The 144,179-nt window shown below is 38.3% G+C and overlaps 3 protein-coding genes across 5 annotated transcripts in view; 2 read left to right on the top strand and 1 right to left on the bottom strand.

Annotated features, from left to right (window-relative positions):
* tnfaip2a (tumor necrosis factor, alpha-induced protein 2a) overlaps positions 1–13,428 on the bottom strand; it is a 13,914-nt gene extending 486 nt beyond the window's left edge. The window contains exons 1-11 of one of the 2 annotated variants that reach the window (XM_083561957.1): positions 13,272–13,428; positions 10,475–10,624; positions 9,709–10,360; positions 9,475–9,589; positions 8,618–8,740; positions 7,617–7,705; positions 7,167–7,277; positions 6,818–6,938; positions 6,582–6,707; positions 6,316–6,471; positions 1,214–1,335 (exon numbers count right to left, since the gene is read on the bottom strand). In XM_083561957.1, the coding sequence (XP_083418083.1) occupies positions 1,214–1,335; positions 6,316–6,471; positions 6,582–6,707; positions 6,818–6,938; positions 7,167–7,277; positions 7,617–7,705; positions 8,618–8,740; positions 9,475–9,589; positions 9,709–10,360; positions 10,475–10,624; positions 13,272–13,323 (1,817 nt within the window). In that variant the 5' untranslated portion in view covers positions 13,324–13,428. The remainder of the gene's footprint in view (positions 1–1,213; positions 1,336–6,315; positions 6,472–6,581; positions 6,708–6,817; positions 6,939–7,166; positions 7,278–7,616; positions 7,706–8,617; positions 8,741–9,474; positions 9,590–9,708; positions 10,361–10,474; positions 10,625–13,271) is intronic. The other variant, XM_083561958.1, reaches the window with a different exon arrangement.
* Positions 13,429–72,847: 59,419 nt separating this feature from the next.
* Positions 72,848–131,286, top strand: cdc42bpb (CDC42 binding protein kinase beta (DMPK-like)). 2 transcript variants are annotated; one of them, XM_083561918.1, is made up of 37 exons: positions 72,848–73,810; positions 90,063–90,154; positions 98,544–98,627; positions 99,096–99,191; positions 99,351–99,499; positions 101,512–101,605; positions 104,178–104,378; positions 105,536–105,784; positions 106,091–106,334; positions 106,602–106,721; positions 106,959–107,092; positions 109,561–109,803; positions 111,392–111,502; positions 112,253–112,500; positions 113,731–113,836; positions 113,930–114,054; positions 114,178–114,283; positions 116,542–116,690; positions 116,833–116,930; positions 117,150–117,229; positions 119,087–119,170; positions 119,691–119,768; positions 119,878–119,983; positions 120,085–120,221; positions 121,346–121,485; positions 121,564–121,645; positions 121,736–121,952; positions 122,042–122,104; positions 122,186–122,782; positions 122,870–122,967; positions 123,084–123,168; positions 124,131–124,251; positions 124,338–124,455; positions 124,951–125,145; positions 127,898–128,006; positions 128,115–128,185; positions 128,506–131,286. In XM_083561918.1, exons 1-37 carry the CDS (start codon positions 73,636–73,638, stop codon positions 128,632–128,634), a joined length of 5,334 nt encoding a protein of 1,777 aa, XP_083418044.1. In that variant the 5' UTR covers positions 72,848–73,635; the 3' UTR covers positions 128,635–131,286. The 2 variants fall into 2 exon arrangements, with proteins under 2 accessions (XP_083418044.1, XP_083418043.1); XM_083561917.1 differs by lacking the exon at positions 124,951–125,145 and having other exon boundaries at positions 72,862–73,810.
* A 1,972-nt stretch (positions 131,287–133,258) lies between these two features.
* On the top strand, positions 133,259–143,756 carry vipas39 (VPS33B interacting protein, apical-basolateral polarity regulator, spe-39 homolog). The gene is made up of 18 exons (XM_083561991.1): positions 133,259–133,379; positions 133,593–133,685; positions 135,529–135,628; positions 135,717–135,848; positions 135,948–135,974; positions 136,070–136,191; positions 137,250–137,342; positions 137,443–137,476; positions 137,569–137,671; positions 137,821–137,848; positions 138,065–138,138; positions 138,226–138,301; positions 139,438–139,560; positions 139,659–139,700; positions 140,688–140,864; positions 141,217–141,306; positions 142,675–142,779; positions 143,284–143,756. Exons 2-18 carry the CDS (start codon positions 133,593–133,595, stop codon positions 143,302–143,304), a joined length of 1,440 nt encoding a protein of 479 aa, XP_083418117.1. The 5' UTR covers positions 133,259–133,379; the 3' UTR covers positions 143,305–143,756.
* Positions 143,757–144,179: the final 423 nt, after the last annotated feature.

Genomic DNA, 144,179 nt, shown 5'->3' with positions numbered 1-144,179 from the left:
TTTTTTGTCTTTTTATCTGAAAGTTTCAATTCTGCTGCTAGAACCTGAATCCTAAAGACAATCTATTTATTTTACTGAACAATGGGAAATAGATTCTGTCCTAATCTGTTATGTCCCCTTTTTTATTAAGTAAGTAAGCAGGAAAAGTTGCAATTTTTTCTTTTGTCTGCTTTTAAGTTTTTTCGTTAAATGGTACTCTGTTATTTTCTTCGACTATTTTTAAGAGCTAGAAAAATATTTGGGGTTTAGTTTACTATCAGTTCTAAAAGTTGCTATCATTTCCTAATAGATTACGGCTTAAAAATGATCTATGTTAGAAGAGTTGCACTACTTAGCTTCTTTTATATCTATGTTTTCTTCTTTCTGGGATATTGTTTTGCTTTTGCTTTGTCTTTGCTTCTTCTATGATGTACTTAGAATGAGCTTTCTGCTGCTAGACACAGACTTCCAACATGATGATGTCATAATGAAGTGTTTTACTTTATTGAATCCTGATTTAGAGTCAGGTACTGATGCAGGGTAAGGAGGCCTGGGGTGCACTCAGCTTTTCAATTCATCCTGAAAATGTTCAATAGGGTTAAGGTCTTCCACTCCAACCCATGTAAAGCATATTTTCATGGAGCTGCTTTTGTGCACAGGGGCATTGTCATATAGGAACAGGTTTTAGTCTCCTAGTTCAAATAAAATTGAGTGCTAAAACATCCAAAGGCATCATATAAAATTGTGTGCCTCCAACCTTGTGGTAACAATTTGGTGTAAACCCCATATGGCTGGAAAAGTCAGGTGTCCCAATACCTTTGTCCATATAGTGTATGTTTTTTACATGAATGCAAAATACATCACAAAACAACCCAAGAAAGTGTGTCAAATTGTCCGAATGCCTGACAAATGAGTTTAAGTGTTACCACTGCAGCTGCCAAGTGCGAAAGTTAACACTCCCACTTCAGACTAGGAACCAGCTCTTGCCACATAAATGGTGTGTGTGAATCATAAGTCATTTCAGCACTTATATCTGGAAGCGTTGGAGTTTTTTGTCCAGGTTCAAATGACTGTAATAGGTCTAATCTAAAGTCACTGCAGTATTAAAAATACAAGCATGCACTGCTATGAGAGATGAATATTAATGAATTAATGCATTATCTATTGTTATTATAGTGTAGGACAACCTGGAATATTTATTTCAATGCTAACTGTCTTCAGTCATGTGTCTCACCTGATGTCCGGGAATGTTCTGGCCAGCAAAACTATCTCAAGCTGAAGGGCTCCTGGGTCCTGCAGTCTCACCACTTCTGATAATTTGGGTAAAATGCCATAAAGCCAATTATCTTCTAATCCCTGTGGGAGCAAAGTAACAATCTAGTCAAACAATGATCAATTTTGTATAATTGATTCTATTTGCTAAATGTTATTCTCAAGCATGTGCAAGGATTTATTACTGTTTATTACTGTTTCACAGCTGCTGGAAAGCTTAAAAAAACAGCTGCCTGAAATCCAGACTACAAAGCAAATCTTGGATGGAAAAATGAGTCTGGCCAAAATATCTACGCAAATTTAAACCACATCTTTGAGCTCATGTATATGGACGGGGCGAGCAGCACTTTCCTCTGAGTGTGTTTGCATGAGAAGATTTTTTTAAATGTAGTTAGCTTTATGTATCATGTATATGATTCATGATTCATACATGATTTACATTATACATGAGTAAGCAACATGTCAGCCCTCATTCTTCATTTGGAAGCTGTTGATCGGGGACAAGAGGGAACTGGCCAAAAAAAATTAAAGAAAACAATTGGTGGAAATGATTTAGTTTGACTTTAATACTCAGGTCTTACATATTCAGCCATTTTGAATATGTTTTTTTTCTTATCTACAAAATGTGATAAAACTGTGCTGAACAAGGTATTCTAAGGAAAGTGACTTATGGCTTATGCTCGCAGTTTACACAATAATAAACTTTTGTATATAAGCTACTCTTGCTTGTTAACAGCAATACTTTTACAGAAAGTAAAAAAAAAATAGCTAAATTCAATAACTACTGAAATATAATTTGGAGTATTCATGTTTCAATATTTTACATTAGTTCTGTACAGTATCTCACAAAAGTGAGTACACCCCTTACATTTCAGCAACCATTTTGATTATATGTTCTCAAGGGAAAATACTATAGAAATGAAACTTGGATATATTTAGCTTGTATAGCAATATAGAATTAGTGTCCTCTGAAAATAACTCAACATACATCCATTATTGTCTAAATAACTAACAAAAATGTGAGGACACCCTAAGTAACATTTTAAAACTGTGTCAATATTTTATGTGAGCACCATTGTTATCTAGCACTGCCTTAATCATGGAATTTTTCATTGGAAATTCAGCAGAATTCACCAGAACTGCACAGGTTGTTGCTGGAATCCATTTGCATTCATAATAACATCACTGAGCTGCTGGATGTTGGACACATGACACTTCTCCACCTTCTGCTTGAGGATGCCCAGCCTTAATAGGTTTCAGGTCTGGAGACATACTTGTCCATATTCTGCTTCACAACGTCACAGTACATGTTGGAATCTGTGTTTCCCTAAATAACCCGCAGCTCCCCAGTACCAGCAGCACTCATGATCACTCAACCCCAGACCATGATGTTACCACCACCATGCTTGACTGTAGGCAAGACACAATCTTCTTGGGTCTTCTCACCAGGGCGTTGTCACACATGCTGGACATAATCTGAGCCAAAAAAGTTAATCTTAATCTTATCAGACCAGAAAACATGATTCCAGTAATTCATGCTCTTGGACAGGTTGTCTTCAGCACACTGTTTGCGGGTTTTTTGAAAGACAGCTTCAGAAGAGGTTTCCTTTTGGAACGACTACCATGCAAACTGACTTGTTGCAGAGTGTGAGGCATATGCATTTCACTTCTGCAACCTCTAAAGTTGCTGCACTCATGCATCTGTTTTTTGAAGCCAGATTCTGCACCTGACACATAGCACGATGACTTAGCCCCTGCAAAGCCTGTTCTGAGTGGAAGCCGTCTTGAAAAACTTTGTATGACTCTGGCCGCTGTACTGTAACTCAGTTTTAGGATGTTACTAATCTTCTAATAGCCTCAGCCTTCTTTGTAGAGATCAACAATTCTAATGCTCAAATCCTCAGAGAGTTATTTTTCATGAGGTGCCATGTTGAACATCCAGTGGACATGTTGAGAGAATTGTACTCAAAGCACCACATTTTAACTGCTCTAATACAAGATACACAAATTTGTATGGTCCTGTCAAGCAGACAGAAACATGAACATGATAAAAAGAACAAGTCTTTGCATGGTTACATGGCGTACAGCAGTTATCACTTAGGGTGTATTTACTTTTCTTGACAGTAATTTTGACAATAATGGCTGTATGTTGAGCTATTTTTAGAAGAAAGTAAATCTGTACTGCTATACAAGCTGCACATTGACTACACTCAAATATACCCAAGTTTTATTATTTCTATAGCATTGTCCCTTTAGAAGATATACTACAATGTGTGCTGAAATGTGAGGGGTGTAGTTACTTTCTTACATATATACATACATAGAGATACACACACACACACACACACACACACTTTTAGCTTGTGGGAAAACCTCAAAAAGTACATTTTTTGTTACTTTTACAAGTGCAGTACTTTCGGATTACGAGAAATGGTCGTTTAATCAATGCCATTTCCTCCTGCGGAGGAAATGGCATTGATTAAACGGGTGTTTAAAAAGCAGACACGTGGGAATCCAGGGAAATTTTGAGCTAATGACTGTTTGGCTTAACCCAAACATTCCCTCTTCCTGGAAAAAAACATACAAAAAGTGTACAGCGCATCGCATTAGAATGTATCGATTTTCTTGGCATAGAAATAGTTTTTAAGTTTCTGACCCAAACAGAATGCACATAATAAAACACATGCAATCATGTTATATTTAATGTGGGTCTTTTTTTTTTTTTGCATATACACACGTACTTTTTAGGGGAATTCTGAAAAAAATACAAAGCTTTTTGCTTCATTACAGATTCCAGATGTGCGGGTTGCGTTGTCATTTGTTTTGTTTATGTGTGGTTAAAGTAGCATGCAGGAAATGTGTGTGTGTGTGTGTGTGTGTGTGTGTGTGTGTGTGTATACAAAGTTTTATTTTAAGCAGTGATGTTTACAGTGATGTTTACAGTGGATGGGGAGGGGGAGGGGTTAAGGGTTTTATATATATATATATATATATATATATATATATATATATATATATATATATATATATATATATATATATATATATATACAGTGAGGTAAATAAGTATTTGAACACCCTGCTATTTTGCAAGTTCTCCCACTTAGAAATCATGGAGGGGTCTGAAATTGTCATCGTAGGTGCATGTCCACTGTGAGAGACATAATCTAAAAAAAAAAATCCAGAAATCACAATGTATGATTTTTTAACTATTTATTTGTATGATACAGCTGCAAATAAGTATTTGAACACCTGAGAAAGTCAATGTTAATATTTGGTACAGTAGCCTTTGTTTGCAATTACAGAGGTCAAACGTTTCCTGTAGATTTTTACCAGGTTTGCACACACTGCAGGAGGGATTTTGGCCCACTCCTCCACACAGATCTTCTCGAGATCAGTCAGGTTTCTGGCCTTTTGCTGAGAAACACGGAGTTTGAGCTCCCTCCAAAGATTCTCTATTGGGTTTAGGTCTGGAGACTGGCTAGGCCACGCCAGAACCTTGATATGCTTCTTACAGAGCCACTCCTTGGTTATCCTGGCTGTGTGCTTCGGGTCATTGTCATGTTGGAAGACCCAGCCTCGACCCATCTTCAATGCTCTAACTGAGGGAAGGAGGTTGTTCCCCAAAATCTCGCAATACATGGCCCCGGTCATCCTCTCCTTAATACAGTGCAGTCTCCCTGTCCCATGTGCAGAAAAACACCCCCAAAGCATGATGCTACCACCCCCATGCTTTACAGTAGGGATGGTGTTCTTGGTATTGTACTCATCATTCTTCTTCCTCCAAACACGTTTAGTGGAATCATGACCCAAAAGTTCTATTTTGGTCTCATCTGACCACATGACCTTCTCCCATGACTCCTCTGGATCATCCAAATGGTCATTGGCAAACTTAAGACGTGCCTGGACATGTGCTGGTTTAAGCAGGGGAACCTTCCGTGCCATGCATGATTTCAAACCATGACGTCTTAGTGTATTACCAACAGTAACCTTGGAAACGGTGGTCCCAGCTTTTTTCAGGTCATTGACCAGCTCCTCCCGTGTAGTTCTGGGCTGATTTCTCACCTTCCTTAGGATCATTGAGACCCCACGAGGTGAGATCTTGCATGGAGCCCCAGTCCGAGGGAGATTGACAGTCATGTTTAGCTTCTTCCATTTTCTAATGATTGCTTCAACAGTGGACCTTTGTTCATCAAGCTGCTCGGCAATTTCCCCGTAGCCCTTTCCAGCCTTGTAGAGGTGTACAATTTTGTGTCTAGTGTCTTTGGACAGCTCTTTGGTCTTGGCCATGTTAGTAGTTGGATTCTTACTGATTGTATGGGGTGGACAGGTGTCTTTATGCAGCTAACGACCTCAAACAGGTGCATCTAATTTAGGATAATAAATGTAGTGGAGGTGGACATTTTAAAGGCAGACTAACAGGTCTTTGAGGATCAGAATTCTAGCTAATAGACAGGTGTTCAAATACTTATTTGCAGCTGTATCATACATATAAATAGTTTAAAAATCATATATTGTGATTTCTGGATTTTTTTTTTTAGATTATGTCTCTCACAGTGGACATGCACCTACGATGACAATTTCAGACTCCTCCATGATTTCTAAGTGGGAGAACTTGCAAAATAGCAGGGTGTTCAAATACTTATTTTCCTCACTGTATATATATATATATATATATATGTATATGTATATGTATATATGTATATGTATATGTATATGTATATATATATATATATATATATATATATATATATATATATATATATATATATATGTATGTATGTATGTATGTATGTATGTATGTATATATGTATATATGTATATATGTATATATGTATATATGTATATATATATATATATATATATATATAAAATTCCAACATATAATTTTTTATTGAAGCATAATTTTAAGTTAATGCAAGGTGTGTATTTTATTGCCACTGGGACTGGGACCAGGAAAAAATACCCTCTAATTAATTTATTTTTTCAAAAACCGCAGCAGCTTAGCCTTTTGGCTACTAAATGTATAGAATATATTCTATAAATTAGATATTGCATACTCACAATTTTGATGAACACTGAGTTTATTCTCGCACTGTCCTCACACATGAAGCGTGCAGCTGCCTCCTGCTCATCCTTGTCTTTTAGTTTTAGTTTCCCCTTCAACATCCTCTTGACATATTGAATCATCACCTCAGAATACAGCTGCCTCAACAGCTCCTACATACACAGCCAGAGTTTAGGTTTACTAATATTCCTAATATTTTTAAGATTTGTTATATAAAAATATATATATAATTTGATATTTTTCAGGTTTCATTGAGACTAACCATCAAGCAGGCAGACTGTAGGTCTGTGAAATGCTGGATCATATCTTCCAGGAAGCTTAGTAGATTGTCAATGATTGTATGACTTTGGGAAAACCAGGCTGGAGTCCACAGCTTACGATACTGATCCTGTAGAGAAAATTATATCAAAGTCAGCTACATTATTAATTTATTAAGTCAATGCTCTTATACAATAGGAAATACTAAATAAATATGATTTCTGAATTTATTGTAGAAACCTTGAGATTCTTGTGTATGGGGCTGAGGAAATAACTATGACAGGAGTCTCTCATCTCTGATACAGTAAACAGCATGTCTTTCTTTCCTTCTGTGAGATTGTCGTGTTTCTCTATATACTCCCTGTAGACAAACAATCATTTTACAACATTTTCGAAACATCTAGATGTCCTCTTATGTTCATATTTGTTCTTATTCTTAAGACTTTAAGATGTTGGACTAAAGTTGCATATGTCTATGTACAGAACGAAATGCTGAAGAGTAAGAATAAAGCTGTATATTCTAACTAATATTCTATACAGTATGTACTGTATTGCCATATGCACTATTGTGTATGTGTCATTATCTCACCTGAACTGCCTAATGCTATTTAGATTGGCTTTCAGGTTGTTGGGGATATTGTCAGGGATACTTTCAGGGGTGTGCTTTCCTTTGATAAGCTCAGCTATGGATTTCTTATAGCTGCAAATAGAAACAATATTTTAATGCAATATTAAAAAAACAAGTTTATTTTTAGTAATGTATAGTTAAAACATTAGTAATACAACATTAAGTATTATTAGTAGAATGCAGTAAATTATATTAGTATTGAAACAGTGTGTTTGGGGTATGGGCAGGGGCTCAGAATTCTGGGCTAATGCCAGCCAATTCCTGTTTCCAGAACAATAAACTGAGCACATACTCATTTAAATATAGCAGCACAGACTCATTTAAATATAGCAGCACATACTCATTTAAATATAGATTAATAGATCAATCGTGTTTACACAGAAGTTGACAGTGACAATAGATATTTGATACCTCTCTAGGAAGCTGTGCAGTTGATGCAAAATTCTCTGATCTGTGTTACCCAGAATTTCAATGGTTTCTTTCCTGGCTGCCTCAATAATCTGTAAACCAGAGATTCATTTTATATGATAGATTTATATAATGCATGTATCAGACAATAAGAAATTTACTCTGTAGCTAACTTCATGTGAATCACACTCATGACATCTAAAATATCTTAAATATATGCAAAATAAAATGAATTTCAAATTTAAAGTTGGAAAAACAAATAACATAAAATACGTTTGAACTTAGTATCAGTATATAAATGGGCTAAATTGTCATATATATATATATATATATATATATATATATATATATATATATATATATATATATATATATATATATATATATATATATATATGCAATATAACCATGTCATGATAGAAATTATTAGATAACATTTTCTTTTTCTTCACTTGCTAAGACAGCATTTTGCAACAAAAGCATTAAATTGAATCTGTTTAACTTTCACAAACATGAGTCACATACACTATTTGGACAAACGTACTGGGACACCTGACTTTTCCATCAATATGTAATACTTTTCCAACCCCAAGGCTGAAGGCACACAATTGTATAGGATGTCTTTAAATGTTGTAGTCTTAAATGTTGTCCATTTAAACTAGAAGACTTAAACCAGTTCGAGCATGACAATGCCCCTGTGCACAAAGCCAGCTCCATAAACTTGGCTCATGGGTTGGAGGGAAAGATCTGGAGTGGCTTGATACAGAGCTCTGACTTAAACCCTATTGAACACCCTTGTGGATGAATGACCAAGCACAAGCACAAGCACACTCCCAAAATCCAGTGAAGCTTCTTTCCAGAAAAGTGAAAGTTATTATAACAGCAAATGGGGACTAAAGGTGAAGTGGGATGTTCAAAAAGCACAAAAGAATCTTATATTCAGGTGTCTGCAAACTTCTGTCCAAACAATGCATGTCCTTTAGAAACAAAATGTGTGTTCATACAGGTATCACATCAATAGCAAGATTGGAGAAGTAGCACCCATCGATGAGCTCAGGTTTAACACTCGTCTGCCACATTTCCTCCTCTTTTTTAAGAGCATTGGACAGCCATTTACTGACCTCCACCTATAAAACAATATATACATTCACCTTGAAATATTAAAAAACATTATACATTTTTTTTTTCATTTTTATTTAAACACAAAAACATTCTGAATACTATATTTATATTTTATTGCTTTTTCAACTATTCTGAAACTAAAAAGAATCCAGCATGTTAATCCAGCAGCTTTTACTTATTCTCAAGGGGGTGCCTCATTTATACGTTACTTATTTAACAGACAGCTGTTTATGTTTTACTTACAGGATAACAAAGAATGTCTATCCTGAATAAAATTTTTAAAAGTTCGAAGGTTATAATTTCATGGGATATGGACATTTTTGTAATGTTTTTTTCTTTTATCAAACACAACTTCACAAATTCGATGAGATCGTTTATATTAATTTTAGGTAGGATAATAATGGTGACATTAGCACTATGAAATAACATAAATGACAAATCAATTATATGCTTCAAATCTTAACAATATTTCTGATTATGGTTTTTCAAAATGTTGGTATCATTGAACTCCCTCATAAAGGAAGCTTCACCAAAGTTTCTGAATTAGCTCAGCCAAATTGTCTTGTTTCAAGCAAAAACTCCCTATTAAAAACAGATTTGGGAAATATTTTCATACACTGGCATTAATTTTATAATTTGACTGTATGCTATAAGCTTTTACCTAATCTCCTTGAGACAATACAAATATGTATTCAGTTCATGATATTACATGGGTCCAAAGTCTATCATTTGGCATCACCTCTTTGTGTGAGAGATACTGCTCCTCCAGCGATTTCAGATCTTTCTCTGGTAAGAGAGCTTCTAATGATTCTGTGTTGATGTGTGGCTTCAGTTCACTATGTTGCAAAATATCCCTGGAAAGTAATAATCATCATTACAGTATTTAAAATGAACCCGTTCACTACTCAACCAAATTATGCACATTTTTGAATAGTAGACATCCAATGAGCATGCTTGAGCACTTGTCCCTTACTTTGGATAATAAACATAAATCCACGATAGTATGTAGATACAGTCTTGTATTTCAGTGGTGGTTTGAGCCAACTCCATCAGTTTTGTTGAGAACGCTTGGTGGTAGAGCTGAATATACATGTTACATATATCAAACTCTGGAGTGTAACATTGCTGCACATCTCTAACAACTTGGAGCAGGTCCTTTTGAATGCGTTTGCCCATCCGACATACCTCTCTCTTTAGAGAGGTGGACAGCCTATCTGCACCATTCTCTTCTTCATTGGCTTGTTGCAGCCGAACCTCTACTATGTTCTTTAGCAATATGTCATGGATCTCTCTGCATTTTAGGGGCCTCCAACGTGGACACTTCTCTGCTGCTTCTTCCTTCCAGTTCCTGTCTTGCTCCTCCTGTTGACTTATAGCCTTTAAAGCATTACACAGAATCTTCGGATTCTCCTTGTTAAAGGAATCCTGGACTGCCATTCTTAAATGAAGCATTAAAATTTCATAGTCCTTCTGCAAACTGTCCTCTTCATCTTCAGGGCAATTCACTTCTGTATTTGATGATTGTTGCTTAAAGAGTTGCATTTCCTTTGCTAAAAGTTGCTGGCTTGCTTCTGCCAAAAGATTCAGTTTTACATTCTGGTTGAAATCCAAAATTTCTCTGGAATCTGAAAGAATGTTAGAATAATGTATTGTTACATCTGTGCTATTTTAATGATCATAACCTGTGCTGAATTCATTTTACAAACAAGTACAAATATTTTTAATAAACGAAAACCTACCCGGAGTGCATGTTTTTGGCTGTTTTTTTTTTTTTTTCAGCATGTGTAAAATGTTTCGCTTATTTTTGCTTTTCTCCTGTGCTGGACCTTCATTTAGGGACTCCACATTGTTTGAGCAAACAAGGTCATCGTCATGAGCTTCTGCTTCACCTGTAAAAATTTAATTCATGAACCAACAGGCAGAATGTATGTAGCTGTCATATATGTAGCATGTTTTTGTAAAGAGGTGTTGTCCTTATCCTCTTTAGTCTGGATGACATTGTGTGCCAGTTTTCTAAAAAGAACTTCGAATTTTGACCACAGAACAGTTTTCCACTTTGCTACAGTCCATTTTAAATGAGCCTTGGCCCAGAGAAAACACCTGCGCTTCTGGATCATGTTTAGATATGGCTTCTTTTTTGACCAATAGAGTTACAGCCGGCAATGGCGAATGGCACGGTGGATTTTGTTCACCGACATTGTTTTCTGGAAGTATTCCTGAGCCCATGTTGTGATTTCCATTACAGTACCATTCCTGTATGTGATGCAGTGCCGTCTAAGGGCCCAAAAATCACGGGCATCCATTATGGTTTTCCGGCCTTGACCCTTACGCACAGAGATTGTTTCAGATTCTCTGAATCTTTGGATGATATTATGCACTGTAGATGATGATAACTTCAATCTCTTTGCAATTTTTCTCTGAGAAACTCCTTTCTGTCCATCTTGACTTCTGAAAGACACTGCCACTCTGAGAGGCTCTTTTTATACCCAATCATGTTGCCAATTGAAATAATAAGTTGCAAATTGATCCTCCAGCTGTTCCTTATATGTACATTTAACTTTTCCGGCCTCTTATTGATACCTGTCCTTTTTTGGAATGTGTAGCTCATGAAATCCAAAATGAGCTAATATTTGGCATGTCATTTCAAAATGTCTCACTTTCAGCATTTGATATGTATCTATATTCTATTGTGAATAAAATATAGGTTTATGAGATTTGTAAATTATTGCATTCCTTTATTATTCTCAATTTGTACAGTGTCCCAACCTTTTTGGAATAGGGTGTGTAATATAATATAATAAAAATAAAAAAAAATTATAATAATAATTTTTGCTGTGATAATCAAGTGTCTATAATTGGCCATATAGTATCTAATAAATAGTTCAATAATGCCACATATAGAATTAAAAAATCAACACTAAAGATCCAACCTTGGAGGTGTCCATGCTGCTTATACAAATTAATTAGTAAAAATTATTTTAAAGTGGTTATATGTTATATGTATATCTGGTTATATGTTATATGGTCTGTACTGTATAAATATTATATATACAGTACAGACCAAAAGTTTGGACACACCTGCTCATTTAAAGAGTTTTCTTTATTTTCATGACTATGAAAATTGTAGAGTCACACTGAAGGCATCAAAACTATGAATTAACACGTGGAATTATATACATAACAAAAAAGTGAACTGAAAAAAAAAAAAAAAAAAAAATATATATATATATATATATATATATATATATATATATATATATATATATATATATATATATATATATATATACATATATTGTTAACATTATCAGTAATATTATTCTTCATTTTAAGCTGAGAATAAACTTTATTTCTTTCTGAGAATAACACGCAAAAAAAGTTATAATAAGAGAAATTACTCATTATTTTTTGCGTGCTATTCACTGTTTAAAATGGAGAATAATATTACTGATAATGTTAACAATATATGAGTAATCGTATAATTTCCTACTTATACAATAATATTACTCAATGAATACATTACTTCAACAGTGTGCGTTTTGGGAAAACTCCAGCACTTTTTAGACAGTCCCTAAGAGGTTCATCTGATTGTTATACAGTTATGTGATATTTATGAAGCTCCTCTAACAATGATCTGTATAATCACGTATAGTCACACGTATTCATAAGCATGTCTGCCCGTATGGTGATGAACTCACGCGAAAGTAATTTCATCTATGTTTCTTTCTAATGCTCTTCGCGGACATCTTGCTTTTAACGCCAGTCACTAACCGGGGAACAGAGCCGGCAGACTACAGAACTCCAACTCCCCGAGCAAACCTCTGGAATGACACGTTGATGGATTTTTATTTATTTCTTTATTAATATTATTTTTGGTTGGAGGTAGGTAATTATTATAAAATTGCAAGCAGTGCGCAATGCTTACTTTAGAAAAAAAAAGTAAAACAGCTCTACGAGTCCTTGAATAGGGAAAAAAAAAAAAAAAAAGATGTAGGGCTGGAGCTTGTTCAAGATTTTTTCCCCCCCAGAATACTCTGTATGCGTGCAGTCTATGTGTGGAGTTCATGCCAGAACAGAGAAAATCCCGCATATATAGCGACTATTCTATTTAAAAACGAAAGAGCTACACTAATGGACTTTATTGCATAAAAACCGCATTTTGTGTCTAATACAATCAGCTGGATAACCGCATTCTGGAGAACAAACACGCATAAAAATGGTATTTGATATAGTTTGTATTATATGCTTTATCATTGCCTGCATCTGCATCATTTGATCATTAAAAACTAAACCAAAAACGAAACAAAAAAAAAATAGGAAGAAAAGTTTTTCGACATGCAGATAATACGTTTTTTTTTTATTTTTTCTTTGTGTGGTGAACCATCATCATCATCATCATCACCATGGTTATGATACTGATCCTCATCAATATTATTATTATTATTATTATTATTATTATTATTATTATTATTATTATGTAGTATGATAAGTTATGTACAAAAGCTATTTAAGCTACATAAAAAAGTCTTTCCTGACCTTTACTTCTCCTCCGCATGGTTACTGTGGGTAGATGGAAGGTTTTCATCATGATTCATCCAGATTGCTTTTTCCCGGAAACTCTTCTGTAAATCAGTGCAGTCGTGTTCCCTTGCTGTTTGTGGGACTGTCGCTTTCTGAGAAGATACTTATACATATATTACCACCCCCGTTATGTCATCAGGGAGGGGAGTGTTGTGGAAATGCCCACAGAGAAATAGAAGTTCTTTCATTTTCAGTTTTCCTGCATGTTAATCATGGATTCCCCCATCCTGAAACTCAACCCTGGAAATCAGGATTCCTCTGGAGTTGAGATCATTTTAAAACACTGGTGCTAATTTACAAGCACAACTTTCCATTCTTTACAGTATGGCACATTTTGTGCAGGATGTTTTCTAGACAAAAAGGGTTAAAATAGATCCAATAAAATGTTTTTGTGCATCATAACAATTTGCGATACAGGCATTTGTGTGGATCTTTATTTTAAATGTTTATACCATGTAACCTAAAGAAAGTGACAAAATGACCATGAGCTTTTTAAGAAGAGCACTTACTCATAATTACACTGTCTGTTAACATCCAAAAGAGGGTGGGTTTCCTTTAGAGTCTGGTTCCTCTCAAGTTTTTTTTACGTGTGTCTTTTCTATACCACTGTCACCTTGAGTTTGCTCATAAGGGATATAAAACTATATTTGGGTGTCTATAAAGTTGTTTTGCTTTATCTTTATAGATCTTGCTTTGTGTACAAATGCATTGTCTTGCTGCGGCAGGTTAGATTTGGGCTCTTAGTTCCAATAAAGGGAAATCTTAAAGTTAGAACTTTGACAATTGAATATTCTGTTTGCTTTGTGACAACATACTGTTTTGAAAAATCTTTTGAAAGAGCTTGAAATCTTGGAATGTATTCCTCTAGAAACAGGTTTTGCTTTTAAGATTTTGGGGAGCAGTTTGTTTGTGGGTGACAATGCATTTACAGTGGGGTCATTTTTTTAAACTCAATTGGCATATTAAGAATCGTCAGAGTTAAAAAAACCTGTATGGTGAATTAGTTGAGACGTGGATGGGATGTTTTGCTGGTTTCCACAAGGATAACAAATAAATGTTTCCATTTGCTGATTATTATCTATTGTCTATAACAAGCACTTCCTGTCTGCCATGTCTGCCATTTAATATGCACTTGTTGTTCATTGTGTGTGGTCTGGAACATTTGTCTACATGCTGATTTTTGTTATTTAAAATTTAAGACTTTCGATTTCTCGTCCAAGCGTCCTTAGTTCAAATTCCAACTCCATGAGGCCCTTATGCACTAGAAAAACAAGATCAAGTTATTCTGGATAAGAGTGTCGGCCAAATGTTATAAATGTTTGTGTAAATACCAGTATGCATATCATGAAAAATACAGCAGTTTCAAAAACAAGTCTACTTTTTTTTTTTTTTTATTTCACATGGACTCTGGTGAGACACTTCAGTTTGCTCTCGCAGCTGATCTACATTTTAAACCCATATATTATTTAAAAAATCTATCAAAAATTAAACATGATTCTGGAGAATGTGTGAATGTTTTATTAGCTAATAGATTTCAATATTTGGAACAGGTTTTAAGCTGCATGCCAGGCTGGTTTAGTTAAATCTAAATATAACAAAGTATAGAATTACGAATGCCATAGTACAGTATTAATTACTGGCTAAAGTTATTCAGAACTTTCTGTTTCTGTTGCTAATCTGGTATTGCTGGAGTTGAAGGCAGCATTTTACACCAGTGACCATGATAGTTTGCTGCACAAGTTCAGTCGATTTGAACAGATAACTTCATGCCTGTTTTTAGATAATAAATGGCTGTATGTCACTAGTTTGTTAGCACTAATACAAATACTTCAAAGCTTAAATAAATCTCATATAAAACTCTGTTTTTGCTTTCCCTGTACAGTCAGGTAATTCACAAACATAATGTTGGCTATCAATTATAAATACTCAACCCCACTCAGCAGCACAGCTACATGACATTAAAGAAACATGGGGAAAACTACATTCTGATCAAACATGTACTCTTAAATTATGTCACTGGTTTTATATAAATCCTCACGGCTAGCATGCAAAAAATAAGAGATGTAAATGACATTAGCTGCTGTTTTTTTATATGATGTGTATGTAGCATCTTTAAAACTCTTTTCTTTCAAGAAAGATATGCAACAATACACAAGAGCATTGAGTATTAGGTGTAATAATAAGCCAATAAAATATGGTGTTACTTCAAGGCAAAATACTGTTTTTGGGTGGTGATGGCTCAGCTGACTTTGATGAATAAGGAACTGAGAGTGCATCACTTGGCTCATTTTCTTCAACAGAGCTTCCATTATAGCTAAATAACTAGTCATCATACTCTAGGAGCAGCATAATAATGGCCAATTCAGAGCAAGGCTGAGATGATATATATACTTGAAGATGACAATAACTTGTTATCTTCTTAGACATTATTCACATAACTGTCACTGCATGCGAACCTTGGGGTAGACCAATTGTCTTTCTCACCTAACAACATTAATCTAAACCTTCTTTATCTGACTTTTAACTTCCTTTACAAAATTAAGAGGCTAAAGCTCTTCCTGTCCACCGATGCCTTTTATATTGTTGTATATTCAGTTTATAACCTTCCCAGATTTCTCCCACCCAACCCAGTTGCTATGTTTAATCCACTGCCTTTCTGAATTTTCCATAAAGGATTTAAATGGCCAGTTATTACTGATTACAAATTACATAACAAATAGACCAGTGCCCAGGATGGACTTCCCCTGGCTGTCTGTCAAAAAAAATCTCATGTCTCTTCCAGTAGAGTTTTCTTTGCTTGTCATCTTTAAACAAGTTTAATCATCTTTCGTTTATACTGGTCAAGGTTGAAGTGGATCTCAGTAGTACAAGGTATGATTAAATCCTCTTTTGTGTGGGACGAGAGTTTGGTATACATTTATGTACATTTATTGCTAATTTTCAACACTTAATGCTGGCATGTTTTTTTGGAAGAAGGAGAAAGCCAAAGAATGTAAACTCATGCAAAGTAACACAGGGTAATTATATATAGTACAGTGGGAAAAGAAAATTGTGGATTTAGAATCATAGTATAATTAGCAAGACAATACATGGGTTTTTACAAAACCCACTGCACATAGTGTTACAAATATAAGACAGCCTTCTGTAAACAGTCAGAGGTGGCAAAAGTACACACATCCTTTACTTGAGTAGAAGTACAGATACTCATGTTTTAAAATACTCGGGTAAAAGTTGAAGTACTGATTATACTTTTTTACTCAAGTGAAAGTAAAGAAGTCTTGGCTCTGACATGTACTTAAGTAAAAAGTAGTTATTACTTCTACCTGTTTTAGCTGTTAACTGGACCTCACATCATATTAGATGAAATTTGGTATGTTTTGCTGTGCTATCTGTATATTTGTGTGTTAGATAGATGGATAGATGGATAGATGGATAGATAGATGGATAGATAGATGGATAGATAGATGGATAGATAGATGGATAGATAGATGGATAGATAGATGGATAGATAGATAGATGGATGGATGGATGTGATAGCCTAGTGGGTTAATTTCAGGGTCCCCACAAGAATGAGTTTGAGAGTTTGATTCCTGGTCGAGCTGGTGGTTGCTGTGTTGGTAAATAAAACTTCTGGACCTTGTCCCCTCTGAAAACATTTCAATTCTGTCCTCTCTGTGTTGGATTGATCTTGATTTCCAGGTCTTTAATGAAAGATAACTCCACCAAATAAAAGACACTTCTGAGGTAGCTCAGTGGGTTAAGGCTTGTGCCTGAACATGGTCCTTAATATAGTCCACGCTGGTGATAAGGTTTCAAAGCCAGTCCTACATGCCTTCTTTCTTACTGCGCTGGCATGAAACAAAGTATGAACCCTCCAAAAAGCACACATGCTTTTCAGCAGTGGTCGCTCAGTGGTTTAAGGCTTGTGCCTCATTTAAACATGCTTCCCAGTCTGATCTCTTCCATGGTTCAGTGGGTTAAGGCTGGTGCCTCGCTGAAGTCCTAGACTTAACACTTGACACACACTCATTACTCATCTCAGCCCATTCCATAATCATTTATTTATTATTATTTATACTTTACCATACTACACTGTTTACATGCTGTTTTTTGCACCATTGACTCTATTATACTGTTTATATGATGTTTTTTGCACCTTTACTGTTTCTTATTACACTATACTGTTATTATACTATACTGTTTACATGCTGTCTTTTGCACCTCTTGACTGCTGCTGTTTTTTGCACTACATTGTGTCTGTTTATATTCACTCCCAGGTATAGTTTTTACAGTTCTCCTCATACAGTACTGTATATTCAGAGTATACAGTAGGTTCACTAGTTGGCGTAATCTCCGGTTTTGTGTCTTGTCTTGTGTTGTCTTGTGTTTTCTTTCTGCACTGTCTGTCTGTATTGTATTTTGTCTGCACTGTTTGCAGTAGGTTGCACTCAATGCACTTTATATAGCTTGCTGTTGTTTAGTGTAGCACCAGGGTTCCGGAAAACCGTTGTCTCGTTTTTACTGTGTACTGTGCACCACTGTGTATAGTAGAAATGACAATAAAAGCCTCTTGACTTGACTTGACTTGATGGTGAAGATCAGGGTTTGAATCCTGCTTTTTGTCTGCTAGTTGCGATGTAGGTTATGTTCCTGCTTCCTAAATCTTTCTTTAGCTTTATATTCTTGTGTTGATGGTTCCTGGCATGTCTTCCCTGATGGTTCAGTGGGTTAATCAGGTGTCTTGCTTTTGGTGGGGTTTAGGGTTTGAATCCTGCTTTCTGCCTGCCAGTCACGATCAGGATTCACTCCCTACATCTTTCTTTAGCGATATTATTTTTGTTTTTAATGGGTTGAAAAGAACGAGAGACCTGCTCTTAACAAGCTTCCTAGCCTGTCCTCACCGATGGTTCAATGGGTTAACGTTGTTATCTTGCTGGTGGTGGGGATCATGGTTCGAATCCTGCTTTCTTCTTGCTGTTTACAATGTGGGTTCAACTTGTTACTTACATCTGTATTCGCTTCCTACATCTTTCTTTACCGTTAAATTCTTGTGTTGATGGTTTGAAAAGAATGATAGACCTGCTCTAATCAAGCTTCCCCATCCTGTTTTTTTCTGACGGCTTAGTGGGTTAAGGCTGGTACTTTGCTAATGTTGGTGGTCAGGGTTCAAACCTGGCTTTCTGTCTGCTAATCATGAGGTAGGTTCAATTCCTGATTCCTACATCTTCATATTCTTGTTTTGATGGGTTAAAAAGAAAGATAGACCTGCTCTAAACAAACTTCACAGCTTGTCCTTCCTGATGGTTCAGTGGGTTAATGCTGGTGCCTTGCTAATGGTGTGAATCAGGGTTCGAATCCTGCTTTGTCCCTGCTAGTCACGATATGGGTTTGCTTCCTACGTCCGTCTTTAGCATTATATTCCTGTGTTGATGGTTTGAAAGAAAAGATAGACCTGCTCTAAACAATCATTGCAACTGGTCCTTCCTGATGGTTCAGTGGGTTAAGAGTGGTATTTTTTCGCTGTTGGTGGGGTTCAGGGTTCGAATTCTGCTTTCTGTGTTTCTGTCTGGTCTAAATTTCTTGCTTTGAAGCATGAAACGAAGGATAAACCCCCCAAAAAAAGGTGTGTTGTGGGACTTGATGGCTTTGTGATAAAAGCCTTGCCTCTGAGCTCAGAGGTTGCTGGTTCAAATCTGGCTTGTTCCCACACTGGGTAAGCTATGTGGTGAGCAATCGAGTGGTTGATTGTAAACAAAGGCTATGAAGACCTGCTGCTTCACAGCCTCAGGTAAAGTGAGGGTGATAGGATTTTGGCAGAATTTTTCCCTATATATGCAAAACTAAGTCGATACGTTTTTGCTTCATAACCCCCTGCTTTCAGCATCTCAGATAATGGGGGGGCAGTTGGATGTCCACATCCAACCTTCCACGCAGCCATTCCTGACACCTTCCTCACTATGGTCACCGGAATCTTCCATACTCTTAACTTTGAGCCCTGGCCGGGGTTTGAACCAGCAACCTCTCAACCCAGAGGCAAAGCTCTTCCAATTGAGCCACAGGATCTCCTACAAGAACCTGATTTTTAGGACCTTTTTTGGTTCTTTTTTGAAACTTTTTAAACAATTTAAAGGAAAGCTAAGAGGTAGGAATCGAACCAGGTGAGTCAGATAGCAGCGACTACTTCACTGACCATTACACTAACACAGGAGAGGCAAGCAAGCCTTTGCTTATTGGACTCTTGGCTTTTCTATGGTTAGGAGAACCCCTGTTTTCTCTTAGATCATGATGGTAGAGGGTCAAAACTCCTTCCTGTACATTTTCTCAGTAACCGGAAGTCTATGAGAAGTGACTCAGGTACAAGAACCACATCTCCAACACCTGCACCACTGATATACCATGATTTACCAGCAAACAATTTTAATGACCTTTCATTGTTCTGTTTTTTAAAACTTTTTATAATGTTCAATATGAAACTAGAGGTAAGAATCAAACCAGGGAAGTCTTTCATCATAGATCACTAATGGCATTACTTCAAAACTCAAAACTTTGTTAGACATGTAAATAAGCAGGAAAGACAGAGACAAAGACAAAGAGACACAGACACAGCTTTAGAAAGAGTGAGAAACAAATAGACAGCAAGAGAGAGACATATACAGTGAGACAGAGACATTTACTAAAAGAGACACAGAGACAATTAGATAGAGAAAATAGAGAGAAAGATAGCGAGATATAGCCACTTCCTGTTGGAAGTGTTTATCCCGAGCGACTCTTAATGATCTCATTTACTAAATTAGCAGTAGTGAGTTAAGAGTTTGCTCAGGTGCTCAAAACTGGCAGCTTGGAGGTGTTAAACATGTATCATATGTACAGCATGTGATATTCATGTAAGCATATGTACAGTGATTAAATATAAAGGCTATATCAGTGCAGAGACGTGTGGACATCATTAAGAGCCTTTGCTATGTTTCCACACGGACAGTTAATGAGGTGATACCGGAGAGACTGCACTGCTTCAAGTCAAGTCAGGAAGCTTATATATAGAAAATTATAGACATTTTACAGATTTAAATGATGTATTGTTTTTATCTGTACGATCAATAAAGACAGTAATTTAAGTTTGTGTTGCCATTATGAGAAAAAACCCACAAAACGCCACCTAGAGGGTTAATTGTGTGAATCATGGCGGATTTGGTGTTTGATTTGAGACTTGGCTCATAAATAAAACAGAAGTTTACTGATTAAAAATATTTTTATCTGGAGTTTATTTATTTATTTTATATCTAAGTAAAGAAAGGACGTCGTGGATAAATGTATTTTTTGCCAAAGGTTTTAATTTCGCCTCTTTTTTATTTAGTTATTTATTTATGTATTTACATTTTTTAATAAAAATGGTGAAACAGAAATGCGCGGTGAATTGATGCGCGTTAATAAAATGTATTGCCGTTTAAAATAATTTTAATTTTGACAGCCAAATATACATATACATACAAACGTGTGTGTGTGTGTGTGTATATGTGTGTGTGTGTGTATATATATATATATATATATATATATATATATATATATATATATATATATATATATATATATATATATATATATATACAGTGAGGAAAATAAGTATTTGAACACCCTGCTATTTTGCAAGTTCTCCCACTTAGAAATCATGGAGAGGTCTGAAATTGTCATCGTAGGTGCATGTCCACTGTGAGAGACATAATCTAAAAAAAAAAATCCAGAAATCACAATGTATGATTTTTTAACTATTTATTTGTATGATACAGCTGCAAATAAGTATTTGAACACCTGAGAAAGTCAATGTTAATATTTGGTACAGGAGCCTTTGTTTGCAATTACAGAGGTCAAATGTTTCCTGTAGTTTTTCACCAGGTTTGCACACACTGCAGGAGGGATTTTGGCCCACTCCTCCACACAGATCTTTTCTTGATCAGTCAGGTTTCTGGCCTGTCGCTGAGAAACACGGAGTTTGAGCTCCCTCCAAAGATTCTCTATTGGGTTTAGGTCTGGAGACTGGCTAGGCCACGCCAGAACCTTGATATGCTTCTTACAGGGCCACTCCTTGGTTATCCTGGCTGTGTGCTTCGGGTCATTGTCATGTTGGAAGACCCAGCCTCGACCCATCTTCAATGCTCTAACTGAGGGAAGGAGGTTGTTCCCCAAAATCTCGCAATACATGGCCCTGGTCATCCTCTCCTTAATACAGTGCAGTCGCCCTGTCCCATGTGCAGAAAAACACCCCCAAAGCATGATGCTACCACCCCCATGCTTCACAGTAGGGATGGTGTTCTTGGGATGGTACTCATCATTCTTCTTCCTCCAAACACGTTTAGTGGAATTATGACCCAGAAGTTCTATTTTAGTCTCATCTGACCACATGACTTTCTCCCATGACTCCTCTGGATCATCCAAATGGTCATTGGCAAACTTAAGACGTGCCTGGACATGTGCTGGTTTAGGCAGGGGAACCTTCCGTGCCATGCATGATTTCAAACCATGACGTCTTAGTGTATTACCAACAGTTACCTTGGAAACGGTGGTCCCAGCTCATTTCAGGTCATTGACCAGCTCCTTCACTGTAGTTCTGGGCTGATTTCTCACCTTCCTTAGGATCATTGAGACCCTACGAGATGAGATCTTGCATGGAGCCCCAGTCCGAGGGAGATTGACAGTCATGTTTAGCTTCTTCCATTTTCTAATGATTGCTCCAACAGTGGACCTTTGTTCATCAAGCTGCTCGGCAATTTCCCCGTAGCCCTTTCCAGCCTTGTGGAGGTGTACAATTTTGTCTCTAGTGTCTTTGGACAGCTCTTTGGTCTTGGCCATGTTAGTAGTTGGATTCTTACTGATTGTATGGGGTGGACAGGTGTCTTTATGCAGCTAACGACCTCAAACAGGTGCATCTAATTTAGGATAATAAATGTAGTGGAGGTGGACATTTTAAAGGCAGACTAACAGGTCTTTGAGGGTCAGAATTCTAGCTGATAGACAGGTGTTCAAATACTTATTTGCAGCTGTATCATACAAATAAATAGTTTAAAAATCATACCTTGTGATTTCTGGATTTTTTTTTTAGATTATGTCTCTCACAGTGGACATGCACCTACGATGACAATTTCAGACCCCTCCATAATTTCTAAGTGGGAGAACTTGCAAAATAGCAGGGTGTTCAAATACTTATTTTCCTCACTGTATATATATATATATATATATATATATATATATATATATATATATATATATATATATATATATATATATATATATGTATGTGTGTATATATATATATATATATATATATATATATATATATATATATATATATATATATATATATATATATATGTGTATATATATATGTGTGTGTATATATATTAATACAAAACGAATAAAAAATTTTGTTACCTAATGAATGTATCCAGGCTGAAGATCCACATATAGAACACAAGCAGAGAAAAGATAATGATGATCAGGAATGTGTCTGATCTCAGTCATGTTTCCATCACTGACTCCCTCTGTCTTATCCACATTAACCCTAAACTTTTCACTGCCTTCTGCCTGCTGATTCTTGGATTGAAAAAGACACGCAGTAACAGGAAATTGGTTGTTTGGCTGAAATCGGCGCGCAGTGAAAATAAAAAAAAAATATTTCACCAAATCAATGGATTAAAACTAAAGTAACGAGTCTGTTTTGAAAATGTAAGAAGTAGAAAGTACAGATATTTGTGTAAAAATGTAATGAGTAAAAGTAAAAAGTTGTCTGAAAAATAAATAGTGGAGTAAAGTACTGATACCAGAAAAATCTACTTAAGTACAGTAACGAAGTATTTGTACTCCGTTACTTCCCACCTTTGTAAACAGTGTAGTAAAAAATGATAGATAGATAGATAGATAGATAGATAGATAGATAGATAGATAGATAGATAGATAGATAGATAGCTAGATAGATAGATAGCAAAAATAAAATAGAATAAAGTTAAAAGTTTACATATGTGGAAATGCAGATGCATATATAAGTGTGGGTGGGTGGGTGTTTTACAATCAATATCTAATTTTCTAAAGATATGTTTTTCTTATTTCAGCATACTTTATCAAATGTCTTTATTCCTTCCATCCTTCATTCATTCACTCCATCAATATATGGAATTATCAGGATTTTCTCCTTTTAAGAGAAACTTTTGAATCTGGACATAAAATGATAAAGAATTTCACTAAACTGTCTTAAAAACAGAACTGGCAGTGATTTCACGCATGCGCCAAACCAATTGAGTTTTACAATGCATTACAAATCATATTTCGACACTACAAACTGTATTTCAGGTGTAAAGTGAGGGGCCACATTGAAACTGTGCTTAAAATGCAAGGTGGAGATTAAACAAGCTTGCGGTTGCACTTAATATTTTAGTGAGGAACTCAGAAACTCAGGAATTTTAAATGTTACACACGTACAAAGGATTGAATTCGGTACACATGTGCACCCAACCAAAAGGTCTGTACCGAAATGGTTTGGTACGAATATATGTATCGTTACACCCCTAATTGATAGATGGATGGACTTGAAAGAGTAGAAAAGTGCTAATTCAAACATACACCCATTTCCTCATGAACCCAGTTCATAAAACAGCATGGTTCAAAATGGTTCATGGTTAATGTATCATTTGAATTAGATTCTCTGTTTCACTTCTGCTATTAAAACTTTTCTGAAATTTTTGCGTAGGTCCTGTTTTTTTTTGTTCAGTTCTATCCTGTGTCATGTATGTAATGTAAAATGTAATTGACCTCATAGCAATTTTGCATGATTCTGCATTTCACCAATGGCAGTTTTTACTAGTTTCTTTTGTTCCTATTTTCTCACTGTTAATTTTGTAACCTTGTACCTACTTTTTTTTATTACATTAAAAAAGAAAGAACTAAACAAATCCCTTGAGTGTGTGAGCACACTTGGCAATAAAACCCATTCAGATTCTATATCTGAATCATTGAAAACGTTTGGGAATTGAGCAGCATTCTGTAGTTAACAGAAAATTAGGGCAAGGGACATTGATCGTTTGATCTTTCACTAGACCCACATAATGCCAAGTAACTTAAAGTAAAAACCTTTAAAGACCACAAACACTTTCAGTATCACTCAAATATTTCAACTAAAGTCTGGAAAGGTGGTACTAACACGAAAGAGGTGGAAGTACATATTGCAATTCTTCTTCTTCTTTCGGCTGCTCCCATTAGGGGTCGCCACAGCGGATCATCAGTCTCCATACCACCCTGTCCTCTACATCTGCCTCTTTTACACCAACTACCTGCATGTCTTCCCTCACCACATCCACGAACCTCCTCCTTGGCCTTCCTCTTTTCCTCCTACCTGGTGGCTCCATCCTCAGCATTCTTCTGCCAATATAATTCATGTCCCTCCTCTGCACATGTCCAAACCATCTCAATCTCTCCTCCCTCACCTTGTCACCAAAACATCCTACATCTCCCTTATGCTTAAAGATCGGTACCAGCACACTTCTTCTCCATTCCTCAGGCATCTTCTCACCTTCCAAAATCCTGTTAAACAATCTGGTTAAAAACTCCACTGCCATCTCTCCTAAACATCCCCACGCTTCTACCGGTATGTCATCTGGTCCAACCGACTTTCCACTCATCATCCTTTTAAACGCTGCTCTCACTTCCTCCTTACTAATCCTATCTACATCCTGCTTCACCAGCTCCACATCATCCAACCTTCTCTCTCTCTGATTTTCCTCATTCATCAGCTGCTCAAAATACTCCCTCCACCTTCTTAACACACTCTCCTCACTAGTCAACACATTTCCATTTCCATCCTTTACTGCTCTAACTTGCAGCACATCCTTCCCAGCTTGATCCCGCTGCCTGGCCAATCGGTATAAATCCTTTTCTCCTTCCTTAGTGTCCAACCTCTCATACAGCTCCTCATATGCCTTTTCCTTGGCTTTCGCCACATCCCTCTTTACCTGCTGCCGCATCTCCTTGTACTCCTGCCTACTTTTCTCATCACTCTGTCTATCCCACTTCTGTTTTGCCAACCTCTTTCTCCTTATGCTCTCCTGCACTTCCTCATTCCACCACCACGTCTACTTGTCTTGCTTTCTATTTCCAGATGTCACACCAAGTACTTTTCTAGCTGCCTCCCTCATCACCCCTGCAGTAGTTGCCTAATCATCCAACACCTCTTCAACACCACCGAGCCTCTGTCTGACCTCTTCCCTGAACCCTTACACTACACTCTGCTTGGGACCGGCACTACGAGTGCACTGGCTTGTTTATCCATAATGGCTGGGTTGGAAGTACATATTGCAATTAATTAGGTTAATTGGCAGTTACATAAGTGGGTATAAAAATAGCATCCAAGAAAGTCTGAAAACTTTCAGATGTGAAGATTGGCAGAGGTTCACCAATTTGTGAAAAGCTGTGTCTACAAATTGTCAAACAATTTCAGAATAATGTTTCTCAATGTAAAATTTTAAAGACTTTAAATATATCATCATCTACAGTAAATAATATCATCAAAGGTTTTAGAACATCCAAGGAAATATTTGTGCACAAGGCTGAATAGTAATATTGGTGCCCATTATTTTTAGGCCCTCAGGCAGCACTGTATTAAAAACAGGCAGGATTTTGTGATGGACATCACTGCTTGGGCTGAGAAGTACTTTCAAAAATCTGTAAACACACTTTGCAGTTCAATCCAAAAATGTAAATAAAAGATCTATCATTGTCAGAGTCGTGACCGCGGCGGAGATCAGGGGCCCAGCGATGCCCTCGGCGGAGAACAGAGGCTTAGCGGCACCCTCAGCAGAGACCGTGTGATGCCCTTGGAGGAGATTAGTGACGCCCTCTGCGGGAGTTTGGAGCAGACCTGGGGGTATGATGCGTCCACGGGGGTTGTCAGGAGCGCATTGACGCCCTGGGCGGGCGTCTGCGGCGTTATGGCACCTACTGAGGATGGCGGAGGCTTGACAGCGTCTACTGTGGCTGTCTGGAACATGACAGCGCCCACTGTGGCTGTCTGGAACTTGATGTCGCCTTCAGCAAGTCCCTCTGAAGGCGCCGTCGCACTCCAAGGTCCCGCTGAAGGCGACATCAAGCACGATGGCGCTTTCGGCGGAGTCTTGGACCATGACGTAGCCTCCAGGGGACTCTGTGACCGTGTCAGCGCTCTCGGAGGGACCTAGGTCCGTAAAATCGGCTATTGAGGGATCCTGGAGTGCGTTGGCGCCTCCGAAGGGGACTTGAAGCGCGACAGCGCATTCAGAGAGGCTTGGAAGTGCTACATTGTTGTGGTAGGAGCTGTAAAGTGCGGCCTCGCCTTCAGAGGGACTGTGAAGCACGACAACGCCTTCGGAGAGACCTTGAAGCATGAGGTCGTCTTCAGGGTCACTTGGAGGCGTGACATCGTCTCCAGGTTCACTTGGAGGCGTCACGTCGCCTTTGGAGGAACCAGGAGGCGTGACGTCGCCTTCGGAGGGGCTTGGTGGCGAGATGTTGCCTTCAGAGGAGCTTGGCGGTACAACGCCTTTTCGCGGCCAGGTGGTGGTACAACGTCCCTCTTGCGGCCAGGCGGTAGTATAACGTCCTCTTCGCAGCCGGGCGGTGGTACGACGTCCCTTTGGCGGCCGGGGCGGCAGTACGGCGGAGATGGTATGACACTGAAGCGGAGCAGCACCCTCGGCGGAACACTGGAACGAAACGGCACCCTCGGCGGAACAGTGGAGCGGAGCGGCACCCTCGGCGGAACACTGGAGCGGAGCGGCACCCTCGGAGGAACACTGGAGCGGAGAGGCGCGCTCGGAGAAACACTGGAGCGGAGCGGCACCCTAGGCGGAACACTGAAGCGGAGCGGTACACTCTGAGGGACACTGGAGCGGAGCGCTTGGCGGAACTGAAGGGACAGAAGTGGGGGTCCACCGTTGTCATCCCGAACATCTTCAGGAATTGCCAGATGAAATCTGTATAAACCAAAATTGCCTCCATTAACGCTCCATAGCTTACTGGTTTCGAGAGAGAGTGTCTCCAGAGAGGAGGAAAACAAAAAAGGCAATCTTGGCCTGCTCGGTGGGGAATTGGAATGACTGTGTCTATATCTGCAGGTGTTTACTAGGAAGCCGCCTAATTCGTCCATATTACCAGAGAAACAAGGCGGAAAGGCCATCGGGTTCACGGAGGTGGGCGGCATGCTTGCATGAGCCCAAGATGGCGAGCAGGAGCCGCGTGGAGCTTCCGGGTGAAATCCGGAGCGAAATAGGGTTGCCGATCCATCGCGGTAGGGTCTCTTTTTATTTTGTCTTTGGTTTCGGTCGGTTCTTCTGTTAGAGTCGTAACCTCGAATCGGAAACGGAAGTAACTCGAGCATTGTTTATGGTGATGAGAAACAATACCAGAGTTAGGGAGAGTCACTAACCGTAATGCGGAGTGAATCCGGAAGACAGGTAAGATGGGCACAGCAGGTATAATCCACATAACAGGTAGAATCCACGGAACAGGTAGAATCCACTTATCAGGTTGAATCCACGGAAAGGGTAGAATCCGTACGGAGACTGTAATCCGTGCAATCGGCACAGGGAGCAGGATCCAGCGGGGAATGAACTCTGAAACGGGAGCTTATAAAGGTGAGTCGGTAATGAGGACCAGGTGTAGGGAATCAAAGCCGAAGCGGCAGAGAGAGCAGCGACATGACAGCTGCCGAGGGGGGCATGCCAGATGGATCCCTGATAATCATGCAAAGAAGAAGCCATATATGAATATGATCCAGAAATGTCACCGTCATCTCTGGGCCAAAGATCATGTATAATGGTTTGTGGCAATCTGGAAAACTGTTCTTTGGTCAGACAAATCAAACCAGGACTATTGGCAAAAATGGGAAAACAACCCTCTCCAAAACTCCAGTAATTAGTTTCCTCAGTTCCCAAACATTTACAGACAGTTGTTAAAAGAAGAGCGGATGCTACACAGTGGTAAACATGGGCATGTCCCAACTTTATTGGAATTGTGGTTAGATTATTTCTTCTTCATTATTGTTATTATCCTTGTTTGTTCTTTCATTAGTATCAAACATGTCACACCCTAGATGCTCTGTTTTCACATAATATTTAGCAGGACCTAGATAAGACTGGTAATTTCCAGAACTAATCTGCTTTTGTTATTTGCAAGCATTTGCTTATAAATTAGGACTAACTGCGACTGCATGGTTTGGTACTAAACATTTCATATAATTATATAATATAATTAATAGACAAGCTATGTAGTCATTTATAATTCATCTTTACAGGAAGCAGTAGGTAACTGCAACAAAATGGAAAGTCCAGTGCATTTTCAGTAATCAAATCCAGGGTGGAAAAAGCTAAGAAAAGCCACAGTTTGCTCGGAAACCAGTCTGAGGTGGTCAGGATACTTTGATACTTTATAACTTTACCAAGAAACAAAACTATTGTATTGAGTATAATACAATTTGAAAAACCTTAATGCATCCATTATGCTCAGTTTGAGTGACATTGTAAGCGAGCTGATACATGTAGAAAGTGACTAAACTTTTGATAACAGAGACTTTCATCATTCGTAACTTGATCCATGTCTTTGCGATAGAATCCTTTTCTAAGGTCAGGGTGCTCCAACGTCACCGTACCTAATATGACCAACTTTGGCTGTTATTCTTATAGACTTACCAAACATAATAACACGGTTCTGATGGAATACAAATTCCATATTTTTTTTTTTTTTTATAGAATGGCTTACTGTGTAAGAGCTCAGAAGTGAGAAATTGGAACAATGTTGCAGATATATTACTTCATTTACCTACACCTTTGTCAAAGGTTTTTAGAGTATACAGTATGAGCATGGTGAGTGGTCAGTAAGCCCATTTTACATGCGTAAGGCAGTCTGTGATAAATACTGCTCTGCTTCCTGAAAGGAATGTGCTTTCTCTTTCTCACAAGCATTTTCTCATTGGCATGCATCCCTGTAAACCATTCAGTTCAGTGTTGGTTTTAAAGATAGCTCAATGCTAAGGGGGAACTAGATATAGTCTATAGATAGTTTCTTTTCGGCTTCTCCCGTTAGGGGTCGCCACAGCGGATCCTCCGCACGTTTTGATTTGGCACATGTTTTACGCTGGATGCCCTTCCTAACGCAACCCTCCCCAATTTATCCGGGCTTGGGACCGGCACTAAGAGTGGCTGGGGATGGTTCCCTGACCGGGAATCGAACCCGGGTCGCAGCGGTGGGAGCGCTGCATCTTAACCACTAGACCACCAGGGGACCTAGATATAGTCTATAGATATGACGCTTTATTAAGTGTAAAGCTACGCATTTTACCTGTTAAGGGCTGCTATGCAAATGTATATATTACATAATTTTGGAAAACATCATTTCATACTTTAGGTTCAGCTAACCTTAGATTCCTTTTGTTTTCTTGAAAGCTCTGTCCCTTGCTTCACTGTGGGTGTCTCTGATTCAACAAGATTCATACAAGATTATAATGAATATGCATCCTGCGGTGTGGTTTGCAGAGAAGACAGTTTGGCTTGTAGAATTTTGCTAAACACACAGTGAACAGTGTGTGTGTGTAAGTGTAGTAACTTGACATCTGTTTAAATTTGATAACAACCGTGGTGGTGTGGAAAACTTACACCCATACACAAACAGTAAATACTTTGGCCTGTGCTGTCCTGACTGCTCTGTGGTGAACAAAATATCTAAGCAGAGCATTGAGGACATCTACAGGGAGCAGAGAGAAAGGATGTCCTGACTGTTCTGTGGTGAACAAGATATCTAAGCAGAGCATTGCGGACATTTAGAGGGAGCAGAGAGAAAGGATCCTGATTATAAGGTTATTTAATCAATTTCATGTAAATGAAATGTTAAATATTTAAATTAATAATTCTTATGAGCTAAACAACCCCCGCCCCCACATACAAGAGAAAATGTTAAAAATGAAACGAAATGAAAAGATAGGAGACACCTGCTTTAAGGCATTAAACAGTCCTATGGAGTACAGTAAAGAGAGTGGATCTAATGCAGGGCTCTGAACATTGCTAAAGGTAGTAAGACTCCTAGTGGGTAAAAGACATTACATTTTTTTTACTACACTAAATTTATATGAAATTTTAAATTAAATTGTAATTAATGTACTTACTAATAATAAATACATTTATTGTGATTTATTTTGTTAATTGTCTCATGAATTCATCTCATCTCATCTTCTCCCGCTTATCCGTAATTCGGGTCGCGGGGGCAGCAGTCTAAGCAGATTCCCCAGACACTTCTCCGTGTCCAGGGATCAGGCTGTCAAGGCCCCCGCCTTCGACTGCTGCCCAATCCTCTCAGCACCGGTCCCTTACGGTCCCTCCTGCAGGTGGTGAGCCCACGGGAAGGCGGCCCCACGTCGCTCCGACGTCACGGTCCTTGATTTATTTTTCTCGTAAGGGTCCCCTGGAGCATAGAGGGTTAAGTGCCTTGCTCAAGGGCCCAAGAGTGGCAGCTTGGCGATACCGGGGCTTGAACCCCCGACCTTCCGATCGGTAACCCAGCCAACACTCCCCCATCTCATGAATTAATTAATTAATTAAATAATTAAATAATTAATTAATTAAATAATTAAATAATTAATTAATTAATTAATTATTTTGTTAATTGTTTTATCAGATAAAAAAATATCTTCAGTATCTCATGCTTGTACTGCTAAATATGCTAGTTTTCAGCAGTAGAAAATGTGCTTGTCTTAGCACATATCTAATTTACATGAAGGCCTTACCACTTTGCTTTTCTAAATAACCAAAATATCTTTTAAATTTTCAACCAAAGCACGATTTCTTTATGGCCATGAATGATTTTTACTGACAGCCAAAACACCATTATAGTGCTATGAGGAACAAACTGTTGAACTCATCTATGTGCAGCTTTAGTGCAGTATATTGGAACATGAATAGGACTTTTTTTTTGTGTACAAGTAAGTGAGCACAAATATGGCAGCATAATCATATGTCTGCTATCTAAGTATGTACGTGGAAGCTGTTTGTTTTGTTTTGTTTTCGAAAAAATATATTTAAATGCTTTCCATAAATAGGTCGAACTCTAATCTGGACTGCTCGGGCTCATGGCAGTAGCGTCCAATGTCATTCCACTTGGCCTCCTGTACATAAGACCCCTTCAGTGTTGGCTCAGGGCCCAGGGTTTTTTTTAGAGGGGCAATTCCCTCCGCACGATCAAGGTTACACGGCAATGCCTACATGCCTTAGATGCGTGGGGAGATCTCGGGTTCCTACACTAAGGCCTTGTGTTGGGACTTCCCGGTCGTCGCACAGTGATAACGACATTTGCGTTCCTCACCGGATTGGGAGTGGTTACGAGCGGTCATAAGCGGTCATGCGCAAGGTCTATTGGGGAGTCCCCATCTATGGTGGCACATCAATTGCCTAGAAATGCCAGCCGTGCTTCTAGCTTTGAAGCACTTTTTCCCAGACCTCAGAGGCCATCATGTGTTGTTCCGCTCGGACAACACCTCATTGGACCACAGCGGACTGCGTGATATTACAGAAGTTCAGACACACAAGGTCTCTTCCTAGTGCTGTAACCAGGCTTCAATGGCATTCATTAAGGAATCGAATGAGATCCCTGATAACTTCCACAGACATGGCAGAACCTTCTGGAAGACAGAAAAACATAAGCAATTAAACCTTAATGGTTGAGTGGCTAAAGTGAAACAAATCCATGCAGGCACATACAGGACCCTAAACGCATGAGGAAAAATATTCTCTGGTCCACTGGGACAAAAACTGAATTCCAAAATTGTGCTGAACAGCATTACATTGGTTGAAAACCAGATTCTTCTCTTCAACCTGGATAATACCAACCTTATGGTGATGAATAATATGCTTGATGAAATAAAAAGGTTCAGAGTTGAGGAAAGGATAAAAATTAAAAAAGGTCCCTGAAGAAAACCCTGCAGATTGCACATGACTGAGATTCTGCACACTCAGACTTTGTTCACATTTCAACACTAAAATGACCCAAAGAATATAAGAAAAAGCGAAAGAACAACTGTGTAGGGACCTAGGTTGGTCTACAATGTACTAAGTTAGGGCTTACATTGATTTTTAATAAATTAACAGAAATTTTCAATAACTTGGGCTGCAGAAGTGTTTGATTGGTTGAGTATACAACATGTCTGCTGTGAACGTTGGGGAAGCATAGAAGATTAAGAAATGTTAGGGAATAAAATAAATGACATAGCAAATTAGGCTGGCTTTTTAATAACATATTTTTGGAACCAAATAGTTATGCATCAAAAAAAAAAAAAATTCTTTTTTATTTTCTTTTACTTTATATTCACATTTGTATATTAACTCAACCCATGTTATTTATTTATTTATTTATTTATTTTTATTTATTTATTTATTTATTTATTTATTTATTTATTTATGTGTACAGTATTATGCAGCAAAAACCCTTTGGGAATAGTGTACTTAAAGTCAGCATCAGTTATTGTGCTGTATTTATGACTTTTTGTCAACAGAGGGCGATGTAGGTCTTTATTTATTAGAGCTAGTTTGAATAAGTTCACAGTCTATTTGCAATAGGACCCAATCTCTATTTGAATTGAAATTAATTTATGTATATTACCACCTGGATGTTGATAAATGACTGTAAGAAGGACAATGCTGATAATACAAAATGTATTTATGTAACTGAATAGTTCTGAATATCTGGCTGAGATTATGAATTACTATCAATATGTAGAAGTTCACATTAGGGTTTAGTTTCAATAAATGATCCCAGAAGTAATCAATGATTCAGCTCAGGCAGGGCAACAGGAAAAAGCTGAGGGAGATCTCTGCAAAGCAAAGAAATATGAAAGAGCCTTGCTGGCTATTACAGTCACGACACCTCATTTTCGCTCTCTCTTTCGACCTCTCTCTCTCTATCTCTTTGAAAATAAAAGATGTTTTCATTCTACTTTTTGCTATTATACTAAAACGCAACAAATGGCTTATGATAACTGGTGAAATCTAAATCTTAAAGAATCACCTGAAACAAGAGATGCTATTAAACATCATTACATTACATGATCAGTTGCCCTGGTATAGACCTTTTTACTAAACAATTAATTTAGAATTCTTGTACTAAAGAATTTGTTCATCTGTATGACAGTTTCACATCGAGCTGAAGCCTGTTCTTCTTCAGCCCCTCAGCTTGCCATCATCACACCTACTTTGGCAGCATTATCTGCTCATTCACATTCACGATGATGGCTCATCCTGTTATAATTTAACGACTGCTACTATCATAAGCACAGAGAGCTGAAATCCAGGAATACTGAGTGTGCTCATTTAAGAAGGGAAAGTAATAAACTTTAACAAAAAGTATTATACTCTCTCTAGTCACAAGATGACTTTAAAAATCTGATTTAATCATTCCTAGAGCTGTCAATATAGTCAGCTCCCATGAGTAGGAATAGGATACATTCACAGTTGTCTATTAGTCAGTAAAAAAAAACAGCTTACATAAGCAGTTCGGCTATGCTACCATGATTTTGCATAGATTAATGACTGTATCTGCACACAATGCCCCCCTCTTCTTTGGCAGTACAGCATGTAGCGACAGCTGAGTGTCGGTGAATAGGGATTAAAGACGGGACTGATTCACAATGGTTGTAGTAAAAATTTTGCAGATAAAACAAGACTCACTTCAGTTTATGACATTCACTATAGCAATTATGAATCTGATATTTACTGCATATGGATGAATGCACAAAAGAGCTTCTGATCTGGAAAAAAAATGCCCACTTTATTTCACCCTTTAAAAGAAAAAAAAAAGCATATTTATTATGACCTGAAAAAATCTAGAAATAAGCAATAGTCCGAACATACCATTGATCATAATCACCAAATAAGTTATACATTTGTCTCAACTGTCTATTTAGAACTAGGACATTGTCCCAGAAACAATGTGGACCAACAGTTTATTTTTTATTATTTTATTTTGAACATTGTAAACGGTGAAAAAACATTGTGAATTGCAGCGTTTCCCCCTAATCCCAATACCAGAACCTCATCCCAATTGTTAAATGGGAGCATCATGGATTCATTTAAACCTATTGAGGAATAAAAGTCCGATAACATAATCATTTCACATCACCAAGTGCTGAGAAGTAGACAAATTTTAGAACATTTTATAGTTTTCTATCCTAGTTTTCTGTAGTTACATTCAACCTTGAAAATTCATTTTTCATTTGCATATGCATTCTGTTAAATAATAATGTTAGGCTGGGAGAAACGGAATCAAGGTGTTACAATGGTCCAAGTCCTGACCTCAACCTGAATAACCCTGACTTTAAAAGAGCTGTGCATAATTTTATATAATAATAATAATATTAATAATAATAATAATAATTATTATTATTATTATTATTATTTTTAGAATTATTTTTTTTTATATTATTATTCTTTAATGAACACCAAACTGAAATCTTTTTAAACATTTACAGCATTAGCATTAATAACACATGACATATTACATTGTGTCAATATTTTTTAACAAAAGGAAAGCAAAAATAGAAAAGCCATATTTAAAAAAATTTTACACACTTTTACTGTCTCCATAGGATTAAAGAGCATAAGTAGCAGCCAGGTGCTACTAATCAAATACTCTCCATTAAGTGTCAGCAACTTTATTCATCAGCAACTGTGACCACCTCTATAAAAGCCCAGGTTTTAGCAGTTTGCTGGTCTGGAACATTCAGGTGTGTGTTAACACAACAAGGATGAAAGACATCAGCAATCTTAGAGAAACAATTGTTGCTGCCCATCAATCTGGAAAGGGTTGTAAGGCCAGTTCCAAACAATTTAATGTCCATCATTTTAAAGTGAGGAAGATTATTCACAAGTGAAAAACGTTTAAGGCAGCTGAATAGAGTGGACTTCCAAGCAAATTCACCCCAAGGTCAGACTATGCAATGTTCAAAGAAATTACAAAAATCCAAGAGTTACATTGCAGACTCTATAGGCCTAACAGTTAGCATGTTAAATGTTCAATTTTATGACTGTACAATTGTTCGAAAAAAATTGAACAAGTACTGAACTGGTTTGTTTGGAAGGGTTGCCAGTAGAAAAACTCTTCACTATGACAAGAGCACAATTTAGGTTTACAAAGTTGCATCTGAAAAAAAATTCTGGAACAATGTCCAGTAGACAGCACTACAGTGGGTATGGAAAGTATTCAGACCCCCTTAAATTTTTCACTCTTTGTTATATTGCAGCCATTTGCTAAAATCATTCAAGTTCATTTCTTTTCCTCATGAATGTACACATAGCACCCCATACTGACAGAAAAACACAGAATTGTTGACATTGTTGCAGATTTATTAAAAAAGAAAAACTGAAATATCACATGGTCCTAAGTATTCAGACCCTTTACTGTGACACTCGTATATTTAACTCAGCTGCTATACATTTCTTCTTATCATCCTTGAGATGGTTCTACACCTTCATTTGAGTCCAGTTGTGTTTGATTAAACTGATTGGACTTGATTAGGAAAGCCACACACCGGTCTATATAAGACCTTCCAGATCACAATGCATGTCAGAGCAAATGAGAATCATGAGGACAAAGGAACTGCCTAAAGAGCTCAGAGACAGAATTGTGGCAAGGCACAGATCTGGCCAAGATTTTGGCCTTAATTCTAAGCGGTATGTGTGGAGAAAACCAGGCACTGCTCATCACCTGTCCAATACAGTCCCAACAGTGAAGCATGGTGGTGGCAGCATCATGCTGTGGGGGTGTATTTCAGCTGCAGGCACATGACGACTGGTTGCAATCGAGGGAAAGATGAATGCGGTCAAGTACAGGGATATCCTGGACGAAAACCTTCTCCAGAGTGCTCTGGACCTCAGACTGGGCCGAAGGTTTACCTTCCAACAAGACAATGACCCTAAGCACACAGCTAAAATAACGAAGGAGTGGCTTCACAACAACTCCGTGACTGTTCTTGAATGGCCCAGCCAGAGCCCTGACTTAAACCTAATTGAGCATCTCTGGAGAGACCTAAAAATGGCTGTCCACCAACGTTTACTATCCAACCTGACAGAACTGGAGAGGATCTACAAGGAGGAATGGCAGAGGATCCCCAAATCCAGTTGTGAAAAACTTGTTGCATCTTTCCCAAAAAGACTCCTGGCTGTATTAGAGCAAAAGGGTGCTTCTACTAAATACTGAGCAAAGGGTCTGAATACTTAGGACCATGTGATATTTCAGTTTTTCTTTTTTAATAAATCTGCAACAATGTCAACAATTCTGTGTTTTTCTGTCAGTATGGGGTGCTATGTGTACATTCATGAGGAAAAGAAATGAACTTGAATGATTTTAGCAAATGGCTGCAATATAACAAAGAGTGAAAAATTTAAGGGGGTCTGAATACTTTCCGTACCCACTGTACATTCTTCTTCTTCTTCTTCTTCTTTCGGCTTCTCCCATTAGGGGTTGCCGCAGCGGATCATTTGTCTCCATACCCCCCGTCCTCTTTCAAACCAACTACCTGCATGTCTTCCTTCACCACATCCATAAACCTTTCCTCTCCTCTGCACGTCCAAACCAGCCCAATCTCGTCTCCCTCACCTTATCTCCAAAACGTCCTACATGTGCTGTCCTTATAATAAACTTGTTTCTAATCCAGTCCATCTTCATCACTCCCAATGAAAATCTCAACATTTTTAGCTCTGCTACCTCCAGCTCCGCCTCCTGTCTTTTACTCAATGCCACTGTCTCTAAACCATACAACATCGCAGTCCTATAAACAATGCACTGCACTACATAATCCACTAATGAATTTCTTATACAACCTTCATGCTCGGTGGTGGAGTGGTGAAGGTTTAGGTTTGTTTTGCAGCCACTGGACCTGCACATCATGCAGGCATTGATTTGGTAGTTAACTCCTCTATATAATATATACAAATATTTTAGAGTTAAATGTGATGAAATCTGTCCAATGGCTGAAGCTTGGCTGAAATTGGGTAATGCAACGGGCAGTAAACTCAAGCACACATTAAATCTACAACAGGATAGCTAAACAGAACAGAATCAAGGTGTTACAATGGTCCAAGTCCTGACCTCAACCTAAATTACCCTGACTTTAAAAGAGCTGTGCATAAAAATAATGCCCACAAACCTGAATAAACTGAAGCAACAGTGTAAAGAAGTGTGTGCCAATGAGTGATTGATAAATGACAATGCTGCTAAATGTGGTTCTACAAGCTATTAAATAATATGCTGTACTTAGTTTAAAAATATATATATATTTTATCAATTTTGAATTGATCTGTATAACAATAAATAATGACAAAGGTTGTCCAAAAGTTGTATAGTTGTATAGTTGTATAGTTGTCCTAATTCTAAGACCTGATAAGTAATGTATTTTAAATTTTCATATAACTGTATATGGTTATTTATGGTTATTATTAGTTATATCTTTACGCTTTAAACAGTTTTGTCTGCAGCTTGTTTAATAGTTACACATAACATACACATGTTCTTGTCTACTGTAGGCTCCACCAGAATTAGGGTGTTAGTATTGTAGAGTAAATACTGGTATTACTAAAACTGACCCAAAATGACTTATTTTCTCACTGCAACAGAAAGCAGGGTCCCAGCTTCCCCTGTTATGATGATCTTGGAGCATAATATATGTCCCAGATCGCCTGTGCTCCTCCAGCCTGGACTCACACAGGCTGTACAAGGCTGCGTTTGGAAATCCCTCTTCTGGCTTGCCTGCTCCATAACAATGATAATTGCCTTGGTAACCAGGGGCAGGACCTAATCAGCCATCCCTCGGCTCATCTGCAAGCCGGCTGAGACCGAATGCAAATGTGCTCATTATCACAGACCCATCTGAAGGACCTGAGCTCTATTCTCTCCCTGTCCAAACAGCATGACAGTGTTAGTAACAAATGAAGTTGTGTGTATGGGCTGTTTATCCTAAGCCGTGTTTTGCCACATTTCATTGCCAATATTATTTCCATTTTATTGAATGGTGTTCATACTGGGTTTGATTGCTGAGTGATGCGTTGCACAGAGAGATTTAAAAATGCAATAGAGATTACAGGGTTTATCCAATTTCATTACAATCCTTTAAAATGTACTATGCAGACATTTACAAAGGATTAATAGAACAAGCCAATTTGATCAGACAATTGATTTAGTGTTCCAAAGTAAAAAATAAATCAAAATAAGATAAATGTAAAGTAGGATATTTTATAGTATAATGAATTAAACCATAAATGTGAATACAATAACGGCTGTACAAGTCAGAATCACAACCAACCAACAACCAACCAAGTTCCACAATGCCGATATTGTCTTATTTTATTATTATATTATTATTACTATTTATTGAGGTATATGAGGTTAAAACAGACAAAACTCACGGGCAAATTTAACCCCATTTCTAAAGGCAAATTGCACAGCCACTTCCACTTTCTTCTTAGTTCTGCTTTTGTTTTCTGTCTCTTTCACTAAACTTACAAGGGATGTATTTCAATTCATTGCCTGCATGAACTTTCCTCATGTGCATAAGAGATTTCTTCTTAAATTCTCTTTAAGCAAGATGGAGAAAGTCTTTAAACTCTGCATTGAAGTTATGTATCAATGTGTTTCACCATAAACACACACAAAAATTCATATAACTCATATAAACTCCTTATATAAAAAAAGGAATGATAATCAGAGAAACCTGAAGTTGTTTTCTCTGTGTACGTATGGAGGTAAAAAGTAATGCAGGAGAGAGCAGTGAGAACAGCATGAAAACAATTTCAAAATGGAAATGCATCATAACACTGGTTTTAAGAAACATGTTTTACTGCAACAAACATAATAGGTCATTCAAATGTTAGGTTTCTATTTCTGCATCATTATGTTTTTGTTGATTTTGCAATATTTTGTGATTAATTCTGAAATGTAGGCTCTGTGTATAATGGGGACAAGGGCACTTTGCAGATTGCTTCATGCATTGTGATTTTTAGGCTTATACACCCGTCTTATACTAACACTCAATAATTCATTTTCTGTGCAGAATGTGACCTCATTACACCTAAACCAGGCTCGGATGGTTTAGTACGTTTGGCCTAGTGCATAAAAGAAAGAGAGCAAATATATAAAAAGTAATAGTTTATAAAGAATAGATAATTGTGTTATAGTGAAATGGCTTCATATATGAATTAATATTGTTTTGAGGGCACTGTAACTCATTGCTACCATTAGTAGATATGTCAGTTGAGGGGGGTGGTGGGGGGTTAGGGGTGTTGCTTTGTAGGGAGAGTGATAGTGGGTTGGGTTAGGGGTGTAAGAATTTGTGTACGAAAGGTGACAGTATGTGGGTATGCTTGACATGGTTAAATTTAATGTTCTGATTATAGTGTATGAATTTTAATCTCGCCCAAGCGCTCTCTCTCTCTCTCTCTCTCTCTCTCTCTCTCTCTCTCTCTCTCTCTCTCTCTCTCTCTCTCTCTCTCTCTCTCTCTCTTCCTCTCTTTTAGTTCTTCCTTATATTTGTTTTTTGTCTTATTTGTTCACTGACTCTTCTACCGCCCAAGCACATGGGGTTGGGTATTGCGTCTTCCACTTCTGCGATATGAGTGTGATGAAGAAGCATGAATATCAATGCGTGGTGTACATACTGGAGTACTTCTCATACATGACCCTGAGCGTGCGCTGAATTTGTTTCCAATCTGTTAAAACCCCACTTACAAGTGATCAGCAGATACATAACCACAGTGCTAAAATGCCACAGTAAATACCTAGTGCCTGGAAAGACTTATAATGAAGAGGATGCAAGTGGGCACTGCAACTCTTATGCAATAGGAGAGAATTTCTTCACACCCATTACTAGTGCCAACTTGGCTAAACCTCGGAAGCAAATCTCAGCCCTGGTGAGTGCTACTGCCACAAATATCAGTGAATACTATACTGCAAATCTGTTTTATGGATATTTACTACGTTGGGGTTTTGCCACTTTATATGCATCATGCTCTGATGCATATAAAGCAGTGGTGGACAGTAATGAAGTAAATGTAATTCGTTACTGTACTTAAGTTGATTCTTCAAGTATCTGTACTTTACTGAAGTATTTTCATTTTGGGACACTTTAAATTAACTTCATTACATTTCAAAGTCAAATATCGTACTTTTTTACTCAACTACATTTAGCTAAATCAGTCATTCCTTTTTGTTTATGAGTGAGTAATAACTTTACTGGTCAAACACGCAGCAAGTCACCAATGTTTTAAACAGTGCTTGAATTGAGGGGGGGCTGGGGGGATCCGGAACCCCCATAAGGCATTAGGGGACCCCCCCGTGACAAGTAAAAAATAGACTTAGGGGTCCCTGAAATTATTTTAGTATAAAATATATAAATTACACATCTGATTAAATTCAAGCAGTTAGGATATGGTAAATTTCATGAATTAATTATTTACAATTATTCATGCAACATAAGCATATTTATTTCAATAGTTGTTATGTCTCTTTAAAATGCAAACACCCCCACATCTAAAAACCGCCATGTGTGTGATATCGTTTACTGATTGTTTGGCGCCGTTACGTTAAGCCAGCTATGAAATGGAGAGTGATAACCCACCTCTAGCCTATATTTGTGGAAAGAATTTGGCCAAAATCCAGTACATATTTGAGTTTGCACTCAAAAGATGGCTATCGGCTGTCAACTGCAACCAAGACAGGAAGGCAAGCACAGACAAAACCAGACAGACCACCATGGTCTGTTCTATGTGGAAAAGTTACGTAAAACATGTATTCTTTTCCTGACATCGCCTGATACTTTGCCATTCTTTTGATGTTTTAATTTATCAAAAAGGTCCTTAAACACTTTTACAATGTTTTGTGTTACATTGTAAATAGCTGAATCTGACAGAAAGATTCTTAACATCTCTATGATGAAACATACTTAAACGAGCAGACTTTAGACTTACTCAGCAGCAGCGCAGCTGATCTATTCCATTAACGCCAAACAAATGTCCACTCCATTCAAATAAATAAACTCTTGCTATCTTTATCCACAGAGATGCCATGGATAGATTATAAGTGTTTACTACTGAAGATATTACACATGCCAGAGAATTTGCTCAAGGCAAATACAGTCAGTAGCAGTTTTAACACTCATACCCCTGAATGTATTCAGGTAGCTAATCAGTTAATCATGTAGCAGCAGTACCAGCCATGAAATCATGCAGATAGTTAGTGTATTATTTAATTAAATATCAGAAGGAGGAAAATGTGATCCTTATGAATGTTTCCTGGATGTAGGTGCCAGCCAGGCTGGGTCGAATATTTCAGATAGTGCTGTTCTCCTGGGATATTTATGAACAACAGTATCAAAAGTTTGCATAAATATGTTTTAGCTAAGATAACTCCAGTGGCCACTCTTTAAAACAAAAGTCAAAAGAAATGCAATTCAGAATGCATAGCACACTAAAGATTTACTGTAAAATTGTAGTTAAATGCATTAGTCAAAAGCCAATTTTTCAATAATAATTTAATTATATATATATTTTTTTATATTTGAATTATATTCATATTTTATTATATTTTTGTATACTTCACCACTGAGCAGTTAGTCATGACAAGATAACTGCTGATATAATTAAACAATTCTCAGAAAACACAGTGTAAACATTTAATTGAATTTCAATTTAATTAAAGAGTAGATGGTGAAAAGATCTCCTAAAGACGATATTTAGGAGAAACCTTAAGAGAAACCAGAATCAAAAGGGAACGCAAATGCTTTTGAATGGCAATAAAATACTGCATTTATAATTAAAAAAATTTTTATCTATAGGTGTGCACTCTGTACATAAAATCTAAAAGTCCAGTTGGGTAATAAGCAAATGTCTTCATTCATAGTTTTAATATTAAATATATTTTCCTAAAATTATAAACTGTTCAATACTGGAGATTTGAGTGCAAAACTGTTCGTTGCATTTGTATTCGTAACCATCGTAGTAAAAAGGTTTGTATTAAATGCAGTCTCAGGCCATCTTCATGGATTCTATGTGGTACCTTCACAATAATCTTATATATTTTTAACCTGTCCATGTTTTTTTTTATAATCGTGTATTTTTTTCACTTTCATAAAAATCCGAAGCAATAATTATTTTAATTTGGTACAATTTTGATTTCAGCTTTAAATAAATCCTCAGGATTCATCTGATTCTGATGGCTGTGTTGTAAAAGCTAAATGTAGGTACAAGGCACATTGCAACCCATTTAACATTCAACATCAATTAGTCTGTCAGATGCATTCATACATTTGCCAAAGCATAAGTTTGGAAAGGAACTTTTAAATTACAGAAAGAAAGAAAAAAAAAGAATCCACCTTTATTCCTAGGAATATATGATGAGTATTTTTTCTCTCACCGACTTCAGCAAGTTCTGTGAGTGGAGACACACAGCGCAGTAGTATTTGGCAGTTGCAGATGAAGGCAATTGCTGTATTTTTGGTAATGAGCTCCCCTTGGATTTGCATATGAATAAAGAATGTCTGTTTGCTATTTTAAAGGTTGAGTGAATGAATGAAGTTAAAGCAAGTCAGTCAGAATAATAATAACAACCGACGATCTTTTTTGGAGTAAAGCACTGCTTGACCGAGATACCAGTTGGTATAGTGATAAATACACATGTGGACAGACAGTCATTGTTTGTGACAGTGTACTGTCTTACAGTTATCTTCCTCTATCTGTGTATGTGTTGTAGATATTTTGATGTGTGATCTTGGACCCTTTTGTTCCTGTATATGGTCATCACAGATGATGTCTGCAGACAAGCACTAATTGAGGCCAGCATATCCATTTTCTCCATTTCATGGCTCACACTCTTTCTGAATAAAGCCATGAGATGAGACAGACTTCCTAAGCGGGAGGACTGAATATTTAACCAAGCTCCCTCATCCATCTTCCACAGAGTCCTGTCAGAGGACTAATGGTGTCTAAAGATATCTGTGATATAAGTTAGATTCAGCATTAAACCAGGAACTGTTGGTTTAACTATATTCCCAGAAACCAAGAAAGGTGTTAGCCTTTCTTGTTTACTAAAAAAAGACAGTTTCATTTCAGAGAACAAGCTTTTATTTATTTGTTTGTTTGTTTGTTTTTCTGAAATGCAGATGTGACAAGAAGGCTCCTTTTTTTTTATTTTAGTTTAGTTTATTAAGATGAATGAATTAGTAAAATAGACAATAACATAAATGTGAAATGCACAAGTTTACTAAATAAACTACATAATATTATAACATTATAATATTACAATTATTGGCAGTGACAACATATTTAAACAATACATGAAGATCAGTTGGATAAATATGTTTAAATATAATGGTAACCTGAACTTCAAATTATTGTCTTTGACTGAAGATGGATAGCATTATAAACTTTGCAGAATATTTTGATTTAAATCCTGGATGCCTCTGTTATGAGATTAAGATTTTTTGTAAAAAAAAATTTAAATGGACATTACAGTCTCCAGATTGTGTGTAAACCAATGAGCTGAATTACAGAAAGTGCTTTACATGTTCAGACCTAAGAATATAAAGGAGTTTGAAAAGTTAGATAATGCAGAGGATCAGAGATATTTCTGCAAGGGAGGCTTCACTAAATACTAATTATAGAGATTCTGATATATTCTAAAACATAAACTATATGTTTAAGCCAATTGCATGTTATTCAATTGGCTTAAACATATTTAAATTCATTCATTCATTGAAACAGTTACTCGGTTATTAATCTTTAGTAACTATTTGTGAAGTGCTGTGTATTTGAGAAAAGGTTGCCACAATTTAGGGTGTTGGTCGAGCAAATGATCAAATCACAAAATCCACTCTTAACATTTGACAGTTTACACTTGCAGTCTTAGCTTGCACTTAATTTACTGTATGCAGTAAACATTGTCTTTTATGCAAGCTTAATTTATAGTAAGAGACATAATGATGATTATGGTTTTGATGATATAATCAATTCAATTTTATTTATTTATTGTTTGTATAGAGCTTTTGGACATGTACATTGCCGCAAAACAGCTTTACAAAAGGTCAAAAAACTATATTTTAAATTAATGATAGTGATGTTAATGATGATGATAATGAGGATGATGATAATAATGGTGATTATGATAATGGTAATGATGATCTTAAAGATAATGATGATGATGAGGATTAGGATTATGATGATGATGATGATGATGGTGAAGAATAAGATCATGATGAGGATCTTGATGATGATATTTTATAGGTAACTGAATTTACTACACACTACACACAGAATCTGTTCAGTGTTAATCTGCAATGTTTTTTGTACTGTACATGCTCAGTGAAAGCCATGCTTAGGAGTGGTGGATTTAAATATGAAGTGTGTGAGGAGACACTGTGTGATGAACACAGTTTTCTCAAAAAGAAACTAAATAACACAATTGTCTTTGTGTCTATAAGGTGACACGAAAACTCACCTTTGCTTTTAGAGTTTGAGTTGCTTTGAAGTGGTTTAAAAACAATTTGCTGCATCCACTCATGGATTTTTACTGTCATTTCTTGAACAATAAGTCCACTCACCATTTTACAGCTACAGCTGATTTTACAGCTACATATTCACCTTGGCAGGCTACAATTGTATTGGGAAAGGACCCTGGTGAATGTTGCAGAACATTGCGACATGCCCAGACAGCCATTACATAATGCCCTCAGCAGTTTTCTATGAGAGAGTGTGTATGCATATTTGTCTGTGAGAGTGTGCGTGCGTGCGTGCGTGCGTGCGTGCGTGCGTGTGTGTGTGTGTGTGTGTGTGTGTGTGTGTGTGTGAGAGTGTGTGCACATATGAGACCCAGTCGGGGCTCATCTCAGCTGGAAGAAACAACTGGGTTTGACATTTCCACTGCAAATATCAGCTGTTATTTTAGTATGGCAGCTGGGCGGCTAGCAGCGAGGCAGGGTGAACTTTGACTCAGTATGCAGGCTCTGATCTCTGTGGGGCAGTGCACCACACACTTCCACAGTCACTGGAAGATAAAGAACCACCCTGGCAAACACAACCAATATTTTTGTGAATAGAATTTGTCTTAAGATATTGATATGGTCACGTTTGGTAGCATGCATACATTCCATACATAGTGTCTATGTATTATGTGTTTATAGAGGTTTTTTTTTTTTTTTTAATGAAACAAAAGTAAATCTAAAAATGGAAAAATGGAAAAAGTTACAATACCCTCGTTGTATATTTATGCACACCCTTTTATAAATTGGAATTTGTTATTCCATGATACACTTTAAGGGCTGCAGCAACAAAGTGATATCACCAAGAAAAGGATATCCCTCCAAATATATTAAAAACCTACAGGTTTGTCAAGATGCATACAGCAGGAATTTCTCTGAAGTACTGATTACTCTCTGCATGTGACAACAATATGTCATTTTTTCCATCTCTAGGCATATGAGTTAGGGTGGCTAGACAGAAGCCGTTTTCTCACAAAAAACATCCGAGTTTAAATCACCCGAAATCCAGATGGCAAAATGTGTTCGGGTTGGGTGGGAACAATTCCAAATGATAGAATAATTCCGAAAAGGTATGTTTTGGTACAGCATGGTGGTGGCAGAATCATACTCAGCCAGATCTGGGTTTTTTATTTAAATGAACAGAATTGTGAATAACTACAAGCATCGGCACTGGTTAAATAATAGCTACAGGCACCGATCAATTTCAGTGCAGAAACCACTAGGTGTCCTCTAGTAACTGTCAGCACAATGACCCAAAGTATGCATCCAAATCAACAAAGGATTGGCTTAAGAAAAAGAAGGTCAATGTTTCTGAATGGTCCAGCCAGATCACAGAACTATACATCTGTTGGTTGGCCTGAAGCTGGGGGTGCAGAAGAGATGCCCTTACAATTTGATGGATCAAAAACAATCAAGAGAGTTGCAAATCTTAAAGGGAGTGAACATTCCAGCAAATTCACTCCAAGCTCAGATGCAATGCTCAAAGAATGCAATGTGCAATGCTCAAAGAACCTGCAAAAAAAACAAGAGTTACATCTTAGACATCTAAGGCCTGAGTTAGCAGTACAATTAGAAAAAGACTAAACAATTATAAGGGATGAAAGGAGAAAGCCTTCTGCAATACTTCTGGAAGACCTCCGATTGTGTAATGTGTCCTTTGTATGGTTGAGGTTAAAATGGAGATGTTTGGCCATAACGCCCAGTGCAATTTTAGACATAACCAAAGGCAGCACATCAACACATATATCTCATACCTACTGTCAAGAACGTTGGTGGAACGTTGGTGTAAAGATTTGAGCTTGTTTTGGAGCCATTGGACCTTGGCACCTTGCAATCATTGAGAGGGCCATTAACTATGAAAAATATCCTAGAGTCAAATGTGAGACCATCTGTCCAATGCTAAAGCTTTGCTCTCATTGGGTCATGAAGCAGGAGCGTGATCCCAACACACAATCACATCTAAAACAGAATGGCTGTAAAAGAATTGGATCAAGAATATGTCCAGTGTTTTTATAATTTGAGGTTGCATCTACCTAATTCTGAGACCTAATAAGAACCAGATGAGTTTTACATCAAACTGCTACATCAAACCACATATTTGATAGAGGAGTTACTTTTATTTTCACACAAATGTACTGTATATACGTAGAAATTTTTACACTAAAGATTCTTTCCCAAGCATTTTGACTTTGATAAAAGGTGCACAAGTTGTGTTTACAGAAAGTTCTGTTTGTTTTAGTATGTGTGAACAGCACACACTCATATATACTATACTAACAAGATGTTTAAAAAATGCCTAACTGCTGTGGCAATTTCTTTTTCCTCCCATCAGAAACAATACGGTGAGTGTAGACTGTAAATTAGAAGGCAGTTTTACAATACCTGCTGATACTCCATGATGCAAAAATTGTGTGAAATCTTTTTAAACCCTGACCTTCGTTGGATTATTTCTTACTTTTTAGAAACAGAACAAAGAATGGCATCAATTTCACTAGAAGTTCTTGAACTTTCTTACAGCAAACTCTGTTCCACCCACCCAGTCTCTCTTTTTCTCTAGGATTCTTTGTCTCACTCTCTTTCTGTGTTTTTCTTGCTTGCTATCTCTCTCTCTCTTTCTCTCTCTCTCTTTCTCTCTCTCTCTTTCTCTCTCTCTCTCTCTCTCTCTCTCTTTCTCTCTCACACACACACACTTTCTGTGAAATTCCTTCTTAAGTGTCATGAGTAGGAGTCATCTAATTACCAACTGTAAAGTCTCTGCAGGTAAACTGTCCCATTCAGGGCCACAGGGAGCACAGTCACTATTCCAAATGTTTTAAGGGATAAGTGGGCAAAAATGGATTGATAATTCAGTCATTGGTTGAGTTTTATGGTCCCTAGTCAGATATAAGTAATTTTTTTTATTTTTTATTTTTTTTGGGGGGGGGAATGTTTAAATATTAGGTTAATCCATGGTTAAATAAAAAATAACATGGTTAAATACCATACTTCAAAAATATAATACTGTATCAGAAGTTTAAAAAATATCTAGAATATACATGTCTTTTTCCAGATATTTATACCCATTATATGAAGATTGAAATTTTTTTATTTAATTGTACATCAGTTTTGCTTTAAGCATTTGTTTCAGACACAGTACATAAACAAAAAAACAAAAAATAACAAGCACAATTACCTTCCAGGGAAATAAGACAATTGAAAAGTGTATCATACTGAGACATGTTAGATTATCAATTTTCAACTTATCCACACTTGCAGTTTTTTTTACAATGCTCCTGACTCACAGGCTTTCTGTCTCACAGCCGTGTTTATTTGTATTTATTTTTTTGGTACAGATGAATGTGTTTTTTCAAATCTATGTTACATAGGAGTAGCAATTAATCTGGACACCTGGAAGAAAATAAGTAAAAGACAACTGATAGTCTAGCTCTGTATGGCTATGTAAAAAGAGCAGGTAAATCATTAGACAGTAGAGTGCTTATGTCTTTACAGCAGCACTGCTTCCACAGCAGCAACCATTAAGTGCATACATTTCAACAGACATTTCAAAGAGCTTGCTTGTCTTTGACTAAATACTCTGAGCGTGTTCTCAGGAAAAAAAAAAAAAAAAGACTTCTAAGACTAACACTACAATCAAAGAGTCATTTTTCTGCTCCCAGTACCGAATAATGGCACTGCTAATGTGACAAGACACATGGGTTCTGTTTCAATAACGGTGCGAATGTAAGAAGAGCGGGCAGGCTAAGCGCTCCAGCAGAGAGCTGCCAGTAGTGAGACACGCCGATGCTCAGATGACAATTCGATTGCCGTGGCAACGCAAAGTGACGCCAGAAGATGAGTGCATTAGAAGGGCTCTCCAGTGGACAAAAAGAGAGTGTGTGAACACTAGAGACAGAAAGAGAGATAGAGAGAGAGAGTTTGTTCCTGCTCTGCTTTATAGTCACAGAGAGTCTTAATGAAGAGATGAAAATGGAGGGGGCTAGTGTGGGAGAGTAAAAAAAATAAAAGCCAGCTAGTGTGTTCTTTAGAGAGAGCTAGGGACCTACTTCCTGCTGCCAGGCCTGATTGGCACAATAGGAAACACAGCTCCACGTCTCACCGGGCGTGGGTTTGAAAATCCTTGTTCCACCGAAAGGGTTGTGCTGAAGTGAAAGACAGACCTAGGGAGCCTGAAACGCAAGGCTAATTTAAGAATGGGTGGGGGCTGACAAATCACTGCAAACAATTGAAAGTATTTATACCTTCTCATGGCCTTGGAAGTCCTGCTTACAATATGCCAATGACAGGGAAAAACAAGCTGAAGTGTCCACCTACTTTTTTTTACATTATCAAACCTGGAATAGAACTTGAGTGTATGTGGGTCTGTGTGTCTGTACATAGATGTTTGCCAGTATGCAGTGTGTAGGTGTGTATGTGATGTGGAGGGGGGGATTCTGAGTAAAGTATTGTGAATGTCTCCATGTACTGTAGGTGTGCATATACTGTATGGGGGGTTGAGCAAGCGGGGGTGTTTAAATGTGTGTTTGTGTGTGTGTGTGTGTGTGTGTGTGTGTGTGTGTGTGTGTGTGTGTGTGTGTGTGTGTGTGTGTGGGTGAGCGAGCATGTGTAGGAGCACTCAGAAATCAGAGCCCAACTCATGTGAGCAGCCTGGGTGAGCCGGTGACAGGAGAAGCACTGTGCTTCTCCACAGCAAGGCTTCTGACTCCTGTTCCCTATGGGAGCATCATGTTTATTTTCAGTACCTGCTCTATCAAAAAAAGGTCACACTGATGGAAAAGTTCTCTTCTAGAGAAGAAGTAAAAATCATCTCGGGGCTGTCAGCTCACAGCTCCAGCACTATGTGACTCAACTTGGTAGCTCCTTATTTCCCAAGAGTCACCTGTGTGCTTTTAGGGCTCTGTTGAGAGAGTCTCCATCCATAAGGAATAACTCAAAGTGACAGCCTTCTATAGGACCTTTCCAGTGTATGAGAGGAAAGCACTGTGACTGTAAAGTTAATATGAATGAATAGAATGTTTAGAAAAATATTTGCAGAAAAAAAAATCTCATAGGAAGATATGAACCACCCGGCATTTTTATTACACCATCTCACTGGAATTAATTTAAGACAAGATAACAGTGGCAAGGGTGGCCATTTTGAGTGTGAAATGGACAGCTGGCAGACTTCAGACACAAACTGTGTGACAGCTGCTAAGATGTGTGTGTCGCCAGACTTACTGCTTGTCACCACTATTTAAATCCAATACCCCCATCATCTCTCACCCGACATCTGTCCTTAGAAAGGGCACTGCCATTTCAGATCTTAACATAATTACATTTAATATGTTGGCAGAACCAGCAAGTTAGTGTCTTAAAAAAAAGTCATCAAATTGTGTGTATTTTTGTGATTTTAACTGGGAATTTCTGAATTATCACCTCTATGGATTATTTAAAAAAGATTTTTCCTATGAACAATATGACCATGAACTAATATATTTAAAAACAGATGATTTAGATAAATGTAATTATATATACACGGTTAGGTACAATATGTAAAAAATATATAAATAAATAACAATTCTTTGTGAATGTAAATCGTTAATCTGGTGGAGAAAGTAGTTAAAGAGTTAAAGTAGAGATACACTCAGTAAAATACAGGTATTATTTCAGTAAAAGTAAAAGTGCCTCCTTTAAACCCTGCACTTGAGTAAAAGTACAAAAGCATTTGCCATCGATTGTACTCAAGTATCCAAAGTATTATGATTTATTATGGCTATAATGTTCCTATTATCATTTTTGTCACAAGACTCTTTATTAAAAACTCAGTTTTTGTAAAAAATACTAATGTTACTCTTAGTACAACAATCTGTTAATACAATGATATTTATGAGTCAAACACTGATTAATGTCTATTAAAATTATCCAAATAATCCAAATAAATGAGACCATCTTTTTAACTACTTAAAAAAATCACGGAAATAAGGCCACTGGTTTTGTGTGTTGGACTGATGCTGAACTGTATGTTGGTGTTAAGTAGATACCACCAATCAAGTTCAAAGCAGAGCGCATGCTCCATCCTGATTGGTGGTTTGGTGGATTGGTGGTAAGTTTTTATCTGCTCATTAATAAAAAGGAACGACTGATTTTACAAAATGTAACTGAGTAAAAAGTACGATATTTGACTTTGAAATGTAATAAAGTTAAATTAAAAGTCTCTCCAAATGGAAATACTTCAGAAAATTACAGATACGTGATAAAGCTACTTCCAATTTACTTTGTTACTATCCACTATTGACTTTTACAACAAACCTGAAGCACAAGCATAAGAAGTAACCTGGTAAACAGAACTAATTTTTAATAATAATAAAAGAAAAAAAAAAGAAAACAAAAAGCAACACATAAAAATGTGGTTTTTTTGTCATTCAACCAGAAAGGTGCTGCCTAGATATATGCAATAATTTGTGCAGTTAGCAAAAATTGGCATGCTTTCTAGATAAGAACTGTGCTAGGGCAGCTGTCTACTAAGATAAATTATTTCCATATTTAAAGCCAATGCAGCATGCATTATTCCCCCTTATGCAAGCAAATCCATACTATTGTACAAAGGACATAATGAGCAGCAGGCATGATGGACCCAAATGTCAATCTGATAAAGAAATATATTTACACATGTAAATGAATTGTTATTCATATATAGCTATTGTTTGTCTGGTGTCTGGTGTAGTTTAACAGATATATCAGTCCATTGTACACATTTCAGAAGTCGTCCTGTCGTTCAAATTAACTAACTAGCATGATGCGGTGATGATTTTTGTAGCTACATTATGTGGCTTACTTATGACTAGCTTAGTTGGCCAGCTAGCTGTTATTCCAGAGAACACTAATTATGTATTATGATACTGAATGATGATCTGAACCGCATGTCTGCCAAGTTTCCCTTCCGATTAAAACACAGCCAAGTGAGGATAAAGTTACTAAGGCAGCTGCTTTCCAAATGGAGCACTACTTTAATTAATATCTGCTTTTGAATTGAATGAAATATATGAGAACACACTATAAAATATAATCTACTGTACATTTTAAAGGTAATGTATATTTAAGAAATCGTACTGCAGATAAACTATACATCTACATTGTGTGAAATGATAAGCTGTATAGTTATGTTTATATAGAGTCAAATATTTAAGCTAATATAATATTAACTTTGGTCCAAAGCATACGTTTTATATATATATATATATATATATATATATATATATATATATATATATATATATAATTCCAGTTTAACAGATCACTTAAAAACAGGTATAATTGTACAAATTAATGCTAGAATTATAGAATAATCATTATTTTATGGGAAAGAAGGTACAACTCAATCACAGTAGCTGGCTACCACTAGAGTATGGCACACGCGTTATTTCAGGAAAAGTCTTTCAGGCCTCAGCTCCCCCTAGTGGATTGGAAGGTCTATCAACAGGTGGTTCCTCTATTGCGGGTGATACTGTAGTCAGACCTAACTGTAGGATCCTCCTGCTCATTCTTGTCCATCATTAAGACATTCAAAGTTATAGATTGGATGGGTGACAGTCAGTTTGCTCTGCCGGCTTCCTCCACATCAGCTGCCGGATCCTCACCTGAAAAAAAAAAAAAAATCACGCTGTCATAATTTGTCAGAGCAATTAGTAATAATGCCATGCTTCCAGAGTAAGCTTTCAACACCAATAAACTCAAACTACTAAAAGGAAAGATTTTGGCTCAAACCTGCTTTATGGGCTGGAGCATCTCTTTTTTCATTTGTAGGGCTCAAGTCATCAGGAGGCCATCTCAACTCACCACTCTCCACTTCTCCAGTTTCAGTGGGCTCCACCACAATGGACGGCAAGCGTTTGGATAGCTTGGGGTATCGCTCGTGTGATTCTGGGAAAATCTGGGACATAGGAATCATTTGAGTAAGTTGTTTCATCAGTGGAGTTATTTCATCAGTATGCCTACGATGTGCAACTTGGATTATTGAAGGCATCCGTTAGATTTTATTAGAGCATTTCACCATGTGAACCAAAATCTCTAGATGTAATCTAATTTCAGCTGTGAAGAGTTCAACAGCTCATTATTACTTGCGATCAGTTAGAGAAACTGTTGTATCAATGTATGTTTGTAACCGGTTTACTAGATTATAAAATTGGACTCCAGTCATCAGGCATTAATCATCAGGATTGAGAGATTATTCCTGGTGAAACTGGAACAAGTGAGCAAAAACGAGGAAGGTGAAGAAATCTGAGATCTAGATGAATAATAGAGATTGGAACAGAAAGGCTAGTCAGTCATAGAGTAGTGAGAATTTTCCCTGCTGGCTGTCAGCACAGAACAAATGAGAGACATTCAGCCTAAATGTATTGGCAGTGTTCATCCACGCACATGCACACATAAAAGGTAATGATGATCATTTCCTGAAAAGATTGTGACGTTTCAAGTCGCTGCCAAACTCACTAGGAGCGATCTGAATTCATCTGGTCTTTATGAGTGAACACACATCCAATTGGCTTCGGGAGCATTGAGAACAAAATGAAAGGGACAGCAATCAGGCTGAAGTGATGGAGTGGCATTCAGAAATAGATCTTGATGACAGAGAGCAATGGAGAGCCAGCCATCCCCAGGGCTGCTGGGGAGCCGGAGATGAGAAGAGGAAAGCTGCAGCAGGGAAGTCACACGGAACATTCTGTGTGATCATGATGGTATATTTAGAATGTGTGTCGCTGATTTGAGTGCATCAACCTCTATATTTACATTTTCCTCTATTAGGTCTGTAAGGATGCTTGTGATGGGCAGCGCCAATCAATAAAATTAAGTGTTATTATAGTTGCATGCATTTGTGTGCGTGTTTTATATAACATTTTAAAACCACCTGAAAACCGATCTTCTGGTCCCCAGATGCACCGTATTCCCCCACAGTCGATTCGCAGGTGTTCATTACTTCTGTCATAATGTCCTGCAGCTCTGGCCTAAAATAAGAAGCAACAAGGAAGTGAACACCACAAAGCCAATATTGTTGCCATGTAAGACAACCCATGCACCCATGCACTCATTTGCCTATGAATGCGGTAGAGCCACATTCAGACATCCACTTGTACTAACGTCAGCTGAGCTCCTCTCTGCTTTCTAAATAAGTGGCTCCTATCTAAAAGATATGTCCCTCTTTCAACAGCCTCTACGCTAATTCAGTCTTGGCATGGCCCCTTTTGACTGCTGCTGGATTCAGATCAGCATATCACTCAAACAAGATTGAAATTATGTTTGCGCGTTGTCAAGGCTGCTGCCAGTTACAGAATTCAACACTTGCCTTGCGAGAATACATTTCAAATATCGTTATAATCAAAATGAATCGAAAACTAGTAAAAAAAAAAATAGATCTCCTTTTCAGCATCAAAGCAAATAATGAGGCCAAGCTTGACTTATATAATAATCTTATAAAATACCCATAAACACACTCTTTATTGATTTACAGGATGGTCTGTTTTCTTAAGTCCAGACTTCTAAAAATATCATATAATATATATGTACAGTATAAATGAATTTAACACATTTAATCACCCTTATGTGTATATTATAGGGATTTAACGGTACATGTATTCATACCAAAATATTTCGGTAAAGGGTCTATAGTTTAGTACACACCTGTACTGAATGCAATCCTTTTTACCTGCATAACAGAGTTAAAATCTTTCTTTAGGAAATTTTTTTCCTCAGGAACGAATAAAGTGGCGGAAGGCAAGTTTGTTTAGTCTCCGCCTCACACTCTGAGCGCATTTTTTAAAAATTATAATTTAAAAACACAACAAAGCCAGGGGTATAAAAAAGAAACTATAGTTAGTGTAGTGTGACTGCGGCTACTCACTCCATACCGGAAATAACATTTAGATTTTTTAAGATAAGAATTTCTCTTTAAAGGGAAACATTCTGACAATTCTGCATATTGAGGGAGTAAATGAAGGATGGAAGTAATGAAAACAGTTGTTAAAGTATGCTAATAAAATTTGAACAGTAGATCAGTAACAAATCATATATTTAGAAATGTTTATATTACACATAAAACACACACACACACACACACACACACACACACACACACACACACACACACACACACAAACACAAACACACACACACACACACACACACACACATATCTTTATTTCCCAAATGGGGTATAACAATTGTAAATTATATTTAAAAAAATCATTCCTTTGGACCACCTTTAGCTTTGATTAAGGCACCCATTCGCCATGGCATCGTTTCGATAAGCTTCAGCAAAGTCACAACATTTATTCCCGTCCAGAGTTGCAGTAATTTTTCACCAAGATCTTGTATTGATGATGGACGGCGGCATAAAGTCTCCTCCAGCACATCAGAAAGATACTCAATAGAGTTAAGGTCTGGACTCTGTTGTGGCCAATCCATGGGTGAAAACGATGTCTCATGCGCCCTGAACCACTCTTTCACAATTTAAACCCGATAAATCCTGGCATTGTCATCTTGGAATATGTCGTGCCATCAAGGAAGAAAAATCCATTGATGCAATAACCTGTTCATTCAGTATATTCATGTAGTCAGCTGACCTCATTCTTTGGGTACATAATGTTGCGGAACCAAGACCCGACCAACTGCAGCAACCCCATATCATAGCACTGCCCCCACAGGCACTAAGCATGATGGGTGCATCAGTTCATCCGCCTATTTCCACCCTGATGTGCCCATCACTCTGGAACAGGGTAAATCTGGACTCATCAAACCACATGACCTTCTTCCATTGCTCCAGAGTCCAATCTTTATGCTCCCTAGGAAATTAAAGCGTTTTTTTTTCGATTTGTCTCACTGATGTTTTTTGGTGGTTTTCTTAAGCCTACACAGATCTTAGTCCCAATCTCTTGAGTTCCCTTCGTATTGTGCATGTGGAAATGCACTTACTTTCACAATTAAACACAGCTGTGAGTTCTTCTGTTGTTGTTTTAAGAATTGATTTCACCAAAAGCTTTCGCAGATCGCGATCAATCAAGATTTTTGGTCTGATGACACTTCCTCAAAGATTTCCCACTACCCTTCCATTTTTTTAAAAATGCGTTAGACGGTTCTTAACCCAATTTTAGTAGTTTCAGCAATCTCCTTAGATGTTTTCTTTGCTTGATGCATGCCAATAATTTGACCCTTCTAAAACAGATTAACATCTTTTCTACGACCACAGGATGTGTCTTCCGACATAGTTGTTTAAGAAATGAGAAGCTATTTACTGCATCAGTTGGGGTTGAATAACTTGGTGCCAGCTGAAACAATCAGTATTAAATAATCAGTAATTATCCAATAGGCTCTTACCTATTTGCTTAGTTATATCCAGGTGGTGACTTATTTTTGGACGGTCAGTGTATATTAGTATGAAAATTCTCTATTTTGACCACCTTGCACAGTATCAAACTGTTACACCTTTTACATTTGAATAGAAATATAATAACATATTCAAATGAAATGACCGCATTGTTTCGGATTTAAAATTCAACATGGTTTGGCAGAGTGCATCTCTAGTTGCACGTCCCTAATTGTCCCTTATAAAAGTCAATATTGCAAAATATTTCATGCAAATATGTATAAGCAATATAATAATTGCACACCGGCAATAGTTACATCACATTACACCACAAGCATCCATCACATAATGTTTATGTTTGCCATATGTTCATTAGACTTAAAAGTGCAGGCATGAATTGCATTTGATTAGGTGAAGGCATTCCCTATCAAGCAGAGATGCCTGAACTAGGGCCATGCCACATATTAGAAGAGGCAAAAAGGTAGGAAAAAATACATTGACACAAATCGTAATTTTTTATTTAACGCAACATTTTTGTTTTGTTACTAAGCTGCAAAAATCTGTAGGTCAGTATGTATTTCTGTGTGCAGACTTTCAGCCTGATGACCAAGTGTAAACTGAGAAGCAAACTAACTGACTCAACTACATAATATCCTGACTTTGTCAGTCAGCTGTAGGTAACTTTCATTAGCTGACTTTCATTTGCAAATGAAAATTGAACAATAAAGACTAGCTTCATGTCTCTAACAGGTTACTATTACATACTGTTACACGCATATGGCTCTATTGTTTATAGCTTGAAAAGCAGTAAATAATAGCTGCATTAGGCACTGAACTATATTTCACTGTAAATGGGATTGTTTTTCTGTTTTTATTGTATTATGTTTCACTGGAAAAAAAACCCTTTAAAAATAAAAACGTTTTGTATTAGTTTACAGAGATTACAGAATAATTATTTATTTACAAAATGATGTAATTATAAATGAGGGGAGATGTGGCAACTTTCATTTTAGTATAATACACTGTGGTATATTACAAAATTTACTTTTGTCCCACAGCCCTCAGTAAACTTAGATTTTTGTCCCTTTATAAGAAAATGTTTAGAGTGTCCTTTGCAACACATATACACGCATGCCGAAAAGACATGCTGGTGTAATATTAGCTTGAGTTACTGTTAGGATTTGTTAATGAAGCTTTTACCGGCAGCACTATTATATAATACATACTCAAGCATTCGAAAAAGCTTTTCATTAGGGCTGTTTATTTCATAACCCGAGCGTTCGAGTTGATGACTCATGCACTGTAGCTACTGAGAAATAAAGGAATATGTCTTTAATGGTTCCTTGACATCCATTTTTTCTTCTGACCAATGATAACTCTGTGCCTTATCCGGTGAAATATATAATCCAGATATTGCACTTTTTGGGATTTTGCCTTGAAATGTTTTTCCTACATGGGTTGGAAATGATTTATATATTTATGTAAAGATTTAGGCCTAAATCGAAAGACACGCCTTGTTCAAAAAGTAAGTTTAAATAGATTCAAATCAAGTTAGAATCTTAAACTCAATAGATTTTTGTTTTAAATTCACTTAATAGTGAACATCATTATATATCATTTGTTTGCACTGCTAGTTAACTAGTTAGTTAAAACTTTTAACATTTAACATTTTAAGGTTGTTTTATGTATTCAAAATGGGCCAATTCCACTCTGATCCTAAATAAATACCAATTTAAAAGTGATTTGTTTGAATTTTATACAATTTTATTTATATAACACTACACTATTGTGACACATTATGCAATACTGTTGAATCTGATTGGTCAGAAGTTGATTAACAGCAGCTTTGACAATATTTCCAACTAGAATTGAAACAATCATTCACAGAGAATTCTTATATGCACCACATCTGTATGGATTACAAATATGTTGTTATTTAGCTAAAAATATATACCTATACATGTTGATAGAGAGAATACCAGGATTTTGCACTAATTATATTGTGTTATGGCCACTTGAGACTCCTCGTGTTGCTAACTATATCGTTGCTATCACTTGTTTCTTATTCCCGATGTGTCTGTTTGTGTCCTTGCTTGGTGTTTAGTTGTTCTGGGCCTGTTCTTTGTACATTACTTAATTAGTTGGATTTTACATGATTTGGGATTTTTTTGTTTTTCGGAGCTCATTCTGAAGATGCTCTCATAGCAAAACATCTGTAAGTCCAAACCTGCTCAGGCTTATTTCTATCTCATTGTTTCCTTATGTTGCTAATTGTATCTTTACTATCACCTGTGTCTCATTCGTCTTGTGTCTGTTTGTGTCCTTGCTTGGTGTTTAATTGTTCTGAAACTAGGGTTCTGTTCTTATACATGCATTACTTAAAGCATGCATTTTATTTTTGCACACCTTAGTTTACTTAAGAATTCTCCTGATGGTAAGCTTCAACCAGGAGATGAAGGTCATGTGACAGGAATTGAAAATGTTTATCATCACTGCCCATATTTCCGACTTGAAAAACTTTTGTAATTTCTTCAAGATAAGGTGTTTTACAAAAAGTAACAAAAAAAACTGAGCATTTTTATTTTTTTTTTATGCTCATTCTAGAGCAAGCTCAAACCTATTCAAGAGCAGGCTTATCTCACGTAATCAGGATTAGATCAAGGCTTTATAAGCAGAGATGATACGGAAAGTCTGCTACAGCCATGTTCTTGCTATTTTAATGGAAGAAACCATGCTGCAGAATGTGCAAAAAAAATACAGAGAACTTTCCAGGTATAAAGCGTAATGCAGGATCGACTAAATTCTTTAGCAAGGCGCAATAGTTTCTATACGGCAATATATGGTTTTTCTAATGAATCATTTACCTCTTTAAATTGTTGGAGCTTTATATTAAAAGTTCAACTCATGAAATACAGTATATGTAGTAACATACCATTTATACCAAATTTACCATGTTGTTACCAATTTACCAATTCGCTTTTGTAAAGCTGCTTTGGGACAGTGTCCACTGTTAAAAGAGCTATAAATTTATTTTTTTTAATATTTTATGTTTACTTGGTCCAAAGTACTTGTGCGTCCTGTGGTGACTTATTGTATTTGTTTATTTTTGCTAAACTGTATATTCACAACTATTTATTTCTGCAAAGCTGCTATAAGACAGTGTCCATTGCAAAAGGCTAAATATACAATTAAAACTGAATGAATTAAATTGAACTGAATGTTTTATGGATTAACTTTCTGATCAGAATTTTATGAGTTGTGTATTTTTTTTTGTGTGTGTGTGTGTGTGTGTGTGTGTGTGTGTGTGTGTGTGTGTGTGTGTGTTTTTTTGCCTAAAATATTTCTCTTTTGCCTTGGATTAGGTTCTACTTTGTTGTTTGATGTTTGTGTCTAATTTTGATATTTATCTGATTTAAAATGTTTTGTTAATGGTTGTTAATGTTGTTAATGGTCACTCATGAACAGTTCTTGGGTGTCAGAACTTTGTAACATTCTCAGGACAGATAAGTTTGTGCTTTCTGGTTTCTCTATGACATGTTGTGGGGACAATTGATTATATCTTTCATCACCGGAGTGATAACAAGAAACAAACTTGTCTTTTAGACAATGCATAACATAAAATTCATGTATAAACAGCTTGGCTTCTTTTATTAATTCATTTTCAAACCACTGTTGTATAAAAAGGAATATGAAGTATAAAGCCAAAAATGAGAAATACTGGAAAATGATTCACTCTGAGATGGTTATGATGCTCATCTACACATCAAGCCACATCACACTTGTCTTTGTTTATTTTCCTATAACAGAATGCTGCTTCTTATTATATTCCATACATATCATAAGTTAAGGAGTATCGTGTTTATTAAGGCCTAGTCTCAGTTCTAAACAAAGTGCCTCTCTACAGCACACTAATCTGCTTGAAGCTCTTGGATAACATGTCTCTCTCTTATGTTTTACTGATGTGCGATAAGGCGACAAGAAGGCTGAAGCTACGTGTCATGGGCTTTGATGTTCTAAGCCCATAAGCCCACAGGTTTTACAGGTGACAAGTAAAACAACAGAACCATCAGAGATAAAGTTCTACTTTAGCAGATTGTCTTTTGGAAAACTCTTATCCTAATAGCAGTATCACAGCTTATCTTCTGTGATACAGGTGTCAATGTAGCTCCATTTACTCAAATGGAGACTGATATTGGGGGAAAAGTAAAAGGGCGGTGGGATGCAGTGTGTGGGCAGATGAAAGAAGAGTAAAAGAGCAGTAATATAAAGCAAACAAGATTAAAGGACCAAAAAAAAAAAAAAAAATGCTGTCTTCGACCTTAAAGTGGTCAGGATATTTCCATGGAATAAAGCTAGAACATAACAGGTAGTGAAAGAGGGAGGGGGCAATATTTAAACAAATATAGGGTATTACATGGTATGTTTTTTCTTGTCATAAGTGCAACTGACTGTTCAAATATAGAATTATATGTAACATGACCACAGTTATTGGGTTCCCTGAACAAATCAAGGGTTGTCTAAGGTTTTCATTGAGATAGTAAGCACAGATAATTCAGTGAAGCTGCATTTCATTCCTTAATATTGCCACATTGATGTGGAGGCCTAATTAAAAGCATACAGACATAATTCAATACTGTGGTAATTGGAATAAAAATTAGATACTGTACTTCAGAAGGTAATTAGGAAGCAGACTAAGTTAAAAACAAGATGGACATTTCTAGAATCCTTGTCTACGTTAGAAAATATGCAGGTGAAAATACAAATGTTTTTTTTAATCAAGGTTTGTAGGGATCTCAGTTGTTTGACAGGACTGCATTCTGTCACTCACCAAGAGAAGATGGATTTAGATTAGTCTTTCATCAAGGAGATTAGACTATGATCAAGGGAACAAGAGGAATGGAAGCTGGATTAGCTGTAAGTGGAAATTCTTTGTCAAAACAAATTTTTTTTGATGTAACATTTGAACCTGTTGAAATGCTGGAAGCTGCGCTAGGTGAAACAGCATGTGTTGCATTGAAAGTGTTGCTTACTTCTATGTCACAGGACATTGCAAAATCAAATAGTATATAAAAGTACATATTGTAAAAAAATTTCAGTAATAAATGACACAATGATAAAAGGGTTGATTATCACGAATAAGTTGTGTTTCTTTAATATTGCGTTAGTGTTGGATTCTGTACTGTTGTGACCAATGAATAATGTGAGCATTTTTAAATTATTTGTAGTAAAGTTTCTTTAAAAGCATGCCTCCTCCAACCATATACCCCTTTGCTGTTCATCCTAAACATCTCTCTCTCTCTCTCTCTCTCTCTCTCTCTCTCTCTCTCTCTCTCTCTCTCTCTCTCTCTCTCTCTCTCTCTCTCTCTCTCTCTCTCGCTTCTCTCTGAAGGTGGTTGAGAAAATACTGATTATTCATGCTTGTTACTATGATCACACTGGCCAACACAGCACTTACAAATGCTGCGTTGTCTGTGGGCTCCCTTGTTATCATAAAAGCCTTTTCATTGGTAGATTTGAGCTTCAAAAACAAAGAGGGCTTGAGTGAGGGATCAAAGCATCACACGTGTGTTTGGTGCCATTTACAGCAAGACAAAGAAACAGTCAAAGGCTGCATCTGTGCACCACCACACGAAACCTTCATTTTGGTCATCAAAATATTTTTAGATAGTCTGAAAATAGTCTGTGTATTCTGCCAGAGATGATAAATTCACTGTGTAAGATTGTCTGCTTCTGTCTACATCAATTTCCTTCTCGGTGAATGTGAACAGTCTAGTGGAACTGATTCATAACATCTTGTAACTGGGAGCTTTAATTGGTGGAAGGTGGCACTCGGACAATAGAAAGGAAATGACTGATTTCCACAAACAGACTAGTTTTCTTTCAATTAATGGTGCCCCGAGGTGTTGCTGTGCAGGACTTGGTAGGCAAAAAATAGAGATGGTGCCTGAATAATTTAACGTCACTGGGTGCAAGGATAGAGTTCAACCCCCTCTTCCCCCTTCCAGCTGTATGGAAAATCTTATTCAAATGCAGGGAAATTATAGATACTGGCCTGACTTGCTTTGCTGCTGTCAGCAACCAATGGGAATTGTGGACACAGTGTCTCACAGATTACTAAGCATTATCTTTGCTCATACCAGGTGAGAATACAGAGGACTGGAGCAACTATGATTAAAGCAAACAGAACAATCTAAATCATGTGAATTGCGTAAATATACGGATATTCGAATGACACAATAGATCAACGTAAAAAGGAAAAAAAAGGAAAAGTCAAATAGTGAAAAGAACAGCGTGTTAAGTCAAAAAGAAATGATAGAGGTGGAAGGGTTTTGCAATGTGGGAAAGTGAGCATGTGAAGGAGTATATATTTGATGTCAATCATTTTAAAAGTAATTATGCAACATAAAAATTATTACTCAACACAACTTGCTTTAATGACAGACAGTATAAAAAACACCTGTACATGGTGTGCTATAAACATTGTAAGTTAAATGGTCAGGCAGTTAGCTGAGAGCACAGCTGTAATGATTCATGTCTAGAGGAGTTGCATGCAAGATCAATCTATAATTATGAGGAAGGTTGCCAGTGCAGATACATCCTTATTTTGGCTGCAAAAAGAAGCCAAACCCATTAATCTGCAGTATTACTAAAAAAAGCTGATTTATTGCATGGTACTCTAAAAATAATATTTCTTACAAAAGCTGTTGGGTTATTTCAGACTGGAAAATGTTTCATTCCACAGCCATCACTACTCTCAAAAGTGTCTGATAACATCCATCAAAGGTCAACAGTTGCTCATGTCTGAAATAAGACTGCAATTCAATTATCATTCTTTTCATTTATCATTTTTCTTGCAATATCTATTTTAGACAATGTACACTAAAAAATATTTCCTTCCACAATCATCATCACTCTCAATTAGAACAGAGAGCATGCAAGAGAAGTAGAAAGCTGTTTTGCATCTAAATAATTATAAAAATAACTTAAACTCAAACAATTTTTCTTTTTTTTTTTAATTTCCATTAAAGAAAATATGATGTATATATGTATATGTGTGTGTATTTCTGAGCTTAATAATTCAAAGAGTTAATAGTCTATATATGGTGTTTGAAATGATTGACTTACCTGTGTGCTGCGGTTAAACTGTAAAAGTGACCTCGTTTTTCAGATCCTGCTCAGCAGACTGATGTTAAATGCCTGTAGAAGATGAGGGGGAGTTTTTTTCCTGCGCTCCGGCTGTGTGTGTAAACTTCACATAGAGGAGCAGCACTGATCCTGAGCGTCTGCGACTACAGAATGACAGGAGGTGCGTGCGTGTGGAGTGTGCGTGTGTGTGAGCATGTGTATAGTGTAAAGGGGAGGGGAATAAAATTTGGCTGGGAGACATGTCCATCAGGGTTTTCTTCCTCTCTCTCTCTCTCTCTCTCTTTCTCTCTCTCTCTCTCTCTCTCTGCTTCATATCATGGGAGATCTTGCTATTGAATGATTTTAGAAAAAAATTACTGCATTTAACTTTAGTTGTATAGATGCCTTGTAACAAAAGATATTCAGGATGTAGTTTTAGATCCATAATGACAAAGCAAAAGGGGGAGTGGTGGCTCCAGCGGTTAAGGCGATGGGTTGCCGATCGGAAGGTCTGGGGTTCAAGCCCCGGTATCGCCAAGCTGCCACTCTTGGGCCCTTGAGCAAGGCCCTTAACCCTCTATGCTCCGGCGGTCCCTTACGAGGGGAAATATCAAGGTCCGTGACATCGGAATGACGTGGGGCCGCCTTCCCGTGGGCTCACCACCTGCAGGAGCGACCGTGAGGGACGGTGCTGTGTGGATTGGGCAGCAGTCGAGGGCGGGGGCCTGCTTAGACTGCTGCCCCTGCGACCCCAATTACGGATAAGCGGGAGAAAATGAATGAATGAATGACAAAACAAATGATCAAGTAATTTCTATAGCATGGTCTATTCAGGTCTTGTTGTTGCTAAATACTTTATATATTTTTGTGCTATAACCTTGAGTCGAAATAGCTCCCAATTTAACCTTTTTGAAAGCTTCTTCTATGATGCTGTTTACTCGTTATTTCAGCTCTGTAAAATTTGCCTTTTTTTGTTTCACCAAAGGCCAAAGAATTTTATATAGGGATAGTAAAAGGACAGTGAGAGGATACATCATTACTTTTCTTTAATTGTAAACTCAAGCAGTATCGAGTGTATACTGAGATACTGTAGAAGTTCTGATTTATGAATCCTTCTCATAAGAATATCTACTGAAAGCGAGGGAGCCCATAGGACCATCCACAACAGCAGAAGGTGAATTTGATTATTAGGAGTAAACAGGTAGTGAATTAACTGTTGAATTTATTCAGCACATGAATTCTATTTAAGTGATTTTTGTTTTCAGGAAGCATATTTTAGCCATCTATCCAGAGCAAGTTCTTTTGGCGGTATTTGTTTTAAATATGTTTGATATTAACCGGTCCAGTCTGTGAAAATGCATTACAAGGTTAAAAAAAACCCTAAATACTGTATGCTTCTAAAAAACCTGATGCTTGTTTACAGGTGTATAACCTGGAATTATATATATACAGTACATGTGTATGCAGATGGTCCCCATAATTTTTCTATCTTACAATGCGATACGACAAAATTGTACAATTTACAAAATTAAGGAAAAAAAAAACAGGCTTGATTCACATTGAACCAATGGCACAATTACCCACTATCACAATGGTTAATCTGTCATTGGCATACATTTCTTTGCATCTGAACAGTAAAAATGTTGAATAAAACATCACTGTGTCAAAAATGTCCCCAAATATGCATTTAATGCTCACAGCACTCAAATGTCTTGATTGCCAATGCTCAGTATTCATTACATAAATGCACGCTGCAAGAGTTAATTCAACTCTGAGGATTTTGCTGTGCAAGGACGATTTATTCTCAGTCATGTATTTTTAATTAAATGAAATATAAATTTTTAATAAACTATTATTGATCATGTTACTGGATGAGACTGCCCAGCTGGCAGGTAAGACTGTAAAAGTGCTGATTACTATTTTATTAAGTGCAGAAAATTTCTCCAATCTTACAGGATGACACTGTGTATCTGAATGGAGATATGATATTGTTGTGTCTAGAAGTCCACAAAAGTGTTCTCATTGTGATTAAAGAAATACTACAGAAACTTATTAACTGTTGGAATGAAAATATTACACAATGAGACAAAAGTCTTCCAGAGAGCCACAGACAGATGAGGCCTGACAGTCATTTTGAACTTCTCTGTTCCCCAGGTGCACTCACACACCCCCATACATACAGTATGACGCTTACTTCATGCTGTTTCTGTTGCACACATCTACTGTCGTACTGCTCACATTACACGCTAGGATCACACACAGTCAAAACCAGGGCAAGAGGTGAAATGTCAGGGTCAGTGTCATGCTGTGAGTGGCTCACGTTCCCACTGATTCGGCTTCGCTGGCATGGAGAGTAGCTAAGCAGAGAAAGGAGATGCTTCTGTTCATAGACTGCGGTGGTGATCGTCTCACCTCTCTGCTAGCAAATGGAAAACTGTGTCAGCAAGTACACTTTTTCCAATGTATCAGTCGCTGCTAGGAATGGTGTGTTGACACACACACAACCCTGAGCTTGTAAATCTTTAAACACAAGCTGTCATTTTAGGACAACTGCCCTACATAATGCATGCTATAGACAGACAGATGTAATGAAACCTTTTTTATGGTTGTGATTCCAAAAAGCAGGAGTTTTCCATTAAACTGCTTCATGGAATTTGGAAATTCGCTGTTGTGGAAAAATGCGTTTATGGGTTTAAGTATTTGTTTTAGACATTTTACTCTAACCAGCAAAGGCATCCTGCCAGTTTTCAGGTTTAAAAGTCATTCCTTTTACTGGGTCACTGTGTCACTGTCTTATATGAATAACTGTGTTGCATAGTTTAAGAAATGCTAAATTGAAATGACTGACGAACACAATAAAGGAGTTTTCTACATGCAACCTGTTGGGAAAAATTCACTCAAATCAATCAATGAAATATCAAAATGAATTGCAGTGTTCCAGCACACATTTGCAAATGGACACTGACCTACAGTACAAATGGCATCAGATAACGCCACCCTAGTTATTCTGAATGGCTCGGCTGCTGAAATATGCATAAATGATGTAATGTGACATATTTTTGCATTTCAAACACACAAAGTACCAAGGACAGGTGAGATTATAATCTATGTGACACCATGATTATGTTGTTAAGATGATTACTTGTATCTAAAAATAAGCAAAGTGGGACAGTAAAAAAAGAAGAAAAAAAAGGATTATAATGATTTGATTGATCAGAGCCGAGAGCAAAACTCAAATGCTGACAAAAAGGTCATTTCTCTACAATCTGGGGGGTGGTTGTGAGGGGAGCACAGATGGTGTTAATGAGCTTAATTCTACAGGTGTGATTTTGCCCTTCACATCAGCAGTATGTTTTTAGAGCGTATTTTCGCTGAGGTGCTTCTAATTTGAATGACTAAATACTGAGTAATGAACCTCATCTGAATTTTGCTTCTTTGTACAGAAGTTGGGTACTATTTTTACCCCGGCCAATTATAATCAAACTTGAATAACTAAAATGTCATTAAAAACTGTCTTCACAGGTCTAGTGCTCCCTCTGGTGCATAGACATTTTATTAACACATTTAAAAAAACAAATCCGGCAATGCTATTTTATTTCACATTCTATATATATATATATATATATATATATATATATATATATATATATATATATATATATATATATATATATACAGTACAGACCAAAAGTTTGGACACACCTTCTCATTCAAAGAGTTTTCTTCATTTTCATGACTATGAAAATTGTAGAGTCACACTGAAGGCATCAAGGGCTATGTGACAAAGAAGGAGTGTGATGGGGTGCTGTGCCAGATGACCTGGCCTCCACAGTCACCGGACCTGAACCCAATCGAGATGGATTAGGGGTGAGCTGGACCGCAGAGTGAAGGCAAAAGGGCCAACAAATGCATCTCTCGGTGAACTCCTTCAAGACTGTTGGAAGACCATTTCAGGTGACTACCTCTTGAAGCTCATCAAGAGAATGCCAAGAGTGTGCAAAGCAGTAATCAAAGCAAAAGGTGGCTACTTTGAAGAACCTAGAATATGACATTTTTCAGTTGTTTCACACTTTTTTGTTATGTATATAATTCCATATATAATTCCACATGTGTTAATTCATAGTTTTGATGCCTTCAGTGTGAATCTACAATTTTTATAGTCATGAAAATAAAGAAAAATCTTTAAATGAGAAGGTGTGTCCAAACTTTTGGTCTGTACTGTATATGTATATATACCATCAATAATAAATAACAGCTTTAAAATCCAATATATTTTATCTTGTGCAGTTTGCTAAAGATCCAGTTTGTGAGCTCTGACTAGTGCGCTCTCTGACCATCCAATAACAGGACATTAGATTCTGTTATTGCCTTGGTTCTGCCAACTCAAAATCTGATTGGTTGAAACAATATACTTTAAGCTACATGTACTTTACACTACAGGCACCCACACTGCTGATTCTAAAGGCCCCATGGCAGATTTTGACCTTGGCAACATGTGATGTGATGGCTAAAATGTGATTGGATAGAAACTCTAACCTATAGTAAACAGTGCAAGTGAGAGAAACACTATGGAATTAAGAGAATAGAGTATTGGGAGCGTAAGTAAGTGATTCTTGTAGTGTTTAGGCGATCAGAGAAGACCTTGCTGGCCCTGATGGCCCAACACTGGATGCCTCACATCTTGGATAGAGGTGTGTGGCTAGAATGTTCCACAGCAGTATAATTAGTATATACCATATATAACATTGAAATGTTATGGAGAGTAAGTTAGAGAAGTAAAGAAGAGAGTGCAGGCAGGGTGGAGTGGGTGGAGAAGAGTGATTTGTGATAGAAGAGTATCTGCGAGAGTGAAAGGGAGAGTTTATAGAACTGTGGTGAGACCTGCGATGTTGTATAGCTTAGAGACAGTGGCATTAATTAAAAGACAGGAGGTGAAGCTGGAGGTAGCAGAGCTGAAGATGTTGAGGTTTTCGTTAGGTTTACGAGGATGGACAGGATTAGAAACGAGCACATGTAGGACCTTTTGGAGACAAGGAGAGGGAGGTGAGATTGAGATGGTTTGGATATGTGCAGAGGAGGGACATGACTTATATCAGTAGAAGAATGCTGAGGATGGAGCCACCAGGAAGAAGGAAAAGAGGAAGGCCAAGGAGAAGGTTTATGGATGTGGTGAGGGAAGTCATTCAGGTAGTTGGGTTGAAAGAGGCAGATGTAGAGGACAGGGGGGTATGGAGACAGATGATCCGCTGTGGTGACCCCTAATGGGAAAACCCGAAAGAAGAGGAATATACCTGTTTATAAAATAAGGATGAAAACAAATATTTCCCCAGATCAGGTGTCTGTAAGTTAAGCTTTTTAGTCACACCAAAGTCAAAAGTGTGACACTTGTGACACTAGTTTTTTTTTCCCCCAGTGACTCCTAAATCCAGTGCAGTTTGATCAGCTCCCATCCAACTTTTTTTTTTTTTTTTAATGAAACTTCATTTTCGTGCGGGATAATATAAGGATAATTTGAGGATAATAAGAGTGAGGATGTAAAAATAAATGGAATGGACTGGTGTTGAAAAATTGCAACTTTAAGACCTACCTGTAGAGGGAATCATCTTCAAACTTTTCTCATTTTCACAAAAGGCGTTCTCAGTAGACAGACCAAACGAGAGGGATTTGTTGTAGGATGCAGTTTGTTTTGACCTTGATGTTATCCTGGGCAGAGTTCTTTGTTCCCAAAACTTCAGATTAACATGTAGAGAGCACTGTATGTAACAGCTGCGATGGCCGAGTGGTTAAGGCGTTGGACTTGAAATCCAATGGGGTTTCCCCGCGCAGGTTCGAACCCTGCTCGCAGCGTGAGGCATAATCTTTTGATAATGATTGTTTCCTTGGACTTCTGATTTGAAGCTAAGTTCAAATCACAGCAACTTCTACCTGCCAGTGCAGTTATAAACCATCAATAATAAATAACAGCTTTAAAATCCAATATATTTTATCTTGTGCAGTTTGCTAAAGATCCAGTTTGTGAGCTCTGACTAGTGCGCTCTCTGACCATCCAATAACAGGACATTAGATTCTGTTATTGCCTTGGTTCTGCCAACTCAAAATCTGATTTGTTAAAACAATATACTTTAAGCTACATGTACTTTACACTACAGGCACCCACACTGCTGATTCTAAAGGCCCCATGGCAGATTTTGACCTTGGCAACATGTGATGTGATGGCTAAAATTTGATTGGATAGAAACTCTAACCTAAGCTTACACTATAGTAAACAGTGCAAGTGAGAAAAACACTATGGAATTAAGAGAATAGAGTATTGGGAGCGTAAGTAAGTGATTCTTGTAGTGTTTAGGCGATCAGAGAAGACCTTGCTGGCCCTGATGGCCCAACACTGGATGCCTCACATCTTGGATAGAGGTGTGTGGCTAGAATATTCCACAGCAGTATAATTAGTATATACCATATATAACATTGAAATGTAATAGAGAGTAAGTTAGAGAAGTAAAGAAGAGAGTGCAGGCAGGGTGGAGTGGGTGGAGAAGAGTGACAGGAGTGATTTGTGATAGAAGAGTATCTGCGAGAGTGAAAGGGAGAGTTTATAGAACTGTGGTGAGACCTGCGATGTTGTATGGATTAGAGACAGTGGCATTAAGTAAAAGACAGGAGGTGAAGCTGGAGGTAGCAGAGCTGAAGATGTTGAGGTTTTCGTTAGGTTTACGAGGATGGACAGGATTAGAAATGAGCACATGTAGGACCTTTTGGAGACAAGGAGAGGGAGGTGAGATTGAGATGGTTTGGATATGTGCAGAGGAGGGACATGAATTATATCGGTAGAAGAATGCTGAGGATGGAGCCACCAGGAAGGAGGAAAAGAGGAAGGCCAAGGAGAAGGTTTATGGATGTGGTGAGGGAAGTCATTCAGGTAGTTGGGTTGAAAGAGGCAGATGTAGAGGACAGGGGGGTATGGAGACAGATGATCCGCTGTGGTGACCCCTAATGGGAAAACCAGAAAGAAGAAGAATATACCTGTTTATAAAATAAGGATGAAAACAAATATTTCCCCAGATCAGGTGTCTGTAAGTTAAGCTTTTTAGTCACACCAAAGTCAAAAGTGTGACACTTGTGACACTAGTTTTTTTTTTTCCCAGTGCAGTTTGATCAGCTCCCATCCAACTTTTTTTTTTTTTAAATGAAACTTCATTTTCGTGCGGGATAATATGAAGATAATTTGAGGATAGTTAGAGTGAGGATGTAAAAAGAAATGGAATGGACTGGTGTTGAAAAATTGCAACTTTAAGACCTACCTGTAGAGGGAACCATCTTCAAACTTTTCTCATTTTCACAAAAGGCGTTCTCAGTAGACAGACCAAACGAGAGGGATTTGTTGTAAGATGCAGTTTGTTTTGACCTTGATGTTATCCTGGGCAGAGTTCGTTGTTCCCAAAACTTCAGATTAACATGTAGAGAGCACTGTATGTAACAGCTGCGATGGCCGAGTGGTTAAGGCGTTGGACTTGAAATCCAATGGGGTTTCCCCGCGCAGGTTCGAACCCTGCTCGCAGCGTGAGGCATAATCTTTTGATAATGATTGTTTCCTTGGACTTCTGATTTGAAGCTGAGTTCAAATCACAGCAACTTCTACCTGCCAGTGCACAAGGCCCCTACCTCTCCGCCGCTATACGTTTTTTAACATTTTTGAAAATATTTAGTTACATCACTGAAAATCAAGGCTTACCATTATCGCATTTATTAGACTGTATAAAAAATATAAATCTCATGTGTATATGTCCGTCTAGTTTTGTGTTATCTTGTGTCAATTTATGTTGTTTTATGTTGGTCCTGGAGGAACATTGTTTCGTTTTACTCTTTACTATATCAAGAGTATATGGTTGAAATGACAATAAATGCCACTTGACATGATCCGACTTAATCTACAGCTATATCAAAACAGTGTGAGTTGATCAATGCATTCAACTAATTCTGTACTGTTCAGGAATGAAAAGCTCTGTGGCTCTGAAACAAAAGTATTATTGTATAAATTGAAATTAAATAAAAACCTGTGCTGTTAGGGGGTGTGTGAAATTTATTTGTCAGTTAAATTGGTCCCTGGATATAAGATTTTAAGAACTCCTTGGTTATTGTATTGTTTAAAATCCTGAACAAATCTCACGGTAAACAAAATACCGAAATGAACTTAATCTGAAACATGCAAAGAGTCAAACAAAAACTTAATCTTTTCCATTAGTGAACAGTTGATAAACTCAACATGGATGGAATTATAATGAATTGTTATTCAGTGTCACCCAGTTGAGGATGGGTTCACTTTTGAATCTGGTTCCTCTCAATGTTACTTATCCCATCTTATCTTTTTCGTTTTATTTTATTTTTTGGAAATAAACAGAAGAGTTGACTATTTTTAAATGTTATAAACTGTCATTGAAGCAAAGAAGCAGGTGTACCAAATACAAAGAAACCCTGAATTTTTGTGAACATTGCAGCACGTTTCATTCGTTTTCTTGTCTTTTAAATCATTTGAAATGGAAATGGCGAGAGTCATTTGGAAATAAAAGCATTTACAGTATTGTTTTCAGACTTTTTCTCCACTTGGTACGTAAATGATGAACAAGTTCCTGTGGATCACGTGTCTACTGAAAATGTTGTCATGACCAAACACAGCCTTGTGTTCTTTGAATTCTTTGAACAAGGACCTTATCAGTCCTGGGTTGGCCATGGCCATTCAAGACCACCTTATACCACCACTAATCTCTAACCTACCAGACCAGAGTGGATTGCTGATATAAATTATATAAACCTTTTTTAAATAAATGTCTTTACACTAATGTAGTAGTGTCCTCCTTAACCCTAAACACTCAGTCATAGAAATTAGATAATTGTAACTTGCTCTGGATGAGGGTGTCTGCCAAATATAATAAAAATAAATATATGTAATAAATACTTATTTATAGACTATATAATAATACGCTATATTCTTCTTCTTCTTCTTATTATTATTATTATATAGTGTATTATTAGTTCAATTTAATTATTTTATTAATTTAATTAACTGTATTAATTATTTCTATATTATAATATTATAACGCATGGCCTCTAAGGACATCCGTACCAGGGTGACTGTATAGAGGAAAAACTCCCTTAGATAGTATGAGTAAGAAACCTTGAGAGGAACCGAAAGGGGAACCCATCCTCATTTGGATGATGCCAAGAGTGTAATTATAAATCATTAACACATTACAAACACTGGAGATTGAGAAATATTATGAACACTGGAGTGAGTAAATTCCTAAAAATTAAATACTATACATACTTATAATACACTATAATAATAATAACAATTCATATATTACTCTTGAAATAAATCATACATTTGTGAAAGTTTTAGAAAATGCTCTGGCCTATTTCTTAGGAAGCAAATGAGCAATACATTAAGATCCTGCATGGGGATATTTGTTTTGTGAGTAGCTGACGGAAGTGGATGATACTGTAAATGGAGATGATGAGGTCAGTGCTAGCTGGCTCCCAGTATGTGTCACTCAGGCAATGACGTCACATCTGCCTGGCGTTTCCGGTTTGGGAGGGGAGGAGGGGGTGGAGCTCTGATGTCCCGGCTCTGGATTCTTTACAGGGAGAGAGAGAGAGCGACGGGGCTGGACGCGGATGTGCAGCCATATTCGGCTCCTCTGACAAGCTCGCCGGCTAACGCTGGCTAAATAAATGAAAAAACAACCAACCGCTCTGTAAAAGCGTGGAGTTTTATTATTATTATATTTTTTTTAATTAGAGAAAGTCATTTTCGGGATATTCACAGGAGAGAATATGGACGTCCGGCCAAGCTGATATTCGACGGGACACAGAAAAGCCTCCCTATCCCTGATTCCCCCCTCCCAGTGAAAAGTGTCGGGATTAGCGCTCCAGCCAGGACACACAAAAAAGTCGAGGCTCCCATGGAAGCTGCAGGGCCTGCGGCGTGAAGAAGGCTCTGCCTCGGGAAGTCTCCGCGCACCGGACCAGAGTTCAGCCGTGTTCACACCGAGCTGAGCAGAATGTTAGGCTTGTTTTGTAGGCTAGCTAGCTGAATAGCTAGCTAGCAAGTTGGAGTCTGTGACTTCAGAGCTCCACCTTGGCCCCCCAATTTTTTTTCCAGGTTCCTAACGCCCTGGTCGCCTGCAATCCGTTTCCGGGAAGGCGGGTTTATTATTGGCAAAATCATCATTAGTATTAGTATTTGGGGGTTTTCTTGTCCTGTGTTAGAAAAGAGTGGTCAGGCCGCTGATCCTAAAATGTCGGCGAAGGTGCGCCTGAAGAAGTTGGAGCAGTTGCTGCTGGATGGCCATCAGAAGAACACGAGCTCCCTGAGTGTCGAGACCCTTCTGGATATTCTCGTATGTCTGTACAACGAGTGCAGCAGCTCGCCCTTGAAACGGGAGAAACACGTGACCGAGTTTTTAGAATGGGGTAAGTGGTGTGTGTTTGACAGTGCAATCCTGATTCCCTGCTGACAATCAGTTCCTTCAATGATGACACTCTTTGCAGGTTTATGTTGCACCAGGTCACTAATGTTAGAACCTCCCTGGAGTAGATGGGGTTAATGCCCTTGCTGTGGAACTGGTAACTCAGTGGTTAGGGCTCTGGGTTACTGATCAGAAGGTCAATGGTTCAAGCCCCCACCACTCTTCGCCTCTTGAGCATGGTCCTTAACCTTATGTTCTCCGAGGTCGCTGTATCTTTTCCTGACCCGAGCTTCCTAACGTCACTGGGATATGTAAATTTCACTGTGCTGTAATGTACAAGGCTCTTTTATCGTTTACCTTATTCACCAAGCAAACCTCAGTACATCACCCACACTGCTGTCATGATGCTTCTGATCTTCCCTGTTCCAGTATAAAATCCCTCTCCTATACTTCACCTCTGTTCACTATTACATTACTAATGTCCTTGGCCTTTTCCTACTTGCATTCCTTTTAATCCGAGAATTTGAGACGTTGCTGACTTGACGTCGCTCGATGGATGACCACTTCCAGGTCCCGATCGAAATTCTTTCTCGTAAACCAACGCCGATTGAAGGCCCGCGTGCACAGATTGTGTCTCTCTGAATCTTCAAAACAAGTCGCCGTAACAATAGCCGACAAAAAATAAATAAAGCGAGGGACGGGTACTCGCTTTATTTATTTTGTCGGCTATTGTTACAGCGACTTGCTCTGAAGTCTGTGGTGTTTTTTGAACACTTTGTCAGAGTCCAATGGACCTACGGGCTGCTACGCGTTTGAATGGGGCAGGCGGGACAATGAGAGGATTCTCTGCAGTGTCAGTAACGAGATTACGCAAGAGTGTCTTGTGCTAGGAAAGAGCTATGGTGTCCTTGAGGAACTGTTTGCACCCCTGTCACGGCCTGGAGAGTGACTCAGGTTCCAGAAGGCAGGAAGTCTGTTTGGCTGCTGGTGCTGGCTGGCTGGTTTACTTCCTGGCCAGATCTCAAACCTGGTCATGCAATACTCACTGTCTTGCACATTAGGCTTTTCAGTGCTCGCTGAGTGATCTAATCAGCTCATTAACAACCCTGTCTGGGATGACGTAGGCGTGTTAGAGCAAACAGTGAAATGTTCAGGGGCATTCCAAGAACAGGCTTGGGGTGCAGTGTGTGGGGCCTGATCATTTAGGTTTTTTGAAACTCCTAAGAACATCTATTTGATATATAAAATCTAACCTGGTTGCATTAGTTAAATTAGAGATAAACCTGTAACATCAGTCCTTTACTGACGTCCATCTGAGGAATTAAGACGGACAGAAAAAGTTATAAACGTTCGAGTGCCGCCTGTAGATGATTGCGCATTTAAGCCAACTAGTAATAGCTAAGCAGAGTCAAACCCTTTGGAAAAATGATCGACCAGTTTGTTCGCAATAATGGATAATTACACGTAGACACCCACTGTATTCATTGAGAATCTTTCTCGGTTTGGCACACAGTGTACCGGCTAAACGTTTAAACCTACCTCTGGTGCTTACAGGTAAACAGTATTGAGCTTCTATTCGCTGAAGGCATGTTGCTGAGCAGGTTATGCCTCTTTCTTTCTGACCCAGAGAGAGAGCGAGAGAGCAGGGAGGAGGCATAGGAAACAGTGCTGCAGCTCTCAGCCTGGCATTTCCCCATGGGATCAGCACTGTTAATCTGTGCCAGTCTCAAACATCAAAGCCATGTTGTGCTGCTGCTAAGCCTGTAACCAGACGATGCTTTACCCCAGGATCCTTCTCTTTCCATTACACCAGATTTAAAGATGAGTTTAAAGTGAATGAAGGAAACGAAATACCTGCTCATTTTGTCAATCTCGAGCTTTTAGATTTTTAGTAACCACGTTCGCCGTGTGGCTGAAACCCACCCCGGTATTTGTCCGGTAAGGAATACGTGGTATGTGTTAAACATACTCTGAAACTAACCAGACATGGACGTAGAACAGAATGCAGAAGTAGGGATTAGAAATAACCAGGAGGAGAAGTGCGGAGGTTTTCCAAGCCATCCAGTGCATTGATGTTGAAGATGCATTGGTAAAGGAATTGAAAAGATGACATCATAGTGATATCTTTATATTGATGCAGAAAGACGCAGTTTTTCTAAATTTGCAGAACTAAAAATAGAAACGGTAGATTTTGCCAGTGCTAATCTTCACTCTGTTGTATTTTCATGCTTGTGTATTGCAATGATTCCCAAATTGGGGTCCGTAAAAGGACAACTGGGGGGTCTGTGCTTGTGGAAAATAAACCCACTGGTGTAAATTACATCTCAGTGAGTTATACAGTTTCTACTCATAGTTCTGAGCGGTTTTTTGAGCCTTCACTCGAATTTGAATGGGTGAAATCCAGGCTTTAAAATCTCAAAAACATGTAATAATGAATACACAGTGGAAGGTTCAGAAGGTTCAGGTTGTACATATGTAAATAGTAACTAATGGGGATCCCCGACTGCAAAAGTTTTTCAAACTCTGTGTTTTTAGGTACGTGGTTGGTGGACATGCGTGTAAAATTTTATCTTGTAAGACTTTGATCTCTGGCATTTATATCTGCTTTTAGATTATAGTTCATCGTCAGCTCAATGTGCTATTCTAGGGGCTTTGTAGAAACCTTTTTTCGAGTGACTGGTGCTTAATGTAGGTCTAATCACGCTCTCATTAATGTGAATCTCGTGGGGTAAAGTGGAGTTGTAAAAAAGCCATTGCTGCTCAGAATGTTCCGCTGTGTAACTCGAACCCTTGTAAGAGTTTGCAGAAAACTGCAGCCCAGCACAGCACGATCGTCAATTATGTGCCGCGCAGCCTCGTCGTTTACAGCAGCCTAATAAACAATCCTTTATTTTTCTTGGCTAATTTGATCTTAACATTTTTGTGCACAGTATAGCGGTTGAAATTAATGCTGCATCATGTAGCCTGGATTTACACCTCTACGGAGGCTTTTAATATAATTGCACTAGTTTCAGACAAGCGTTTTGCTTTAGAGAGAGTTTTGGGGTTGAAAACATACAGATTTAGCCTGAAAGCGATGACGCACAAACAGCTGACTTCATTAGTATGGCTTGTTTCCAGATGAACGCTTTTCCTATCAATCAATCGTATCAATGCTAGTTAGTGCGTCTGACTGCATGGTAACATCGCCATTGTATTGATAGTGATCATCAATTTTTTTTTTTATGACCTGATCAAGCGCCCTACTTTTAGTTTTGGGTCTGACTGGAACTCTGCAAAAGAACGATTTTTCTGGTAGTGTCGTGGCGGCTATTCGAAGCAGAGGAGAACATGATATTGGTGACCAGAACTAATCAAAACAGCTATATCTTTTTTTTTTTTTCTTACCTAGATTTTAAAAAGCAGTTCTCTGAAATATCTTTCTACGCAAGAATCAACAAAAAGACCTAAAAGGATTTTTTGACTCCCCACCATTTTTGTACGTGTTCAGATTAATACTAGTGAACCTGCGATCTTTGTAGTTTCGGTTACGATACTGTGAAAATGTTGTAACCATGACACCCCTTAGTCACTGGACACTTCTATAATTCACCGTTTGGGAGGAACTGCACAGTCTGCGTCTCTCATTACACTGGAAATGTCTGCAATGGCGTCCACCACGGCTGTTTTCACAGCCGGACATCTCCCATCTGCCTGCTGATTTATTACATTAGGCTAATCATGTTTAATGTGCAGGCCATCATGGAGAGTCAGATACCTTGCTTCTAAACAAGGCTGGAAAAGGCTCTTGCTCAAACCGTTTACTTTTCCATTACAGATCATATTTGCACAAGGGTTCCCCCCCCCCCACCCCATGCAGCGCTGGAAGTTAATGCACCCTTATTTTTAAAAAAAAAAATTTTAAATAGATAATGACTGGTTGATGTGATGTTGATTGTAATGCACCAGAATGCATCTGGGTATCCCTGTCGTCTGGAGATCAGAATAGATTTATTTATTTATTTTTCCTAGTGCTTGTGCTTTTTTCCTGCATTTTCCACTCAAAATAGTTCTTTTAAAAAAAATTAAATAAAAAATATTTATATATATATATATATATATATATATATATATATATATATATATATATATATATATATATATATATATATATATATATATAATATAATTTTTTTTTTTTTTTTATAAAGCATCAGAAAATGAACCAATGTTTATTGCTTTCTGACGTGTTATGATTTTACTTTGGCAAAAGCAAACACACATTGTCTCAGACTTGTAATTCATTTGTGAAGAAAATGTCAAGAATCATCAAATATTAAGGCTGTATTGAAAGGCACTGGAAAACACACACACAAAAAAAAACTTATCAATGATAAAAAAAAAAAAAAAAAAGCAGCATTTGTTCTGAAAGCATCCAAAAGATCAGTTCATGCCCTCAATGTTATTTCTAGTCCGGAATCTACTGATTTGTACTTGTATACGTATTCAGCGTATTTTTTTAATTATTAGTAATGTACGTTTTTATGAGCATGATTTGACTATTAAATGGTCATCTTTAACAGTAAAATGGTCTCTCGAAATGTGCAACATAATAGAGTTTGTCGTGTAATCTGGAGATTGGCCTTGATTCCAAGAGAGCAAAAAGTGGCTATGGAGGCATGGCATTCTCTGTTTCCTGTCAATCACAGGGACTCTAGCCAATCGTAGGTGGACAGCACTTTCCTTCATGTGTGTTAAATGGTCCAGTGATGCAGGAAGAGCAGCAGATCTAAACGGTGCCTGGCAGGGCTTAACGTTTCATAAAGAATGCTTTTGCTTTCAGTGCCGAGGAGACTTTATAATACATAATAAGGAATTGAACTACATTAAGGAGAATATTAAGTGGAGAGGGGGTTAAACCGTGTTTAGAAAGTAGGTGTTAGTCAGTGTATGTGGTGTGATATGATTAATCCAACATGGTTTCCAGCATTATCCATAGGAGAGCACTTTGAATTCGGGTGGGATGCTGACTTGCAGCCCAGATGGCTTTTAGTGTGTAGCCAGAGTGTTTTGTGAAACTTTTGTGTGAGGAATGTAGTGAAAATAATGTTCTGGTAATCAATGTGAAAAATAAACATCATGCCATATAACTTTACCTTATAATTACAGCTCAGGTTCTAGATTTAGAAACTAGTTTTAAAGAGGATGTATGGGATGTTATGTAACGGCATAATGCATACGTAAAATCTAACGAGCTTGCTGTAATGTAAGACTGCATCTCATTCTATTTAGCAAGCAGCACATTTATGCTGACCATTCACCTTGTGTTAATGGTAGAACTATCTCACGTGCACATATGCATGATGAAGAAAAAAAAAAACCCAAAAAAATAATGTTCACATAATTTTACCCAGCTTGTTAACATTAAACAAAAATGAACGCTAGCTGGCCATGAAGGGAAAAAACCTTGGATAATGGCTGTCTGATTCGTCCCCTATTAGCATCTATTAGCTACATTAGCATACTTTATTTCAATTCATTAGATTAAATGTTTATGCTGGATCTGGAGTAGGGATGCACCTATCAAGTATATTAGTAATCGAACATTCTAACGAATATTCCATCCATTAATTGAGTAATCGGATAAGAGGTACTTTTTCTTCATTCAAGATCAACACTAAATATAGAAGAGAAAAATGAGATGTGTCTCTTAAAACGAACAAGTCATTTGTTTCCTTTTTAGAACATTTAACATTTTTATTGCTGAAATTCAATGCAAGAATATCTGTGAAAACATTTTCATTTCATTGTCATATTGCATCGATATGCAAATAAATATAAAAAGAAAATTATAAATAAAAATATAAAAATCTATTTTAAATTATATAAAAAAAAAAAAAAAAAAAAAGGTAAACTCACTGTATGGTGTTTCCCTTGTTTTCATTTGATATGACCCCAAATTTCGCCACTTCGCTGTTTTCTCTCAGTTCCTCCGTTTTTCATTCTGTAGCAGCGGGAAAAAACTTGACTGGGGAAAGTGCACACCTGTATGTAAACCCTGAGCCCTGCATACACACAATATGGTGAGAAGGAGAATTGACCGCGCACATCGCGCGCACAGCCATTGTGTGGAAAGTGGTGTACACACGTTTCCAGCCCCGTGTTTTTAGCGGGTGGTGCGTCAGTAATAATGGTCCGTGGAGAAACACGGTGCTCCGTATGTAGTTAAAGGGACTTAACAAAGCATGCTTTTTTGTATTTGAGTTACTCGAGTTCCTTGAGGAATCGTTTTAGCCCTAGTCTGGAGCTTTTATCTTTCTACTGAGGAGACTAATGGAGTTATGCATTCTTGACACGTAAGGTCTTACAAACTAGCATAAAAAAAACACACATGCAACACAAACATTTACATGGAGAGATTCCCAACAAAGCCGATCCCCAAATTCTTTCACGCAAAAATACTTGCTAGAGGTGTTCGTCATGTCACTTAGTAACTTGGGATCTGCTGCGCACGACAGCAGAGAATGAGTTCTGTTCTGAACTCTCACGTTTCTGTGTTCTTTCTGAGCAAAAGCAAACATGTGGAAACACCTAGATATTCTCATATACTGAGAGTATAGTGTTGAATAATGCACTGAAACTTTGGTTGATTAGCCTACTGTCTGTACAAAACCGAATATTCCATAAAAAAAAAAAAAAACACAGTGATGGTGTGACCTTCTTGCATTACGGATCGAAATTTCTTGCTTGCACGCGATGCTTGGGACTGTAAAAGGTAAATTTGGCCATTAGGTTAATAAAGCATCTGTATTGTCCTTAACAGTGAAGGAAATAGGGAGTCAGGACCAGGCTTGTCAGGAATGCCTTTGCAAACAAATAGCACACGCTCTTCTGCACATGTCCCTGCAAATGTACAGATGAGAACCATGTTGGCAAAGGGGTCGAATCCTTTTTTTTTTTTTTTTTTTTTTTTTTTTCCTTTTTTTTTTTTTTTTTTTTTTTAATGCACTTCACTTTAAAACGTTGCTGTCCCCTAAGTGCCTGAAGTCACCTGACTTGAAGCAACGGCACAACTAAAGAGAATTCTATTCATTCCTGAAAATATCCTCCCCCAATCCAAAGGCATGTGTAGGCGGCCTCCTCTTCCCCCTTCCCACCCCTCCTCTGTTTTTCTGCTTCTAGGCACAAGGCCACAGGCATGACATGGATTAGCTGATCGGGACGCTTATATTTCTCTTAAATCCTGGCTCATGGGCCGAAACTGTCCCACCTACGAATCCACACCTTGGTGCTATGATTTTTGACATTTTTTCATTCCCTTTCTCACAACACATTTTTAATCACATAGAGATGTTAAACCCACTGTATATAATATTCAGCTTTTCAATACATGCGTGTTTTTTTTTTTGTTTGTTTGTTTTTTTTGCTAAAATGCCCTTGGATTTAGATTGCAGGAAGGAAATTTTAGCCTGTTCAAGTTCCTACTAGCGCACATATTTCCACCCATCATGTCCATACAGGCTCGATTAGGTGCTGTATCTAATCTTTAAACTTTTAGACCCTTTACTATAAGATGATTGGCTGTTAGCACATTTTTGCACTCCATATTAGAATTTCCCAATCTCATGGTGTTGACATGATGTTCGAAATATCAGCTCCTCGTTTGTCTGCTTCCCAAGTGAGACGTTTTGTGAGCTCGTTCATAAAAAGACATGGGTGTGGTTCTATTATGCGTCCTCTGCCATAAACCCCTGTCATTTGAAAGAACCATTAGGGATATAAGCATGACTAAGTAATGAAAGTTGCAGAGGGTATGACCTTGACCCAAGAAGTGTTCTCAATCAAGAAATGTCACGGACCCTTTCATGCCTTTGGTGATTGTTCTTATTGTTCCTGTGTGGTGGACTACAGCAGCTGGTTTCCAACGAGCTCTTTGAGGCTTTTTTTTTATGCTACCACAGAAGTAATACCATAGAGTTATCATGGAGGTGGTTTGCTAGACTGTATAATATTTAGTAAATGGTCTGATGCAAGACATGTTTTGATGAGGTGTTAGAATGTTTGTAGTATGTCTAGTTGTGTTGGTAGTCACACTATGAGTACCATTATACTCCAGGAGATATTGGAGTAAGAGCGTAATGAGGTACATGACTAAAAAAACGTTCCTTCCATTTTGGTAAACTGAAAATGGGAACTGATTGCAGAAAAAACCTGACGTTTTTACAGAAAAAATGAGAAGCACACGCATTGTAGGAAGGCAATTATATGGATTATCGCTGTAGCATATCATTAACAATTTGGCAGTTTTTTTTCTGGGCTAGTAATGCAAGTATTATTGCTTGGTGTTGCTGAAATAGCAGATCTTTGTCAAAAATGCACATAGAACATTAATTGCCACCCATCACTTTGTTGCTTACTAGAATGAACACCGGTTAAGTTCTGGTCATCCCACCCACACCTCCGCAGTGCATTATTGAAACACCGTTACTGTATAAAGCCCATGCCATAGCAGGGAGTCTAATTTGAATCTTATTACATCTTAAGGCCATGTCTACGCTAAAAACACAGAAAAATATGCGTTTTCGAATCAAAGCGCATCAGTCACCGATAATGTAGCTTTTAGAAAACGCTCTCCAAAGTGGACGCGAAAACGGCGTTTTCAAATGTATCCGGTTCGGTGGGCGTTTTTTTTAATAAGCTACGTATTCGAGGCTTTCGAAAACGATTTCTATCCATTGCTGCGACGTGTCAACGAGCCAGAAAGCAAATAAACAGCAGACGGAAACAACGCAGGTCGACGCATTTTACGTTTGCTCACGCGCAGTACAGAGACGTAAGCGTTTTCAGGCGCTTCAGTGTGGACGAGCAACTTTTGAGAAACGGTTGAAAAACTTTATACGGATTAGCGGAGACGCAGCCTTGGGAACCCTATTCCTGAAACCTAAGCTTCACTCTCATGTTTAGGCAGGAACAGTCAACATGCGATTAGGTCATAAAATATTGTTCAAGTGGTGTACGTGTTGTAAACAATTGTCTATAATATTTATACTGTAAAGACGGTTGAATGTGCGCATTAATATTCCACAACATGAGCAAAATTGTGATGTTAATGGACATCACATTGACCTTCTGGCATGCAGTAAATTGTAATTCCATATTGTATAAACATGATTATATATGCGTTTATGCACTTATTGCATTATTCATTGATGCTTGTTAGTCCAGTAATACCGTTTAACTGAGTCTCAATTGACTTCATCACTCTACTCAAGGCATAATCTAGCTTTCCTTTTACCTGGAATATAAAGGAGGGGAAGACAAGTGTCTTGGTACAGTGTCAGGCCTCCATGAGCGCCACAAATCTCTGGAAATGTACTAGAGGATTGTATGCCGTTCCTCATCAGATATCCTGTCAGTTTTTTTTTCTATAGTGTTTAAAACATCAGTCCAAAATTTCCTCTTCAAGTTTAGCTTTCCTCATTTTTTTCTTTTCTCACACACCATGATGTGAGGTCTTTATTGAGACCCTGTGGAATGGGCCATTGTTCACCATGAAGAACCAAAAGCTAATCCACCTTCTGACAGTAGGAGGATACCGGAGAACCTGGGGAACATGCAAAACTCCAAACAGTCTGAAAAAATGAGATCGAATGAGGACCCTTGAGCAGTGAAGCAGTAATGCGACCCACCACAACATTATATAGCCCTTCAGCTACACAGAAGGACCAAAGAGCAATGACGTCATTGCAAAGCAAACGATGGAGCAAAGGTTATTCATTACTTCAAAGTGTCATAGTGTCTCAGTAGTATGTGACCAGATGTTAGTGGACCTTATGTTCGGGGAAAACCAACATTGTTTGCATGTACATTTGTTTGCTATAAATAAGTAGTATGGTAATATCTTTACTGTATATCTGTGCATTGGATGTTGGTTTAAGTAATATGGGAACAGCTGAGGGTTTTGGGGCTTTCTGTCTGGGTCATGCCTGTTCTATTCAAAACCAAGGTCTATCAATAGGGACACTTAAACCAGTTAATTCTAAGGGTTACTCTTTAATGTGTGAATGTGAAGTCCTGCTTACTTTTTCAATAATAGATGGAATTGCATGGAATTGTTTTTAGTCTTCTGCATGCTTGTTCCTGACGCAGGCTTTCTCCTAGCCTCTTACAGATGCTTTTACCAATCCCACAAACTCATTCCGACTCTACTCGGGCACATTTGAATGACTCTGGCCATTTTTGCACGAAGTTTGTCCAATCTTGCATGCTCCCATTTTATTCTGTTTTCTGGCAAACTACCCAGACTTTGGGAAGTGTAAGACAATTACTGATGAATAAATAAAAACACTAAATGCATTACACAGAGCTGTGCAAGCATCATATATGCCCTGGCCTTAGTTTGTCCTGCCAATTTCATATCTGACCACCTGCTTCTTTCCACAAGGAAGTACTTGCATTTAAACGCATGGCATTTTGGCAGACACCCTTCTACATTTTATCGCCATTCACACAACCGAGCAACTGTAGGGGCTTTGCTCAGGGGCCCAAAACAGCCTGTGTATATACAGTATACTGGCTATACAGTAAGCAGCATTTGTAATAGTACAAGCTCCTCGTGTGCTTTTCTTTCTTTTATTGTCAATCTGGGTCCCGGGTTGGCAAAGAGGATGTGAATTTACTGCCTTTTTAATGCCGTTTGTGGTGAGAGATTTTCGAGGCTCGAGGGAATGTGTCTCGTGTTCTATGTGACGGGATCAGATCCTGAAAGACAAGCCTTCCTCTGACCCTCTCACCTTCAGATGATTGACTTATTCCTCAGCTGGTCCATGAGGAAGGTTATCCGGTTTCCCCCAAGGGACTCCCAGAGAAAATTACAGAGGACCCAGCCTGTCATTTCAGAGGCACAGCTTTTTCTGTCAAAAAACATGCCTAGTCCTTCCTGTCTAGTTCTGCTAAAGCAACCTGGTACCTTGGTGGCAGTAGGGCCAAGGTCAGCAGGGAGCTGCCTGTAAATGGCTGGTTTGGTGTGTGTGTGTGTGTGTGTGTGTGTGTGTGTGTGTGTGTGTGTGTGTGTGTGTGTGTGTGTGTGTGTGTGTGTGTGTGGGTGGTAGCTGGGGCAGGATAATGGATTAACCCTGTGAAGTGCCCTGATGCTTTTACCAGCCAAGCCACCCCCTCCTGTTTCCACTACCAGCCTAAGCACTTATACCAGCCTCCACTCCCTGTCCTTCACTCACCAATATCCCTATTAATGTTTAATAAGCCCCTTGATAGTGCAGGTCTGCTTTATCGAATCATTTATCTGTATTAATTCAGCACTTACTCTCCTATATGCTATAGTCGGGTTTTCAGTTTATGAGGTCATTCTAGGAAATAGCTTGCATAATCAACCTAGCTGCAGTTCCAGCACCGTTTTATCAACAAACGGTGACGTCGACAGGCCTCGGTTTTAATTTTTCCTGAAAGGTGACATCAGCAATGTTTACCTTTTAGTTCAAGCCTCACCCACAAGGAGTGTTCTGATTATCTTGTAACTACAAAACATTTACGGTGTGATTCTTAACATGGGCGTGCCAGGCGCTGAAGTATGTTACTCAGGTGCGGTGGCTCTCTGAGCTTAACTACCACGCCTCAGGGCTGGGACTCAAGCTCTGCTGGCCACTCCCATAGCATAGGCTCAGTCTAGAGCAGAATTAGCAGATATTCAATGCACGCCATGGGAGAGTCCATAAGATATGTATTATGATGAACAAGAATGTAAAATTAATCTGTATGGGAAAGTTATTTGGGTGACCTTTAGTCATATTATTCTTATGTTGGTCCAAAGGTTAAGCTTCCATTCACTCATGTACTGAGAGTAACCCAGGTTTGGTTTGTAGCTGTGGTTGCTTAGGCAGACTGTGTCTTTCCACTGTCAAGGAGAAAAATACGGAATACCCAGTTTTCATGCTACGACAATAGTGTCAAAAATATCATGAACATTTTTTTTACTGGTAATTTTTAAATACATTTTTGCAAATTTGCTCAACAAACACACTTTCAACATGTTCTGTGACTGGCACATATATTCCTCGTGTGTGTGTGTGTGTGTGTGTGTGTGTGTGTGTGTGTGTTTTTATTGAACAGTATGACTATATAATTCAGAGAATCAGAGCTGTAAATTTTCAGCTCTATCCACATTTAATGTTAAATGTTATGGCACACTCTTCCAAACAAACAAAAAAAAAAACTGTGAATTTCATCACAAAATATAAGACGTGGTCCTGTGGAGAACTTCTGGCGCTTTAGAGATTGAGTTGGAGATGGAGATTGATCCCAATTGAGTTTTGTGTTCCTTCTACTAGTTTCTTTCTACCTAAAGCCACAAAAATAATAATAATAGTACGATGTTTCTTAAAATTCAGCTATAAAGTGATATTATTTAGGGCTGAGAATGTTGTTCTAGAGGACAGTGTTCCTCTGAAAAAAATGTAAGCAATTTTTTATACACAAACAGATTAATGATGATAAATCGGCTGTTTTATTGTTGGCAGACATTTGCAGGTCTGCTGTGTAGTGTATAATTCTGCTTTGGTCCTCTTAGCCTTTTCGAAACCTGTGCTGCATTATTCCAAAGATTTTACAAGCTGCTACTGTGGTAGAATATTTTTTGGTATTGAAAATATCATTATTGAGCAACCGTCTGGTTATATGGCGCTCCAGTTGGTACGCCGGTTGCGTAATATATGCTGATCTCTGACTTTTGCATACTATGAAGTCATAATAATCTATAAGTCCATACACCAGCTGCAGTTGTGTGCATTATGTGTCACACGAACTTGACCAGTAGGATGTAAAACAGTTTGGAAAAAGTTAATCAAGATCACGATGCCCTCTGAAGGTTGGAAGCACAAATGTTGGCACAAGTGTTTCATTAATAAGGTCTTGAAACTCCCAAAATTGGCCAAGTGAACTCTGAGGACGTTTTTGCTGTTTTTTGGTCATTATGAGTTAATTGATTTTTATTTTATATATTTTATACAGCGGATACAAACATCAACACAAAAACAAAAACCTTCCAGCCATTAAATATAATTTTAGCTCTACTCATGGCCAGTTCCTTGTTTATCCGACATTTTGAACCATTAGTGAAGGAAAAACAGTGTGGACTCTTGTTAGTCCATGTTTGTGGACTGTTTCCTCCTCCCACTGGCCTGCGGTGCACAAAGAAGGCCTTCTCATTCCCTGACTTGTTAATCTTCTCCTGGTTATATGTGTTTTGGGATGAGGTGGGTTCTCCCTCCCGTGGTTTTCTCTCACTCTCTCCTTTTCTCTCTCTCTCTCTCTCTCTGCTGTAATGACCGTCTCTATGCGCAGGCAAATGTCAACTCCGCACAGAAACGTTTATTTCACAGAGGCGTGTAGTTGGATCTCTTCCATACTTTCAGTGCTACATTCATTCAGAGCTCTGCTTGTTTGGCTCAGGCCGGTGTCCAGTCACTGCGGTGGGCCGAGGCAGCATGGTTAACATTTTCAAGTGAGCTCTTGTTTCGTAGCACGACTGGCTAAGTAAATATTTTGACTGCTTTTCCTTTGACATTCAACCTTCATTAAGAAAATACCAAGAGACTGCGAATAACTTTTGGACAAGTGTAATACTTCTCGATCTTAATCAACAGCAAGGCTCGCAGTGTAACTATGATGGTGTGAATTGAAGATGATTCATGACTGAAGGGACACTAGACTTGCATGTGAAATGTTTTCTGCACTATATATGGGCATTAATGGAACGACAGTGTGAGGTTCTATGTTTATGTATTTATTTTTCAATTCATTTTTTATTTTTTTTATCCCTGCATCATGGGTTTGGATGTTCTTGTGTGATTTTATACTCTTTTCAAGCTGTGTTGTATAAAACAAGATGGTATAACATTATTATAAGTGCCTCCTCTGTCTTGGATTTTCTGATGAAGTTGCCTCAAGACCTCTTTGGGTTCTCTTTACGATTTGAACATGATGAAGAAGAAGAACAAACCATACCTGAGCTCGTAAATGTACACAGTCATGGATATATGGGATGAAGCAGCTGTAGCTTTTTAGTCCAGCATTGGCTTTTGTTTTGTTTTTTTTCCTCTGGTTTGCTTTCGCATGAACGGTTAAGCCATTTTGGCTTTGGTGTGAATGGGGTTGTTCTGGAGCAGCTGCAGTCATCACTACGTTCCATGAGGTCCATGCTCATCCAAAAACACTCAACTTCTGTAAAATGTGTGTTCATATTTTCTGTCGGTTATCAGTTTCACACGCGTTCTCCACCACGTCCGTTTCTTTGTCATTTGTAACTCATCGTGATCTCATGGATATTCATTTGTTGGACATCATGAGTTATGATTCCAATTATAATACCTGACCTCGCACCATCATCTTGTAAATTCTTATTGCGCTGGTGCGTATTTTCATGTTGTAAGACATTGTAAGAAAATGGTTGATAAATGAATCATGTTTTCTAAAGTTGAACAGGAATGCGGTGTGTTGTAGTAGCAGTGATGCTGTGAATCTGTAAGGGTCTGTACAGCTTTATAGATTACCGACTTTAAAACTCGGTGCCGAGTGCCCGGCTGCGGCGCTGGATCTCCACGTGAAAAGCAGATGATGCTCTTTTCACACTGCACTAAAAGCCCATCCTCCCCCCCTTACAAAGGGTCAAGGCTGTGGGGCAAAGCGAGCCAATGTTTAAAGCCAGTGGCTTTAGTAGTGATAAACGTCTTTTGTACACGAGACGCCGCACATGTCCTCATATGGCGAGCGCTTCAGGCCAGCTTAGTCTCGGCTTGGACGTCTGCCAGGCCCCTGCTGTGCCTTGTAAAAGATGGGAGGAGTGCTCGTGGAGGTGGAACGCTCTCTTACTTTGTTCTTCAGACAGTATAGTTTTTAAATAATGCTCTCATCAGTTCTTTTAGCTTTTTATGAGATCTAATCATGTATCTTAATATGCTGATCTTATTCTCGAGGTCAAGGAAGAGTTTACGATAAAAATGAAAAGAATTACATATTGACTTATTGGGTAAGTAGTTAAATAAATAAAATATAGGTTAAACTCTTTTGTGAGTTGGACACTGTAAGCCATTCGGTTTATGTATTTTGTTTCTCGAAATATATTTTTACGACTTAGTAAGTTAAGTTAACTAATACACTGTATAAACAAAAGTATTAGGACACCTGAGATTTCCAGCCATATGCTCCTCTTTTCCAAATTGTTATCACAAAGATGGAGACACAGTTGGATAGGATTTTCCCTCTTTACTTGAATTAGGAGACCCAAACCTGTTCCACCATGATGATGCCCCTGTGAACATTGCTGGGAGGTGGTAGCTCAGTGGTTAAGGCACTGGCACTTTGGATCAGAAGGTCACAAATATTAAACCCAGCTCACCATGTTGGGCCCTTGAACAAGGCCCTTAACTCTCAACTGCTTAGTTGTAAGTTGCTCTCAACTCTTAAATGCTATAAATGTAAACGTAAACAAAGCCAGCTCCATGGAGATATGGTTTACATGGGTTGAATAGCCTGCTATAGAGCTCTGAACTCAACCCTACTGAACACCTTTGGGATGAATTGGAACACTGACTGCACTCCAGGCCTCCAAACCCTACATCAGTACCTGACTTGTGACTAAATGAGCACAAATCTCCACAAACACACTCCAAAAACTAGCAGAATATTTTTAGACCATTGTGGAGGTTATTATAACTGCAAATTCGGACTGCGTGTAGAATTAAATGTTCGAAAAGCTTATACAAATTGTATGGTCAGGTGTACCGTAGCAATGAGAAACATCAAGCTCAGACAGCAAAGATGTGTTTTGCTAAAGGGCAACTTACACACTGATGTGCGCAAAATTCTGCTAAAAAAAAAAAAAAGACGCATAAGAACCACTTATAAAGGCAAGGAACCAACAGTAACAGCAGCAGACAATTACATAATAATCTGCATGCTAATTGGTTTATTATTTACCCTTTGGGTGGGGTAGTCCCTGCATACATCTCTCACAGGTGAAGTAAATGCGGTTTGAGACTGAACAACAAGAACAGTTATTTCACTCACACAGTAGGGAATGATACACCACAGCACTTTTTCTCATTCACAGCAATGGGAATTCCCTTCTATCCCGAGCACGAAGAATGATATTGTGGTTATGTACGGCGTTTTTGCTGTTTAAAAAAAAAAAAAAAAAACGATTGCTGTGATTGGATTCCAAGTTAACGAAGATCCTCTGTCTTTCTTTCTCTGTCTCTTTGCAGTCAAGCCGTTCACCACCACTGTAAAAGATATGCGTCTCCACAGGGACGACTTCGAGATGCTCAAGGTGATCGGCAGGGGCGCCTTCGGAGAGGTAAGCTGATCTGATTCTTCCTCGTGTGAGGGGGGAAAAAAACGTATTATTGAAACAGCAAGCGATTTTACAGTCCCGCAAAAAAAGCTCTTATCTACATCCCCAGGCTTGTTCCTTCCTCTCCTTCTTTTACTCCTTTGCCTCATTTCTCTTCCTCTTTCGTCCCGTCGGTTCCCCAGGGCTCTGGCCCTGGCTTTCCCCGTGCTGTTTTTGGGACAGGACAGATCTGGGTGTTTGAGATGGATCGTTCGAACTGTGGAATGTGCCGCTCCAGTACCTTTACTACATGCTCCCGGGTTGCGGCAGCGTTTACACAAAGCACGCACTTTCTCCTGCTCACCGTTTCTCGCTTGATTGATGGATAAAAGGGTGGCTCAGATTTCTCACTCCCACTCTGCCTTTCTGCATATCACGTTTTAGCCTTTTCGCCGAGCCTTATTGAAAATAACAGCCGAACACCTCGCCAGTACATCACCAGATTAAAACTCTGCTCCACCATTTCACACTTTTTTCTTTTTTTCTTTTCCAGTCTAAAATCCTCTTGCCGAAAAGCTCAGCATTTACACAGTGGCCTTTTCTTTTTTTTTTTTTTTTTTGGAAGAGGGGAAACACACATAAAAGAAAAACATTTTTGCCTACAAAAATTCTTTCACTGTTATTTACATTCTTTCCAAATGTAAGACAAAGAAAGCAGGCCTAAAATCAGTGTTTCCCATCATTCCCAGTGAGCTTCTGTGCATTTGAGCTTTAACAGTATCGAGAATGATTTTCTTTCTCAAATGAACTGTTGGAAATGATGGTTGTAATGAGTTAACCATATTCGCGCGGCATCGAGCTTACATTATTTACTCTCGCACGCTTCAGCCTGTTTGTTACTCCTATGACGTGCAGCCAGTGCAAAGCTATGTCTGGAATCAACCGGTTGTTGATGGATTACGTGTTGGACCAACCCCCGCTAGTCCACATTGTATGATGCAGCAGAAAGGAGTTTGACATCATCGACCAATGGAATTATCAATGTTTAGAGTAAAAGGCACTTTCAGATGTTTTTTTTCCCCCTCATAAAATCTCCTTATCCATATATACCATAAACAGGATACACCTCCGATGCTACTAAGCGCTAAACAGGAAGACTGTGGAACGTCTTGATTTCATATTCCTTCAGCCCAGATCTTTCCCGCTTCACAGCGCAAGGGTCTGTAGTGGCGCAGGAAGCAGGGCAGGATAGCACCGCTTTCAGGAAGGGCTCAGGAAGTAAATACTGTCTCAAAGGAGAGCCTGTTACAAAAATAGTGTTTCCCCTCACAGATAATACATTGTGAAGCACACACTCTCGCCAAGCAGTGTTTAGCAGTCTCTCTGTCACGGGATTCCTCATCCATGTTGTCTTTTCCTGGTTTAGGATGCGGCTTATTATGGTTTAAAGATCAAAAAGAGCTTTTAGAGTTGTTGTTGTTTTTTTTAGGGATATTTCTGTGCGCATGAAAGCGTTCTCAAAACTTGAAATGAACAACTTTTGTTATTCAGGTGACCGGTTTAATCACTTCTACCTGGAAAAGCAGTTCCTTTTTTTGAAATCCTGATTAATTAATGCTCTTGAATGAATTTCGGACCTGCTGGAGGAATCTGAATTCAGTTTCAGTTATCGGAATTTAGCGCATTGTAAAACCACAATGGCTTAAAATAAACGGTTCGGACAAGGCCAGCGTGTGAAACAGGTTTCGGTTTACTTGCAAAAATTCTTAAAACGGGAACTGTTTTATTCATTTACAGACCACATCATTTTTTTTTTGGTACTCTCACTGTGTCATATTGTTTACCCTACTGAATGTGTGTGAGTGTGTGTGAATGAGAGGCTTCGCTCACTTCCACTCCCAGCCACTCGTTTCCTCTCGCTTGAACACTACAGGATGCATTTCCAGATAAGTCTCCGCATTTCCTGTGCATGACTGATGTATCCCTCTTCTGAACGAGTCTCGAGCAGGGAGATTCAGGACTGCTGAATATTCTTTATTGTACACCAGATTCTTCTCAGCACTCGGCGCCCCGTGCACTTTACTAGCTGCCAAACCGTCCACTCCCTCTGCCTCGGCCGAAAAATGTTCCGCATAAGTCTTTACAGGAGGAGGAGAGGAAAAGGGGAAGAAAGCAGAGTATGAAGTGCATGTGAGAAGTGGTAGTTTGCTAAAAGCTTTAGTGTTTGTTTGTGAATGTACAGAAACTGCATGCTGACTAGGGATGAAACCGATTTCAGGAATGACTGCAGGAAATTGAGCGACAAGTAACAATGATTTGCTTACAGTATCTCACAAAAGTGAGTACATCCCCCTACATCTCAGCAACTAATTTAGTATATCTTCTCCAGGGACAATACTATAGAAATTAAACTTGGATATATTAGAGTAGACAATGTGCATGTATAGCAGTACAGATTTACTGTCCTCCATTTATTTTCTGAGGACAATGCTATACAAGCTGCACACTGACTACTCTCAAATATATCCAAGTTTCTTTTCCATAGTATTGTCACTTGAGATAAATATCAATAATAAAATGGTTGCTGAAATGTGAGGGGTGTACTCTATATGTTTATCGATTATTTATTCGATTTTATGCCTCTTGGTTAATGTAGACTTTACTAATCCCAAAGTGAAGCATTATAATTAGTACAGTAAGAAAAATATATAGTATAATAATACAACACTAAACAACAAATCTAGACATACAGTTGGATGGATTCCTTGAATCACGTGTGTGTGTGTGTGTGTGTGTGTGTGTGTGTGTGTGTGTGTGTGTGTGTGTGTGTGTGTGTGTGTGTGTGTGTGTGTGTGTGTGTGTGTGTGTGTGGTCTAGCATTTTTTCAGTCCCCCCTCACAACTTTAGTTTCGACCCTCAATCAGCTTTTATTGTTCTTCCAGAATGGGAGAAGTAAGTGTGGTTTCTTTTCTTTTCTTTTTTTTTTTTCTTGAGACATTTTAAAGAAAAATAGCACTTGGAAGGAAGAAGAAGAAAATGGAGAGATTGTGCCTCTGGTGAGGTGCATGGCCAGTACAATTAGCTAGTTTTGCTATTCTCCCAAACCCTAGCACATTAAATGCACTTTAAAAAATTTAAGCAAAATAGTAAATTTATCAACTTGCTGGCTTTGGAGAATAATTAAGTAGCTAACAATATGAGAGACAAATCTCAAGTGACTTCCCAGTGGTTTTGTTTTGGTTTATAATATTAAATAATCACAAATTAATCTAGCAGTGAGAAAATTGAAGAACACCGATTACACTATTATTTCTTATTCTTATTTTTTTTTATGTTATATGTGCTGCTTGCCTTGTAAATTACTGGACATGTACCACATGCTGCCCAGAAAATAGCAAGCAGCTGCACAAAAAAAATATGCATGTTAGGTGGAAATGACATTAAAAATGTTTATGCGTTAATATTTCAATATGCTGCATGATTATAGTGTAATGTAAATGAATTCATGGTGCATTTCGTGTGATCTTATTTATTTGTTTGCTTTTAGCTAAATTGGTGCACTCTACAGACAAAAGTATTTGAACACGTTATATGTGATTCTTCCCCCTACTTATTACCACAAACAGGGAGACACACAATTGTGTAGGATGTTGGTAGCAATGTAGTAGCATTGCATTTTCATTTTACTTGAACTTGGAGACCCAAACCTGTTCCAGCATGACAAAGTCTGCTCCATGATATGTTTTACATGGGTTGTAGTGAAAGATCAACTTCACAACCACATTGTAAAGTGAAGAATGGAGGTTAATATAATAGTAAAATGGGGACTGAATGTGATGTTCAAAAAGCACCTACAAATTTCTTGGTGAGTGGTCCACAAACTTTTGTTTATTTAGTGTATTTTTTATCGGGTTTTGAAGTAGGACTGAACAAAAAAAAGGAGTCGACTGTAATCCACTGACTGTACGTCTGGTCCTCTTTGAGAAATCTCTGAAATCAGTAAAATAAATCTGATGGTTGCAGCACATAGTTTTATTATAATATTCATTGAGAAGTTTGCATTCACTTCACCTGTGAAGTCTTGTTTTTCAGCACACTGCAAATATGTTTTAGAGGGAAAAACTCTGAGATTTTTCTTTGATGTGCACACTCAGCTGCCAGACTAAACTGAGGAGTGATGCATCTCCCCAGCCTTTATTTCTTTTGCAATGTTTATCTAGTATCAGGTTTGTACAGTGAATCACTTGTGTCCTAGATAATAAGGTCAAAGTACGTTCGAGACCCAGCCCCATACATGGTGTCAGTACACACTGAGTGATTGTTGTGACTCTGACACTGATCCGGAGCTTCCCAGCCATTTTTATTCCACTGCTGGATTTAGCTTTTCTCGTTTATTGGTTCTGCAGAGCTGCCGAATGTTACGATTGCTTTTGAAGTGAAAAAATGCCAGAGCCCACAGAAGCTGCAGCGTTCGATCCTTCGGGCGCTGACTGTGCATGAAGCCTCTGCCTTGTGCAAAAGTACGGCAAGTGACTTGTCCAATCATGCAGCTGCGCAACTCGACTGTGGCCACACGCTCCTTCCTTTTACACAGCGCCCCGCCTTTCCAATTAGGTCAGGCTGACTGGCTGTGTCTAAAAAAGGAGAGATAGAAAGAGGACAAGAGACACTTGGGGAGGAAGAATCGAAATGGCTCCTGAGCACATTGGGTTTGGTTTGTTTTTGTAATGAGGTCAGTTATCTGGTGTGGGTTCGGAGGATGTATGATGCAGAGTAAGTGCTTGATTGACACTTCCCTTGCCCCCCACCCCAAAAAAGTGTACCTTTCGCATACTTTACCTGTGTTTCAAGCTGTTTGGTCTGTCTGTTAGTCAATCTGTCTTTCTTTGGGTTATCAGTGGATCCCTGGGTGTTTTTTTTTTGTTTGTTTTTTTTAGTTCAGGTCACCGTTTTTAATCTGCCCTTTACAGGCGCTTGTACAAGTAAACACGTCATGTAATGTCTAAGCAGAGGGAATGGACTATACCTTTATACCCTGTATAACTATATGAGCGACTGTCTGGCCTTCAGAATATTCCCTTACCACTCTTCTAGACAATCTAAGAACTTTCTTGATGATTTGCACTTTTTCTAAAGGTGAAAAGCTAAACTCTGTAGACAAAGATATTGGGACACCAGACCTTTCCAGCCACAGGCGGTTCTCCAAACTGTAACCACAAAGTTGAAGACTCACAACTGTATAGGCTGTCTTTGGATGCTGTAGCATAAAATCTTCCCTTTATTTCCCTTCATTACCCAAACCTGTTCCAGCCTGACAATCCCATTGTGTTTAAAGCCAGCTTTTTAAAGATATGCTTTGGAGAGGAAGATCTTGAGTAGCCTGCTGTGGAGCTCTAACCTCAGTCCCATTGAACACCTTTGGAATGAATTTTGATGCTGACTGCATCCCAGGCCTCCTCACCTCACCTACATTAGTACCTGACTTTATTTATACCCTTGTTGCTAATTGAACACAATTTATACCATCACACTCTAGTGGAACAACATCTCAGAAGAGTGGAGGTTATTATAATGGCGAAAGTAGGAATAATTGTGAAACCTGGGACAACTGTGTGAAAATGTCATCATAACAGGAATAGCGAGAAGTAATGAATTTGTCCCATGTAACTGTTTTATATTATATGTGTAACGGGGTGTAACGTTACACGTATTTACACCAAACCTTTTTCGGTACAGGGCTTTCGGTTCAGTGCACGTTTACCAAATTCCAAGTTCCCACAGGAACGTGTTAAGTGGCGGACCGCAGGTTTATTTAGTCTTGTGTTCTTATTTAGAACACAACAATGCCATGGGTTACGATTTCTAGTCGATTGAAATACGATTTGTAGTGTGTTGGTTTGCGCATGCGTGGAATCACGCCACTTCTGGTTTTACACCAGTCACCGATATGGAATTATTTACCGTTTGCTTTAAGAAATTCTCTTAAAAGGGGAAAATCCTGACAATTCCACATATCGAGGGAGTGAATGAAGCCATTTGTTAAAGTGCACTGAAATAAGTTGAACATGTATTTAGAAAATGTCAAACACGCACTTATACGCAGCTGTATTACCGAAATGGGGTCTAACAAATGTAAATTATTTAATACAAATTTTCGATTTATTCAATTTTATTTAATCAATATAATATTTGCTAATTTAATTGATTACTTAATGGAATCAATATGATAAAAAGTGTATTGCTTTAATTACATTCGATTTTATTTTTTGTATAAAATTAGATTGTATATTATGTAACCGCGCAGGAATTTTATTCAAAATTGTTTTAAAAATGTAAACTGTTGTTCACAAATATTATTAATCGTAAACTGCGGTAATAAAAAAAAAAAAAAAAAAAAAAACCACAAGCAATTTTATTTATCGTATATATCTTACCTCAGACCATACCGAAATTGAACCGAACCGTGAACACCCCTAGTGTGTACTAAATATTACATTCATAATTACTAGACAAAAGCTAAATATATAAAAGAATGAATGGCTGAGTGAGACATGGCTGCACACAAAATTTCCCAGCGAAACATTGCACATAGAGCATGCTCATCAAGAACGGAAAAATTATAGAAGTAATAATAATAAAAAATGTATTTTTAATTATTTGACTATTTTCATTGTTTGTTTTGACTCTAAAAAAAAAAACTTCTCTAATAAAGCATTTACAGGTTATTAAACCCTTTTTTTTTTTGGTTAAATCGAAAGACTTTTGCAGTCGGCATTACACCTCATTCGTTTTAGAGCAGTGTATGCCTCGAATAGTGCAAATAAAAAGTGTATGAAATAATAAAAAAATAAAAATATATATACCACTATGCAGTAAATATGGAGCTCCTCGTGTGTTGGTGCTTTATTCTCACAGAACTGGAGTGCTCTCACCGACACTTCTGCGTGTGCCCAAGAGCGTCCTCACCCCACCTGTAGCGGTTTAGGGTTATTTGTATTGTAGGAAGATTCTAAAGTTCCTCCTATTGATATTCGGACAGTAGAGTTTGCAGTGTGCTTTTGTTTTTGATTGGCTTCATTCATCGTAGGATGCATCAGAGCATTTTGTATGAGTGAGGAATAAATGAGTGATTTTAGATTATACAATTATCAGTAGTAACGTACCATTAGTCCAAATGCATAAGTTTTATTATAGAGAGAGGTCTTGTATTACAGATGCCACCCAGAAAGCCTTTGGGTCAAGTATTACAAGTGCTTAAAAAAAAAACCTAGTGCAGAAAACAGGGAATAAAAAACTGCCACATTTGCATTGAGCAAAAAGAACTAATAATTCATATAAAACTTTTGTGGTTTAAGTGTCAGGAGTGCAGCATGTCCTTTCATGGTAGCTCAGTGGTCAAGGCATTGGACTTTGGCTCAAAAGGTCACAAGTTCTTATCCCATCACCACTGAGCAACCACTGCAACTTCCCTGCTGATTTGTAAGTCGCTCTGGTTAAAGGCATCTGCCAAATGCCGTAAATGTAAAAATGAAAAGGAAACCAGCGTAGGTATCAAAGTGAATAAAAGTTTCATTATTAGTTTTGTTTTTGTTTCCCTCAAAAAATTGTGCCTTTTTTTTTTTTTCTTCACAAATGTGATCAAAAAAGCTGCAAGAATCGTGATCTCAAAGAAAATATCATAAATGGTTGAGCCCAAATGCAGCTAGTTTTTCTCATCAGAAATCAAAATGCAACATTTATTATACTATAAGCTCGTATACAACTAAGTGAAGCGCCTGAGTTGGAGACAAAAAAAACCCGTTCCCTGTCAATGGTTATTCATATCCCTAGCAACGTGAAGCTGTTTGTTTTTGCTTCAGAAGTATCGTTATCACCACGCCGTCAGTCATAACACACACACACACACACACACACACACACACAGACAGACAGAGAGTTAATCCCTCTCCCTGACATGCCCTCATCCATGCAGGGTGTGTCTGTCCGTTCCAAGCCAACAACGTCAGTGACAGCCCTTTTCTCCTCCCTGTCTCTTCCTTTCTTTCACCGATATGCTGTTCTGGAGAGGAAGTCTTTATTCACCTTCACACGCAGCCATTGTCTCGTTGTCACCATGTTTCACCTTGTCACCGTGTTTAACAGGTGATTATGTTGTTGACCACTTCCCATGTTGCTTGCTCGTTCACTCCTTTGTACCAGACGCATCACAAAACAGGAAAAAAAAATTATTAAAGTGCCTCTTTACCCAAGTGGTGTTAACCCAAGTAGGGCAAATGTAAATAAGTGATGAGAAAACATGCCGAATTATTCTTAGTCCCTTAATTGGGCTGCCTTCTAATTTACTTTTTTAAAGCATGTGCTAACCTTCCACAACCTTTTTTTTTTTTTTTCTTTTTTCTTTCTACTTCTTCAGGTTGCCGTGGTGAAGATGAAAAACACAGAGCGCATTTACGCCATGAAAATTCTAAACAAATGGGAGATGCTGAAAAGGGCTGAGGTAATGTATAAGCCCCCCCCCCCCCTCCTTTTTTTTTTTTACACCTTTTGTAGACTTTTGATTTTATTTTTATTATAATGTAGTTCCTAATCACACTGACTTCTATGGCACCTTTTGGAAACACAATGAAGCAAACAAAATGTGTTTATTTACCTTAAGCCCTCCTAATGCTACCAAGGACCTGAGATCAAATCTGTTCATTGTGGTCTATAGCTCTTTTTTTTTTTCTGCTTTTCTGCTTCATCTTGACCTAGTTTCAGCACAATGAGCTTTGACAGTAGCCCTGGGCTTTGCACATCAGGAGAGCTTTTGTCAGTGTGGCTAGTCAGGAAACCCACCCAGGTTCTAGTAACACTAACATGCATGCAAAGGTTTACTAGTAAAGCAGAAAGTAAAATAGCTCTGTATTTGTCTACAGTACTGTTATTTATTTAATATTTATTTTTTTATGTATATATATATATAAAGACTGCCTGTTTCCGAGAGGAGAGAGATGTTTTGGTGAACGGAGACTGCCAGTGGATCACGACCCTGCATTATGCCTTTCAGGATGATAATTTCCTGGTGAGTGTCTCAATCTGTCCATAATCACAATTAATCCGTGGCCTGAACTGATGAACGACACTCGCGCGCTGTCGCAGCGGTGTTATTGTTATTTTCAACACTGCCGAAGCTCCTTTCAAGCTCCATCTCATAAATGAATTGCATTGTCCTGTTCTTTAGTACCTGGTGATGGACTACTATGTGGGCGGGGATCTGCTAACACTACTCAGCAAGTTTGAGGACAGACTGCCCGAGGACATGTCCAAATTCTATCTGGCGGAGATGGTTCTTGCTATTCACTCAATCCACCAGCAGAATTATGTGCACAGGTAAATGGGTGTGTGTGAGAGAGAAAACGAGCAATACATCATACTGTAAAGATGCAGATCAGTTGCTTGTAGAACCGGTTCGCATGCACTATAGTGCTTAGCAGTGGTGGACAAAATAGACCAACCATGTAGTTGAGTTAAAGTTGAGATACACTCGGTAAAATGTAACTCAAGTAAAAGTGTCCCTTTAAACTTTTACTTGAGTAAAAGTACAATAGTATTTGCCTTTAAATGTACTTAAGTATCCAAAGTACTACAATTTATTATGGTTATAATGTTTTATTGTCATTTTTGTCACGAGACTTTTTATTAATCAACTCAGTTTATGTGAAGACACTGTTGCTCTCAGCACACCAGTCTATTAATAGAAATCTTGGCGAGTTCAAGTCAGGAGATTCTTTCATTAATTCTTCCTCTCAAAATGTTCGGCTTGCTGTTGAACTGACGCTGAACTGTATGATGGTGATAAGTACATACCACCAAGCGGCAATCAAAACAAGTTTAAAACGGCGCACACGCTCGACCCTGATTGGTGGCTTGCTGTCAAGTTTTTATCCACTCATGAATTAAGAGGAACGACTGATTTTGCCAAATGGAGTTGAGCAAAAGTACGATATTTGAACTTGAACTCTAGTGAAGTTATAAATACTTCAGTAAAGTACAGATACGCGAAATAGCTACTTAAATACAGTAACACGTTACATTTACTTCCTTACTGTTCACCACTATAATGCTTAGCAAGTTAACGGTTTGCTCCGTTTGAACAAATGTGTGTGTAGATACAGGAATCCGTGCGCTCGCACATGTAGGCACTGCATGTCCAACTCCACAGAGTAATGAAAAAGCCACAGATGGCACTGGTCCGGGGCAGCGCAGAGGGCTTTTCCTGTCTTACCCGTTGTGCATAACGTGTACAGGACAGCTATCCTGTCCAGCAGAGACCCTTTTCCTTCCTACCCCACGAGGGCTCGGCAGCTATGTGCTGCTTCCTGAAGCACTAACAGCGTTCGCACCATTTCTAGCGCCAGTGACAACAAAAAGGATGAACTTCACCTGGTATCATGTTTCAGGAAAGAGTAGTCAGAGCCCAACTAGTCATAAAGGTCTTACTATATTTGTTTCATTATGAGCGACGTCATGGTGACATTTACACAAATGTTCCTAGTCAAAAACATGGTTACAGTTATTTACTAACTGGTTTATAGAGACTATCCCTGAATAACCCTGATTATCTGTTCATCATGGCACCCATTAGTGGATGGGATACATTAGGCAGCAAGTAAACAGTTTGTCCTCAAAGTTGACGTGTTAGAAGCAGGAAAAATGGGCAAGTGAGTTTGACGATGGCCAAATCTTTAAAACTGCAGCTCTTGTGGGATGTTCCTGGTCTGCAGTGGTTAGTAGTATTTAAAAAAAAAAAAAAATAAAAAAAAAAACAGGTCCAAGGAAGGAACAGTGGTGAACTGATGCATGTGGGGAGTAAAGACTGGTCCATGTGGTCTGATCCAACAAACGAGCTCCTGTAGCTGATGAAGGCAATGCTGTTAAAGATTGACAGGTCAGGACTGTTTTGGCAGCAAAATGGGGATCAACACAATATTAGGCAGGTGGTCATAATGTTATGCCTGATTGGTGTATATTCTTAGTTTGAACATTAAAATTTTTGTTTATTTGTTTTATTGTGAATAGAATATGGACTTCTGAAATGTACAAAGCATTGCATTTTGTTTTAACTTACATTTTACACAGCGTCCCAACTTTTTTGGGGTCGTATCTTCCATGGTTATTTGTACTAGCCAAAAAGAAACAATTTGACTAATAAACAATGTGGACCTAATATGAATGTTTATACCAGGCATTTACTTTGCTTTGACATCATGGTCCTGTATCACCTGTAAGAAACGACAGAGTGAAGATCGGCTTAGTCCCGAGAACTGTGTTCTTCACACCCTCTTTAAAAGGCTTGAACAGGTATTGTTTTGTGCTATAACATCTGTCGTCTTCTTTCTCAGGGATATTAAGCCTGACAACGTGCTGCTTGATATGAACGGCCACATCCGCCTGGCCGATTTTGGTTCCTGTCTACGGATGATGCCTGATGGAACGGTGAGTGAGCCACAGCCACAGCATCCAGTATGAGGTCCTGTGAAGAGAATTATTTCACTGTCCTGCCCCTTCTGATTTTGTTAAAGCAAAACCTGGTTGCAGTTTGTAAAAGCATTGTTTCCAGACCTAATAGCAGACCCCAGCATCTTTTTTAAGTCAATGACTAGAGCTGTGGTGGCTCAATGCTTAAACATTTACTGCTCAAAAGGTTGAGGGTTCAAGCGTAGTATATAAGTATATAAGAAGCAAAGAGTTTTACTCTGCTGTATTGTTTGTGACAAAGAAGGCTTTTTCTTCTTATCAAACTGCAGAGAAGTTTTGTCGAAAAAAATGTCCCCTGTTCTGCACCCAATCCAATCAGAGCATCTTATCAAATGTGCAAAATGCAGTTACAGAGCACAATCCCGATTAGATGCTAAGTAGATGAGATTTCAGCGCTGCTCTACTTGTGCTTTTTCTTTTTGTCCCTGGTTGAGTTGTTGATACCAGCTGTGATTGAATCAATTTCAGGGTTTCTTCATGTGCTTTATCAGCCCAGATGAATAGATTAGTGAAATTGAGGCCCAGCTGAACAATTAGCTTTCATCACTGCAGGCCATGTGATTATCTCTTTCACTGATTGATTGTGTAGCTGTAAACAGTACTGATTGGGTCTATATCAACTCATCAAGCTAACTTTTCACTATTTTATAAAGTGCAATGTTGTTGCTTAATTTATTTCAGTTGAAACTATAAATAGGTATTTTGACACTTAAAAAAATATATATATATTCTTCCAGTGCATCCACTTAAACTGCACACACAGTGTTAGTGAATTATTACACAATACATTTTTTTTCCCTCCAGACATGACGAGCTAAATTATTACCAAAGAGTTTTATTTTTGGTTCATTTGACCAGAGTATATCGAACGAAAAGTGTTCAGACTTTTTCTAAATAAACAAATGTAAAGGATTCGGTGCAGTTTATTGTTGTTTTTGTGCAGTTGTTCTTGCTGCTTTCAGATTATTCTGCTGCTCCATTCAAATGACTGTTGGCTGTACTTTATAAAATGTTTTTTAAATTTATTTATATTTTTCCCCCCTTATCATTAGTCTGTGTGCGAATCTTGATTGTGAAATTTGCATGGGTCACCTGCCCAAAGAAGATTAGTTGTGACTTAATGAAGTTTCCATCTGTGTATCATCAAATTTATTTGGTCTTTGGTATGGCGCTGTATCTTTTTGAACATTTTTCCTTGGTAATAATTTTCTAGAGAACTTTCCGAAGCTCTTTCATCTTAACCGGGATTGCTTCGTGTTTATCACGAAATTTTGACTGATGGCAGCAGTTTTTATGACACCGGGTGCAATCGGTATGCATAGCCCTTAAATACAGTAGTTTATGTAAGTAAGGGATGATCCGGTACTTGTGAATTTCCCTCTGGAAAGATGAAAGTGATTTATCCATCTTTTCATCCATCCAATGGTGGGTGTGCATTACATGGGTTTATTGCCTGACGTGAAGGCAAAGAACCACCCAGCATGAAGCACATTTAAATTTAAATGCACATCCACAAATGGTCACTTTCAAATATTGGCAAGGTCAAGTTTTTTTTACATGGTCATTGTTTTTTTTAAATAGTTATTATAAATAGAAATCAGACACTGATGCAGTGCGATAAGATTATTTCTTTTAATTCTTTTAAATATTCCTTCTGTAATTTTTTGAAAAACCTTATATGCAATCTATATTAATCAATTCAACCCAAAAATCTTCAGCTGTACTTATAAAGTGACTTTTTTTTTTTTTTTTTTTTTTAATGCACACGTCAAAAGACATTGTGTTAATGACTTGACTTGACTTATGTGGAAAAATAAAAAGTTACAAAATGTAAAACCAAAAGTGTCCACATATCTATAATATTTGTGTGTGGCTTCTTGAAAGATTTCCATGTGACATTGGTTTTGGTCACAGGAGGCTCATGCTGTATTGCTGCATAGGTTTATTATAACCATGAGCTCTCATGGTGGTAGTTGTGGTGAAAATTGTATGTTCCTGAGATTCTTGCTTTTTGGCAATAAAATGCTGGCTGTTCACCGAGAGGAAATATTTTCCTTGGTTTCATATACATCCCTCTTGACTGTTAAGTGACTAGCAATCTGATAATCCTTTATCTAGATAGTTGAATGATTATAATTTTTTGATGCTCAGTCACACTCAGTTACAGTTTGGCTCGAGTAAAACTTTGCATTTCATCCCGCACAAATTCCTTAGTTATTGGCTAAGCTAAATGTTACTCTGAAGCAATTCCCATTCCACTTTTCATCTCCTTAATATTATTCATTTGAGCTCTTTGGGATTCTCAGTTATTCATCAGTTGGAAAAATAACCCTACAGGCAGAGCAGTTTAATGGCCTATCCTTCTTCTGTCTTATCTCTTCCCATGGCTTTCAATTTGATTTCTCCCTGAATAAAATGTTTGCTATTTTTCTGTCTCCGGAATATTGTTTTTTTTATATTGTATTACTCCTCAAATTCTCAAATGGTTCCATACTGAAATGGTCTCTCTGGTGCATGTGTGTGTGTGTAGGTGCAGTCATCGGTAGCAGTGGGAACCCCAGACTACATCTCCCCGGAGATTTTGCAGGCCATGGAGGACGGCATGGGGAAGTACGGGCCCGAGTGTGACTGGTGGTCTCTGGGCGTGTGCATGTATGAGATGCTGTACGGGGAGACGCCTTTCTACGCCGAGTCTCTGGTTGAGACTTACGGCAAGATCATGAACCATGAAGTGAGTGCTGTAGTAGCGAGGTAGCAGCTTGACTAATAAGAAAATGTAATAAAATAAAAATTTAATTGTAAATAAGAAAAATGCAATAAGAAAATGAAAACCTGTGAAGGTTTTATTTTATTTAATTTCTTTATTTATTTTTATTATTTTTTTTTTTTTTACTTTAACCTGCTGATAAATGTTCTTGTTATTGTGAATAATGCATTGTTATCTCAGAGCTTACATATTCCCTACTCAGTAATTGTGTTTGTAGTTTAAATGTACAAACACGAGCCGCGAGAAGTACTTTTGTGCCGTTACCACACCCTCCTTTTCTTCCTACAAACAGTAACCCTGACTAGCAGTTAGAACAGAACAGACAAACAGGATTCGGGTGAAATTTGCATGGGCACAATGTCCACAGAGTCTGGAATGCTGCGCCACTTTACTACCTGTGGGCCACACACACCAACTGCTGGCTCTTTATTTCTTTACTGTGAAGTCTAGAAGGCAGTGTAAACTGCATATTAAATCTGCTTAAATGTCCAGGGTGGCTTCAGACTGCAGATAAGGCTGTTAATAAAATATATTGTCAAAGCATGAAATCTTATTTACAAACACTTTCCCTAAATAGACATCTGCTTCTTTTATATCTGGGTCGTCATCACTGGTACAACTATTTCCTGAAGTAATCCGTCTCTGGATATGGGGCTTGGATGTTTACTTCTTTAGAGTGTAGCTAAAATAAGACACTTTTTTTCTTGGTTACAGTGATGGAAATCGCAACACACTCTTATTAGGAAGATTACAATTATTATAATAGCATATTTAATTGGGCTATTAAAATAAATGGGTTTAAACCAAATGCATTGTCCATACGCACAAATGTTGTTTTGCACAAATTAATTTATTTTTGTATTTTTATTTTGTAAACTAGTAAATATTAGGCTTATTGTTTATGCAAAAAAAATACTTTGGGAAAGGGGGCTTTGTGTTTGCTATTTATATTGTATGCCTGTTTAGTTATTTATTTAACAGCTGAGGTGATTGATGGCTGAAAAAGTATAAATTATAAAATGTTTTTTTTTCTTTTTTAGTTTATTCATATTTTTTTAATACATACACATGAATTACACAAGCTCCCATGCCTATAGCCCTCCATTCTGTCTGTTCTCCAGGAACGCTTCCAGTTCCCTTCTCACATCACGGATGTGTCGGAGGATGCCAAGGACCTGATGCAGCGGTTGATCTGCAGCAGGGAACACAGGCTGGGCCAGAACGGCATCGAGGAATTTAAGAAACACCCCTTTTTCTCTGCCATCGACTGGGAGAACATTCGCAGCACTGAAGCGCCCTACATTCCTGACGTCAGCTCTCCCTCCGACACGTCCAACTTTGATGTTGATGATGATGTATTAAAAAACCCAGTTAGTATTTCTTCCTTTTTTTGTAACTGCATAATAATTCCTGCCCTTTGAGTCTCTTTTCTGTTAAAAGATTTTCAAGAGAGGGTCATTTTAAACACTAAAACATTTATTAAAATGGTAAATAGCCTATATGCACATTGAGTGTATAAACATTTTGGTTTCTACTTCAAGCCTAATCACTGATATAATTTAGTTGCATGATTTAAGTTCCCCCCCCCCCACCCCCACCAGAAAAAAACAACCTTCTGATGGATTGAACGTGTAATTGGCCAGTATTCAATATCCTGGGTGCTACTTTCTGTGCAGGACATCGCCCCTCCCATCTCCCACACCGGTTTCACTGGTCAGCACCTGCCCTTTGTGGGTTTCACGTACACTACAGAGAGCTGTTTCTCAGACCGGGGTCGGCTCAGGCTGGCTGCCCTGGCAGACGGAGGCTCAGGAGAGGATCTGCAGTCCAATAAAGATGGAGGTCTGCAGCTGGAGGCGTTCGAGCGGAGAATCCGGACACTAGAGCAGGAAAAACAGGAGCTCAGCCGCAAGCTTCAGGGTACGCAATCACACACAGCGTGAACCGTGGCTTTAAAAAAGGTCCACTTTCACACCTATTATGCGGTGTGTTGAGTCTGAAGTAGAGTTATTTTGAGTGGGGAGTTTGTGGGCAGGATTTCATGCTCATAAAACAGAAATACATATAATGAACCTGAACAACTGCTGAATTCTTTTTTTTTTTTTTATGAATTTTTTTTATTTATTTTTTTTGTTCTTAGTTGTTCACATTGAATAGTGTCCTCTCTTGTTATATTCATGTTTCCAGAATCTACACAGGCTGTGCAGTCCCTTCACGGCTCTGGGCGTGGCACAAGCACGCTGGGCCGAGATAAAGAGATTAAAAAGCTTAACGAGGAGATCGAGCGCCTCAAGAAGAAACTAGCAGGTGAGATAAAAAAAAACAACTAATGAACCAACCACAGGAAGCAGGGACATATACTGTTACAGATAATGACTAAACAGTTCAAAGATATATAAGGGAAATGCCGATTTTAGAAGGTTTATGAAATCCTAGTTCCTGTCAGAATAATAAATTGTGACCAAGTTAATGAATCATAGCTGAGGCCCATAAGTGGTCACATGTCTCACATGATTCACTCTGCTCGGGGTTTGTGTCTTTTAGACTCTGATAGGCTGGAGCAAAAGCTGGAGGAAGCGGTGACTTTGCGGCAGGACTACGAGAGCTCGTCCACCAAGCTCAAGGCTTTGGACAAGCAAGTCAGAAGTCTTCGTCAGGAGAAAGAAGACATCAATAAGGTATCGGTGCTCAAGCCGCCAGTCCATAACCACATTCGGGTTTAGAAAGTCTCTTTTAAATGTAAGGACAGGCATTAAATAGTGTATAAAATACTGAGAAATTACATTTTATGTACTTGTTCATATACAAAACAAGACCAGGTTAATAAATGCAGGTGATTCTCTATAAAATGAAATGTTAAAAGAAGAACAAGCACAAGCATCTTTATTTAATTCATTTACAATCTAATGTCATGTTTGTTTATTTAACCTGGGTATTACATTTAAATAAATAAATAAACCACTGATCATAAGCTTTAATTACTTCTATATTGTGAGCCATTTGTTTGGTCAGTTCACAATCAGTAGTTAGTAGGGTTTTTTGTTTTTTGTTTTTTTTTTACACCTAAAACACTTACCACTTTTATTCAATAAGTCTTTAGACCTGTTTTGTCCATCACTCTTGTACTATGAACTGTACAGTGACGGTACGTTTTCCTGGGTTTTTCCCGGTTTCACAAACTTCAAGCCAAAAACTGAGGCCTATAACATTAGACCAATGAAATTGCAGAACGGGTTCCGGTGAACCAATGAAACTCTTTATATTAAATCAGATGCGCTCCCACTGAATCGGGCCGCACCACATCATAAATATGGATGATGTTCCTCTGATGTTTGACCTGCCGCTCACTCAGACTGTCTACAGGAAATGCGAATAATTCGTCACGCTGAAAACAACCGGGCACGAAAACACACACTTCACCCGTGTTCTGAGCTGCACGGCATCGGGAGAAAAGCTTCACCGATGGTGATTTTTAAACGCACGACGATGCCAAAAGAAAAACTTCCGAGAAAAATAGTTGTGAAAGGAAGGAGGAAGACAGTGAACAATGACTTTCTTGGTCAGCTACTGTTTAGATACAAGCCGTGTAACAGACACTGTCTTTCGTTAAAGCCTGTGTAAAGTTCGTTAGTTTCAGTGTAGGCATAAAAATCTTTGTAAAATTCAGTGGTTGCTGCTTATATTTGGGTGCGTTTAATAGTCTGGAAATTACGGTAAATCACATATGAATCGAGAATAAAAGGGAGAAACACAGCGAGGAAAAAATGCACTTGTGTACAAATGCATAATCATTCACTGAAAACCACAACAGTGACTAAAAATGTTGTCGTTTACTGCTGCTGTTATTTGCTGCTTTTAGATTTAGTGTTTGTTCGCACTGTTTTAATCGAATCCATCACTATGATGCGAGCAAACTGATTGTGCAAACTGATGCGAGCGAGTCTATTTTCACGTGATGAGGATTCCAGTTCACACCTCAAGCATTTTTTAATCATTCACATCACGATCAAAATCAAGCATCCTTATATGCTTCAGTGAAATACAATCCACAACCACAACGGTATTTAAAATGCGAGAAATTTAGTTGTTTTTTAATTGTAGATGCCCAATGTTCAAGAAAGTTCAGAAAGATGCTGATTTGAGTGGAGACAAGAAATATTTTGACCAATCAGAGAAATGGAGAAAGCATGATTTGATTGTTACCATATAATATGCTCCAGTTGGTAAATAAAGTTCATTGTAGCATGATGTTCCACTAGTTCCTATATTCTTCTGCCTGCTGAATTACACACATTGACTAAAGATTTGTTCTGGCCATCAGTAGGAACTACCATGTATGATGGATAAGTGCAAACTACCATTTAATTCTACATACAGCATGTCAACCTGGAGATTTCACCTGTACTGCATGATAGCTGATGATTTTATGGTCTGTCCTTCGCTGCCATACTCCCATTTACTGTTGTAATATTTTAACATATTAACATATGCTCGTTCTTCAGGCCTGTCTACACTGTTATTGTGGGTTTTTATTTTTATTTATTTTTCTACCCTCATATGGTGCATGAAGCTCAAGACAGCTTCTATTCCAGTCTAAGCTTGCCCTCTCACATGAATCTTAAACCTTTATCTCTTTCCAGTCTGATGTTTATTTATACACAGTGGACCCCTCTATCATGATTAATGTCAGCACATTCTCACTTAGCCGGGAGCCAGACTTTTGTCTATCCCATCACATTTTTACCTAATTGGATTTGTCCAGCTCCTCCACTGGAGCACCCAGTCTGAAGCATCGGCTGCTGCATTTGGATGAACCGATAAAAATTCTCAAGTCTTCATAACAATTTTTTTTTTCGTCTTAAAGAGCATTGACGCAGTAGGTAGATAATGTACTCATTAACTGCAGCACGTCCTTCCCTTTTATCAGATCTCCCAATTCTCTTGGCAATTACTATTTCTCACTCGGCCTCCTTTTCAGTCAAATCTCAGCAGCAGCCCGGGCGGCTTCCTTCTCTTAATCATTCTTTCTCACTTTCACATCTTGTTTCTTCCTTCCCACTTTTCACCATTTTTCTTCTTACTTTCACCTCCACTTCCCCCTTTAATCCTGTCCGTGTTTCATCTTGTATTGTGTCTCCGTCCCCAGCAACTTGTGGAGTCTCTGGATCGCCTGAAGTCTCAGACGAAGGAGCTGAAAGACGCTCACCAACAGAGGAAGCTGGCCATGCAGGAGTTCTCGGAGATGAACGAGCGCATGGCCGAGCTGCGCTCGCACAAACAGCGGCTCTCGCGTCAGCTCCGTGACAAGGAGGAGGAGATGGAGGCGCTCATGCAGAAGCTCGACGGCATGCGCCAGGACATCCGCAAGACGGAGAAGGCCCGCAAAGAGGTAAGGTTACACATAATTATCTTGATCTTGACACGGCTTAAAATTAATTGGCACGTCTTTAATTTTAGGGTGTTTTATGGTGTGTGCCATCTCCCCCCAAACAGTCAGTTTCAGCCATGTTTGATCTTGCAGTATTTATAAGTCAGCCTAACACAGAGCTTTCCCTGTGGCAGAACACTACCAAACAACAGCTCAGGAATGCACTGCATTTTTGGCGATCCTTAGTGACACAACAGAAAGTAGAGCCTGGCCTTGCTTAAAGTCAGCAGGCTCAGATCTCCTGGGGCGACAGCAGGAATGTCTCAGCTCTCCCCCGCTCGCTGCAGGCCTCCTTTCTGACCCTCCGTGGACCTGCGTGGTTAACTCGAGCCAGATGGGCAGAACTGCCTGGCTAGAGTGAAGAAGAGGGAACATGCTTTGCTCACTGATCTTTCGTAGTCAACGAAAGATGCTCACTCAGTTCGTTTTGTTTTCCCAACAGTGTGTATCGTATTCTTGCTTAATTAATCGACTGTGTCTCGCTCTCTTTCAACTGATTTCAGTATAGCGTCTTTTAGATTTAGACATGGTTTGAGGGGGATACACAGTGGTGTTATTTTTGTTGTGGAATATTATATTAATATTCTTGTTTGCTTGTTCCTTGCTAATCAATTTTACCTCCTGAAATTGGCATTTTCTGCTGTTTATAGTCTGAGAACTACAAGCTTCTGTGAATTCACTCTAGCGTTTTAAAGAGAACTGCTTTCAAAGATTCCATTTCAAGTGTGCTATGGATTATTCGCAGGTATTTTCACAGCCGGTATCTAAGAAATTTAATTTATCAGGCTTACTGTATGTTTTTTTTTTTTTTTTCTTCCTCTGCTGTGTGTAGCTATCAGTCAAAGCCTCACCATCTCACCGGGTGAGATTTCACTTCGCTGGCACTTTTTAGACATCTTAAGTCAGGCCAGCTGTTGTTACCACTACAAGCAACTTACCTAAACAAATCTTTGAAGAAACTTAAAAAGGAGAGCAGGGATCTGAAAATAAAGTTTGGCAAAAGAAGGAGCAACCGGTCAAATACTCCCATTGATTTTTGGAAAATCCAATTCCATATTTAGTCCCCATTTGCTGTTCTAATACCCCCTCACTTTTCTGGGAAGATGTTCTACTAGATATCGGAGTGTGCTTGTGGAGATTTGTGCTCATTTAGCTGAAAGGGTGTAAATAAAGTCAGGTACTGATGTAGTGTGAGGAGGCATGGGGTGCGTTCCAATTCATCCCAACGTTCAATAGGGTTGATGTCGGAGCTCTTTGTACGCAGGGGCATTGGCACGCTGGCACAGGTTTGGGTTTCCTAGTTCAAGTGAATGGAAAATGTAATTTAACCGCATCCAGAGACGTCCTATATATAGTTGTGTGGTAGCAGTTTGAGGAAGAATCACATATGGCTGAAAAGGTCAGGTGTCCGAATACTTTTGTTTATGACCGATGAACACCCCCCCACCCCCCATAAAAAAAAAATAAAAAAAAACTAATTAAATGGCAAGTTAAGTGATTTGGGACTAATTGTGTTTAATTGAAACGATGCTAAATCTGTGTGTTTTAGCTGGAAGCTCAGCTGGAAGATGCTCGTGCAGAAGCTTCTAAGGAGCGAAAGCTGCGAGAACACAGTGACGTTTACTCCAAACAGCTGGAAAGCGAGCTGGAGACACTAAAGGTCAGATATTAGCCTACACACAATCTTTTTCTATTTGAACATTTTTTTTTGGCCCAGTTCCTCTGATTTTGTTTATCTGTCTGCAGCCATTTCTCTGTTTTGCTTCCCTCCGAGTCTGTTTTACCTTTCTTTAAGCTGGCTAGATCTTCCGACCTCATATCCTCCCCACATCATCCTGCTTTCTTCTTACACTGTCCTCCAGACACAGGGGATATCCTGCATGGTTATTCTTAGTAGTGCTGTTTTTAGTTTTTTTTTTTGTCGGTTATTTTTGTACGGAGGAATTGAGGTGGAAAGTTTTACTAGTGCCTTTAAATCGTTGTTTCTTTTTATTTTTAAATTTTACTATGTTTCACCGTACAGTTTTTTTTTTTTTTTTTTTTTTTTTTTTAAATCACTTGCTAAATGTACATGCAGCCAATATTTCATTAATAACCAGACAAAATAAAACTTAAAAAAATGTTTTATACCTAAACTTGGAGAGCCCACAGTCTGTTCCCGATACATTCATTAATTTAAGTTATTTAAGGTGTGGATAAACATTAAGGTGATTAATTTCATATTTGTAATCTGTGCGTATATTCTGTGCTTGTAACTTTACACAATAAAAGTACGCCACATCAGTTGTACTGCAAGTAAATAGTAATTCATTCAGCAATTTGAGTATCAACACCAAACATCACTTCTTTCATCCATTTAATGGTTTTATTGACAACAGATTGAAATTCTCCCTACCTCTCTTTCTCTTAGATGAAGCAGGGCACCGGCCGAGCATCAATCGTGAGTGCTGAGACCCAGCAGGAGCTGACGAAGGTGAAGTCTAAGCTGGATAAGAAGATGCTGTTCTATGAGGAGGAACTTGTCAAACGCGACACCTGCCACGGAACGGAGCTGAAAAACCTCCGCAAAGAGCTGCACGACTCTGAGAGCCAGCAGGTTTCCCTGCAGAAAGAGCTGCTTGTGCTGAAGGACAAGTTGGAGAAAGCCAACAAGGAACGGTGAGTGTGCCTACACTGTGCAGGGACTACTCTATGGCAGTTTAATCCATAGGGGAATTAGTAACTTGTTGGTCAAGACGTTGAATGGAGGTTCGATTTCTAATTGGAAGGTCCCGGCACCACCAAGCTGCCATGGCTGGGCCCTTGAGCAAGGCCCCTAACCATCAACCACTCAGTTGTTCAGAATTCGCTTTGCATAAGGGGGTCTGCCAATTACTGTAACTGTAAATCTAATAAAATGTGTTTAGGCGCAGCGTATGCACTCAGGATGTGAATTTATATGACAAGTCAGTGAAGTTGTGATTTTCGAGAAAGGAAATATAAGTGGGAGGCCTCTACTCCTAACATAAAATTGTGCTAAACACATTATGGTTGGGAAATCTTTTCTTTTTTTGTTCAGAACTTTTTTTCACACAGTTTAACCGCTATTAAAAATACTATATGACTAAAATAATGTGACCATAACAGCAAAAATGAGCTCTTCCCCCAAACTGTAGCTACATACTCTGAGGCAAACGACTGTCTAGAATGTCTCTGAATGCCTTTGTAAGTGGAAGAGCATGTGTATCATACACAGAGCCCTGACCTCAACTTTGCTAAAAACCATTGGGAAGAACTGGAATGCAGGCTGCACCTCAGGCCTACTCACACATGAGTGCCTGACCTCATTAATACTCATGTGGCTTAAATGAATTCTCAGTCACGTTTCAAAATCCAGAGGAAAGCCTTCCCTAAAGCTCAGAAGTGTGGTGGTCAGTTCAGACTTTTATGCTTCATTATACCATATTAGACAATGTTTTGCTTGATTGTTACCTCCTTGTGCTCACTATTTTGGGAATCCTTTTGCAAATCAGGCCAGGTTCTGTATCGTCAGAAGAAAAGGGGATTAGACAAGAGTGTCTTGTCAGGAGTGGAGACATCCCTGTTATTCTTAACATAAACTTAAAAACAAAAACAAAAAAAAATAATATAGGCTTATGAGCATATCGTAGATTTTGGCAAATGAGGGGAATTAAAGTGAAGTGTTTTCACTTACAGAAGCGTCACTGATCTTCTTTTTCTTGTATGTAATATTCATGGCACATTGCCCTCTCTTGTAATGACCACACATTCTGATCTACACAGCTCTTTTTAGACTCTTTATTAAAAACAGGCTTTCAACTCTTTAAAACTGCCCCGAATAAGCGGACACGTTCTCGCACGTAGATTTACATCTTCTATATCCGGCAGGCAAATGGAGATGGACAAGTCCCTGGGTTCTCTGAAAGAGAAATTCGAGCGCGAACGGAGCCTGCTGACCGAGGAGAACCGCAAGCTGACCTCTGAAACCGACAGGGTAGGTGATGATAAGGTTTTTGTATATAAGAGTGATGAGATTTTCGGTCAGGTCTAGGCACTGACCCTTGGCTCCTGTATCAATTCTGTCCAGCTGTGCACGTTTGTGGACAAGCTGACAACTCAGAACAGACAGCTGGAGGACGAGCTGCAGGACTTGGCCTCGAAGAAGGAGAGCGTGGCACACTGGGAGGCACAGATCGCAGAGATCATTCAGTGGTGAGGACATTGTTAACCAGGGATATTTTTTGCTCTTCCTATATTTCCTTTTCAAAGCCCCCTGCCTGTCATTATGACATCTGCTGAATACCAAGCTCTGATTTGTGTGCGTTCGCTATGCAGGGTGAGTGATGAGAAGGATGCGCGTGGCTACCTGCAAGCGCTAGCCTCGAAGATGACCGAGGAATTGGAGTCACTGCGCAGCTCCAGCCTGGGATCCAGACATCTGGTACAACCTCATTCCATCCTATATATAAGAACCTTGCTCTATATGCAACTGATTTAACTATACATTTACCCATGTGCAGGTATTCCCCGAGTTACGATGGTTCAACGTATGTTTTGATTTCGCGTTGACGATAGCGATACAACAAAATGCATAATGTTTTACGTTTCATGAGGCAGGCAAACGTTGCGGTTTATATGCGGTACAATATGTTGAGACACCGTCTGGATGTACGCACCTTTTTTTCGGTGTTCCCAATTTTAACGGAGTCACCAGACACTGAAACGGAGCCCGTTTGACTCCGCCCTCCACCTGCGCCGACACAAACGTATATACTGTTAAGTTTATTCGTTACGGAGGTTTAATTCGGTCTATTTTGCTAAATTATCTACTGTAATTTGTTAAATTGTTAATCCGAACATATACAATACATATAATACGTATACAATACCGATCACCATTCTTTAATATTCCTGGGTAGGTTAGGCCATGTCTCGACTTACGATATTTTCAACTCATGTTGGTGTCATTGTAACGTTTTTCCATCGTAAGTCGAGGACTTACCTGTATATGTTAATATATCTGTCCTTTAATATGTCGAAACAAGAACATCTCAATTTCTTCCTTCCTACTACGCTTTTCTGTCATCTGTTTCATATCTTTAGCATTGTATCTCTCCCTCTCCCTCTCTCTCTAACTCCTCTGAGCTGTAACACAGTGAGGCTGTTATAATTAAAAGCAGGCTAAGTATCCTACGTGTCTAAAAATGGCAACTAATGAAACGTGATAAACGTAAGTGACACATTGCAGTGACAATCTATGAAGAGTCGAATTTAGATGGGTATGTATCCCGGTGTATATTGAACAGTGCACTTTAAATATCAAAAGCAGTTCATGTGTTTACACAGAGGATAGAGTTAGTCCTGAAAAAGTGCTATAGATCTGTGAAGTATTGTTTTCTTACCTATTAACCTAGCAAGTGTCTGGATTGAGCACCCCTTCCCAGAAGTCTTTGCTGGCTCCTCGGAGCACAAAGCGGGTGAGTGCAGCGATCAAACGTCACAGCGTTGAGGATCCAGACACGAGCAAAGAGGATTGCTTTCATGGCTACGGTTAATTATCTGCCCCTGCTTCAATTTCAGTTTTGACCCCTTTCCCAAGTTGGACCTCAAATAGGTTTCTTATTTTGAGGACCGTGCAGAGGCAGATAAATGATTTATGTTCCATTGCTGAATCCAATCCTGATCCTGCTCATTCCCAGCTATTATCATCAACTGACTAAGAGACGTGCAGCTCTTTTTCCAAGATAATAGAATGTGTATTTGGATACGTATTGATGCGCTTTTTAAAGCAGCTGATCGTTCAGTAGTGGTGTTTTTAAGAACACCTGAGCAGTTTCTTGTATTGAAAATGCTTTGAGTTTTTAAAGAAAAAAGCGAGAAAAAAGTGAGGAAGAGTGGTGCAGGTTTTCTTTGCTTGGACTGATGGGTGTGAAACAAAAGTAACAGACAAAGTTGTAAATTAAAAAAAATTTTCATACAGATATTTTGGTTCAGTTTGCTTGTCAGGTTTTGCCCAACATAACCCGATCAGCATAATGATTCCAGTAGTTTTGCTTCTCATTTTGTCAAAATTAGATCAGACGTTTCTGAATGTTTCATTTCAAATTATTATTATTATTATTTTTTTTTATTTTTATTTTTTATCTCTTAGGGTATTGAATTACATGGTGAGATTATTACATCGAATCCAGTTGTTAGTGCATGAATTCGAGGAACGTGGTGGAACCATGTGGTTGTCTGTGCTTGTAATCTGAGACTTTGTTATAGATTTGTTTGTATTAAAAGACAGCATTTGACCATTTCCTGCTTTCCATCAGCTGAGTCATGCTGGCAAAATACAATGCAGTTCTACCATCATTTTATGGCTGATATTTGAAATTGTTTATGCAAAACCTGAATTTCAGACATTCTATTTGTATTCTTCACGTGCATGCTGCAGCTTCCTGCATGAAAATACCAGATATTAAACATTACACGTTTTTATTAACATAGCTTTTGAGTTTTTGTATATTAAATGTATCAGATCTGTCAAGTTCTCAAATCCGATTCCTTTCTCTAAATGTAGTGTCAGCTGTGAGGCAGATCGCAGATAAGAACGATATCGTTCTAATAATAAGTTATAGTGGTATTGGCTCATTTAGAAAACAGATAAATGAAAGATCGTTGTGGATTCGATGACCGTTGTCCCTGTCGATGCAGGATCCCTTGTGGAAGGTGCGCCGCAGTCAGAAGCTGGACATGTCTGCTCGTTTGGAGTTGCAGTCCGCTCTGGACGCTGAAATACGAGCCAAGCAACTGGTCCAAGACGAGCTGCGCAAGGTCAAGGCTACAAACATCGCCTTCGAGAGGTCCGTGCTTTCAGCTTTTCTCAAATCTTTTGGTGCGCTGATGCTGATAAGCAGACATCGCACAAGCCTTTTATTTATTTATTTATTTTATTGCATAACTTTTACATACATCTCACCACTGAGTCCTTTCTCTCATCTGTAGCAAACTGAAAGATGCCGAGGTGAAGAACAGGGAGCTGGAAGAGCAGCTGGAAAGCATGAAGAAAGAGCTGGAGGAAAGCCGCATACGCACTGACCGAGGTGCTCTTCAAGCACACTTCCTACTATTGTTTTCAATTTGACAGCTGCTACTCGCATCATCTCCAAGGAATCCATGAGCTTAAAACCGACGCTAGAAAACCGCAGCCCGATCATTTATTAGACGTCATTTATCATTTCGCGTTTGCCACAATGTGATTTTATAATATGATATTTATATTTGAACTCAAGTAAATGGTTTAATTTGCGATTCTGCTGCAGGTCTCAAACTTCCAGACTTCCAGGACTCCATTTTTGACTACTTCAACACTTCTCCCCTGGCCCATGACCTTACATTCAGAGTGAGTTTTGCTTTACGCTTCAGGCTATCTGCCTGTGCGTTATCCGGCCCTAACAAGCGTTCTCTCCGTTTCTACAGTCATAATAATGACATCCAGCCATCTGGGTGTGATTAATAACCTTTCCATTAAAAAGAATCCCCAGACATGAACTGAACGCTGAACTGTTTGATTGTACATGTAGTCTAAATGAAACCCGGGAACTAAAGCTTTGATGCACACAATCTGTGGAAGTCAGGCTGAATAAATCCGAGATGTTTCATACGTTCCCTCGAGGCACCCAGGCTCCAGTTGCCCCTATCTCTCTCGACCATCGGATACGGCAGACAACGTGTATCCTGTAGGACCGTCTAATGACAAGTCATTGTTTCATTACACAGTTACATAGAAACATAGTCAGAGCCTACAGCTGACCATGAGCAAAAAAGCTTTTTTTTGTTTTGTTTTGTTTTGTTAAAGACCTTCATGTGCTTTAATATTTATCTAGATATAACTGTAAAGCTTGTACTGGTCTCTCACTATGACTTACCAATACTTGATTATCAGAATCTCTTTTTCTGGTATTATTTAAAAGGGGCAGGTTTGGGTTACAAATTTATAACACAAACGGTGGTGAGCTCAGGATAACAAAAACGGCTGTGTGATCTGTAATTTTATGTTTGTCCCTTCCCCCAAAAAAGGACTCTGTCTCTTCCTCATCTGCATCCTCTCTGCTAGCATTTTGGGATGAAGTAAGTTGGCTGCTTAGAGCCCCCTCCTCCCCCCTCCATTTCCTTTAACCCATACGGTAGAGGAGCAGTCAGCAGACAAAAAGTGGAGCGCCTCAGCATTATTTAAGTTCATTAGATATAAAACACATGTGGAAGTCTATTTGATCAGATGTTTTTTGATTGCGTTTTATTTATAAATTACACAATTTAAGCATCTATTATATAGATTCAAGGGACTAGAATGTTCTTTTTGTCTGCTGATGACGTTTCCCTGTTGTAATTCGGCCCATTCCAGATCCCTGCCAAGCTAATTCTACATGCTAAAGTTGTTGCATAGAGCTTAGCATTCTCAAGTTTGCATTAACCACCACGTTGTAGCTTATCTAACCTCTTAAAGGGTTATCACCACACCTCATTAGTTTAGATTGCATATTCATACTGTAGTCATTTAATGATTTAATAACTGAGGAAGACAAAAGATTTTTATTTTGGTCTCTTTTTTTTTTTTTTTTCCTGGTACTAGGCCAATAAAAACTAAATGAATTGCACAAGCTCAACCCTAACAGTTATAGACATTTAGACTGTTACTATAGCAGTGAAATAATCTAAATCATCTCCAGATCATCTTTTTGTTTAAAATTATTTGTCTGTCTTTATGTGAACCATGAAAAAGCCTTGGATGAGCTGTATAACTACCATGGTAAACTCTCACCACATTTACACTTTTATATATTGTGTGAATATATATATATATATATATATATATATATATATATATATATATATATATATATATATATATATATATATATATATATATATATATATATATTTATATAAAACACGTTTTTTTTTTTTTTTTTTTTCCAGTGGTCAAAATTTTAATTCATGGACGCTTTATTGAGATTAGTTAAATAGTATTATTGTATGTATGTGTAATATGAAATGTATTTCAAAAATTCATTCAATGCAAGCCATTTGTGTAAGGAAAGTTTCCCAAACCCAGACCTGAATTCAGTTCTGGACCAAAGCACATCTTATTTCTTATTAATCTGTGTCCAGGTGAATGATATTTGAAGGGTAGGATATGTTTATTGTACACCGAAACACTGTACTACTTTTTACCTGAATGTTTCTCTCCCATCTCCAGACTAGCTCAGTCAGTGAGGTCGATGCCCCGCCTCAGAAAACAGACCTTCCCTCTTCCTCACCCTCAGCAGCTTCAGAGCAGGATGTGAGTATCCACCTTATACTTCCTCAAACATTCCAGCTTTGTGCTCACTTCCTGTCTTAGTCTAAAATCTGCATGAGCAGGCCACAAAGCTATCACGTTTTTTCACTATCTGTACGATTCTTTTTAACTATTGTGAACAGCGAAGTGTAGGGGTCTGTGAGGCGATTACAGGAGGGATAATTGTTGGTTGTATAAAGTTTTATCTACATCATTTTGTTAATAGAGCATCAGATTTGATGTGATGCAAAAGAAGTTTTACATTATTATTACTAATACAGTTAAGTTCAAGTGTTTGTAGGTTAACTTTTTTAAAATGATTAGTATTAGTTTATATAGTTTAGAAATATAAATATTTAGCTTGATTTTCACTTGTTATTTGCCTTTTTTTATGTGGGCATTGCTTAGTAGTAGCTATTCACAATTTACTTGTTTTTCGTCAAAGTATATACTCTACCACACATCCATATGTCCGTGAACATTTCCATATCTTATCAGTTTCTTATGCTGTAATGCATTTCAGGAGCCTGTGAAGCCCCCTGCAGTTACTCCAACTACCCCAACTCCATCTTATTCATCATCATTTTTCACAGCACCAAAGGTATCAGGACATGTTTTAAAACAAACCCCAAACCGCATTTATGGCTATATTTATTTACCATTATCATTTGTAACTTCTTATCGGGTATTGATGCTGTTTCTTTTCCCAGCCTAAAGCTCACCAGCTGAGCATTAAGACCTTCTCAAGTCCAACACAGTGTACCCACTGCACATCTCTAATGGTGGGCCTGATCAGACAGGGCTATGCGTGCGAAGGTGACTACACATTGCATTACAGCCAAAAACTATTATGAAACAAAGCATACTCATGCCCATTAAGGAATGAACTGATGTTCTTTTTTTTGTTCTGTTTGTAGTGTGTTCCTTTATCTGTCATGTGTCCTGTAAGGACAACGCTCCTCAGGTGTGCCCTATTCCACCAGAGCAGGCCAAGAGGCCGCTGGGTATTGATGTGCAGAGGGGTATTGGCACGGCTTACAAAGGCTTTGTCAGGGTAAGTGTTTGCATTGTTCTAGTTCAAACCTCGTTGTTATGTCTGACCGAATGTGCAGTGTGCACTCTTTTAGGGGTGGTTCCCATTGAGATGAATTATCTATCTATCTATCTATCTATCTATCTATCTATCTATCTATCTATCTATCTATCTATCTATCTATCTATCTATCTATCTATCTATCTATCTATCTATCTATCTATCTATCTATCTATCTATCTATCTATCTATCTATCTCTTATCTAATCTATCTATCTCTTATCTAATCTATCTATCTCTTATCTAATCTATCTATCTCTTATCTAATCTATCTATGCAAAATCAATGCAAAAATATATTTACAGAATTACATTTGAACAGAATGCACCTTTTCAGAATCTCCCCAACATTGTTAAATATTTAAATACCTGCTGCCGAATGGCTCCTGTGCTCCTCTTAAATATGTCATGGGGGATGAATTTATTCACGCAATGTTTATTTAAAGCTTCTTTTATTTACAACATTATCATAATAGGCTGTATATTAGGTTATTGGTAGAAAATCGGTAGTTTTGTATGTGTAGGGCTGCAGCTATCGATTATTTTAACAATCGAGTATTCTGACGATTATTCTGTCGATTAATCAGTTATTTGAGTAATCGGATAAGAAGTTATTTTTCTTCATTAAAGAGCAATACTGAATATGCAATAGAAAATAAGGCGGGCCTCTTTAAATGAGCATGTCATTTGTTCCATTTTTAGAAACATTTACATTTTTATTTCTGAAATTGCTTACAAGAATATCTGTAAAAACTAAACCCATTTACTCTCCTCGCCCTGCGCTGTTTTCTCCCCGTTCCTCCATTTTTAATTCTGCAGTGTCTTCTGTGTTTACCAGTCCACAGGGCTCCAGAGTGTAGAGGGTGGTGTGTCAGTAATAATGGTCCGTGGGAAAACAGTTTGTCATTAAATGAACTAAACGAAGCATTGGGGCAAAAAAAAAAAAATTTATTCAAGTCTGTCAAATCAAAGTTCTCCTACCGAAGCATTGAATCTTCGACTACTCGGGGGTCACCCTTTTGTTTCTCCACATGCTTTTTTTTTTAGATTTGTATGCATAACCTGAAATTGTTTTTTCACTGTCAGATCCCAAAGCCTACTGGAGTGAAGAAGGGTTGGCAGAGAGCATATGCAGTGGTATGTGACTGTAAACTCTTCCTCTATGAGGTCCCTGAGGGGAAGTCCACTCAGCCTGGGGTGGTGGCCAGCCAAGTTCTCGACCTCAGGTGAGTTCTACTTATAACAACATTCCTGTTTATTTTATTTCTACACACACACTCACCTTTTGTGTTTCTTTGCCACAGAGACGAGGAGTTCTCTGTAAGCTCTGTCCTGGCATCGGACGTGATTCACGCTACCCGCAAAGACGTTCCGTGCATATTCAGGGTATGTCAGGACAAACACTGTACAAATTGTATGTACAGTTTAAAAACCCTCCTACTCTTAGCTTTGACTCTTGATTTTTGACCCTCTTAGGTAACATCGTCCACACTGGGCTCTCCAGCACGGGCGGTGTCTCTGCTGGTCTTGGCTGAGAGCGAGTCTGAGAAAAGGAAGTGGGTGGGCATCCTGGAGGGTTTGCAGAGTATCTTGGCCAAAAACCGCCTGAAGAACCGAATAGTGCACGTCCTGCACGAGGCTTATGACAGCAACCTGCCTGCCATTAAAACCACACTCTCCGCAGCCATTATCGGTTAGTATGTTTCAGTGTTGTTTTAAATGTATGATATTTGTCTATATGAAATTCCACAGCACCTATAAACAATATTTTCTTTTTCCTAGATCGAGAACGAATAGCACTGGGCACAGAGGAGGGACTATTTGTTGTGGAGATTACTAGAGATGGTACGGACTGATTGCTCCAGCTTTATGTAAAATAAGTGGTGGTGTCAATCTTTCTTGAACGCAGCGTTATTTGTTTTGCAGTCATTGTGCGTGCTGCCGACTGCAAAAAAGTGCACCAGATCGAGATGGTCCCTCAAGAGAAGATGGTGGTGCTGCTGTGTGGCCGAAACCGACACGTGCACCTGCACCCGTGGGGGGCGCTGGACGGTGCCGAGCCGGCGTACGATGTGAAACTGGCAGAGACAAAGGGCTGTCAGGCTCTTAGCGTGGGCTCGCTGCGACCAGGTGGCTCCGCCTACATGATGGCGGCTGTCAAGCGCCAGGTGCTTTGCTACGAGATCACGCGAGCCAAGCCCTACGTGCGACGCCTGTGGGAGGTGCAGGCCCCTGGCGTGGTGCAGTGGCTGGGCATGGTGCGTGGGCGCGTGTGTGTAGGCTACCCGTCAGGCTTTGCTCTGCTGGCACTGCAGTCTGAGGTGGCCCCTGTGAGCTTGGTGAGCCCCGCTGATCCTTCCCTAGCCTTCCTCGCCCAACAACCGTTAGATGCTCTTCACGCAATGGAGGTGGGAGCCAATGAGCTACTGCTGTGTTTCAGCCAGCTTGGCATCTATGTGGACGCCCAGGGACGCCGATCCCGCACCCAGGAGCTCATGTGGCCGGCTACACCACTCGCATGCAGTACGTATTGCTGTTTATATAGTTTCAATCGGTTTTATCTTTTTTAATTCAGATGATCACCCTTATGCATTGTGTGTGTATTTTCAGGCTCAAACTCCACTTACCTGACCGTCTACAGTGATTATGGTGTTGACGTATTTGATGTCCATACCACAGAATGGGTCCAAACCATTTCATTACGGAAGGTAAGCAGGGGACTTAATACTGTAGTGCATACCGCATACTATTAACTGAATGATTTTGCTTTGAGTGACCTGCAAATTCACTTCTGATGTCTCTCGTGTTTTTTGTGGGTTGTCAGATCAGACCCCTGAATGTGGAGGGGAGTTTGAACTTACTGGGTTTAGAGCAACCCCGCCTCATCTACTTCAACAACAACGCTCCAGGTAAACTTATTAACCTGTGATCACTCTGGATATATAGTAGTGGATTTATACACTATATTGGCAAAAGTTTGCGGACACCTAGTCATAAGTGCGGTATGTGCTTTTTGAGCATCACATTCCACATTTAGTCCCAATTTGCTCTTAGAACTCCTTCCACTCTTTTGGGAAGATGTTCCACTAGATATTGGATTGTGCTTGTGGACATTTGTGCTCATTCAGACACAATGGTGGTTCGTAAAGTCAGGTACTGATGTGGGTGAGGAGGCCTGTGGTGTAGTCAGTGGTCACATTCATCTATAGCAGGAGATCTTTCACTCCAACCCATGCAAAGCATATCTTCATGAAGTTTGTTTTGTGCACAGTGGCATTGACATGCCGGAACATGTTTGGGTCTCCCAGCTACTGCATCCAAATACACCCTGTACAACTGTGTGCCTTCAGCTTTGCAATAACATTTTGGGAAAGGACCACATATGGCTGGGAACGTCAGGTGTCCCAATACTTTTGTACATATAGTGTATAGTGTAAACAGTCACTGACATTGAGACTGATTGGCCTGTATGAGGTTAGTCTTTTCGACTCGAAAGGTAAAGTTGAAGTACAGTTCAGTCAGTGTGAGTTTTATATTTCCTTTCACAGATTAAAAAGTGTGTCGTACGCTCAGTGGCACGTTTTTTTGTTTTGGTTTTTCTCCTTAATTCGTATTTTCTCAGTCCTGGCAGATTGCCCTGTTGATAATGGTACTTTTGTTTGGTAAACTGAAATGACCTCATTCATTACACCACCTCCAGGCTGCCAGGCATCGAGGCCTATGACTCCTTCACACACTGCCACTCTGAGCTGACTTCATGTCATCAAGAAAATCAAGTTTTACTTGATTGGTGCTTATCTTGTATATTGCTTTTCTGCCTGTATTTGATTGTTCTCTTCCTTCGTCCGTGCGCTCCTTTATCTCGCTGCAGAAGGGTGCGATCTGACTATACCCGAGACCTCAGACAATATCAAGAAGCTGATGGTGAGAACGCGCAGCAAGAGAAAGTTCCTCTTTAAAGTTCCTGAAGAAGAAAGGCTCCAGCAAAGAAGGTGAGGTTAAAGCCATGTGATCACCATTTCATCATCATCATATTCATGAGAACCTCTGTGTAATCATGTCGTGTCACGTCCAACAGGGAAATGCTGAGGGACCCAGAAATGAGGTCCAAGCTGATCTCCAACCCGACCAATTTCAACCACGTAGCCCATATGGGTCCTGGGGATGGGATGCAAGTTCTCATGGACCTGCCTCTGGTAATGGCTGTTTACTCAAAGCTCAAAGTCTATTAGAGGTGGCCAAAATGTTAGATACTTAGCATCTGAGCACTTATAGCTAGCACAATGATCTGCAATCTTCTGTGATGGTGTAACCAAATTATTGGTATTAAGTTAGTCCACTTAAAACCCATTAATAAGCCATATAAACCCATACCAGTTTTTTGTTTATTTATTTAAAACGACATGCAGAGCTGTGACGTGTGACTGTAACTGTATTCAGGATTACATTGTGCATGATTTCATATCAACCTAACCTTCTTTTGCCTGATTTTACTGCACTCCTCTAAATCCTTTTTTTTTTTTCCCCCTGATGGCCGACCACTTTTTTTGTGCTGCTCACTTTGTCTTCTATTTTTCCTGTTCAGTAGTAGCATCCTCTCTTCCATCCTCCTCATTTTTTTTTCCTCCTTTTCTCAAATTCACTCCTCCTATTTTTCTCTCTGCACTCCTGATCTCTGGTTGGGGCGGAAGCAGTCGAGCGAGACTCCCTCCCCCTCTTCCTCTCGACACCACGCCCTGATCTCCCCTCCAACCAACTTTGAGCACGTCTATCACATGAGTCCTGCTTCTGCTGGGCTCTATCTGCAGAAAGAGGCTTCCTCCCAGCAGAGCCTGCCTCAGCTCTCCTCCTCTTCCTCCTCACCTTCCACCTCCTCCCTCGGAAGGGTAGGCTGGCAACCCTGCTCTCTCTCCCCCTCTCTCTCCCCATTTGTTCTCACCCCACCCTGTACTTTACTTTCCTCTCTTTCTCTTTTCTGCTTTCCTCATATCATAAGGACAGGTCCTAATTCCTGTTATCCTCCCCTGTTTGTTGCTTTATGCCTGAATTCCGTGGTTTGTCCAGAGGTGTTGCTTGACTGCCGGTGTCACCTTGTTCTCATATGAGCTGTTTGTAAGCAGGTCGTGTTAAAAATAAACTATCATTCAGAAAGACTGGCTGGAAATGGGTTAAATTTTGGGACACGTATACAAATGGTCTCTGAGTTACGATGGTTCGACTTGCATATAGAGTGCATAATTTATATAGTACGTTTCTGTAAATGGCTCAGTTTTGCCAAATTACCTGCTGTATTGTGTTCAATTTTTAACAAATTACAGTATACCAGTGGTTCCCAACCGCCACGGTCACAAAAAATGCCGGACAATATTTTCACAGACCAGCCCTTAAGGTGTGGCGGATAAATACAACAAAATAAAATGATACGGCCGGTATAAAAACTGTTCTTTTCTGAATATAATAAACGTGAATCCGCTGTGTTGTTTTTTGTTCATATTGCTCGCTTGGGGGTTTCAATTTAGCGGTAATGTATGATTTGTTAGCGGCCCGGAGCAGCCCCTTTAAGAAGGTAGCGGATGTTGGTAAGACATGTGACCGAGGCATCATGACATGCATCAAGAGTGAGTCATAGACAGATGTGGTGGAGAGAATCCGGTAAATATCCAAAATAAAACATTGTTAAAAGTCAGATAATAAATCAAACGGAAATAATGTAAGTAACGTATTCTTTCTGTGCGGCCCGGTACTAATTGACCCACGGACCGGTGCTGGTCCGCGGCCCACGGGTTGGGGACCACTGTAGTATACTATTACTTCATTGTGATCTCCGTTCTTTAAGACTCCTGTGTAGGCTAGGCCATGTCTCGATTTACAATATTTTCAAGTTACACAATATGTATTGGGACACCTGACTTTTCCTACCGTATGTGGTTCTGCTCCACAAGGTTACAACAAAGCTGGAGGCACACAATTGTATAGGACGTCTTTGGATGCAATATACATTTTGCGTTCACTTTAATTTAGAAACCCAAACCTGCCCCAGCATGGCAATGCCTCTGTGCACAAAGCCAGGTCCATGAAGATATGGTTTACATGGTTTGGAGAAGATCATCTCCTGCTATAAAGCTCTGATCTCAACCCTACTGAACACCTTTGGGATGAATGTTAAAGCTGACTGCACCCCAGGCCTCCTCACCTCACCTACATCAGTAGATTAGATTACATTACATTTATAGCATTTGGCAGATGCCCTTAACCAGAACGTCTTACAATTATCACATTCATACAACTGAGCAGGTATGGGGTTGGGAGCCTTGCTCAGGGGCCCAGAAGTGGCAACTTGGTGTGGCTGGGATTTGAACTCATGACCTTCGGAGACAATGTTGAATGCCTTAACCACTAAGTACCACCTCGCTATTAGATAAGATTAAATTTTGTCATTGTGCACGGTACATGTACAGAGCCAAGGACATGCAGTTAGCAAGTAACCAGAAGTGCATAAGTGGCCAATTTACAATAAAGAGCAGTATGATGAATAGGGTATGAGGTCATATGTACAGGAGTGAGGGTGAATAATGTACAGAAGGTGCAGTAGGTAATAATATATGGTATATATAGTAATATACATTATACTGTGCAAAGATTATGTATAGATAGACATGTTAGCAGATAATATACTCAAATGACATGATATAGTTATGTATGATACAGTATATACAGAATAAATATGGGTGGAATATACAGTAGTGCAGTGATAAACGTGAGTTATGCATGAGTGGATAAGCAGTGCAAAATATACACAGACAACAGTAAAATAATAATAATAATAATAATAATAAAAAGTGCAAAATGCACAGAAAGTGACAGTGCAGTATTGTGTTGTTAGCATTGTATGATGATCAGCTGTTCAGTGCAGTAGCAGTCACAGGAAAAAAGCTTTAGTCTGTTTGTGCGGCTCTGAGGTACCTGTAGCGGCTGCCCGATGGTAGCAGGATAAATAGTCCATGGTTGGGGTGAGAGGTATCTTTGATAATACCCCTCGCCCTTTGCAGTTTTTCCGCTGAAGAACTTTGCGATCCGAAGCATTGCAGCTGCTATACCACACTGAGATGCAGTTAGTGAGGATGCTCTCAATGGCACAGCAGTAAAAGTTCTCCAGTACAGTACAGATGGGAAGTTTTCGAGAAGACCATGATGTTGATCTTGATTTAACCAAAAGTACCTTACTTTACCAACACCATTGTGGCGGATAGACACAAATGTCCACAAGCACAATCCAAAATCAAGTGGAACATCTTGCCAGAAGAGTGGAGGGAATTATAGGTGCACATTGGGACTAAATGTAGAATGCGATGCTGAAAAAAAGCACATACCACACTTTTGGCGATACAGTGTACGATTGGGTTATCGGAACACATCTCCATCGTAACTCGGAGACTACCTGTATATATTGTCCTTTTGTTTATTAATTTTGTAGTAACGCTTGTACGTAAAGGTTCTGATTAAATGTCAATTAAAGGCCAACAGTGTGTATTTTTGTCTGATTCTACAAGTAAGAATATTTAGAAGTACTTTATACTTCCTGAATGTGTATTTATCTATTTATTTTTGCTTCCTGTTTTTTTTGTTGACGGACTACAGAGCGTGATGCCGTCTTCTCAGGATGACTTGACCAAGGACAAACCACGTCCTCTTTCTAGTATTTCAAGGCAAACAAGGAGTAAGACCCACATCACACGCACTGCCTCAGGTGAGAAGTCCTCATTCTGTCTCCGTCTCTGTCCCTGCAACCAGGCAGTCATGTTAGCTTGGTTTTATGAGACTGCTTTATAATACCAAATGTGTTCTTTTATTTTAGGAGGTGGCGAATTCATAGGAGCGGGGTCTTCTCGCAATATCTCGGATCCTGATCAGGACTTTGACAGAGAGGTAAGGGGGGTGCAGCAATCAGCTCTTCTAGTGCATCATATAGCTCCTCTTTTGTCTTTGGCAGGCTAGATACTGGTAGACCAGCAATTTAAAGCATGATTCATTGCTAATGTTAGAAGGTTCGATCATGTGACTCAGCTTCAGTCCGATTTTGACCACATTGTTTTCTGTAATAACCATTCCAGTTCCTCAGAAAATGATCTGTTGCTTAATCACCTATTACAATTACTTTTATAATAAGCGCTGCTTTTTAAATAAAAACGGCGTTAAGGTCATTACATCTTTTTACATTATCGCACGCCTTTTCCTGTTTTTCGCAGCCTGACTCGGACTCCACCAAACACTCCACCCCATCGAACAGCTCGAACCCAAGCAGCCCTCCGAGCCCCAACTCCCCTCACCGCAGTCAGCTCACTCTGGATGGTTTGGAACACACTCTGGATGGCTGATAGCGAAGAAAGAAAAGAAAAAAAAAAAAACAGCTCACATCTACAAAAAAAAAAAACACTTCTTTACTTGATCATAACTGTTCCTTCCATTCCCTTCCATTCAGTTAGGACTCACTACAAAGTGCCAAGACTCAAAGTGTCATCTTCCGTTCTTTACCCGCCCTGATATGATGGACAGCACAGCACTCTCTCTTTATCCTCCTGGATGCCAAACGAGCAAAATTATCCTCTGAGCGGAGATGAGAAAATGGGTTACCGTCGGAAAGTCACGGCATCTCGATGAAAATCTGAGCTACTCCTGGGTCTGGTCAGCAGAAGTGTGTCAAATCTGCCCCCTATTGGACTGTTTGAGGCAGTATAGCTAGCAGGGTGTATATGTTTTTGTTATTTTCATTTTAATTCTCAGCTTTGTGTCATGCTCATTTGATGGGTTTTTTTTTTTGTTTTTTTTTGTTTTTTTTTCCAGATAAAAACGATTATCCGACAGCTGCCACATGATTAAAAAAATCACAGGAAATACAAAAAAATTACTAATGTGACTGATCATAAAACAAAATACTGACGTGAGGGAAAAGAGGCTGCTCTGCCGTTTTTTTGTTTTTTTGTTTTTTTGTTTTTTAAAGCATATACGTTTGTGTTCACCCGTCACTTGATGTTAGGAACTCATGACTCCGGAGACTTTTTCCCAACTATTCCAGTCGGATCAGTAAGAACAAAACGAAAGGAAGAAAACCCTTTTTTTGTTGTTTTTTTTTTTTGTTTTTTTTTTAAATAACTGACACTTCTCTCTGTCTCTGAGTGTCAGATCAGATTAGTTATCAGACTGTGGGGATTTTAAGCCAAACCAGATGGGCACTTTTATTGTAATGTTTTCTTTTTGTTTTGTTTTTTCTTTCGCCAAAATCTAAATTTTTCAGCCAGCATTTGGAATATTGATGTTTTAACCTAGATGTTCGACACGAAAAGATTTAGCTGGTGGAAAAGAAACACTGCTCGTAAAAAAAACGCTAAAAAGAAAAACGCGAACAGAAACAAGACTTTACATATAGAAACGTGTATTAATGAAAGAAATGGCACACAGCTAAAGGACCACACTATTCATAGGATTTTAATAGTTGTTCTGAAACTGCTGCTGCTGCTTTTGTGTGCTTTATAAAAAGAAATAAATATGTGATAAGTTTCTCATCCTAGCCAATGCTCAGTCCCCATTTTCTAAACGGTTGCATCATGGACCATCTACAAAGCCTCTTAAAGTGATTATGTAAAATTTGGAATTGGACAAGGACTGTGACATGAGCTACAGACATGACTGGTGTGTTTAATTTTTTAATTTTTGTAATATTTTTTGGTTTGTTTTTTGTTTGTTTTTTACCCCAAGTAGTGTGCCTTCAGTCTCACAACACCTTGTCCTTTAAAGCATTTCAGTATTTTTTTTTTTTTTTGTTTTAAATAGGTTATTGTTTTACTTTACCCTTCGCATTAAAAAGAAAACAACACTGTATACAACTTGCACACGAACATGTTTTAAAGTCCAATATGTTTTAAAGTCCCCCTTTACTTTCCACCTGACTTCTAAAAGCAGGAGTTTATTCTTGAAACACTACTGCTTTTGCTTAAGAAGAAAAAAGAAATCACAACGAAACCTTTGTAATTATTGAATTGTTAGTCTCATCAATCTGAACAAACAATAAACGAGTACCTGTGACACTTGTGTCCCCAAGCTGGTGTGTAAGAAGGGAGTGTCGCTGCAGTTCATGCTCGATTCCGATCACGCCACATCAGCGTTTCTGTACAGCGGTGCATTTTTCTATGTCTGGAGGTTGTGAAGAATTTTGACTTCTAGTACGTTATTGGAACTATATGAGCTCTTTGTATAGAGACTGGTCAGGAAGGAAATGTAATTGTGCTCTGCATTAAAGACACACTTAAAGCAGCTGAGGGTTTGTTTTGTAGTCTTTATTGATTTTGATTTTACACACTTGGGAAATGTAAAGCAGAGGATCCAAAGGGTCACTAACCAGTACTGGGCTGTGGAAAAATTGATATGTTCTGAGGAAAATGTTATATTTTTTATTTAATATCCGCTACCCCTGAACACACGCCTAAAAGGCCATGCACTGTTAAAAATGTGTGTATATATAATTTTTTCTTGATCACCACTTAATTTTCTTGTGATCTTGACAAGCATTGTTTCATAATGATCAATTCTTAATTTTTAAAAGAATGTTCAAGAGGCATCATGGATAATAAGCGTTTGTGCACACGTCTACGAAGAAATAAATATCATGCATGGCCTCTTAGGACTTCCATACGCGCACTATATCAGCCGGTCAGCTGGAATATTTTCAAAATGCGACTGGTTTGTGGTGTAGTCGTGTACAGAAGTTTGGAGGCCCCTGATTTAAAGTAATGTGTGTGTTCTTTGCGTTCAGATAAGACTGAACCACCGTGCTGCTGCATCTTCCATTTTGATTGGTTAGAAGGGGTTGATTATTATTATTATTTTTTTTTTTTTTACTTTTCTACACCAGCTGCTTTCACAGCAGTGAAGTGCTTTTTTTTTTTTTTTTAATACATTGTCCTTTCTTCAGTCATAAAGGATGTAAATGGTGGAGTTCTTCATATAGGTCAATAAAAATCTTTTTGAAGATGGGGATTTTTTTTCCTGAGATTTCTGGAGAATTTTGGAGGATGTCTCCAGGGTCAGCTTGTGTGTGTCTTTTTATTTTTGTATACTTGTGTGGGTGATGATCTCATTACTTCACAAGAAAGTAGAAGAGAAAGAACTGAGAGAACAAGTGTTCATAGCTGACAGCAGGAACTAACTAATAAAATGACACTATGTCAATATATAATGAATTAAATGGTAATTTCCTGTGTTGTACAAAGAATAAAACACTTCTATACATACATGTTTTGGAAAATAATCCATAGTCCAATTAATTAATTAAAAATGTACTCTTTTTTTTTTTTTTTCTTCTTCAGTAGTGCACCCTGTAGTGTTGTATTCCTTCCTTTGGAGAGTCCTAACAATACCAAGAAGGAATACTGCTGCACTTCCTCCAATCAAGCAAACTGTTATGCTCACTGTTGTATGAGCCAAATGCATCAAATATCACACTTATTGACCATATACACACAGGATGTTGATTCTGGATTATATTTTTTTTACCATCAATTATAAAATAGCCTAAAATAAGTATTTGATGTGACTGAATTTATGTACATAGAATTTGCCAAAAACATTTGCACATTCTCACACCTATCTACTTTGTGTGAATTTGTATCAGATGATAGATAAAACAAGTTATATGACTGACTTTCACCTTCTAGATCTGGTCGTACCATGTCTTCAACACGGAGTGATGTCAGGGCAGCTCGTGAAGCACTTCACACCTTCAAGTCTGAATGAGTTATATTCTGTTTGTGCTATTGTGTGCTTTAGATCAATCCACATACAAACAGCATGTAAAATGGACTATATAATGACACTGACTATATACCAAACAGGCCTAACATTATGACATTATAACATTGTCTGGTGATAAGAATAACATCTTTTCATCATGGCACCTGTTATTGGGACAGATATATTAGGCAGCAAGTGAACATTTTGATAACATTTTATCAGCTCTTGTGGGATGTTCCTGGTCTGCAGTGGTCAGTATCTATCAAAAGTGGTCCAAAGAAAAAACCGTGGTGAACCGGCAACAAGGTCATGTGTGACCGAGGCTTATTGAAGGCTGGTCCATGTGGTTCGATCCAGCAGACGAGCTCCTGTAGCCCAAACTGCTGATGAAGTTAATGCTGTTAATGCTCGACAGGTCAGGTGTGTTTCGGCAGCAAAAGGGGGATATTAGGGAGGTGGTCATAATGTTATGCCTGATTGGTGTACCTACAGTTTGCAATTTTGAGCATCACTCATCCCAGTTGGCGGGCTTATTGTTAACAAAAGACAAATGTGTAACATGTATCACTTTGTAGCTTGTAGTGGCATACCACTTCCGAGTTAAACAGTTTACTGACACCTGACCATCGCACCCATATGTTTTTTCCCCCAAACTGTTGACACAACGTCAAAAGTACAAACTTGAAACGCCTGTGTACAGTGTAAGCTCCATGAAGACATGGTTTGCCAGCGCTGAAGTGGAAAAATTCAAGTGTCCTGAGCGCTGACAACAACCCCAAATGAACTGATGGCACCCCAGACTTCCTCCTCATTAATGCTCTTGTGGCTAAATAAACACAAATCCCCCTGAAATATATTTAAAAGCATTTCCAGAGAAAAGAAGCTTGTTATAAGCAGGAATGACAGGGGCGTTTAAATGATAGGATATGATCCTATCATATACTTTAAGTATGGCTGCATACTTTATTCGCACAAATAGTGTACCAACCTTATGATGAAGCATGGTGGTGGCTGCATTGTGCTCTGCTGTAGCTTTTTTTCAATGGCAAAAAAAGGATAAGTTTAAAGGGGGTCCATAATTCCAAAAAGATGTAACCAGACAGTGATGGAGAGGCTTTGGGTTTTAAAAATGTCTTTAAGTTCAGACTCGATCTGGAATGGAATGTGTAAAAAGCGCATGATGGGTGTGACGATCACGTGACTGCAAACCTTTAGTTATACAGTGTACGGCTAAACGCAGCATACGACTTTTATTCTGACAGACGATGACGCCAACGTACCCGGAAGTAAAGAAACCTGACGTTTGCGCCTCTGATTTCTCTTCTTTATCTCGAAGGTAAGACTCAGATTTGGTGTTTGTCATGCAGCCCGATCGTAAGATACATTATTTGTTGTCATGTTACATGTAGAAAAGGCTGAAGTGAAGGAAATATCTGCAGCTGAATGCTCGGGTTGAGGTTGTCATGACATCCTGGAGAAGTCAGTACATACGTCTAGGCTGTGTGAGGAGTATTTACTGTAATAACTAAATCCAATGTGTTGCCTGTAGATGAATCGAGTTAAACCTGAAGATGATGAATACTGGAATAGCTCCAAATTCAAAGCTTTCACCTTTGAGGATGACGATGATGAATTTACCAAGGTGAGCTCAACACATATCATCACATCCTCCACAACAGAAACATGTGTTTTTCGGTTGTATACTACAAAATGCTTTGTGATTTATTCCAAAAAAGTCCCAAAAACATTTCTTAGAAGGATTTTGGACACACCCTGCACAAGTTATTGATGTTGAATAGGAGCTTCATGAAAGCATCTTCATGGCTCACTGCAGTCCCACTCCAACAAACCTACAATGGGTGCCAATAGTTTTGCACACTATATTATGTTGTAAGAAATTAGGTTAAAAATGCACTCGTTGTTTCTATTCGGCAATAATCACAAAAAGAAAGCGGGTTTTTCCGTTTTCATTTTCCTTTTAATGCACTTAAGTTACAGTAGAGATACAGTCAGTAAAATATTACCTCAGTAAAAGTGCTCCTTTTAAACTTTCATTTCAATAAAAATACAAAGGTATCTGCCTTTTAAATGTACAAATATCTATTTGTCATCAATGTTTAATGATTTATTATGGCTATAATGTTCCTATTATCTTTTTTTGTCACAAGACTCTTTATTTATCGACTCAGTTTATGTGAAAAGACTCTGTTACTCTCAGCACACAATCTATGAATAGAATGATATCAAGGAGTCAATCATTAAATTAATTCTATTAAAATTATCGTGAGCCCAAAACCTTCTTTTCAACTACTTAAAAAAATCGTGCAAATTGCGGCAAATTATTTATTACTCTCAAGATGTTCTGCTGTTGAACTGACACTGAACTGTATGTTGTTGCCAAGTAGAGACAAAGTCAACAAACTGCCATGTTTTTATCCACTCATACATAAAAAGGAACAACTGATTTTAGCAAAATGTAGTTGAGTAAAAAGATATTTGACTTTGAAATGACGTGAAGTGAAGGTAAAAAAAAGGTTTCCCAAATGAAAATACTTTAGTAAAGTACAGATACGTGAAAAAGCTACTTTAGTACAGTAGCTAATTACATTTACTTTGTTACTGTCCACCACTTATAGCATTCCGCATAGCAACATTCTCTCACCACCATGCATCATCATAATGATCATGCAACATCGAACTGCATGTATGTAGCCACCTGACATTTCTGTAAATGTTTATTGAACACCCCAATGCAGATTGAGCTCCCCTTCGCTATTTTACAATTTTTGGGAAATCTTTCTAATAGATTTTGAAGTCGGGATGTGTGAACATTCAGCCATAAGAGCATTAGTGAGATCAGGTACTGATAGTGTGTGAGGAGGTTTGGGGTACAGTCAGTGTTTCAGTTTATCCCAAACGTGTTCATTGGGGTTGATGTTAGATCTCTGTGCAGGACAAACAAGATCTACTCTAACCTAAACTAATCATGCTGGAACAGGTGTATCCTTGTTCCAGTGAAGAGACATTATCACCATTTATGTGGTTAAGGGTTCAGCCGTGAAAGCTGAATTGTTGTATTTTCAGGCCAGGGAATTTTTTTTTTCTTGTAAATTCAGTGTTCTTTTTAGAGCAAACAGGATGCACCTGTGCTCAGTTTGGTGTGCGCGAGCCAAAGGTCTGGATGCTCATTGAAATTAGCTATTTCAGTTTTGAGTTTTAATACATTTATTTTTAATCTCTAAAATATGCTTCTGTCATATGTCAATATAGAACACTGTGTGCGGACTAATCGCCAGTAACGGACCTGAAAACTTTCCCAATCCACTGGTTTTCTTTTTTGGGATCAGTGAACATGATCGCTGGGATTACTAACTCTAACATTTTGTTGAAACTTCATTATTTTACTCACATTAATGTTATGGAATGTTTGGGATTTATGTTTTTGTTGTCAGTTGAAATTATGCTGCTTCATTTTCCTTGTTTAGCTGAAAGAATCCAAGCGTGCGGTGAACAGCATCCTGGTGGACGAAGATGACGATGATGATGATGTTGAAAAGGTCAGCTGGAGTGGAGAGCCTATTGGAAGTAAGACGCTTTGCAGAAACATCACTTCCTGCCCCTTCCACAGAATGCATTTGACTTTAATCTTGACTTTTTTTGTGTTGAACTTCAGGTATATCCTGGTCGGTCAAAGAGACTGCCTCCAGCATCCGTTCGGGCGGAGAGCAGAGCTTTCCAAAAATCAACACTGCCCCCTCGTTACCAAAACAAGGCTCTGTATACTCCTTAAGTTCTTTGTTCAGAGGTGAATATATTAGGTGATATGATGGATTTAGCAGTGTGTGTGTTAAAATGCTACTTATTTTATAATTTTCAAAATTCTCTGGGTTTTATTTCCCCTCAGGAAAAAGCAGGCCTTCATTTTCTGAAAGTAAGTTCAACACTCAGGCATCATTCAGACTGAGAGTATTGTAGTTTAGAGGTGTCCGGGATGGCAAGCTGACATTGTTTTCTTTTTTTTTTTAGCTTTTACTGAAACGTCTGCAAGAGTGTATGCGCCAGAATTACGCAAACCAAAGTCAGACTGTAAGGACTATATAAGTGATTGGAGCCCTGAAGAAACTATAAGAAGGATGCGGAAAGGAAAGGTAAAGTAAACTCTCCTTCCCGATGTGAGTACCTGCTGAATCCCTTTCTCTAATCCACCTCTGAGATCTCTCTCAAGCTTTGATTGGTCAGTAGACCTTTCTATAACAGCAGCTCTGACATCCAGCTGTAATTCAAACTGCATAAATATACCAATGCACTTGTGTCACTTTGTTATAGTTTTTACAGTAACATTTGTATAAAAAGTATTTAACAAATAATAGTAATAGTAACAATAATAATAATAATCAACACTGCCCTTAGATGTTCAAGTTTCCCTCCAATTGTGAGTCTCTTCAATAAAGAGAATGTTGCAATCTCTGGTTTTGTTATTCACATGGCAAGTTGCATTTGATTTACCTTGAGACTTTAACTGTTCTTGGGATACCACAACGTTGGAAGAATTGTATAAGATGTCTTTGGATGCAGCAGCATAAAATTTTCCCTTTACTTGAACTAGGAGACCCAAACCTGTTTTATTATAACAATACCCCTGTACACAAAGCCAGCTTTATGAAGATATGGTTTGCATGGGTTACATGGAAAATCTTGAGTGGCCTGCTATATAGCTCTGACCTCAACCCCTATTGAACACCATTGGGATGAATTTGAACATTGGCTGCACCTCAGGCCTCCTACATTAGTACCTGATTTTACTAACATTCTTGTGGCTGAATGAGCACAAATCTCCACAGGGAGCTAGTGGAACATCTTCCCAAAAGAGTGAAGGTTACAGCAACAGCAAATGGGGACTAAATATGGAATGGAATGTTCAAAAAGCACAAGCGAATCCTATTGTCAGGTGTCCACAACCTTTTGTCTGTATAGTGGAGCTGCTATAATGAAAGTGAAAGTTTCCTCCACTTTAAATGGTAAAAAAAAAAAAGGAAGTGGTGTGTGCTCATGTGTGTGTCTGCGATAGAGAGAGAAGGATCTGTAGTTCCTATCCTACACATCAAAACTTTTCATATTCGTTTTGATGAAAAATATGACCAAATATATATATATATATATATATATATATATATATATATATATATATATATATTTATTTGTGCAGGCATATTCCCTGGAAAGGTTTCGCTCTCTACAGGACAAACTTCTGCTGCTGGATGAAGCGGTCAGCGCTCACGACGGCAACATCATCACTGCTGTACGGGTTGTATTCTGATTTCCATCCACAATTTCGATTCATTTTGACAAAGAGCGTTCACATATCTATGCTTCATCTGATTTGCATTTTTCTCTTGTAGGTTTTAATATATTTAAAGAAATCATTAAGTAAAGGTAAGTGACTATAATATTCCTTGTTTAAATAATTATTAGAAGAGTATCCATTGCTTTACATTTGCCATTTTTTTGTTTATTTTTTTTCCCAGAAATCCTTTTCCGGGAGTTAATGTTAAGAGAAATAGCTTTGCGGCATTACATTCATTATCTGAAGGAAATGGGAGAGCAGAGGCTTTTGGTGGAGTTGATGAAGTAAGTGGACAATTCAGACCTAATATTGATTAGTAACTACGGTGTTGATGTAAGACTAGTTAATGGCTTTTTGCCTGTGTGTGTGTGTGTGTGTGTGTGTGTGTGGCTGTATTTGTATAACCAACTTTTATCAAATGACTTTGTCATAGGTCACTCGGCAGAACAGAGGATATGGCGGTAGGTGCTATTTGAGTTCATCCTTCTGACTTTCTTGCATGTTTCTTAACTTCAAAAAGTTATGACGGAAACAAATGTATAATACGCAGCACTGATTAGCCTTTATATATATATATATATATATATATATATATATATATATATATATATATATATATATATATATATATATATATATATATATATATATATATATATACCTATATATTGCTATAGGTAATGCAGTACAAGGAGCATATGAACATTAAAGACGAAGGCGATAGAAGAGACTTTCTCAAAAAAACTCTGAGGTAAACACAGATAGTACAATCAAGACACACAACATAGCTCATCCTTTGTAGCATTCATTAGAGCTGTTGCCCCTTGTTTGTTGTTAGTCTCCCTTTTTCTCAAGATGATGCCACCCTTGTTCAAGACCACTACACACTCTTGGAGAGACAGATCATCATAGAGGTGAGAGTTTAATACACAGCAACCAACTCTTGTATATCTATAAATATGGTTGTTGAGTGAAGACTGGGTTATTTACACTCACTGAGCACTTAATTAGGACAAATGCACCTACACACACACACACACACACACACACACACACACACACTTATTTATGCAATTATGTAATCAGACAATCATGTAGCAGTAGTGCAGTGTATAAAATCATGCAGATACAGGCCAAGAGCTTCAGTTAACGCTTCAAACATCAGCATGAAAAGAAAAAATTGATATATGTGGTATTTATATGATTGCTCATGTCCTGGGATTTTTACACAACAGTCTCTAGGGTTTGCTAAGAATAGTGCAATAAATGGAATAAAAACATCCAGTGTATTGCAGTTTAATAGACAGATATACCTTGTTCAGACTCTTTTGAGCAGACAAAGGTAACTCAGATAATCACTCTGTACAACTGTGATGAGCAGAAATTATCTCAGAAGACCATGTCAGGTTTCACTTCACTCTGCAAAGATCAGGAAGCTGAGCCTGTATTTGAGCACAGGCTCAACAAAATTGGACAGCTGAAGACTGAAAAAAAATGTAACCTAGGCTGATGAATCTTGATTTCTGCTGAGGCACATGGATGGTACGGATTAAGAACATGCCATAGACACAACCTGCCTATAGTCCACAGTTCAGGCTGGTGGAGGTAGTGTTATGATGTGGGGAATGTATTTTTGGGACCCCTTAATACTAATCAGATTATTAAAGTATTTTTAAATGATTATTTGCTCCTCTTCGTGGCCAAGACTAGATGTTCATTGTTCTTCAGTGGCCTTCCCAGTCACTGGATATCATTTGGATTTAATAGAACTTTGGATCTGGTAAAGCAATTCAATACGGATTCTCCGTAAAAAAAAAAATGCATATGAAAAAAAAAGCCCAAAAAAATTTGAGGAGTTTAATTCATTCGGAGTAATGGTGTGATTTCAATCACCTGAACCTGATCCAGAATCTCAACATCTTGTGAAAACCATGTCATGAAGAATTGTTCTATAAGAGCAAGTAAAGTTTCTACTCTGTATTAGCACAGTGTGGAGTGAGTGTATATTCTACTAATATTTTATATACTCTATTCTGTGTGTTTCTTCTAGGCTAATGACAAGAAGGGTGAAGCTGAGATTTTTAAGAAATACCCTAGAAAAGCTTCCATTTTGAACATGCCCATTATCACTACACTGTATTATGCTTGCTTCTACCACTATGGAGAGTCGGAGGTAAGCACACTGTGGGTATTCACGTTATAGCAATTTTGTTAACAGTTATATATATATATATATATATATAAAGGTTTTGCATCCATGTATATCTGCAGGGTACGTTCAGCAGTCCGGCTAACATCCGAAAAACCTTCAGGGTAAGCACCACTTCATATTTTTCAAGCTCTATCTCATTAACTAGGAAACCCAAACCTAGATATGCTTTATATCATTGAAAGATCTTTAGTGACCTGCTATAGAGCTCTGACTTCAAACATATTAAACACCTTAGGGACAAATTGGAATGCTGACTGCACCCCAGGCCTCCAAACCCTACATCAGTACCTGATTGTGGCTGAATGAGCACAAATCTCCAAAAACACACTCCATAATCTAGTGGAACATGTAGAGGTTATTATAACAGCAAATGAAGAGTAAATGTGGATGGGATGTTCCTAAAGCACATATGAGTCTTATGGTCCGGGGTCTACAACCTTGTGTCCATATAGTGTATCATGTCACTGTGACTGCTATACTAAGATTAGAGCAACGACCCAACAATATCTGGTCAGTAGTTTGAGTGGTGGAACGTAAAACTTAGCAAACGTAGCACCTAACATGACTGAACATACCTTTTAATGCCTTTAACCATTAGTAATTAATTTATAGCTATAAATAGGATAAGTCGGCTTAAAGATTTTTGACTTGATGCCTGGAGAGATAATTGCAGTTCTGTACTTTTATTTTAAGAGAAGGAACTATTTTTTGTCTAGTCATCCTTTAATTATTGCCAACATTTTGTCAGCAACTTTTTCTCAAACAAGCCATGCATTAAATATAAAATCTATGTGAACAGTTTTTTCTGACTCGGCAGACTGTCTACAGGTAAATAATCTTCATGCATGTAATATAAAGAAGCCCGAAAATCATGAAGGTACATGTTTTTTTTTTTTTGTATTTCGATCATCTGTACATAATATACAATGAACAGGTGTTTACCTGCACATCACTTTATATAAGCTATGTTGGTTTATCTGATGAAGTGACCAGAGATTAGAACATGCATAGCAGGTTTACCTAATTAACCGATTTAAATATTAAACATTTGCATTTGTTTTCATGGATGAATCCATCTTTGGTTTTAGATTACAGAAAAGCAGTACATCCTGACGGCACTTGGAGCTCGGGCAAAACTAAAAAACTGGTTTGATGTGGACAGTTTGTTCAACACCAAGACCTGGCTGGGTTACACTAAGAAAAGATCCCCCATCGCCTTTCACAGAGTGGTGGATATCCTGCAGAAGAACAGCGCCCCTGTTCAGGTGAATCTCCTGCAGTAACTAGCTTCTCTCAGTAGGGGGAGCAAAACTCCTGTTTTTTTTAAATATATATATATAATATAATCTCCCCCTACTGAGAGAAGATATGAAGATATATATATAATATATGTTATGTTATGTTATGGGCCAATTTGAATTAAAAGGTTTTGTTGCCTGTAAATGTCTGGTTTGGTGGGGGCTGGGTGGATGGGTTGGTGGGTGGGTGGGTGTGTGTGTGTGTGTGTGTATTTGAGAGAGATAATGTGTTTTTTTAGCTTTAGTTGATTACAATCTCATCAAAAACCTTCTTGCAACATCAGTTTCTCAGTATGTATCCTCCATCTTCTTTTATTAGGTGTTGCAAGAGTACATAACCCTGATCGATGACTCTGAACTGAAGCTCGGTTTGGCTCAGAAGTATAAATGCCACGACGTTGTCATCGATGTAAGTACAATATTTTTGAAGTGTAAAATACATTATTCAAGGTCAGACAAATGATATTTTTATTGTGTGGCCCACTGAGTGAGTAAAGCTTCAATGTGTTACCCAGTTCCTTATTTTGGTTGCTTGGAAGCATGTTAACAAAATAAAACATAAATCCTGCTTACACATTAAAATACGAGTTCTATTTTTATTGTACATTCTTTTTTATCATTGCAGTTTTTTTTTTATTCAATTCAGAATATTTTATTTATTTTTATATTGTTTTGTCTTTTTTTTTTTTTTTTTTTTTTTTACATTTTTTAAGTTTACATTGTACATTTTATTACTACTCTTTAATTCTTATCAGTTCTCTTTTATTTCTACATTTTATTGTGCTACATGTGGACATTGCAAGCATTTCGATGCATTTTGCACTATGTGGGGGAGTGTATGAAAAATGTGAATTTGCTAGCTGATATGTAAGGAATAAATTGTTCAAAAAATCATTACAGGAAAGAAATGCATAAGGCCTAAGGCATGGTGCTATAACAGCATGTCCTAAAGTATTTTTTTTATAAACAGTAGTTTGTCACATTTCATTCTTTATTCTCATTCTCACAATTTTTAATTCTTTACAAAGCATCATATTTATGTTTACAGAGTTAGTAGGCTTCACTGAGTAAATGCTTTTGTAAGCCATGTCCAACGAAAAGATTTACAGTTGTGGGTAAAGCTGATACACTATTCCCCTGCTTTACCACGTTTTGAATCTCGTGCCCCCGGTTTATCGCAGAATTGCATTTGCCACATAACTAATTAGTTTGGCTGATTTTCCCGGTCGCTCGCGGATAGCGTGATAGAACAATACACTTATAGGGAATTGTTTTTATGGAGTTATATGTGGAAATAATGACATTTTTTAATACAAATATAATTATTAATGATAAAATTAAGTAAAATGTTATTACAGTACAGTACTGTATACATAAAGTAGCATTTTTGGGGGTGGCGTCGGTTTATCACAGTTTTTTGTTTATTAGCGTAAACATTTTTGTAAACATACAACTGGGAGCTTCTGTCACCAAAACAAATTCCTCGTAAGTGCAAACATACTTCGCAATAAAATAAAAAAGATTCCGATTCTGTATATAGATGAATGCCATTCAAAAAAAAAGCAACACTCACAAATTACCATTTTTTCAGAGGTTTAATTTGCTTTTATATATAAGTTATTATTAGCCACATAACAGGAACAAGAAGAAATCTGGGGACAAAAAAGGTGATGGGCCTTTGTTGTTGCTGAATGTCTGTTTTGTTCATTATTTGTAGTTGTTGTTGTTTGTGACCTAAATCCAAAATCACAAGGTACTTTGTGTTTTTTCCTATCAGACCTACAGAGACCTGAAAGACCGTCAGCAGCTGATTGTGTACCAGAGTAAAATGGAGCGGGGTTCGCACGAGTACAGGAGGATCAACGAGCTCATTAATAACACTGTAAGAGGAATCCGATCCAGAATTTTCCTATATTTTATTTTACCTTTCTTTAATTCTTAATGATGATCAGTGCAAAAGGTGTTGATTCAGTGAGTATTATATATGAAAACATCCATCTTTGGGAGTTTTTTCCACACATTACAGTGAGCCTTCATTCTTTTGACAACCCGCATTTTAACTAACAGAGATGCGGGTTTATGTGGGAACAGCTGTTTATAGGCATTAAAACATTTAATGCAACTGGATAATGTAAATGGATTAAAAAGTGCAAGGTGTCATCAGTCAAAATAATTAATGATTGCAAGCTGAATTGTAAAATGATCTTTTTTTTATTAAATTATAAAACACAAACATACAGTATAAACATTTCTTAAGAATATTTGAATAACGTTTTCTTAAAAATTTGAGAAATTGAACAGAACGTAGCATAAATTTTATGTGTTCTTTAAGTGTGAATTTTTTTTCTTCTTATTTTAATATTCCGACATATTTTTGAACTAACAGCAAATCCGATGGAAGAACTGACATTCGGAGAGAAGAAGAGATGTTTTATACGAACATTTTGATACGAGCGTGCTCAGAGGCTTCAGCTGACACAGCCTGTGCTTCAGAGGATCGTCACAGTGAAGGCTGTTACAGTAATGAAGCAGCCTCAGGTTTCAGCCACGATGCAATGAAGCACCTCAGCCATGGCAACTAGAAGATTTTTTTTATTCATTTGTTGTTGTTTTTTTTAATTATTATAATTTTTGGATATTTTCCTGTAATTCATTATGGCTATTGAGGTGCCATGTGTCCATTTGCCAATAAATTCTGAACCTGGTGAACATATACCACACATTCCTAATCTGCAATTGGTGTACCATTTGGTCCATATTTAGTAGTCCTGATGAACTTGTTTCATATATAAATAATTTATATATAAAAATACAATGTGAAAGTTCTAATATTTAATAAAAACTTGGTAAATCTGTCAATTGAGTGATAAAACCACACGTATTTACTTTGCTTTTTTTATTTCTAATTTCAGTTATTTTAAGTAAAAGGTCCAAATAAGATTCTTTTGAGTAGTACTTCAGAGGAATGTATATTTTTTGGTTTTGTAAGGAACCATTTTTAAAGGGCAGATGTGAGGATTATAGTATATTATACACATTTTTTTTATATTGGTTTTCTTTAGAGCTGCACCAACTAATCGATAAATAATCGATAATAAAATTTGTTGTCAACGAATGCCATTATTAATTAGTTGGGCTGCTCAAGTTACTGGTGAGCGTGACTGCAAGGGGACACAGCTGACTGCAAAATGGTGCAGGGTCAACCAGCAGCAGGAAAAAGTGTGCGTCCCAAGTCATCCAAGGCATGTGAGCATTTTATATTAAACACAACAAAGAAAACTG

The sequence above is a fragment of the Silurus aristotelis genome (genome assembly GCF_946808225.1).
Source record: "Silurus aristotelis genome assembly, chromosome: 15".
Lineage (NCBI taxonomy): Eukaryota > Metazoa > Chordata > Actinopteri > Siluriformes > Siluridae > Silurus > Silurus aristotelis.
This window is presented reverse-complemented; position numbering and strand designations above follow the sequence as displayed.

What these genes read in the sequence shown, in the direction of transcription:
- cdc42bpb (XM_083561918.1), top strand. Translation starts at nt 73,636, where the DNA reads ATGTCGGCGAAGGTGCGCCTGAAGAAGTTGGAGCAGTTGCTGCTGGAT. An exon ending in CGGAGAAGGCCCGCAAAGAG is followed by an intron (nt 109,804 to 111,391) that starts GTAAGGTTACAC and finishes TGTGTGTTTTAG; the next exon opens with CTGGAAGCTCAGCTGGAAGA. An exon ending in GAGAAAGCCAACAAGGAACG is followed by an intron (nt 112,501 to 113,730) that starts GTGAGTGTGCCT and finishes TATATCCGGCAG; the next exon opens with GCAAATGGAGATGGACAAGT.
- vipas39 (XM_083561991.1), top strand. Translation starts at nt 133,593, where the DNA reads ATGAATCGAGTTAAACCTGAAGATGATGAATACTGGAATAGCTCCAAA. An exon ending in ACCACTATGGAGAGTCGGAG is followed by an intron (nt 139,561 to 139,658) that starts GTAAGCACACTG and finishes GTATATCTGCAG; the next exon opens with GGTACGTTCAGCAGTCCGGC. An exon ending in ACATCCGAAAAACCTTCAGG is followed by an intron (nt 139,701 to 140,687) that starts GTAAGCACCACT and finishes CTTTGGTTTTAG; the next exon opens with ATTACAGAAAAGCAGTACAT.